This window comes from Labeo rohita, chromosome 13 (assembly GCF_022985175.1).
Source record: "Labeo rohita strain BAU-BD-2019 chromosome 13, IGBB_LRoh.1.0, whole genome shotgun sequence".
NCBI classification, from domain to species: Eukaryota; Metazoa; Chordata; class Actinopteri; order Cypriniformes; family Cyprinidae; genus Labeo; species Labeo rohita.
In genome coordinates this window covers 3,050,417-3,173,761 of record NC_066881.1, presented here as the reverse complement: position 1 = coordinate 3,173,761, position 123,345 = coordinate 3,050,417, and the positions used below count along the sequence as shown (strand labels likewise).

Genomic DNA, 123,345 nt, shown 5'->3' with positions numbered 1-123,345 from the left:
CTGAGAAATAAATGCTTAGTTCCATCGATATAAAATAATCAACAAAAAATAGAAAATTAAAAAAACTATTAAACATCTGATCTCACTCTAACTCTGTGTAGGGGGGAAGGGATTAAGTGTGTCTGTGTGTGTGTGTAAGTGTGACTGGGGGTAGTTGAGTGGCTGTGTGTGTGTGTGAGAAAGAGAGAGACAGAGAGAGACAGAGTGCATTTAAAGTGCATTATCCTAACTCTTCACAACTTTTTACATATGAAAAAAGTCATTCTTAGGAAATATGTTTATCATGTTTCAGAGACCGCAAAAACATTTGAAATATCACACTTATAAACTGGCAGATGAAGACTGTAATACCAAGGATGAACACAAGATGACCTCATAGGATAAGGAATCTTTTTAACTCTAATCCCATCTCAGTCTCATTGTTTCAGAATGACTTAAAAGCATTTTGATTTTAACCCTTTTATTGCTGTAACCCTTCAATCCAAACTGGTACAGGCATACTGTTAATGCATGTGCCCGCTGGGCACCGTTCTTCTGATGGCACCAGGGTAGAGTTTAGATTCTCTGCCCGAGACCGAGCCCAGACTTGACCCGACCCGACCCGTGGGCCGGGTCGGGCCGATATTTCCTGCCACTATCTTCGGGCCGGGCCGGGCCGGGCTGGGCGGGGCCATGATCAAGCATTTGTGTGTGTGTTTTTTTTTTAATCATTACTTAATTAGCCTAATTGGGTGGAGAGCTATGCCATAATTATAAATATTATACGAATATTTTAGCAAAGTCGGCCTGAGCAACACGTGTAGGTCTACAAAGTTGCGCAATTTGCAACGCGTGTCATGCGCAGCAACGCTCTAGCTCCCGCGACAGCGTCTCCTCCACTTGCACACATAACCCCGGGCCAGCTGTGCTGTATTGTGTATGTGTATAGCCTAAGTGCAACATGGAGCTTGAAGACGTACAGAAAAAAAAAATTAAAACGGGGGAATTAACTTTGAGCAAGTTTGGAGGAAAGTCGGAGGTACGGAAACATTTTCATTTTCTGTGTTTATCATTGTTCACGTTTTTTTAGGCTTTTTTTTTTTTTCATTCAGATCTATTTGCGATCCATTCTGAATAAACAAACAATGCAGTTTACATGCTTCGTCCTTGTTGCATTTTTTCATTAAGATAAATCTAAACTAATTTCTGTAGTTCAAACAACTTAGAATTGTAGTTGAGAACGTCTGTTATAACGGCTCACCTATTAAAAAATAGTCGGGTTTAAAATGGGCTCGGGCTCATAATTACAGTTAATGTGTCGGACCGGGTCGGGCTCGGACACAAGGTGCACGGGCTCGGGTAGGATCGGGTTTAATTTTTTGGGCCCGATCTAAGCTCTACACCAGGGTTGCGAATGCGCTGGCGGCGAGGGCCCGTCCTCGCTGCTTGCAGCTATATTTATTCTTCCGCTTCTTCTTCTTCTCCAAAGTGAAAAATATTTTTGAGGGCCTAAACATGCTCGAAAACTCACAAAACTCTGCACACACGTCAGACCTGGCGAAAGTTTACATCTGATATGGTTTTCAGAAGTGAGTGTGGCAAAATGGCTCGATAGCACCACCTATAAAATTTCAACGGAGTGCGCCTCGAGCTACGTTTCACGTACATGTACGAAACTCGGTACACACATGTAACACACCAATACCTACAAAAAAGTCTCCTGGCACAACATCCAAAACCAAACAGGAAGTCTGTTATATTGAATTTCCTGTATGATTTTTGTGCAGTTTTTGCCATTTTCAGGCCTCGTACTTTAACGAACTCCTCCTACAGTTTTAATCCGATCATCTTCAAATTTGCTGAGTGTTATCATGAGGCCTTTGCAATGCTAAATTGCGAAGATCTAGAGTTTTCATTGAGGGGCGTGTCCCTGGCGGCCTGACAAATTTCAATGTTTCTCCATGAAAAAGGAAGTTGCTGTAACTCAGGCAAACAATGTCCGATCTGCCTCAAACTTCACACGTTTGATAACAGTCCGGTCCTGAACACGTCAGTGCCCATGTTCAGTTATAGTCATAGCGCCACCTGCTGACAACAGGAAGTGACATGTTTAACACTGTTACGGACTCCTAGCAACATATTAAAAAGCGTTAGCAAGTTTTAAATAGGCTAGCAACATGCTAGAATCATGCTAAAACATGCTAGCAACACTTAGCTAAGAGCTAAAGCATGATATTAATACAAAGAAAAAGGAAATTGCTGTAACTCATGCATACAATGTCCAATCTGCCCCAAACTTAATATTCAACATGCTACAAACATAGCAAAGCATGCTAGCAACACTTAGCTAATATGCTAAAGCATGCTAATAATACAATGAAACAGGAAGTTACTGTAACTCAGGCATACAATGTCCAATCTGCCCCAAACTAAAATGTTTGATAAAAGCCCTGGTCTGAACACATGCCCATGCCCATATTCAGTTACAGTCATAGCGCCACCTGCTGGCAACAGGAAGTGACATGTTTAATACTGTTATGGATGCCTAACAACATTTTAAAAAGCATCAACACCTGTTAAATAGGGTAACAACATGTTAGAAATATGCTAAAACATGTTATTAATGCAATGAAACAGGAAGTTACTGTAACTCAGGCATGCAATGTCCAATCAGCCCCAAACTTAACATGTTTGATAAGAGTCCTGGCCTGAACACATTTACGTGTTAATATTCAGTTATAGTCATAGCGCCACCTACTGTCAACAGAAAGTGACGTTTAACACTGTGATACACTATTAGCAACACACTAAAATAAGCCATCGAGTGCTAAACTTGCTAAAAACACACTCAAACATGCTAGCAACACTTACTAAGTGCTAAAGCATGTTGTTAAAGCCATGAAACAGGAAGTTGTTGTAATGCATGCAAACAATGTCCAATCTGCCCCAAACTTCACATGTTTGATAAGAGTCCTAGCATGAAGATATCTACATGCCCATATTCAGTTATAGTCATAGCGCCACCTGCTGGCAACCGGAAGCGACATGTTTAACACTGTGATGGACTATTAAAAGCACAGCAAAATATGCCATATTGTGCTAAACATGCTAGAAACACTTACTAAGTGCTAATGCATGCTATTAATGCTATGAAAGAGGAAGTTGTTGTAACTCAGCCATACAATGTCCGACCTGCCCCAAACTTCACGTTTGATAAGAGTCCTGGCCTGAACACATCTAAAGGCCAATATTCCATTTCAATCATAGCGCCACCTGCTGGCAACTGCAAATTACTTGTTTTACACTAACTTAAACATGCAATGTCCAATTTGCACCAAACTTGACATGTTTGGCAAGAGTCCTGGCCTGAAGACATCTAAAGGCCAATATTCCATAATAGCACCACCTGGATATGTCATGGCAGCAGGATATGCCATGTCTTACACTCAAGCATGCCATGTTCAATCTGCACCAAACTTCATATGTTTGATAAAAATGCTGACCTGAAGACTGCATGACTGCATGCCAATATTCAGTTATAGGCATAGCGCCACCAGCTGGCAGCAGGAAGATTGGCACATATAAATGACTTTGACATATTCCTCCTAAATTTACTTTGTTAAAAGCATAGTGCCCACCATTCGCCACCGATCGGCGGTGAGCCCGGGTGCGAGGGCCCTTTCATCGCTGCTTGCAGCTTTAATTTCATTTGTATCTTTGTTTTAACGTATTTGTCAGTTTGTTTTACTTTGTTTCTTTGTTCATGTTCTTACTGCATCTTATCTTATGTATATAAAATAGGGCTGTCAGTTTAACACGCTAGCTTAATTAATTAGAGCCCAAGCACTGCAGTGCGAGGACCCTATTGGAATTGCTCCGTTTCTCCTTCATCTTCACCTAAGTGAAAAATATTTTTGAGGGCCTAAACATGCTCGAAAACTCAGGAAACTTTGCACAGGCGTCTGACCAGGAAGACTGTTATACTGAATTTCCTGTACGATATTTGTGCAGATTTTCGTACTTTAACGAACACCTCCTACAGTTTTAATCTGATCATCTTCAAATTTGCTGAGTGTTATCATAAGGCCTTTGAGATGCTAAATTCGAGGGGCGTGTCCCTTCAACATGCTACAAACATAGTAAAGCATGCTAGCAAAACTTAGCTAATTAGCTAAAGCATGCTAATAATACAATGAAAAAGAAAATTACTGTAACTCAGGCATGCAATGTCCGATCTGCCCCAAACTTAACATGTTTAATAAGAGTCCTGGCCTGAACACATTTACATGCCCTTATTCAGTTATAGTCATAGCGCTACCTGCTGACAACAGGAAGTGACATATTTAATACTGTTATGGATGAAACATATTAAAAGTATCAACAAGTGTTAAATAGGGCAGCAACATGCTAGAAACATGCTAAAATATGTTGATAAGAGTCCTGGCCTGAACACATTTACATACCCATATTCAGTTATAGTCAGTGATGATAGGAAGTGATGTTTAACACTGTGATACACTATTAGCAACAAGCTAAAATAATCCACTGAGTGCTAAACTTGCTAAAAACATGCTCAGACATGCTAGCAACACTTACTAAGTGCTAAAGCATGTTGTTAAAGCCATAAAACAGGAAGTTGTTGTAATTCATGCAAACAATGTTCAATCTGCCCCAAACTTCACATGTTTGATAAGAGTCCTGGCCTGAAGATTTCTACATGCCCATATTCAGTTATAGTCACCTGCTGGCAACCAGAAGTGACATGTTTAACACTGTGATGGACTATTAAAAGCACAGCAAAATATGCCATTTTGTGCTAAACATACTAGAAATATGCTAGCAGCACTTACTAAGTGCTAATGTATGCTATTAATGCCATGGAAGAGGAATTTGTTGTAACTCATGCATGCCGTGTCCAATCTGCCCCAAACTTCACTTGTTCGATAAGAGTCCTGACCTGAATGCATGTAACAGCCAATATTCCGTTATGATGATAGCACCACCTGCTGGCAACAGGAAATTACTTGTTTTACACTAACTTAAACATGCAATGTCCGATCCGCCGCAAACTTCACGTATCTTAAGGCTAAAAGTATGTAACTTGTTCTACATTTAACATGTTTACATGTTTTACATTTACATTAATGACTGACACATTCTTCCTATATTTACTATAGTAAAAGCATACTGCCCACCGCTCTCTGTTTTCCTAAAGTCACCGGTCAGCGGTGAGCCCGGGAGCGAGGGCCCTTTCATTGCTGCTTGCAGCTTTAATTAGTTATGTAATTCTGTCATCATTTACTCAGACTGTTGGTAACATGCTGTTTTGGTTACCATTTCATTATATGAACAAAATATATGAAAAAAACAACAACAAAAAAAAACAAAAAAAAAAAACAGATGTTTCTCAAATGATCTTCTTTTGTGTTCCATAGTTCACATTAGGCCATTGCAGCCTAAATGTTTGTGTAATAAATGTTATGCTGAATCAAATAAAATATTTCTTTCTTAAGCTACAATTTGTAATGTCTACTTGCTACTTTGCGATTAATTAGATGAAAAATTTTAGTTGACTGACAACCCTAATTTTATTATATATATATATATATATATATATATATATATATATATATATATATATATATATATATATATATATATATATATATATATATATATATAAGGGATGCAACAATACAGTCAGTCCACGGTTCAATACGTACCTCGGTTTTTAACCACAGTTTTCGGTTCGGTTCAGTTTGGTTCTGATAGCTTGCCACATCAAAGTGGTTTTTTGCATCTAATTAACAACAAAATACTTCTGTAAACCTCTGTACACTGGAAAAAGCGTGGATTACTACATGTCTGCTTAATATTCTTTTCAGAGAGGTATTATTTTTCTGATTTTTACGCAAAATAGGATGGGTTTCATTCATACTGGACGCCAGAGGGCGCCCTCAAGCAGAAAATAGACATATGCGTCAAAGAAGTAGCACTGATTACATTCCGTTCCAGCTTCTCTAATATGGAGAAAGGTATGGCTACTGCTGTAACTGAATAAAAACAATATATAATGTTAAACGTTTTAAATGATTTAATGTAAGGCCAATAAACACGTCTGCAGTAATATATGGTTTATCTGTGTTCTTCAAGCCATCTCGGGTATTTGAAAGTTCTTCTATTTTGTAAGCCATAATCGACATACAGTGTAGAATATATTGTCTGCCTCATTCTATGGTAAGAAGCCACATCAGATCACAAAAGGAAGTTATTTCAAATACTCGAATGCTGTGAAGTAAAAATAAGTTATAATGTTCTCTTTTGTAGGACAACAGGTATAGAAAGGCTTGTCATTGCATTTCATTAGAATGGAAGATGCTCTGCGTGTGTTGCTTTTTCAAATATAAACGGGGAGGCGCTTCCTCATTTCAGCACGTGAAATCACAGGCACACACACAGCAAATTTCGAGAGAAATAAAACAACCAGGAGAGGCAGGGCAACCTTCATAGAAGGGAAGCCGTGAGCGAAGTAGGGACAGACTCTTTCGGTGAAGCTGTGAGCGAGCTGCAGACTGAGAAATGGGAAGATCCTACCGCGTTATGCCTACTTATATAGCCAGATGGCCCCGCCCATTCTGCCGAGTTTTGTCACCAAAGGCTCATTTGCCATTTGTTTGTTTTTAACTCACTGCACGAACTAATGGCCATGCAGTTACACTGCGTTATTGAAAAGGCTTCAGTCATCGGTGAAAAAGGAGTTTTCCCCATAGCGTCTTAGCAGACGCAGTACGAGTAAAGTACTTATAGGGACATCAACATCTTTGTACTTTACTAACCTCTTACTCTGGTTATAGAAGAATTTAAGGCAAACAAGTTTTATAAAGGGAAATTAAATCAGACATTTTCTCTTTTTCTCTTCTAATCATACGATCCCAGAGTTATGAACAAAAATTTAAATTTGCTTATTTTAGCACCTCATAGCATCTCATAACACCAGTACTTAACTTGACCTTACAGGACTAAGATAAAAGTGCCTCTTTCATGATTCATTGATTTGACAGACAGACAGACAATAACAATATTAAACAACATTATCAAAAATGAAAAATAACTAGATCACATGCAATATGATGTGCACAGGTGACAATGTAAATAAAGTAAAGAAAAGTAGCCATACCCCAACAGTGCCTGCAATGAGCCTTTTAAACTGCTCCTTCTTTTTCTTCTCTCCTGCCTTTGATACAGTGGATTGTATGGTCTTCTGATCAAACTGCTCCAAGGCCTCAACATGGATATCAGGAATTTGATTCATGATGAAACGCAGCTCAGCGTATCGAGGCCTCTGTACAGAAACATCAAAATGAAAAACTCTTAAATCATCATTGATTACATTTTCTCACCAATGCGTTGAGTCACTGCCATAATCGTTTAAAGGTGCATTCAAGGTGTCAGATGCCTCACTGCCATTTATGTGGATCAGCATGATCATACCTCTGACTTAAATTTCACAGACACTAGTGATTTTTATAAAGACCATTTCGAGTATTGAAACATCATTTCAGCATGACAAAACACATTAAAGCAGGGGTGCTCAACCCTGGTCCTGGAGATTGACTTTCCTGCAGAGTTCAGCTCCAACCCTGACCAAACACACCTGAACCAGCTAATTAGAATGTCAAGGAGCACTTGATAATTACAGACAGGTGTGTTTGATTAGGGTTGGAACTAAACTCTGCAGGAAAGTCGATCTCCAGGAACAGGGTTGGGCACCCCTGCATTAAAGGGTGTGACCCGCACCACATTAAATTAATACACTTTTTATGAAAAACATAATAAATACAGTTTTTAGATTATGTGTGGATATACACCGTTAAGATGACTCAACAAAAACAATTTATATATTAAGGTGAAATAAAATTTTACATTTACACCAAACTGCTGAATGCACCTTTGCTGATGAAGTAGGGAATCATGGGAGGCCAATGATGGTAAACTATAATTAAAGACGTGATTAAATCACTCGTGTTGACTTAAAAATTCTTTAAGATATTTAAATTTCACGGGTTAAATTCAACACTCGGGTTTAATTTTATAACACTATGTATGCTGTGTGAAAATTCAGTTCAATTTTCATGTTGGTCTGAAGCAGGGGTGTCCACCCCTTAATAAACAGCGCTGGAAAAAATACGTTTCTCTGGTTTTACTAATTATAGGTATGACTTCATGCAACTCCTGACACAAACATTCAAGTAGCTTGGCTTTGTTTGATGGCTTGTGACTGTCCATTACAGGGTCTTGACCTGGTGATTCTCCATCCACACCTTGATTGAACTGGCCATTTAAGGTTTGACTCATTGTGGCCTCTCAAGGTATCCATCAGACGACCAGGTTAAAACTAAAACTTTTCTTTGCTTCTCACTGATAGAGAGCTGTTTTCTAGTTTTGCACAACTTCAGCCCTGCCCCTAGGATTCTGTTTTCGAACTGTTTTCATTGAGCACTTCACCCCAGCTGCTGTTTGGCATTCTTTTTGTAGGTTAAGATGTCATCTTATGATTGTTGAGTGACATTCGAATGAGTTGGCGGTCATCCCAGTGAAGAGTCTGCCATTTTGTTGTTCCCAATATCTGCAGCTTAACCTTGTTTTTATGAAACCCCATCTTTGAAATTTTAAGGATGGAGGCAACCTGACGTTCACTGTATCCTTTTGCCAGTAAAGCTAGAACTGTTCAACTCGTTTGGCACGGTCAGTAGTTACTGAATGCAATTACTTTTAAGGTACTACCACTATCCAGCTGGTCCTATTGCATAAGGATAGTGATGACCATAGCTGAGATTTTTATACCTTTCCTTGTTAAATAAGATTTGGTTAAGGTGATCACCTAATCAGTACATCATTAAGCAGAATGAGGTGTGCCTGTGTTGAAATTCAACAGACACTGGAATGGAATGGCTGCCATACATGTAGATTTACACGATTTAAGAAAAATTTGAAGTTGTCTCAATTTTTTCCAAGCTGTATATTTTAAGTTTATCATAGTTAATAAGAGGACAACAATGAAGTTTGTCTTTTTGTTATTGACAAACGACATGTGCTTCCCATATACCATTGAGACACATTCAAGATATCACAGCTGAGCCGGCATGACGCACTAGAGACTCATAGATGAGCAAGGCCAGCTGAGTTAGCGCAGCATTGCAGCCTTCGTGTTGCCCATGCATCTGCAGACCCTTCAGTACACTGGAGTACAGCCATGTCACAGCCTCCGGGAGCAGGTTACAGCCAAGCACCTGCAAAAGTATTCACACACACACGGTATTTTCATGAGTCAAAAGGTTCAAAAGTAAATGAGATGTGATTTTTAGAATGCAATTCTAATAATAACTGCAAACTGACAGAAATATTGTGGTGAATTGTCTATGTTAGATTAAACTTTTTACTAAGAGGGAGAGATCAGTACCTGTTTTAGCAAAGTCCAGCAAAGCACACTAGCACTCCGTTGACAGTTTATAGTGTCCTTCCAGGAAAGGGAGTTAAAACATATAGTCAGGAGAGTCATATACATATCCTAAAAAAAAGGAGGGGGGGGGGGATATTTTACTCTTCACAGAGACCTTCACCCAGACAAGTGACTGACAGCACAAAGAAATGTTTAGTGTAAAAGTTACCTCACTCTGGAGAAGGCACTTGCCCAATTCTGAGAGCTCATCAGAGGATGCATTTATTTGAATTCCCTGTGAGGAGTCCATCGACACCATCTCTTCGTCACCTAAACAGCAGATGATTTAAACAAACAAACAAACAAACAAACAAAAAAAAAAAACAGTACCAGTATGAAACAAAGCATGGTGTGTATGAAACACTACAATACAGGCTTTCTCACTTGAGGAACCTTTGCATAGCTCCCAAAACTACTGGCAGAAGTTCACGCTTTTTGGCGTGTTTGCACCGCCGGAACTAGGAAAGTATTAAGGAATTAGATTATTAGATTTAGTTTGGGGGAACTAAATTTGCTCCTACTTCAGAGTACGGTCTAAAACATGTATTTTATAAAACGGAGAGTTCCAGTCCTTGATTCCTGATTGGTTGAGCCACATTCATTGTAGGTGGGGGGGAGTGAATAACCAGTACTCTCTCCACCCTCAATATCATGAGACCCTTGAGCAAGGCACCAATGGGTTAGATGCAGAGTATAAATTCCAAATATGGGACACCATACTTGGCCACACATCATGTCCATTCCTTATATGCGGTTTTATTTTGTGAAACCTTACTACGTATATGGAATAACCGTTTTATAAAAGCAATAAGCCCCTGAAGCTGTGGTTTACAGTGAAATTATAACAGCTTTACTTTGCATCATGCCTAACAATGCCCTTTAGCTGTTATAAATTCATTGCAAACCACTGCTTCTTGGGGCCTATTGCTTTAATAGGAACTACCAGTGACATACGTGACTGGCCAAACGTATACGAAAAACCGGCTACATGTCATCATCCCAATTGGGGCAATAAACATTCATTAGCAAGACCTGGGTACAAATTTTTTTTTCAGAAACCTAAAACACTCTTGAGCAGACCTGGACAAACTCGGTCCTTGAGGGCCGAGGTCCCTGCAGAGTTTAGCTCCAACCCTGATAAAACTCACCTGTTTGTAGCTTTCTAGTAAACCTGAAGACACTGTTTAGCAAGTTCAGGTGAGTTTAATCAGGGTTGGAGCTAAACTCTGCAGGGACACCGGCCCTCCAGGACCGAGTTTGCCCAGGTCTGCTCTTGAGGGTCAGCAATAATGTTGGAAAGTGAAAACTAAATTCTTTTCTGTCATTATAGCTGTTCCTCTTGCCTTGACATTAAATCTGGAATGAAATCCATGATGTCTCTGATGTAAAGTGATCCAATTTGAATAAATGTGTCTCTTGAAGGAAGGCTATATCAGTTTTAATATTCTTAAAATGACAGAAAATCTTAGAACTCTTCATTAAGGTGGCGGGCAGTTGCATGTTATTAATATTTTTAAGGTACAGTGTATTAGGGTAATCGTGATTGTAGGAGCATGGTAGGGTGTATTGTTGCAGTGATATGTTACTATGGTTAAATGTCATGCATTTTTTAGGTGGCGCTTTACAACACACTTTATACACCCATGAATTGTCGATGAGTGTGATGTGAGTAAAAATCATCATGAACATGCCAAGCACCAAGCAAAAAAAAAAAAAAAAAATCTCACAATACTATATCATCATGATATGAAGTCCACGATACAGTATTATTGCAATATATATATATATTTTTAAAAAAGTCAAATAAAGATTTGGGGGAAAATATAAAAATTTTGTAAATTTTAAATTATTCTATCTAATGCACTTTGAGAATTCAAAATTAAGAGCTCCAACCCAGGTTCTTAACTGTTCTAAACTTCGGACAGAAAAAGACAGTGAACTGACTTGTACCTGACCTTTAAAGGAGACTCAACCCTTTTTTTATTTGTGGTATACTGTCTCAGTCTAAAGTATATTCACACTGGTGTTTTAGGAAGCCAAACAAATTAGAGTATAATAATAATAATAATAATAATCATAAGCATAACAATTTTATATTACTTTTGTTCCTATGAGAGTAATAGCCATATATTGTAAAACAAATAATTGTAAAATAAATGTTTCATAGATATATTATTTTTGCTTTACACTACAGTAGGGAAATTACAGTACTTCTTTCCTAATTGTACACTTGAAAGAGATATTTTGAATTTAGACGGCAGTAACATTACCCATTTAAACCGCTAGTTGTCAGCAATTCATCCTGCACATTTAAGCTTTTATTTTGATGGAAACAGCAGTAGAGCTTTTTTTTTTTGATGGAAAACTCCAGCTTCAGTAAAAACAGGCTTACAAAAACGCGTCTCACTACATATCTAGTGAAATGCTGTAATCATCAGCATGTGCGCCACATGCCTCAGCCCTTGTGAATTGTGTACAAGCTGTAACAATAAGTGGAGGCTTGTTCGTATGTTCATTCAATGTTTTTGAGCTTGTAAAAGGAATTTGGCGCTCATGCATCCTTTGTTAATTGAAGTGTGTCTACTTCATTGTCTGACAACTGTTTGAGGTAAGTGCTTTCATTTCTTTTGCATTTCACATTTATTGTTTGCCTGGCTGTTTCACTTTTTGATGAGGAAGGAATAGTATGTGTAGTGCAATATGGCTTTTGATCTAACTTCATTCACATTATGTCCTTTACTGGAAGCGTTTAATCGTTGCAGAAAAAAAGATTTAATAGAGATCGCAGATTTCTTTCACACTGATATTTCGAGAGATGCAAGTACACAGGTAATCAAGGAGGAGCTGTTTAGGGAGTTAGTTAAAACTGGCGTGCTGCTGTCTGACAAGGAGGCTGTTGTTGGAACGAAGTTGGAGGCTGTGGCAAAGGCTGCAGTTTTGGACTTTGATCTTAACACATAGGCCACAAATCCTTGATCCAAGCCCATGATAGCTCTTAAGGTAAAAAAAACTAGAACTGCAACTAAAGCGGGAAGAATGTGAGGCTTAGCGAATTAAGCTGTATATGGTAGAGGCAGAGAAAGCACAAGATACTTAGGTGTGCAAGCTTGAGCTGGAAGCGTTAAAGCTATGCGGATCCGCTCCATTGCTTCGCTTCAGCCCAATTTCTTCTTCACCTGTGAAAATGCCAGATGCTGTTTCTGCTCCCAACCCGAAAGGTAACTTCTCTGATTCCTCATTTGACTTAAAATGGCTCAAAGATATGTGAGCACTTCTCTTGCAAAGTAATTCTGTAGAGAAGGCGCAAGAGCTCTCTGCTGCATTACCAATCGAGCAAGCTCTAGATTACTATGCTGCAGTTTTACAAGCATACGAATCAGTGCCCGAGGCATATCGCCAGAAATTTTGTTCTGACCGGATGCCCTTGATGCAGTTACCGAAGCCGACAAAGAGCTGTTCCAACTGCCTTAACAGGGTGGAACACTCAATGTAAACCCTTAGGGCTCTGACAAAGCAGAGCAAGGGCAACTCCCGGTCCTCCTCTGAGGGAGGGAACAGAAAGTGCAATCAGCTGTGCTCTGAATGGAGAGGAGAGCACCTTGAGCATATAACCAAGCCTTGGCTTCAGGATGACCTTAGAGCCGTCGGGCCCAAATTCCAGGCAGGCAGGGCTCACAGAGAACACCTGCAGATATCCTATTTGCTTGACCGACGCTAATGCTAGAAGCAAAATAGTCTTTAGCGACAGAGCCCGATGGCTAGCAGTCGTAATGGCCCTTAGCCATGTAGGAAGTGTGGGGGAGCGAGGCGGATTCAGCCTCCTGGCCCCCCTCAAAAAAACAAACAAAAAAAAACTAACAACCAAGTTGTTCCTGCCCACCAATTGATGAGAGTTGTCTTCTGAGGCAAAGAGGTCCACCTCTGCCTTGCCAAAGATCTCCCAAATTGTCTGAACCATCTGAGGGGTGGAGCATCCACTTTTCCGAGGGAGCTTTGCTCCAAGATAGCATATCTGCTCCTTTGTTCAACCTTTCCGGCACATCCGTTGCTCTCAGTGAATGCAAGTCGTGCTGAGCCCATTCCAAGATGCGCTCTACCAGAATGAAGAAGCGCTTAGAGGAAAGACCACCCTGGTGATTTATATAAGACACCACCGCCAAGCTGTCCAAGTGGACTAAGACGTGGTGTCCCCTTAGGTCTGGCAGAAGGGTGTGAACATACTGCCAGCATCTCCAGGCAGTTGATGTGGAGGTAAACTTCCTCTTTCAACCAGTGGCAGAAAGCAGGTTTGCCATCGAACAGTGCTCCCCAACCTAAGTTGGAGGCATCTGCAAGACCATCTTCCTTCTGCAAACCATTTCCAGGAACATACCCTGTTCCATCCACTGACGGTCTTCCCAAGGTGCTAGAGCTGCTATGCAGCCCTGGTCCCCCTTGACCTGAAGGCGTCCAGGATGCCAGGCATGGGACAGAACTTGTGGTTTTAGCCAGTACTGAAGGAGCCGCATGCAAAGCAGGCCCAACCAAAAGCATTTTCTGAAACACCTTGAGAAGGCAAGAGGCTCCAACTTTGAATGAGGCCGCGAACTACTGAATGGCCAGTCATGTTCTGGCATGACTATCACTCTCATTTAGGTTGAGTCAAGAACTGTTCCCAGGAATGATATCCGTTAGCTGGGAGACAGCGTGCTCTTGGCAAAATTGACCCTGAGTGGCTAAGAAAGAAGGATCTGTAGGATAGTTACTCATCCTCCGACTGGGCCAGAATGAGCCACTCATCGAGGGAATTCAGAATGCGGATTTCCATCTGTCTCTGCGGGGAAAGAGCCTTATCCATGAACTTCATAAAAGTGTGAGGAGCTAGGGACAGTCCAAAGGGAAGGACTGTGTGGTGATAAGTCACTCCCTCGAAGATGAATTCTCAAGAATCACTGGATGTGACAGTAAGCTTCTTTCAAGTCCAGCAAACAGAACCAGTCCCCTGGGCTCACTTGCGAGAGGATATTTTTCAATGTAATAATCCTGAACAGCCATCTCATGAGGGCATGATTCAGGTGTCTGAGATCGAGGATGGCCCGTAGGCTAGAGGTCTGCGCGGGACTGTTTTTTTAGTCCCGCCCGCTCCCGCAAGGTTTTATTCCGCACCCACCCGCTCCCGCTATATATTCACTCTTTGTTCACCCGCTGCCCGCTTAGAATAATTTTCTTCCCGACCCGACCGTTCCAGCTAAATTTTTATCTGTTTCCAGAATCTCACATTCAAACCGAAAGAGAGAGATAACAAAAAAATTGTAGGTTGTACAACAATTTATTTAATTTTTATTCTTCTTGTCGAGATGCTGTTAATACGGAAAATGTGTTGCAGAAAAAAAAAAATGTAGAAAAAAAAATGTACAAATTGTAGCATATTTATTATTTTTATTCAAAATACAAATATGACATTTTTTGTCAACACAATAGCTTAGGAAAAGTGTAGCTGAAAACAAAAATTACATCTGCCATTAAATTTAAAGCAAAAGAACAAATTCGTTGGCTTGTAGCCATTACAAGTTTTAAACTAGATAAAAAAGTTTGTCAAGACAAACTTTAAGTTGGCTTGAGAAAGCCGGACCAGAAAGTTTGAAAAGTTTAAAAAGTCTGAAAAGTTTGAAAAGTTTAAAAAGTTTGAAAAGTTTGAAAAGTTAAGAAGTTTGAAAAGTTTAAATAGTTTAAGAAGTTTTAAGTTTGGATGGTTTTCAGTCTGATATATTTAGAAGTTTTAAAGTTTGAATGTAGTCTGTCAGATAAATAGATAGATAGTATTGGTCAGATTGTCAATCGACGGAAAGATAGAGGATTCTAACATTATTACCAAGTTACTAGCATGTTGCTAGCATGTTTCTAGCATGACTAGCATTTCACTAGCATGTTTCTAACATGATTAGCATGTCGTTAGCATGTTCCTAGCATGATTAGCAAAGTTGCTAGCATGTTTCTAACATGATTAGCAAAGTTGCTAGCATGTTTCTAGCATGACTAGCATGTCACTAGCATGTTTCTAACATGATTAGCATGTCGCTAGCATGTTTCTAGCATGATTAGCAAAGTTGCTAGCATGTTTCTAACATGATTAGCATGTCGCTAGCATGTCTCTAGCATGACTAGCATGTCGATAGCATGTTTCGATCATGATTAGCATGTCACTAGCATGGTGCTATCATGATTAGCAAAGTTGCTAGCATGTTTCTAACATGATTAGCAAAGTTGCTAGCATGTTTCTAACATGATTAGCAAAGTTGCTGGCATGTTTCTAGCATGACTAGCATGTCACTAGCATGTTTCTAACGTGATTAGCATGTCGCTAGCATGTTTCTAACATGACTAGCATGTCGCTAGCATGTTTCTAGCATGATTAGCATGTCGCTAACATGTTTTTTAGCATTACTAGCATACTAGCATGCTAACAAAGCATGTTTCTAACATGATTAGCATGTCGCTAGCATGTTTTTTAGCATTACTAGCATGTCGCTAGCATGTTTTTTAGCATTACTAGCATGTCGCTAGCATGTTTCTAACATGATTAGCATGTCGCTAGCATGTTTCTAGATAGATAGATAGATAGATAGATAGATAAGGTTAGATGATAGATAGATAGATAAGTTTAGATGATAGATAGATAGATAGATAGATAGATAGATAGATAAGGTTAGATGATAGATAGATAGATAAGTTTAGATAGATAGATAGATAGATAGATAGATAGATAGATAAGGTTAGATGATAGATAGATAGATAGATAGATAGATAGATAAGGTTAGATGATAGATAGATAGATAGATAGATAGAATGATAGATAGATAAGGTTAGATGATAGATAGATAGATAGATAGATAGATAGATAGATAGATAGATAGATAGATAGGTTAGATGATAGATAGATAGATAGATAGAAGTTTAGATGATAGATAGATAGATAGATAGATAGATAGATAGATAGAATGATAGATAGATAGATAAGGTTAGATGATAGATAGATAGATAGATAGATAGATAGATAGATAGATAGATAGATAAATAGATAGATAGATAGATAGATAGGTTGATAGATAGACAGATAAGTTTAGATGATAGATAGATAGATAGATAGATAGATAAGGTTTGAAGATAGATAGATAGATAGATAGATAGATAGATAAGGTTTGAAGATAGATAGATAGATAGATAGATTAGTTATTAGTTAGAAAGAACATAGATATCTTAAAGCTTAATTGAGTATCTATGGCTTCTAGCAGTTTACATTAAACATAGTTCAAACAGACATGGACTTTTGGTCAATGAAAGTCTATGGGACTTTTTATGATTTTTAATATTAATTTTTAAGAAAACCGTAACTCAAACCAGTCTGAAAAGATATAGCACACTAAGTCAGAACAGTATGAAGATCTGACCCGAGTTTGGAGTATGTAGCTTGAACGGTCTAGGAGGAGTAGGTGTCCAAAAAATTTGCGGCCAGAAAAATAAGAAGAAGAATAATAATAAGTTTAAATAGGATTTCAGTAAGTTGGCTTTCCCAAGCCAACTTAATTAAATCACTTTTAACCTAACAATTTAACGAAAAAATGTTCCGACGTCGATTTCAACGTCTCTCCTACAAAAGAAAATATATAAATACAGCAATAATAACTAGTAATAAATTAAATTATATTTCAAAATTGTAAGCCATTAATGAAATTAATGAAAACCTTTACTTACTTGCAAAATCACCTTTTCCAAATTATTTTAAATTCATTTAAATTTAAATTAATTATTTTATTTATTTGCATGCAGCGCGTGCATAACAGTCATGAGCGCAAGCCGTACAGGTGCTCGATAAGAATGAGTAAAGCGCAGATATGCTGTTCAGAAAGGAAGTCGGGAATGGTATATTATTAGACCGCCCGCTCCCGTCCAAATTACACCAGAGTTACCGACTGCTACCGCGTTTTGTTTGTAAATTTATTCCCGCGTAGCAAAAAATCTGGTCGGGTCCCGCGGGAGAGCCGCGGGAATGCAGATCTCTACCGTAGGCCACCATCCCTCATGGGGACTTCAAGCAAATTGAAGTGTATAGCCTCGTTTTATTATCCCCAAAACTTAGTCTGACACTCCGGGGATGGCCTGCCAGGCCTAGGCACACGTGACAAGGGGTTGGATTAATTCGAGTGGGTGGTCGCCGTACTGAGACCCCACACTGGTGATAAACAGAAGAGGAAAATTGCTCTCCTTTGAAAACACTAAGTTTTATTTGCTTACTATCACAGCGGATAGTTGTGTGATTGCATGAATGGGCCCAGTATTCACAACATACAGGGTGCTCTCAAAAATTGCTTCGCTAGACTTAATGTTCTCGTAGCGAGAGCAGTCATCCCTGTGCGTGCTGCCTCAGCGTGGGCATGGCCCAGATGCGTCCAATCTGAAGCTGTCAGTGGAAATAATCATTAGTGGCAGCAATCAAACCGCTCATTATAAGAGGGGTATAAATACACTGGAAGATCAAAAAGTGCTGCGTGCATTCTCTCAGATCTGCTCATAGTGGACAAGGGGAGGGGCAGGGCTGACTTCATTGAGAAGACGAGCCGCGAGCAAAGCCCACACTACAGGAGCATTCAAATATGAAGGTGTCAGCGATACAGAACCATAGGTGACAGCGTTCTGCTCTGATCCACTGAGAAGGATTGAGCCGCTCGGGCCGCCTCTCATGAGCGAAACAGGGATAGACCGCTCTAGTAACAAAAGCAGCTTGCCTCTGTGAGCGCAACTTCAGCGACACACACACTGCTCCAATCTGCCTAGGAGGATTAAACCGCTTGGTGTAACGAGGGGTGCTGATCCTCGCGTGTAACGCACCGTGGTAGATCAAGTGAAGCACGCAGGATGTGTGTTGGCATGAAAATGCTCAAGTCTGATTGCTCAACTCACAAGCTCGCCGTTGCTTCCTCCGAGTTAACTGAAAGGAGAGAAATATGAGAGTGGTGGAGGCGGGGCCGCCTTCTACGAGCAAACAGGGGCAAACTGCTTTCGTAGTCCCACATCCCGTCTCCCTTGGTGACACACACACACACACAAATGAGAAGCTGTCAGTGGCAGTGTTCTGCTCTGATCTCCCTGACTGAGAGGAGAAATGGAAGAGCGACGATGCGTTATTGAAGATGGTCCATGAGCAGAGAAGAGCGAGACTCATACTCTCAGTGAAAGCATTCAGTCTCAGTGAGTGTGCACTCACTGCCCTTCTGCATCGGGCAGGGTCCTGCACAAGCCACACTCGCCGCGTGACATTTGCAACAACACACATGGGTTTCACTTCATAGAGATCAATAAAAATGATTCAGTGCACTGAACAGTGCTGACGCCAGTCATGGGAAATCCCTTTAAGCACTGAAAAGATAATACAACAAAGATTTCATCTTCTGACAACTGATTTGTTTCATGATTACATGACCTGTAGAACGACAGGTAATCATACACCCACAGCTCCTCTGTCACTGTCAGCTGTCTCTCTGTGTGTGCCTGTGTGTGTAACTGCATGAGCCACAACTAAAATATCTGTGAAATTAATTTTTACGTAAACCAACACCCATATATACACAATGGACAATATACAAAAACTTATCACATGATATACGGACATGACTGTGATTAGTCAATTTAGTAATTATCAGGGCAGGCCTACCTTTCCATATTGTTGAAACTTGCAATTGCAGTTATTTGCGTAATTATCTTCTTTGCATGAATTGTGCACTGTTTTGAGGTGTATGTGTGGCAGTCAGTCACCGCACCGGCGTGGATACTGTACTGAAGAATCACAGATTCTAAGTCTTGGAAATATGACCTAAATAAGAATTTTCACTTGTGCCACAACCATTTATCTTTCCTCAGAAATGAACTTTCTCAATGATACATTTAAAATAATAGTAGTTTAAATATCACATTTTGAATATAGATACACTATATTGCCAAAAGTATTCGTTCACCCATCCAAATAATCAGAATCAGGTGTTCCAATCACTTCCATGGCCACAGGTGTATAAAATCAAGCACCTAGGCATGCAGACTGTTTTTACAAACACTTGTGAAAGAATGGGTCACTCTCAGGAGCTCAGTGAATTCCAGCGTGGAACTGTGATAGGATGCCACCTGTGCAACAAGTCCAGTCGTGAAATTTCCTCGCTTCTAAATATTCCACAGTCAACTGTCAGCTGTATTATAAGAACGTGGAAGCATTTGGGAACGACAGCAACTCAGCCACAAAGTGGTAGGCCAAGTAAACTGACGGAGCGGGGTCAGCGGATGCTGAGGCGCATAGTGCGAAGAGGTCGCCAACTTTCTGCAGTGTCAATCGCTACAAACCTCCAAACTTCATGTGGCCTTCAGATTAGCTCAAGAACAGTGTGCAGAGAGCTTCATGGAATGGGTTTCCATGGCCAAGCAGCTGCATCCAAGCCTTACATCACCAAGTGCAATGCAAAGCGTCGGATGCAGTGGTGTAAAGCACGCCGCCACTGGACTCTAGAGCAGTAGAGACGTGTTCTCTGGAGTGATGAATCGCGCTTCTCTATCTGGCAATCTGATGGACGTGTCTGGGTTTGGCGGTTGCCAGGAGAACGGTACTTGTCTGACTGCATTGTGCCAAGTTTGGTGGAGGGGGGATTATGGTGTGAGGTTGTTTTTCAGGAGCTGGGCTTGGCCCCTTAGTTCCAGTGAATAGAACTCTGAATGCTTCAGCATACCAAGACATTTTGGACAATTCCATGCCCCCAACTTTGTGGGAACAGTTTGGAGCTGGCCCCTTCCTCTTCCAACATGAGTCCTGACAGAACACTTTTGAGATGAATTAGAGCGGAGACTGCGAGTCAAGGCAGGTGAGCGAATACTTTTGGCAATATAGTGTATATGAAATGAAGATGCTACTTTTAATTATGAAATCAAAAACGCCAGCAGGTGGTGGCAAATCACTGTTTTAATGAGAGACTAAATGCATTCATTTAAATGGATCATTCAAATCAGTTGATTCATTCATGAACAAGCAAGAATGCATCACTGAATCACTCAACTGATTCGTTCATTCAGCTGCTGATTGTTCAAAGTTAGCCGATGAACAGGGCCGATAGTATGCTGTCAATCAAAAGGTGGCAGAAAAACGTCTCAGACTGCAACTCATACTGTGAGTGAAGAAAATCTTTGCTGAATAAGGCATTAACAGTTAAAAATAATGACATTAAAGCATTAAAGCTAACTTAGAAAAACGCCTGAACCATTTTTTTTTGTTCGTTAAATATGTTTTTTTTGTTTTTGTTTGTTTGTTTTAAGTAACGACCAAATGGCCAATCGGAAGAGTGATCAGTCCTGACTTGCCTAAAATAAAATCTATAGATATAAAACAGTTCAAGTATAAAACAATGTTAGTTTAAACGTTAAACCTAGATAAATTTGTGCTATTAGGCATATATCCAATCATTTGTGCAGAGAGTGGAAGCTAAAGCCGCTTTGCAGGACATGGAGGTGCCAGCACGATCACTTGCATTTTTCAGTGGAAACTATTTAAAATATTCTGTCATTTTTGCTCATAAAGGTAAGAGTAATACATCACTCAGAACTGTAAAGGGTCTACTTTTATTTGTGTGCTCTCACAATAACCAACAAAATGTCGCAAATGGTGATTTTATAAAGAATACATGATGCGCTTTCTGTCGACTCAACAGGAGCGCTTCACAAAAATGAACTGTAACTCAGTGAATACATACCTCACAGACATGGTACATATATCAATAGAAAGCTTTAAATCAGTACTTAACGAAATATAATATAATATAAATATATATATAAAATATAATAATAATAATAATAATAATAATAATAATAATAATAATAAAAAAAAAAAAATCGAAAACAAGATGCATTTCTCTCTAAAGGCGTGTCCAAAGAGGAGATGGTGAGTCAGAACCGGCAACCTCATCCTTGCTACACTGACTCAGAAAACACTAGTTTATTAATAAATAATTAAAAAAATCTCCATATTATTTCTCCCTGACACATTCTTGGCAATAACTTTTGCTAGTGCTTTGCAATAGGCTAAAGCTTGCCGCTTGAATGTGCGTTTGAGCTGCTGCTGACAGAGACACTAAACACCTTCCGAGCCGGTTTTGAAAGTGAAAGCGAAAATGAAGTCTCATGTTGTTTCCACCAGTGTGGATTCGATGTTAATTGAAAAGTACAAGAACAATAAAACAGTATACAAAATACCTTGTATAATGTTAATTAACATAAAGGAATAAGGCATGGCATATAGGCTACACCATAATGAGAGATAAACAGCAAGGACAAAACCAACATTTTCACCTTCTCTGGTTCTTTTAATTTACTTTGCTTGAAAACCAAATCCTCTGTGCCGTCCGCCATTGTTTCCTCAGTATTCGCCTCATTTTGCTGCTGCTGCTGACGCAGCGAGTATAAACCAGGCTCCGCTCCCAAAGAGCTGGCACTGAAAGCTCACTGTCTTCACATGATCAGAGAAATCTGACTTGGCTGCACTGAGCCTGGGCTCTGCACAAATGCAACCACGTAAAATTTTAACTTGCACATTCTCAAAAATTGTTTCCTTAAGAAAATCAAACTATCGGTATCAGTATTGGCCAATATCATTCAAAATAATCGGCTGTCGTATCGGCAGCGAATATCAGTATCGGTGCATCTCTAGTAAAGATGCATTTCTCTCTAAAGGCGAGTCAGGATCGACAACTCATCCTTGCGACACTGACTCAGAAAACACTAGTTTATTAATAACTAATTCATAAATCTCCTTACTATTTCCCCCCGACACATTCATGGTAATAACTTTTGCCGGTGCTTTGCGGCAAGCTTTAGCCTACTGCATGCGCTTGAACGCGGAACTGTTTCAGCTGCGCTAAAGGCGTGCTCGCTGCTGCTGACTGAGACACTAAAAGCCTTCAGAGTCGGTCTGTAAGGTGAAAGCAAAAGTGAAGTCTCGTGTTGTTTCCCCAGTGCGGATTTTTTTTTTTTTTCATCACCATATTTGGTGGATGTCTAAAATATAAACGGATATATTTCAAGTGACAAGGCAAAAAGACACGGGAAATCTGGAAGGCAGCATGCACATTTATGGTTAAAAATGAAAGACCATCAACTGACACTTAAAACAGGAAGCATCGCCAGATTCGTCCACAGTTTAGTAAACGTTGGCAACCTATGTAAGTTATTCTTGACTGCACTGTATTGACTGTCTTGGTGCGTGACAATAAGGCAAGGCATTGATTCCATGCTTATCCGAAAAAGATTTTTTTCTTTTGCTTTTTTTCCCCCTTTTTTTTTTTTCTTGCCCCCCTGACTCAAGAGTCAAATGTTGCCCATGCGTACGGGTATAAGGTTTTTTTTATTTATTTTTTTTTTTTATTACATTATATAAGTTCATGATTTAGAGCCAAAAATCTGAACTTTGTGAAATTATTCTATGACACATGCATGACATTCTCTTTCATTAGGTGGCCTTTAGGTTTCATTGGCTACTGCTGTAAACAAAACAGCGCTGCACTTAATTTATAAGCTACCATTCTTCTCTTTGCATCAGTGCTAATTTTTTCACTCATACTAGGGCCATTTTGCTATATATATTGGATTTTGGGTGCATTAGGTGCAAGAGAATCATCACTAATCAATAAAAAAACTGTGATTTTCGTGGCACAATTCCATATTGTTTTCAGTCATTAGGGACGTACTTGACTATGTTTTGAGAAGCAAACGCCAGTGAATTTAAACGTTTGAAACTGTTAGTTATAAACATGAGATTTTATAACCACTTTAATTTTGTAGCATTTGGGCCAATCAGACTCACACTTGTTAATTAGATTTACCAAATCAATTACTCCTTAGATTAACAAACAATCACAGTCCCCCTCACCCAGTCCACCACACTGGGCGCTGGGATGTCTCCAATGGCCCACCAGGCCTCTGGTTACTATGGCAACCAGGACACCTCTGCCTGACTTTACGACCTAAAGTATAAAAGTATAAAGTATCTCTCTATAAGTAAAGAGAATCTCCCCCTACTTAATTCTCTCTAAAACAGACACATACTGCTATAGTAAATTACTTCTTTCATTAATTCTTAGACAAACCTTTCTGTGAACGAACACACACATATCCTCAGGTCATTATGTATATTATTACTGTTCTTGTATATTGTCTTTTGTATTGTATACTGTTTTATGCATGTGTTATGATAGATCACTAGTTAGTATAATCCCACATACACCTTGTTTGGTCTCTTTGAATTCATATTTAGATGATCTAAAATATGCAACATATTAGTGTTGAACATCCAATCGAATTACATATGCAAAATACCATGCTCTAAGACAAAGAATCAAACTTTCCCTTTAAAAGTGAAATTCACCAATGGCTCTCTGACTCCCCGGAGGTGTGATGTCCACAGAACTTAAAGGGCTTCAGTGACCTGGCCTCTAGGCTAGTCCCTTTTTGGTCTCTTCTCTCATCACCTTCCCATCTTCTGCTACATCTGCTGGTGGCTGAGTCCCAGGGCTGGCAAATTACATGAGTTTTTATTCTGTCACTGCTTAAAATTAAAATTAATGTCCCTTTACGATTCCGTTTCAAGCTATATGCACCAATGTTTTGGTACTGCAGGAAAGATATTTTATGTGGCCAAGAAAATGTCATTTCTTAGAGCTGATATGAAATTATACTCAACGTTCGCTGGACGAACAGATTAGTTGATGAAAATTTAATTCTGCTACAGTTACTACTGGCAGCTGATATAAATGATTGCAATTAATCATAATGAATTTTAATTATTTATATACATTTCCCTTTTGAGCTAATTTGCAATAATTTAATGATGGATTTTAAGACAAATAATTAACAGCACAGCTTACATACCTTTCTTTTTAAAATGGTGACATCATGGCTTCGTAAATGCATACAACAAATCTCCTTTTATGAATATGGACCGTTTCGAACTGTTTACAGTAGGTAGTTAACAGAATGCCTACCTGGCAAAGACTACCTGGAATGCTCAACCTGGCAAAGACTGAGCTCCTTGTCTTCCCTGCCACGCCGACTCTACAGCATGACTTCACCATCCAGTTAGGTTCATCTACAATTACCCCATCAAGTTCAGCCAGAAATCTTGGTGTAATCTTTGATGACCAGCTGACTTTCAAAGACCATATAGCTAAAACTGCTCGATCTTGCAGGTTTGCATTACAAAACATCAGAAAGATCAGGCCCTTTCTAACAGAGCAGGCCACACAACTTCTTGTCCAGGCCCTGGTCATTTCTAGGCTGGACTACTGCAATGCTCTTCTAGCCGGTCTTCCTTCATGCACAATCAAACCTCTACAAATGATTCAGAATGCAGCAACACGACTGGTCTTCAACGAGCCCAAAAGGGCCCATGTCACACCTCTCTTTATCACCCTGCACTGGCTCCCGGTTGCGGCTCGCATCAAATTCAAAACACTGATGCTTGCATATAGAACAGCCACAGGCTCAGCGCCCGCCTACCTCCACTCACTGTTACCAATCTACACTCCCTCCAGAAGTCTGAGATCCACCAGTGAGCGACGCCTTGTTGTACAGTCACAAAGAGGCACAAAATCACTTTCCAGAACATTCTCTTGCACCGTCCCTGGCTGGTGGAATGATCTTCCCACTGCTATCCGGAATGCCAACTCCCTAACAACTTTCAAATGACTGCTGAAAACTCATCTCTTTTGAAACTATTTGGGAAAAAAAAAAAAAAAATTCTACTCTTTTCCCTTTCAAGCTTGTACTTATCTGAACAATGCCTGCTATATGGTATTATGAGCACTTCCTAAGTCGTTTTGCCTCTTTAGGACAAATCACTTGATGTATTCCCCACTTGTAAGTCGCTTTGGATAAAAGCATCTGCTAAATGAATAAATGTAAATGTAAATGCCTATTACCGCCGGTCTTACCATCACAGTAATGGCGCAGCGGCAAATATAAATTAGTCAAATGTGAAACTCCTTTGTGAAATCACCACCAGGCAGCGCAAAGGGACACCTGACACCGTGTCAGCATGCGGCATTTTTACTTGTGAAAGAAGATAAAAAAAATAAAGAAATAAATTACTAGTTTAATAACAATAATAATATACCATTATAAAATTACATCTAAACTAATTATTCTACATGCTTAAAGTTTCAGCTGTTTGACAGAATGAAATATAGGCTACAGTGACGGCAGCGCTAAGAGTGCTAATTTGTCTTGTACAGTATTAAAGGAGAAGTCCACTTCCAGAACAACAATTTACAGATAATGTACTCACCCCCTTGTCATCCAAGATGTTCATGTCTTTTTTTCTTCAGATGTAAAGAAATTATGTTTTTTGAGGAAAACATTTCAGAATTTTTCTCCATATAATGGACTGATATGGTGCCCCGAGTTTGAACTTCCAAAATGCAGTTTAAATGCGGCTTCAAACAATCTCAAATGTGGTTGTAAACAATCCCAGCCAAGGAAGAAGGGTCTTATCTAGCGAAAAGATTGGTTATTTTCTTAAAAATAATACAATTTTTATACTTTTTAATGTCAAATGCTCATCTTGTCTTACTCTCCCTGAACTCTTGAGCTAGAATACACAAGTTCAGGGAGAGTAAGACAAGATAAGCGTTTGAGATTAAAAAGTAAATTGAACTTTTTTTAATGAAAATAACGATAGTTTCTCTCGAAAAATTACTCCAACTATTTCTGACTTCTCTACTTTGTACATGACTGTTATGAATCTATCTTATCTGAAAAATCTCTGATGAATTTAAGTGTTGATGAGTTGTTGAAAAGGTTTAATCCTGTCTGTGCTGACATTTTAGACAATGTTGCTCCTCTTAAAGTTAAAAGGGGTAAAACTAAACATTTGTCACGGGTTAATGATTCCCTACGGGCACTCAGACAACATGCTCGACAAGCTGAGAGGAGGTGGAAAAAACAAATTGCAGGTCTATCATTTTATTGATTATCATGATTTTTTTTTATAGAATCCTTACTCACATTTCAGAAGGCCTCTAGAGATGCTAAACATAAGTATTTTTCGGATGTTATTACTCAATATGTGAATGAGCCTAAAATTTTATCCAGACTCTTCTTTCCTGAACTGTGAAGATTTTTTGAAAATGTTTAATGCTAAAATTGTGGGTTTGCACTCTACAATACTAAATCTGCAGGTGGTTCCCTCTTCTGATCTGGCCATGCCTTGTAGCACAGAATGGAGAGAATTCCATCAGATTACCCTTCCAGCCTTGGTGGATATTATTGTACATCTTAAGCCTTCTTCATCTAAAGGTGATGGTATGTCACCTCCTTTCTTTAAGCAGATTTTTGCTAGTGTAGGGTCCATCTGCAAATTGGGGTGATCACAGCTATGATTACGTCAGTACTTTCACAACAGCCAATGTGCGATCGCAAAACAGCTGCTGTATGGTCCATTGGATAGTGGAGATGGAGGAAACTGCTTCTTAAGTTTCTGTAGTAACACTGTCTGTATAATATGTTGAAAACATACCACAATCGCATAGAGCAAAGGAAAGCTCTGGAGTGAAATAGTCTGTTTTCAACATACCAGGTGAGTGCATAAAGCTGCTAGCACGCTAACTAACATTTGTAAACATTAGTTGTTGAAATGACGATCTGTTGCGTAAGATCATGTGAGGCGCTCCCTCTGTCATGTTTATCTTAATAATATCTTGTAGTGTGTGATGCGCCACAATTTTCAAATCTTGTAGTGCAGGGGTGCTCAACCCTGGTCCTGGAGATCGACTTTCCTGCAAAGTTCAGCTCCAACCCTGAACACCTGAATCACACCTGAACCAGCTAATTAGGATCTGAAGGAGCACTTGATAATTACAGACTGTTAGGACTTTAAAAATCCTGTAGTGTGAGCCAGGCTTAAGGTCTTAGAAAAAGTGTTTTTTTTAAGCAACTACAAGCACATATTACCGTGAATTCAATTAGTGAGCCCTTCTAGTCTGGCTTTAAGCCTTGCCATAGCACCGACTGTGTTGGTCAAGGTGTCAAATGACATCTTTGTCTCACTGGACAATGGCGAAAATGCTATTTTAATTTTGCTTGACCTTAGCGCAGATTTTAATAAACCGCTTGGAACATTGGGTTGGTCAAAAAAGGCAATGTGCTTAAATGGTTTAAATGTTATCTCAAGGACAGATCTTTTTTCTTTAAATTGAACTTCTTTGACTGGATTTGTTAAATCTAGTGTAAAAAATCTGGGATTCAGATTTTGAGAAAGCTATTACAGCCATTGTCTTTTTGCAAATGGATTACTGTAATATTATGGAGTTGATGTTCGAGTACTTATACTTCTACACAAAATTCAAAATGCAGGAGCAAAAATGATAAAGTCGGCAAAGAAATACAAATCTGTGACTCTGTTATGAATTTCATTAAAGTGGTTTCCAGTACGACTTAGAATAATTTATAAGATCCTGACACTTGTTTTTAAGGCCCTGCACAATTTACCTCTCATGTATTTTTCCAGTATGGTGGCATTCTACACCCCCTCTAGATCCTTGAGATCAGAAAGACAGCATCTGCTTTGCGCTATTAGGACAAAATATAAACATAGAGGTGACAGAGCTTTTTTCTCGAGCAGATCCCTTGTGCTATATAAATAAACTAAACTAAACTAAACTAATGATATTCTGGTGTACTACACTAAACAACCCTGCTCATGACACAGCCAAAAATATGTCTGTAGATGACTATAAAAAAAAAAAAAAAAAAAAAAAAGAAAAAACTTCCTTCATTAAAAGGTTGCACAGTATTTACACACACACACACACACACTTTATGTTTTCCACTCAGTTATGTCGCAACAACAATGTTATGTCGTTTTAAGGATATCTTTTCTCATTAAAACAACATATTTTCTTGTAATAACATCGTCATAAAAAGGATATGTTTTTTTTCCCATTATAGAAGATAGCCTATATAAGCGATTGTTCACACTGCTGTCGCCACAGTCCTGACATAAACCAGGATCTGCTGCTGCTGCTGAAGTTATAGAAAAACACTGTTTTAAATGTATTTTAATGTTATGATTTGTAGCGGAATGTTTATTGGGATTAATCTCCAATCTGTCTATACAATGTTATCCAATAACTACAAGCAGACCCAGAGGATTTCAATTTGATTTAACAGAACAGCATATCGAAATACCTGATACTTTAGCCTGATTACATATTAATTATATTTTATTGATTATTTATTACTAAATGATAGCTTCAGCTAAATCAAGCCGCTCATCGCATCGCGTTGTACTTATGGGTAAAATTCCAGACTTTAAATTGTAGGAATAGGCTGCGCTGCCTGCACCTGTGAGTCAGCACAATAATACAGATAATAAGCTCAGACGGGAAAGACTGTACACTACCTCTTGTTGTATTTATACAAATTAACAGTAGTTATTTTACAAAAGCAATTTGTAACATTTCGTTGTTATTGTGGAAGTACATATAATAATGTAGACATTTATATTTTAGCTCTGGTTTAACAAATCTTCCTTTTCTTAGTTTGAACAGCAGCTACACTAATTATGTTCCTATTTGTTCTCTGTTTTTGCCATGGGATTGACATCCCGTGGTACCTAGGAATTCACAAGCTCCAGTGTGGATCCAGAACACTTAAGAAGAGAAGATGCCAACCCCACAGAGGACTTCAGATGATGCCAACCCTGAAAACATACAGCACTACCGAATTCTGCTACTAATTTATAGTGTTCTTTGTCTGTTTGATTACGTCATTAATTGATCTTTACCACACATCTCTGCCATATGTACATCAAGCTACTACTACATATATTGTAAAAATGTCAATTTGGTGTAAAGCTGCTTTGCAACGATATGTATTGTGAAAAGCGCTATACAAATAAATTTGAATTGAATTGAACTGAATATTTCTTTCCTTTGTCATCACAATGTAAGGGACTACGATCGTGCTGGGGCTGCCGACCCAAGAAGTGCCTTTATTATTATGAAGTGAAAGGAATGACTAGCCATTCTCTTGCTTTGCGGACACAAAGACTAGCAAGGTTAATTCGGAGTTGAGTTCGTGGTCAGCATATGGCACGGATAAACTTGAATTATTATTAGAACTTTATTTTTTTTTATTTATTAATGCAGAAATGTGTGCGTATTCTGCAGTTGAAAACACTGCTTAATGTTACACCATAATTATTTTTGTTTTATATAGAACATATCTATTTTACATAGCCAAGCAGTGTGACTAAATTTTCATTTGCGTAATTTCAGTTGGAGGGAGTTCAGGTTGTGCGGGCTGCAAAGGTGTGAATCACTGTCTTTCATATGGAGAGTGTCTGATGGCTCCTGAGTGTTTCAAACCGAGAGCAGGTTTAGGCAGAGTGTAACGCAGCAATGCAGCTACTTTGGCAATACAACTATAAAAATATCGCAATAATAAATTGCATTGTTAATTTTACCTCAAATTGCACAGGGGAATACACTCCAAACACAAGGGGTTTAAAAAATTTTAACCCAAGGGTTTGGTAAATATAGGACAGAACACATTATTTCGGCATCCGATTAGTCTTGATCAACAACAACGTTTCACTTATTGATGAAATATGTTGTGATAAATTATTATTATTATTATTTTTTTATTTAATCTTGATCAACAACAACTAATGATCATGCAGTGAATTGGAACCAGAGTATGTGAGCGGAGCGGAGTGGGAGCGGAGCGCGTAGTGGAGCGGTATAATTTTGAACAAAGCGAGGAGCGGATTTTTTGAAAGCCGGAGCGTTGTGGTTTTCACTCGCTCCAAGAGCGCTCCACTACCGCTCCATCATGAGTACAATTCATGCCAACGTAATATAACTGCATATTTAGCAAGAATTCACATGTTAAACATAGTCAGCTAGCTTGATATAGATGGATCACTGAGATCAGAAAGAATGGGAAGATTATAATGACAGCAATATACATGAGCGGGAGGTTTAGGAGGATGTTTGAGGAATTTGCTCATTCTAGATACTGAATATTTTCGGATGAAAGCATGATTTAAATAGGTACAACACTTATCTACACATGCAGTTGCTACCTTAATAATAGATTTAATCAAATGCAATCTTACAGCGCTGCTTCTGTATCCGATTTCGAATGAGCAGAAATCTGTAGGAAATGCAGCGATCCGTAGATAAAACAACTGACAAAAACTATAATTTTCATCATTTTCATTGAAAAAAAAGCAGATGATACTTTTTAATGCTGACAACCATGTAATAAGCTGGATAGGAATGTGGTAGGATAATAATTTGCACACTAGTGGTCCAATAAGCCACAAAACTTCTCTCTTTATTTATTTGTCCCTTGTTTAATGATGGGAACAAAACAATACAATGTGTTCATGTTTTCACTAAAATTAAGGAAGGAATTAAAAAATGTTCAACAGTTTCTTAATTTCAGGCATGTCATGCAGGAGTAGCCTAGTTCTCTTAGGACAGATAAAGTACGCCCGCAACATGTAGAAATTGTAATGTTTATTGTAGGAATTAATAAATTTAAATTTCAAACGTTTGTGACAAATATTAAGTAATGTGACACTGACATTAGCATATCCGCAGATTCTGCACTGTATATGCTTTCCCTTTTAATGCTCCAATACAAAGTAAAACCACCTTTATAATATATTATTCAATAAAAATGATACTGCACACCTGTTAAATTTGTAAATTTACAATACAGTGTATTGTGTAACAGCGTAAAAAGTAAACCACAGGCTCAGTCATTTACTATATATGAGAAAAAAAACACTGTAAGGCCTCAGAGAAGAGAACAACTCAGAGTCTTCTGTGAGCCATTTGGGACGACCATAAAAACAGATTGGGAGTTTACATGACGCCAGCGCGTCTTGACCAGTTCCTGTCCTATGCTGACTTCTCACCGCAGGGGTGAACCAGTGATAGATCAATATCAATTCAGGAGGACAGAGAACTCTTGTTCTCTGCTGGGACCACTTGAAGCCACAAGTGCTTTATCATCACCTTTTGACCAGCCGCAGTCAAACCCATGCAAGAAACACAGTAAAAGACTAATTTATAATGCTCCCCTATTTCTGAGACTAGCCACGGAACAGATGGTCAGTGTAACTGGTGACCAGCTATACATAAATTGGTAATCAAGTAAACACGAAAAGACAGATTTACACTGACACGTCCAGCCTGCAGGGCTCACAGGATCCATCCCACGTGACTCTCATGACCCTTTAGACCTCCAGTGTCCCCCTCCTCTCACATTCCTCACGCACATTCTCCTTCTGCCCCGTTGAAGAATGCATACGATTGCGCATCACGAATTACATTTACACTACGAGTTTGGAAGGACAATTATTTGAGTATTGCTGTTAGAGCAACAATATGCATTAGTAGTATGTTTTTATACCTCCTATAGGCTTGGTGTGTTTATTGTAACCTACAAAGCCAACAATGTGTGTATAACCCGTTAGGTAGACAAAATTGTTAATATGGTATGAAAGATACCTGATGTTTAGTGTTAAATGAGAGCTCATTTTATTTCCAAGATGTTGACATGAATGAAAAGTTGATATTATGTATGATGCTTGCATTACAACATTTACTGAAGAGATTAACAAACTCTGGCAGAAAGTTGCCTCCACGTGACAGAAAGACATTATGCTAAGGTATGCACAAATGGGCAACCGTATAGGGCGGAGCCCCGCCTTGCAACCCAAATGATTGGACAACTTTATGGGACGGACTTCATCGGCCCGGTTAAAATCAAAATGTTCCTAACAAACTTCGCCTTTCGCCTTCTCACCGGCACTCTCGGCTTGACCAACTACACGGTTGTGCCATCCAGAACTCTACAGAACCAGCTAAAGCTTTGTGAAACTTTCAAAGTCTTTGTGCCCCACAACTCCGACGTTCAAAGAACTTCCAGCTTGGTAACCAAGCCACCAACCGAAGCTTGAACTGACCGAACTGTGTGAAACACCGAACAGCGGAAGCAGCTTGAAACACCCTGACAGCGTGAGATGCTCGCAACGAGAGAAACACTTCGCCAGCGCTCACCTGAGCTCCGAGGGCATCATCCGTGTAACCAAGCAACCAACTGAAGCTTCATCCAGCCTCGCCAACTGTCCAATCACCACCGAAGGCTTCTCAAAGACGTCATCCAAAGAACCAGGCAACCAATCAGAAATGGCGTGATTCCCTCTGCTAAGACGAGCCCACAGAGGAAAACTCGGCCAGAACGCAAGTAAAACAAGGTCTCCTTAATCTCTTGCTGAACTGGTGCTAAATCTCCTTGAGCAGCTAAAAGTCAAATCTCTGCTTTTGTGGTTTTCTCAGGTTGCAATTTAAGAACTAGTAGCAGATACTAGAAAATTTGGGATTCCCTTCAAACTCCATAAATTCTCATTCCTTGAACCGTATGCACCTGTGTGTGTGTGTGTGTGTGTGTGTGTGTGTGTGTATGTGTGTGTAATTGTTAGTAGTTTAGTTCATGTGTCTAAGAGTAGCTCAATAAATTCTTGTTTCATTGGAAAGAACACTGTCTTGTTTCTTGTGTTCACAAAGCTACTGCCTGTGCTTAAGATTTTTTCTACCTAGCTCATAACAACCTAATACTGTGTTTATATTATAATCCGGTGGCCACGGAAATAATATAAACATCCAGAATTGGTAAGATATACTAAGTTAAACTTTTCGCTGGACGAACAGTTAATAAAGTGTAACCTATTAATTCTGAATCAATTAATCAAGTCGATTCCGAATCATTTGGATTCGATTCCCCATTGAATCAATTAAATTTGATCTAATTACCCTGAAAACCCTACAGTGCACTAAAGTACTAAATTTGCTTCTGTGAATATTAATTATTTTAACTAGTTTATTTTAGATTACAGACCAACTGCAATCAATTTATCCACTACCGCAGCCATCAACGAGGGAATGAGTTCCAACGGGTTCACATTCGAACTTTTCAAAGTCTGTAGTACTTAAACGGCAGCAAATACACATTTCTAATCATGCCGCTGCAGGAACGGCAGTGGTAGAAGTATTATTCTGGATGAGTAACATCTGTATATCCAAAAGAAATCATCTTGGAGATTCTTGTACTTTCTGTATTTGGTGCACTGTAACTCTGTGCTTGTGCAGTTTCATGAACTGCGCAGAGTCAAATCAGTGGTTCCGCTGATTCTAGGTCTTGCGTTTTGTTTACCAATATAAGTCATAACTGTAATTAAATACTTTTTTATTAATAAATTATTGTTATAAATTCAAGTCCTGCCAAGTCATTAGGTTCAAGTCAAGTCAAATCATTTTCTTTATTTAGTCAAGCAAGTCACAAGTCCTTAAATTTGCGACTCAAGTAAGTAAGGACAAGTAACAGGTCTGACACTTTTGTTCTGACCAACTGAGGAAATAAAAGCATTACAATAAAGCACGCCACCAATGGTAATTATTTAACGATCGGTTAGCTCATATCGCATCAAACCATGCAAATTATTCTTCCTTAGATCTGGTTCTCTTTAAAATACAAATCTTGTGTAATCCCATGTAGGTTATCTGTAATCAGATGCACATTTAAAACTGGAATATCTAATTTTAGTCATGCGTTTCATTAACACATAATCCTTTCTAGATTACAATCTGCCATCAAAATGATAAATTTAATTATTCCAGCTGCAGTGAAAAAAAGGCTATAAACGATCCCCAACCTGCAGCATTATCATATGCGATATGGTCTACTAGCTGGGACACCTTCTTTATGTTTACAGACGTGACATGATGACACAGCGGCATGCTCGAATTTCCCGCGAATTCCTACCAGTACCACTCACATTAGAAGACATTATTATAAGCTTACTGTTATAATCGGGCTAAAGTAAGGAGATAGTTTTTAACACTGGCGGATTATTTACTTGCTCAAAAATTGATTTTGGATCATTTTTAACCAAAAAAAAGTTACGTACTGCAGCTTTAAAAAGTCTGCAAATATACCTACAGTAACTAGAACTTTAACCTAAAATTGACTGGTTTTGATAATTATTTTAGTGTCAGTATACAATAAAATAATGTATCAGTTTATGATTATAAAAACAAATGATTTAAACATTTTTGTAAGGATTCTACAGACCCCCTGCAATTACGTGTACCCCGGTTGAGAAACACTGGTCTAATAAAGATCTTCAGCAAAAAGAACAAGGAGAACTGGGAGAGATGTTACAGCCCCTACAGAGACTTGATCATAACATCGAGTCAGTGTGCGATTACATGAAGAGACAGAAATAACAAACACAGGAACTGTAGTTAGGTCTTGAAGATTTTCGGACAAACATGCCTGTTAAGTTCCTTAAAAAAAAAATGTAAGTGCACCAAAGAGAACTGATGCTGTATTAAAAACAAAGGGTGGTCACACCAACTGTTGATTAGATTAAGTTTTTGTCTTCTTTTGATACAATTTGTATGTAAAAGAACAATATACAAACTATTACAATTATTAATTTTCAAAAGAATTTGCACTTCACAACGTATTTTTAAATAATAAATGCCAAAAATGTTTAAGGCTGTTAGATACAATTTTGTAACCATGTCCTCAAAGTAAATATTTAAAACTTTTTCCTTTCTATTCTCATAACTGATAAGAGCTTAAACTAAAATCTCTACAGACTGATCCAACAAAGTAATTTAATAACAAAAGGTAATGAATTGATACACAGGGAGAATCATTACTAACTCACCATCTACTTCCTCTTTGTTTGCAGATACCTCTGGATTTTTTCTTGTAATGCAAGTCACACCTGGAAACATGTTTACAAAGCTTTTTTTCTTTTGAATGAAAAAATTGAATCAAACTTGAAAGGCTTCACATGCATAAGGGAAACTTACTTAGAAGGTCCATAACTTCACGTGTGACCAAACGCAACAGCTGCTCCTCCACCACTTCCTGAGTCACATGGTTCTCTTCATAGGCCTCGTCCTCTTCCTGAGCACTAAAATATGAGTAACAACAATAAATAAAGTCAAATATACCTGCAAGTCATATCACATTAGAAATGCATTTATTTTAAATAAAAATTAAGGAAATATTCAAAAAGTTGAAAAAGTATCAGGTAGGGTTAGGGTAGGTGTAGGGGGGGCTTTATTGTCCCAATAAGGCAGCATCCATTTAATAATGAATTAAAATCATAATTTACACTCAATATGTTACTATTGCATACTGTTTTATAATGTACTACAATACTGAGGTGCGGATAATTGCCACTATTTGCAATAAGTAGTATACATCAACTTTTCAGCAAGCAGTTCTATGGGCTGCCACAGACTTCCATGGTAGAAAAAGAAACTAATGAATGCATCCATAATAATAATAATAATAATATAGACCTGACAATACTATTCTAAGATTTAGAGTAGGGTTGCCCCTAATCATCAATGAGAAGAGGCTTTGTTGACTAAATTTTCATTAGATTAACCACTTTTTATGGCTGCACACTCTAATATCAATATTAACGTAGATAAATGTGTGCTATTATCAGGCACATATCCAAGTGATAGTGCGGAAGCTAAATTAGTACTGCGCTTATGGCATGCCGTTTAACTTAACATGCATTTTTCTCTATAGGCACATCCACTATACTGGAGAAATGACGAGCACTTGATATGAGACCAAACAAAATTGTATTCAGTTGTGTTGCAGGCATTAAAACAGTCCAGTACTTTATAGTCAAACTCATTTTTATGTTAAAAAAATGATTTCTGTGCTACCCCAGATTGGTTGCTGGCCCCTGCCTGGTCACCCCTATGAAAATATCTTGGCTCCGCCTGTCAGGACTCGGGTATGATCTGTCCGTTTTGCTGGGGGGTTTTTCTATTTTTATTGTGTTTTCTCATTTTATTCGTTATGTCTCATTTTTATCCTCTTTTATTCATTTGGGTTTCTCTCTCTCTCTCCCCCTCTGTTATCTTTTGGAAGAATCGTCCCTGCAGTCTGCATTGGAACTTCAGGGAGCCATGTTGGGCCGTCACGAACAGGAACTGTCATCCACCCACCACTCAGTGGACAACTTGTCGGCTCAGTTCGCGGGTTTGGTGGAGCGCCTCGATCGCCTCACTCTTAGTGGTTTTGCCTTAGCACCCTCGATGGTCTGCCCGTCCCCGCTGTCATCTGAACCTCGAGTGAATAATCCTCCCATGTATGCCGGCGAGCCTAAAAGCTGTAAATCATTCCTCATTCAGTGCGAGGTTGTTTTTTCTCTTCAGTCTAGAACCTACGCATCGGAAACTTCAAGAGTGGTGTACGTCATTTCTTTGCTTACCGGCAGAGCGCACAAATGGGGTACCGCTGTATGGGAGTCACAGGCCAGGTGCTGTTTTGATTTTGAAAGCTTCTAAGGAGAGATGATTAAAACTTTTGATCAATCTGTTTTTGGTAAGGAGGCGTCTAGGCTGTTGGCGTCCATTCAACAAGGCAGACAATCTGTGGCAGATTATTCAGTTGAGTTCCGCACTCTGGCCGCTACTTCTAGGTGGAATGCTGAGGCACTGGTTGCACGTTTTTTAGAAGGACTTAACGACGCCTTCAAAGATGAACTGTACGCTCGCGAGGTTCCGGATTGTCTAGACGATTTAATCAGCCTTGCCCTCCGATTGGACGCCAGGAGAGAGCTGCGCCGTCGTGCTCGGATGCGCACAGAGCCTGTCGCGTCTACTCCTCTTGCCCCGAGTTCAGACGAATGTGAACCTATGCAGGTTGACTGCTTGCGCCTAACTGCCAAGGAGAAACAGCGCCGCCTGCTGGAAGGTCTTTGCTTGTACTGCGCAGCTCAAGGTCATCACGCTCAGTCCTGCCCAGTTAAACAGTCCCGTCCACCACAAAGGGTTAATATGAGTGGTACGCCCATTTCCTCCACTCATGGGTCACATACTACGCTGTCTGTGTCCATAATCACTAAACATGCTTCTTTTAAGGGTTCAGCTGTCATTGACTCGGGAGCAGAGGGTAACTTCATTGATGAGGAGTGGGCGCGTGCCTGGGGAATTCTCTTCCAACCCCTCCCATCGCCTCTTATCGCTCATGGGTTCGACGGCCAACCTCTGATGAGGCTCTCGCAGATCACGGACTCGGTGAGTCTCCTTACTTCGGGGAATCATCGGGAGGAGCTCAGGTTTTTAGTGTGCAAGTCCGCGTCTGCCCCTATGGTTTTGGGTCACCCCTGGCTCACTCGTCATGGGCCGTTCATCACTGGGCAGATAATTCAATTAATTCTTGGAGTTTATATTGTCATACACACTGTCTTGTGGCTGCTCCTTCTCCAGTGTCTGTTTCTATGTCCCTACAGGAAGAGGAGATAGATCTCTCCCGGGTACCCTCCTGCTACCATGATTTGTGGGCGGTGTTCAGCAGGTCCTGAGTTGTCTCTCGCCCACCCCATCGATCGTATGACTGTGCCATTGACCTCCTCCCTGGTACTTCTCCGCCTCGCGGTCGGCTTTACTCCCTCTCCGCGCCTGAGCGGGAGGCTATGGAGAAGTATTTAAATGATTCTCTGGTCGCCGGTATTATTCGTCCTTTCTCTTCTCCGGCTGGAGCGGGGTTCTTCTTTGTGAAAAAAAAGGATGGCTCTCTGCATCCCTGCATAGACTATCGAGGGTTGAATGACATCACTGTTAAGAACCGGTACCCCCTGCCGTTGATGTCTTCGATCTCTTGCAGGGAGCTGAGTTTTTCACAAAGTTGGACCTTCGCAACGCTTACCATCTAGTTCGGATAAGGGAAGGGGACGAATGGAAGACCGCCTTTAACACCCCCCGGGGGCACTTTGAATATCGTGTTCTTCCCTTTGGCCTCTCCAACGCCCCAGCGGTCTTCCAAGCACTTGTCAATGACGTGCTTAAGGACATGATTGTGTTTTCGTCTACTTAGACGACATCTTAATTTTTTCTCCCTCTTATCAGGATCATGTCCAGCATGTCCGGCAGGTGCTTCAACGGCTGCTAGAGAATCAGCTGTTTGTCAAGGCGGAGAAGTGCGAGTTCCATGTTAAGTCCGTTTCGTTCTTGGGACACATCATCTCGGTGGAGGGGATTCGCATGGACCCTGCTAAGGTAAGAGCCGTCTCCGACTGGCCGACACCCGACTCCCGAAAAGCCTTACAGCGGTTCCTGGGTTTCGCCAACTTTTATCAGCGGTTCATCAGGAACTTCGGACAGGTGTCGGCCCCTCTGACGGCGTTGACCTCCACCAAGATCAAATTCAGTTGGTCAGCGGCCGCCCAAGCGGCGTTTGAGGAGCTTAAATACAGATTCACTTCAGCTTCCATTTTGGTAACCCCTGACCCCTCCCATCAATTTGTGGTGGAGGTCGACGCGTCAGAGGTGGGCGTCGGGGCCGTGCTCTCCTAGGTATCCCCTCTAGATAACAAGTTGCACCCTTGTGCTTTCTTTTCACAGTTTGTCTCCCGCAGAACGAAACTACGACATCGGTGACCGTGAGTTGTTGGCTGTACGACTGGCTTTGGGGGTGTGGCGTCACTGGCTGGAGGGAGCGGCCCTTCCTTTCCAGGTGTGGACTGACCATAAGAATCTCGAATACATCCAGTCCGCCTGCCGGCTGAACGCCAGGCAGGCTCGCTGGGCTTTGTTCTTTGGGCGCTTTGACTTCACCCTGTCTTACCTGTCTTTCCTGTCCCTTCCCGTCCCTGGTCCCATATTGCCCAGGATTTCGTTGTCGGACTCCCTCCATCCAGTGGTAATACGGTGGTCCTCACCGTGGTGGATCGCTTTTCCAAAGCGGTTCACTTCATTCTCCTCACCAAACTTCCCTCGGCTAAAGAAACGGCCCGGGTGGTCACTGACGATGTCTTCTGGATCCACGGGCTTCCGGAGGATGTGGTCTCTGACAGGGGGCCCCAGTTCGTTTCCCACTTCTGGAGAGAATTCTGTCGGCAGATTGGTGCCTCCGCTAGTCTGTCGTCAGGTTTTCACCCTCAGACCAACGGCAAGACTGAGCGCCAACCAGGATCGCGGACGGATGCTTCGCTGCCTGACGTCCCAAACCCCTCATCCTGGAGTCAGCAACTGACTTGGGCAGAATATGCCCAAAACTCATTACCGGTGTCGTCGACAGGTATGTCCCCGTTCATGTGCTGTCTGGGTTATCAACCTCCTTTGTTTCCTTCCCAGGGCGCTGAGGCAGCTGTCCCCTAAGACTGCCGCGGACCGTCGCCGCAGGTTGACTCCCCATTATGTCTGTGGTCAGCGGGTTTGGATCTCCAATAAAGATTTACCACTCCGGGTCCCGTCTCGGAAGTTGGCTCCCAAATTTGTCGGGCCATATCAAATTACTAAGGTTGTCAACCCGGTGACGGTCCGTCTTCGGTTGCCCAATTCCCTTCGTCGTGTGCACCCTGTCTTTCATGTGTCTAAAATTAAGCCTGTCTTGTGTTCTCCCCATTCCCCTACTGTGTCTGCCCCTGTTGTTCCCTCCCCTCCTATTATGGTTGACGGTTCTCCTGCCTACAAGGTCAGGAGAATCTTAGACTCTAGACGTCGTGGCCGGGGACATCAGTACCTGGTGGACTGGGAGGGGTATGGTCCGGAGGAGAGATGCTGGGTTCCGGCTCGGGACGTCCTGGACCGCTCGCTCATCAATGAGTACCTCCAACGCGACCCTTCTTCCTCTGGCGCGCCAGGGGGCGCTCCTGGGGGAGGGGGTACTGTCAGGACTGGGGTATGATCTGTCCGTTTTGCTGTTTTTTTTTTCTATTTTTATTGTGTTTTCTTGTTTTATTCGTTATGTCTCATTTTTATCCTCTTTTATTCGTTTGGGTCTCTCTCTCTCTCTCTCTCCCCCTCTGTTATCTTTTGGGGCTTCCCCGTTTGTTCTGGCGCCAGCTGATTGTCACCTGCAATCAGTGCGCTGCTTGTTTGGCGCACCTGCTTCGCCTTACCTTTTAATTAGTCTGTCTATTTCTCCTGGCTGTTCTCTTTGTACTGTGTCAGTGTGTTCTGAGAGTTTGCGAGTTCAACTTTCGTTTGTCTCCAGTCTAGTCAAGTGAACCTAGATTCTTCTCTGCCCAGTTGGTGTAACGTGTGCTCTGCCCTTAGTGCTCGCTCTTCTCGGATTGTCTCTGTGGATCTGACCCATGCTCTGGATTTCGACGCTGTTACTGGCTACCGTCCACATCTCTGTCTGCACCTCTCTCGATCCTTCTCCGCTCAACTATTCTCCTGCCTGCAGATTCGGATTCGTTGCCCTTCTTCTCTCCTGGCGCTTACGGAGGCTCAGCACTCTGCCCGGACGGGGTTTTCGGAACTGTGCCTTTTTTCTGTCTACGGACTATTTATTTTGCTTTTGCCATTTTTGCCAGTGTTACTGGTTAATAAAATTATTCTCTGCCTCATCCGCTCTTGGGTCCTTTCTGTCCTGACACCGCCACTACACAAAAAGTTCAACAGGACTAAATAATTTGTTATTGACTATATTAAGGCTTTTTTTTAGGAACTAATGCACTAATATATCTGTGTTTCAGTCTGCTGTATACTTGTCTTTTTGTTTATCATTTCTATTTCTTACACTTTGAAATGAAATATTTTTCAAAAGTTGAACATTTAATTAACATAAAATTCTTTTTCAGGACTTAACTCATATTACGTTTTTAAATGTACTATTTTTAGTAATATCATAAATGTGTGACTAGTCGACTAATGCCTTAAATTAGTGACTACCAGTGGACAAGGAAAATCTTTGGATAGAGACATAAATTACAGTCACAATATAATGAAGGTAGCAAGGTAACTTCTATTCTGTACTTGGGTTCGTTTGATGTCAGAGTTTGGTACGTTTGGGTAGTATGAAAGCTGTCATGGGAATGCAAGTGCGCAGTGGGGTACCGAACCCGAGACTACCTGAAGGAGGTGGTCTAAATTCGGTTGCACTTGAACTATGGAGTGGTTCGCATGAATATGAATGCAACACAGACTCCAGTGCGCACTTGATCAGGAAGTAAAGTAACCTGCGCATGCGTTTTAGATGATTACAATGTATTTACTTAAATAAAATATGTAAGAGATAATAGTGTTGATGATTTTCCTTAGAATTCGAGCACGAGTGAGCCTGCAGTGTAATCAGAGTGGCAAATGAATGGCAATCAGCAAAACAGTCTGTTTGCAGGCGGCAGAAAGCAGTCTAAATGTGACACATGCGTTCTGTTTTCTATCATGTGCTGTGTGCGCTTGTGATGACATGATTTAAACGCAAACACACCAGGGTTTGAAAGAATCAAGTTGAAACTACGCCAACGCTGCAGGGGGCACCAGGAAGAAGCACGCCCGGATTCAGACCGCAGCAAATGAGCCCAGTGTGAACCTGCACCACCTACATCACTTCCGGTTTTCTAAACATTGACTCGCTGGATCTCTAACCTGCAATATGCTCTTTATGTCAGGGAACTCCCCTGACAGTCTTGTCTGTTCTGTCATTGTTCAGTGTTTTCCTGTTTGTGTTGAGTTTGAGCATATGGCTCTCTCTTTTTTGTTGTCTGCCATGTGCTCCTCTTGTCCTGCCCCCTTGTTACAAATTACCATGTCCTCTTGTTTAGCCCTTATTGAGTCCTCATTTGTCTGAGTGTTGTCACCTGTTCCTCATGTCTCGCATCCCTATTTATTGTACTACACTGTGTGCAGAATTATTAGGCATGTTGATATTCTGGTCATATTTTTTTTCCAAACACATTTTACCAATTCCAAACCACATCAGTCTTAATAACTACTGTTAATTTTGTGTTTAATCATTTATATGTGATATATAATTGTCCGTGAAGGCTGGAAGTGAAAAACTCCTTATATTCAGGTGTGCAGAATTATTAGGCATGTTTTCGTTTACAGCTAAAATGAGCCAAAAAAGAGATTTAACCCAGACTGAAAAGTCCAAATTATTAAATGCCCATGAGAAGAATGCAATACTAATGCATTACAAGAATTTGCAAAGTTAAGGCTTGACCAGGCTTGACCTTGACCAGTTTTGGGAGTTCATTTTAGTCCATCTCTGCAAGTCAGACTTTTCAGGATAAGAGACTAAACATGAACTCCCAAAACTTACTGCCAGATTTTGGAAGATAAATTCTTGAATCAGAGGCACAAGAGGATGTGATGCTTGTCCTTCAAGAGTCACTCTCAACTTATCTGTCTCTAAAGCATATAAAAAAACTGTCTTCATGTATTTCACAACACGTCAGCTTGTTATTCTTATTAAGTAAGGGGCATTTTTTAGGATTTTTTACCAAGCAAAGTCTCTGAGAACCTGACACATTGCACTTCTGAAGACTCCAGGTAGGTTGCAGTTCTGGAAAATGGTGGCGCTGGAGACTAAACGGTTCCTGATGGTGTCACACCTAATTCTTCACCTTAATTCCTAATTCTTTTGCAGTTAACATGCATCTTTTCTTCTCCACCTGTTTTTTCTGACCATGCAGACTCAACAAGCATTTCTCTGTCCAATGGTCAAGCCTTAACTTTGCAAATTCTTGTAATGCATTAGTATTGCATTCTTCTCATGGGCATTTAATAATTTGGACTTTTCAGTCTGGGTTAAATATCTTTTTTGGCTCATTTTAGCTGTAAACGAAAACATGCCTAATAATCCTGCACACCTGAATATAAGGAGTTTTTCACTTCCAGCCTTCACGGACAATTATACATCACATATAAATGATTAAATACAAAATTAACAGTAGTTACTAAGACTGATGTGGTTTGGAATTGGTAAAATGTGTTTGGAAAAAAAATATGACCAGAATATCAACATGCCTAATAATTCTGCACACAGTGTAAAGAAGAACAGGATCATCCAGACTGTTACCAGCAACAAGTCCAAAAGCCAGGGTCTGTCAGGGTATGGGGTTGTGTCAGTGCCCTTGGCAAAGGTAACTTGCACTTCTGTGATGGCACCATTAATGCTGAAAAGTACATAGAGATCTTGGAGCACAATATGCTGCCCTCAAGAAGACATCTTTTCCAGGGACGCCCATGCATATTTCAACAAGACAATGCAAAACCACATTCTGCACACATTATAAAGTCCTGGCTGCAGAGGAAGAGGATACAGGTACTTGACTGGCCTGCCTGCAGCCCCGACCTGTCTCCAATAGAGAATGTGTGGCGCATTTTGAAGTGCAAAATGTGACAACGAAGGCCCTGTACTGTTGCCCACCTTAAGACTTGTTTGCAGGAAGAATGGGACAAAATTACACCTGAAACACTTCATCACTTGGTGTCTTTAGTCCCTAAACGTCTTTTAAGTGTTGTGAAAAGGAATGGCAAAATTACAAAGTGGTAAATGCTTTACTGTTCCAACTTTTTTTGAAATGTGTTGCAAGAACCAAAATTGGCATATGTGTTTATTTTGAGAAAAAAAATAAAAAAATCATGAGGAACACATTAAATAATGTGCTGTTGTATTGTCTGCAATGAAATACAAGTCAAAGTAAATTTAGAAATCACTACTTTCTTTTTTTATTTGCGTTTTTCATACTGTCCCAACTTTTTCTGATTTCAATTATTAGAATTAGAATAAAGAGTGCTAGAGTTAGATGATCAAATACAAATGGAAGAGATGTGTTTTTAGCCGATTCTTGAAGATGGCTAAGGACTCCTTGTAGCTTCCTTTTTCTGTTGGAATCTCTATCTTACTATCACTCTCTGTTGTTTAAAGTGATAAAATATAGCTTAATTCCCACCAAATTTCTGATATTATCCATCAAACTAATTTGACTAATTTGACTGTTCGCTTTTAATCTAAAACCTTGAGTGCAGTGCGCGTGCAGTATGTTGGCATTCCGTTAGCTGGTTAGCTTGCCATTCGCATTTCTACTCTATTCTATGGCACATAGTCTTAGAGTTTGCACTTGACTAACTGGGGTCCAGGTCAGGAAGCAGACAGACTGGCTTAACCGACCGTCTGCTAGCCACCTCATGTCACAGAAATCAGTTCATTCTCAGCACATAGAGACTGTGTCTGTTCCCTGAGCTAGAAAATACAAAAAAACTTCCAAACCAATTTAAGACTAACAATTTAACTGATGTTCAACAAATAAAAATGTATATAATATAGAGAAACAAATGATAAAGTTTGACTTATTGAATATCAGGTCCCTTTCTACAAAAGCACTTTTTGTAAATGATATGATCACTGATCATAACCTAGATGTGCTAGATGTGATAATGAAAAAGATGCACTGGGATCAGCATTTATAGACATTCTGAACTCTATTGGGGTTAGACAACATGTGTCAGGACCTACTCATTGTCGAAATCATACTCTAGATTTAATACTGTCACATGCAATTGATGTTAATGGCGTTAAAATTCTGCAGCAAAGCGATGACATCTCGGATCATTATCTAGTCATGTATACTCCATATAGCTAAAACTGTAAATTCAACTCCTTGTTACAAGTATGGTAGAAACATCACTTCTACCATAAAAGACTGCTTTGAAAGTTATCTTAGCAGTAAGATTTGTCTTAGCAGTAATTACCTGAATTCCTCAGCATATCCAATAGCCCAGAAAAACTTGATGATGTAACAGAAACCATGGACTCTCTCTTTTCTAGCTCTTTAACATAATGTTTAGGAGATTTAATCTTTTAGACATTTAAAATGCACATAATCGCTATAAACCACTAATAATAAGAAGATGAAGAATAAACACTGATGTATATTGAAACAGCAGTAGCCTAATAATAGGCTAAACCTTTCAAGTGTAATTAGATTTTATTTCCCTGTGAAAGCTTGTATGTAGCCTACATATAAAGTTCACTCTATTCTTCCTGTTGACCAGCCACTCACTTTTATGTCTTGAAGAAATGGATGAATTCACTTGTTGTATATTCGACAGGTTGCTACATGGTAGCGCACATATAGCTCCTAAACCAAGCCATCAACTGTGATCATTATGAACGCAATCATCAAACATATTTCAAAGCAAGCCAGTGCCACGGTCCTGGCCGCATCATCGTCTTTACTGGATGTTTTTAGTGAATATTTGCATTTATTCACACATGACTGGATGTGGTGGACTGTCATGGTTTTGGCTAATGCAGGACACTACTGAATGATGCACATAAGAGGGGTTTTAAGTGGGTATAGGCATATGCAAAACCGACTGATAAAGAAGTGTATACGCTGTATATACCTCCACTACACCACTGATTATAACTATTCTTACATATTTACTTATCCGCTTCATGTATCTCTTTGCTCAATAATTAACTTTCTGTATCAATGTATCAGTTTAGGACTTAAAGAACCATAAATATTTTACAAATGATACCCATCAATCATGTCAATAAAGCTATGTCTTTTTCTGTAGACTTAATGTTATGTCAGTAGGTGGCGATAAAAGAGCGTCTGTACTACGTATTAGCAAGTTATTAAATAACTGAATCAGTGGATTCATTAAAATCACTGAATCATTAACAAATGAAACAGGGGACTTAAAATACATTATTCATTCACTTAGGCATATATTTCTTCACAAACAAAGATTAATCCGTCAATGAAACACCACTAATTATTATATCTTTATAATTATACTTACTATAGACTATTATTGATTTTAAATTATTGTAGTAATTAATACAGAGACAAACAGCACTAATGACTTGTTTACGACTTGACGCTTAAAGCAGAGGACTTGCAACTCGACTTGGACTTGCCCGTCTTGACTTTGGCTTTGAATGCAAAGACTCAAGACTTACTTGTGACTTGCAAAACAATGACTTGGTCGTACCTCTGCCCTATCCTATAGAAAAGCATTACAAACTGCTAGATGTGATTACTTTTCGTCTCTCTTAGAAGAAATCAAACTTAACCCTAGATATTGATTCAACACAGTGGCTAAATTAACGAAAAATAAAGCACCAACAGGCGTTGACTTCTCCCAACAGCACAGCAATAATGACTTCATGAACTACTTTACTTTCAAGATCCATACTTTTAGAGCTAAAATTGTAACCATGCAGCCGTCAGCTACAGTACTACATCAGATAGTGTGCTATAGATTCTTCTCTACTATAGGAAGAATTATATAAACTTGTTAAATCATCTAAACCAACAACATGTATTTCATACTATTCCATCTAAAAGAGCAGCTTTAAATGGAACTACTAAATGGAGCTACTAAAAGATGGAGCTACTAAAAGAGGTGCTTTCAGAAATCATAGATCCTCGTCTGAATATTATTAATTCGTCATTGTCATTAGGATGTGTCTCCAAAACCTTCAAACTAGCTGTTAATTAAGCCTCTCATTTAAAAAAACACAACTTGACCCCAACTAATTAATTAATTACAGATCAATCTCGAACCTCTTATTTCTGTCAAAGATACTAGAAAAGGTAGCATCCTCACAATTATGTTCTTTCTTATAGAAATATGGTATCTGTGAGGATTTCCAGTCAGGATTTAGACCGTATCATAGTACTAAGACTGCTATCATTAGAGTTACAAATGACCTGCTCTTATCATCTGATTGTGGTTGTATCTCTCTATTAATGTCACTGGATCTTAGTGCTGCGTTTGACACTACTGACCACGACATTCTTTTCAATGGACTCGAAAATTATGTTGGCATTAATGGTAGTGCATTGGCATGGTTCAAATCGTACTTATCTGACCTTGGTCCTAAAACCTCTGCATGTAATAACCTAAAACACTGTCTAATACTTAATGGTTGCTCTGTTAATTCTTAGTCGTCAGTTAGGAATTTAGGTGTGCTATCTGATAGCCGTGGGTGACATTGGGGGGGGTTGGCATCCCCATTGGTAGTCATCCCCGTTGTTAGCCACGCTGCAATTGGAGCGGTTAGCCATGCCCAGGCCCGGTTGTACGGAGGAACTAGACGGTGCTAAATACCCTCATATGAAAGCAAAAGCAATTGAAGATCTAGCAAACTATTCTCGGCCCGAATCCGACCTGAGCCCGTCTTTTATCCCCCTTCTCCCAAAACAGCTTATACTACTGTTTCAGCTATTAAAATAGTTTATTTTTGTATGCAATGGCAAAGTGATTATATTTCGTTTTTATCAAGTTAATTGAAGCATTTTTTTGTTTTGTACGTTACATATAAGTTTTTGTTTTTAAAGGTACGACAAAGCGGCCAGCGGAAGACTGATCATAGTCTGATAAATTCTGCATTCTCAAATCAACACGTCTTGACTAAAATAAATAGATATAAAACAGTTCAAGTATAAAACAATGTTAGTTTAAACGTTAAACCTAGATAAATGTGTGCTATTAGTGTGCATATCCAGTCATTTGTGTGGAGAGTGGAAGCTAAAGCCACTTTGCAGGACATGGAGGTGCCAGCGCAATCACTTACATTTTTTTTTTCAGTGGAAACAATTTAAAATATCTTTTTTTGCTGATAAAATTAATACATCATTCGGAACTGTAAAGGGTCTACTTTTATTTTACTTTTTAAAAGAAAAAAAACAAACATGCGCTTTCTGTCGTCTCAACATGAGCGCTTCACAAAAATGAACCGAAACTCAGCGAATACATACCTCACAGACATAATACATATATCTATGGAAAGTTTTAAACTGTAACTTAATGAAATAAAGCAAATTGAAAACAAAAACTTTTTCATTATGTAATGTGTAAAGATGCATTTCTCTGTAAAGGCGCATCCAAAGAGGAGATGGCGAGTCAGGATCAGGATCTTTTTTGGCAAACTTTAGCCTACTGCGTGCGCTTGAACGTGGAACTGTTCCAGCTGTGCTGAAGGTGCGCTCGCTGCTGCTGCTGCTGACAGAGACAAAGCGCCTTCCGACTGAAAGCAAAAGTGAAGTCTGGCGTTGTGTCCACCAACGTGGGATTTTTTTCATCACCATAATTGGTAGATGTCTAAAATATAGGCTAAAAATAAAGAGAAGCTTAAAACAGGCCCGAAGCCCAGCGCGCTTCTGAACTATGATGTGAAAATAGGTCCGAAGCCTGGCCCTATACGGGCATAAAAAAGTTGAGGCCTGTCGGGCTCAGGCTGAAATGCAGGGCTCTACCGGGACATATCAACCAGTAGCCTAATTTCATTGCCAGTAACAGACAGTAAAATTCAAAAGTTATTCTTGACTGCACTGTATTGGTTTGGTGCATGGCAATACGATAGGGCATTTTTTTGATGCTTATCCAAAAAATATTTTTTCTTTCGCTTTCTTTTTAACCCTTTTTTTTTTCTTGCCCTCCCTGACTCAAGGGTCAAATGTCGCCCATGCTGATAGCAATATTTTTGCTATCAAATTCTGAATAAACAGAGGTGCTAATCATCAGACCTAAATCCTCTGCATGCAATAAATTAAAACACTGTCTAATACTTAATGACTGTTCTGTCAATTTTTCGTCATCATTTAGGAACCTAGGTGTGCTATTTGATAGCAATCTTTCCTTCGAAAGCCATATTTCTAGCATTTGCAAAACAGCATTTTTCCATCTCAAAAATATATCGAAATCACGACCTATGCTCTCAATGTCAAATGCAGAAACATTAATTCATGCGTTCATGACCTCAAGGTTAGATTACTGCAGATGCTTTTTTGGTTGTTCAGCACACTTAATAAACTCCAGCTGGTCCAAAATGCAGCAGCTAGAGTTCTTACTGGAACCAGAAAGTATGACCATATTAGCCCAGTTCTGTCAACACTGCACTGGCTCCCCTTTAAATGTCATATAGATTTTAGAATCTTGCTAATTACTTATAAAGCCCTGAATGGTTTAGCTCCTCAGTACTTGAGCAAGCTCTTATCACATTATAGTCCCTCACGCCTGCTGCGTTCTCAAAACTCTGGCAATTTGATAATACCTTGAATATCAAAATCAACTGCGGGTGGCAGATCATTTTCTTATTTAGCGCCCAAACTCTGGAACAATCTACCTGTTCAGGATGCAGACACGCTCTGTCAGTTTAAATCTAGATTAAAGACCCATCTTTTTAACCTGGCTTACACATAATACATTAACACATTTCTATAATTCAAATTTGTTAAAGGATTCTTAGGCTGCATTAATTAAGTCAACCGGAACCGGGAACACTTTCCATAACACCCAATGTACTCCTTGCATCGCAAGAAGAATGGCATCTACGCTAATATTAGTCTGTTTCTTTCTTATTTCGAGGTCACCGTAGCCACCAGATCCAGTCTGTATCCAGATCAGATGGTCCCTGCAGTCCCCCGGATCCAGTCCGTACCCAGCCCAGATAGTGGATCGGCACCTAGAGATGACCTCTACAGCCCTGAATGTCAGCGGAGACCACGTCAACTAGATAAGCCCCAGAGACGGATCCCCAGTGAGGACCTCGTCACCTAGACGGCTATCGGCACAAGACCACAGGAACCAGATGAGTCCTCCGCACATTCTAACTTTTCTGCAACATGGAACAAACTGCTAGTTCGTCTGGCCAGAGAACAAATGGCCCCCTGACTGAGCCTGGTTTCTCCCAAGGTTTTTTTTCTCCACTTCTGTCACCGATGGAGTTTTGGTTCCTTGCCGGTGTTACCTCTGGCTTGCTTAGTTGGGACACTTAATTTCCAGCGATATCATATACCATTTAAACTGAAATGAGCTGGATGATGACATCACTGAATTCAATGATGAACTGCCTTTAACTGAAAATCGAGTGTTTACTGTTGTCCTTTTGCATTATTGATGCACTATATCCTATTTAATACTGTAAAGCTGCTTTGTCACAATCTGTATTGTTAAAAGCGCTATATAAATAAAGGTGACAAGGTGACTTAACTCAGCTGTTCGGATTGAGTTTGTGCCTCTTTGAGACTGCACAATAATGTGCTGTTCACTTGCAGAACGCAAGTTTCTAGAGGGCACATAAGTCTGAAGTAATGAATTTAGGTAAAGGGGTGCAGAGCCAGTGGTGGTTTTGTAGGCAAACATTAATGCCTTACATTTTATGCGAGCAGCTATTGGTAGCCAGTGCAAGTTGATAAAGAGTGGCAAGATGTGTGTTCTTTTTGGCTCATTAAAAATTTATCTTGCAGCCACATTCTGGATTAATTGTAAAGGTTTGATTGATTTTGAAGACCTGCCAAAAGAGCAGTGCAATAGCCCAGTCTGGACAGAACAAAAGCTTGAACAACTGTGAAGCATGTTCCGAAAGAAAGCCTGATCTTCCTAATGTTGTGTAAAGCTAATCTGCTGAACATCAAGTCACAACTCCAAGGTTTCTGGCTGATTTTGAAGGAGCTATGGTTGATGTGCCTAACTGGATGGTGAAATTGTGATGAAACAATGGGTTTGATGGAACCACAAGCAGTTCTGTCCTGGTTGAAGATGATGGTCTTTCATCCAGCAAGAAATGTCTGTTAGACGATCTGAGATCCGAGCAGCTATCGTTGGATCATCAGGATGGAATGAGAGGTAGAGTTGAGTGTCATCAGCATAGCAGTGATACGAAAATCCATGTTTCTGAATGACAGAACTTAGTGATGCCATGTAGACAGAGAAGAGAAGAGAAGTGGTCCAAGAACTGAGCCCTAAGGTATCACAGTAGCTAGATGTTGAGACTTGGATACCTCACCTCTCCAAGCTACCTTGAAGGACCTGTCTGAGAGGTAGACTCAAAGCACTAGAGTGTGGTTCCTGAGATGCCCTTTGCCAATAGGGTTGGTGGTTAACTGTGTCAAAATCAGTGGACAGATCCAGCAAGATAAGTATTGAAAATTTGGAATCTGCTCTTGCCAGTCTTAGAGCTTCAACAACTGAGAGCAAGGCAGTCTTAGTTGAATGTCCACTTCTGAAACCAGACTGGTTGCTATCCAGAAGGTTGTTCTGTGTGAAGGGATGTGTTAATGATGTGAGTGAGTGCAGGTACAACTGCAGGTTCAATAGCTTGAAGGAGATGAGATGGAATAGGATCAAGCGGACAAGTAGTAGGATAATTAGAAAGCATAAGTGATCCGAGGTGTGCAGTGGAGTAACCAGCATATGATCAGTGGAGCAGTGCTGTGTGTAAATAAGGTCCAATTGGTTGCCTGATTTGTGAGTGTACAAATCTAGCTGTAGTTAACACTCTCTTGAGATCAAAGGAAGCAAGCAGAGTGTGGAAGTCTGCGGCCTGAAGTTTATCTAGGTGATTGTTGAAGTCTCCAAGCAAAACTAGAGAAGTGCCATCTTCACTAAAGGTTGAGAGTAGCATATCTAATTCACCCAAGAAGTTACCTTGTGGTCCTGGGGGAGATAAACAACTACAAGAAGTCTTTTAAAAGGGTGGGTAATAGTGGCAGAATGTGATTCCCAGAGAAGGTAAAGGAATACATTTCTAATCATTAGAGATAAGTAGACCAGTACCTCCAACTCTTCCAGTCAGACAAAGTGTGTGGGAAAATGAGATATTATTGGAAAGTACTGCAGGTGTAGCAGTGTCCTCTGGTTTGATCCAGGTCTCTGTCAGGGCCATGATATTTAGTTTTGAATGACTAGTAATAGATGTAATGAAATCTGCTTTGTTTACTGCAGACTGGCAATTGCTCTTTTGGTGTGGTGATGCACGGTTTGTAAATGTGGTAATGATAGTAGGGATATGAAGAAACATAGTAAGAGTTGGTCATACAAACTGAAACAGAAGTAAAGCAAGGGGCAGGAAAGAGGACGAATCAAAAGTGATACTTAAGTCCCTGCCCGGTGGACTCGCATGGTAGAGTTGATGGTCTTTGCAGTCGTTGGTCTTCACACAAGGGCTGCCACAGTATAATAATATTTTCTATATCGGTCTGACAAAAACTGCAATTGAATTCAGCTGAATACACCTAACTGTTTAGCACAACAAAGGGCCAAGCAAACGCACAACACTGACAAGGTATATGATCTAGTATGAGACCAAACTCGACTTCAACATGTCTCAACACAGTAAACAAACAAGAGTTTCCTAGCAATGGAAACTGTGCTAAACACTAATGAGACAAGAATAAATACACATAGGAGCTGCTTTTAATTCCTGCTGATTGACTGCTTCTCTCAAAGAGTAGTTTTTTACACTGCCTTTTGCTAACGGTTGAACACACTTAACGGTTTAGCACAACAAAGGGCCAAGCAAGCGCACAACACTGACAAGGTATGCAATCTAGTACAAGACCAAACACGACTTCAGCACGTCTCAACACAGTAAACAAACAAGCGTTTCCTAGCAACGACAACTACACTAAACACTAATAAGACAAAAAATAAATACATTTACAAGCTGCTTTTAACTCATGCTGATTGACTGCTTCTTTTAAAGAGTATTTATTTACACTTTGTAGCATCTGGACCAATCAGACATACAGTTATTTGTTACCTTTAACAAATAATCTTTAAAACAAACAAGCCAGCTATATGCTGGAGTTCTGGAGACAACCCCCCAAAGAAACTAACACCCCAAAAGGGCTCAGTTGCCAGGGCGACCATCTGATAACATGGGTTTTATTGGCCCGAAGAAATGCAAGCAGAACACACTACATTTGTCCATAGGAAAGACACAATGCCTATAGAAATTGACTCTTTCCTGTTCATTCACAGACATATCTATCCTTGACCTTCCTATCACACATAGCCCCAGGTCATTGTGTATAGTTTTACTATTATTGCCTTGTAGTTTTTTGTTTTTATTGTATACTGTTATATGCATTTGTTATGAAAGATAACTAATAGTATAACTCACCTATGCCATGTTTCGTGTCTTTGAATTCGTGATGATCTAAAAGATGGTGTATATTATCTGTTGATACCTATACAACATATTAGTGTTTTAAGAAACATTAGTAGTTTTTGCATCAACACCCAATCGAATTACATATGCAAAATACCATGCTCACAGACAAAGAGTCGTAAACTTTCCCTCCAAAAATGAAAGTCACTATTGGCTCTTGGACCTCCTGGAGCTTCTTCTCTTCTCTTCTTTCCCCACTCTCTTCTGCAAAATCTTTCGATCGCTGCCTGTGTGGAAGGACTCATGGGGAGCCTGAGCCAGCACAGGGTGAGCCCAGCAGGCCCCAACATATAGAGCTGTGACTGTGACCACAAAGTTTTGTGCGTTTTCTATTTAGTTTCTTCACTCGTCTCATGAGTGACTCGCCTCAGTCAGTTAGTGGTTCTTCTAAAACCTAAGAAGACCACAGGACTCATTTCCCTTTTGAGCTAAATCACTACAACTGACTTTTGCTAACGCTTGAACACACTTAACTGTTTAGCACAACAAAGGGCCAAGCAAGCGCACAACACTGACAAGGTATGCAATCATACCTTGATCATAGATTTACCATTTGTTATAATTTCTATTTTGTGCTGGTCAATTATGAACAATAGATAAGGGGTTCTGTCAGAGATTTATTCATAGAAATATTGTAGAGCATGCTATTATGTTGCCATATTCAAATAAGTTTAAAAATAAAAATGTTGCCACAAATAAAGATTTTAAATTGCAGGCCAAGTGTCACTACTTAAGTATATGTTCAGCTAATTGTCAGCCTCTTACTATGTGTGCGCTTCTCATAAACTAATAGCAGATCATTCTAATGTTAATTAACAGTAGAATAATCATGGCTGATAGTAAGACATGCAAACGTAAAGGAAAACCAATCTGGAAGAAAGAACAGCCTCTTACCCAACTTGTTAATGAAAACAAGGATATAATCAAAGGATAATTTTGAGTTGAGACAACCTCCAGAATCAGGATGCCTCCAGAGTTCCTGCTATATATCACAATCTGAGCGTGGTCTTCATTTGGTCCCGAGCTGCCTCTCTTCCTCCCCATTGACCGTATCATTGCGCTATTGATCTCCTTCCCAGCACTTCTCTCTCCTTCTTGTTCTGCCTGAACATGGTTATTATTGACCCTCGCCTGTCCCTGACAATGATGCACTACTCATAGTCACATAAATCTGCAGCCGCTCGCCTGGTGTTTGATCCCCACCTAACGGATTAAGTGTTTTGGTTTTCCTGGACATCGTTTGCTGGTCGGACTGCTCTCTCGTTTAATAATAAAGCATCAACAGGTGTTGACATTTCCCAACAGCACAGGAGTAATGATTTCATGAACTACTTTACTTCCAAGATCGATACTATTAGAGATAAAATTATAACCATGTAGCCATCAGATAGTGTGCTATAAATCCCCTGAAGAACAATTTCACTCATTCTCTGCAATGGGAGATTAAGAATTGTATAAACTTGTTAAATAAACTTGTATGTTAGACCCTATACCATCTACTAAGCTACTAAAGGGTTGCTTCCAGAAGTTATAGATCCTCTTCTGAATATTATTAATTTGTCATTGTCATTAGGATATGTCCCAAAACCCCTCAAACTGGCTGTTATTAAGCCTCTTATTAAAAGACCTCAACTTGACCCTAAAGAATTAATCACAGACTGATCTCGAATCTCCCATTTTGGTCAAAGATACTAGAAAAGGTAGTATCCTCACAACTATGTTCCTTGTTAGAGAAAAATCAGGATCAGTCAGGATTTTGACCACATTATAGTACTGAGACTGCTCTCATCAGAGTTACAAAAGGCCTGCTCTTATCACCCGATCGTTGTTGTACCTATCTTTTAGTACTACTGCATATTTGATATATATATATATATATATATATATATATATATATATATATATATATATATATATATATACACACACACATACATATATACATATATACATACATACATATACATATATACATATATATATATATATATATATATATATATATATATATATATATATATATATATATATATATATATATATATATATATATATACACACATACATACATACATATGTATATATATAAAATATATATAAAATCTAGATTAAAGACCCATCTCTTTAACCTGTCTTACACATAACACACTAACAAATTTCTACTATTCAAATCCATTAAAGTCAACTGGAAAGGATTAATTACGTCAACTGGAACCAGGAACACTTCCCATAACAACCAGATGAGTCCTCTGCAGCCTGGAATTAAACTGCTGGCTTTGTCTGGCCAGGGGAAAACTGGCCCCCCAACTGAGCCTGGTTTCTCCCAAGGTTTTGTTTTCTATTTCTGTCACTGATGGAGTTTTGGTTTCTTTTCATTGTCACCTCTGGCTTGCTTAATTGGGGCACTTAATTTACGGCAATATCGTCAACTACAACAACCATTACCAACTTTTAAACTAAATGTCATATGTGTAGTCTTGCATTCATATGCAGGAGTGAACATCTTGGTTTAATCATCAATATACAGTCATGTGAAAAAGTTAGGACACCTTATTGAATTTCATGGTTTTCTGTATCAGGACATAATAAACAATTGTCTGGTCCTTGGCAGGTCTTAAAATTTGGAAGATAAATCCTCAGATAAACGTCATCACATGACATTTCACACAGTGTCATTATTTATTTAAGAAAAATACAGCCACGACGGAAAGGCCATGTGTGACAACGTTAGGACACCCTATGAGTCACTTGCCTGTAGATCCACTTTTAGCAGCAATAACTTGAAGCATTCATTTTCTGTGTGACTTTATCAGCCTCTCACATCGTTCTGGAGGAATTTGGACCACTCTTCTTTTCAACGTTGCTCCAGTTTATTGAGGTTTGTGGGCATTTGTTTATGCACAGCTCTCACCACAGCATTTGAGTCAGGATGAGCTCTGGACTTTGACTGGGCTGTTGCAACACCTTGATTCTTTGCTTTTCAGCCATTCTGTTGTAGATTTGCTGGTGCGCTTGGGATCATTGTCCTGTTGCATGACCCAATTTTGGCCAAACTTTAGATGTGAGACAGATGCCCTCGCATTTGACTCTACAATACTTTGATATACAGAGGAGTTGATGGCCAACTCATTGACTGTGAGGTGCCCAGGACTTGTGGCTACAAATCAAGCCCAAAATGATCAGCCCTCCTCCAGCATGCTTGTCTTTTGGTATGAGGTGTTTGTGCTGATATGCTCTTTAGGTTTACACCAAACTTGGCGCTGTGCATTATGGCCAAACATCTCCACTTCGCTCTCGTCTGTTCAAAGGACATTATTCTAGAAGACTTTTGTTTTGTTCACATGCAACTTTGAAGACCTAAACTGTGCTGCAATGTTTTTTTTTTTTAGATAGAAGAGGCTTTCTTCTGCCAAGCCTTCCAAACATGCCATTTTTGTCCCATATTTTTCTAATGGTACTGTCATGAACTTTATCATTTAAGATGTTAACTGAGGCCTGTAGAGTCTGAGATGTAGTTCTTGGGTTGTCTGCTGTTTCTCTGAGCTTTACACAGTCTGATCTTGGGGTGAATTTTCTGGGACTTCCACTCCTGGAAGGAGAGGTGTCTGTTTTAAATGTCTCCCACTTGTGAATAAAGGTTCGGAAATGGCCGTATTACTCTTTTCAGATTGATGGCAGCAACAATTGCTTCTCTAAGATGATTGCTGATGTCTTACCTCCTTGGCTTTTATAGAGCCGCTCAGACTTGCTGATGATCAGTTAATCAAAGGTATTTGATTATCAGTGCTTGACTGTTATTCACCCTCTTAATTCCAGTGTCAACAGTAAGGGTGTCCTAACTTTGTCACACATTGCTTTTCCATTTTGGCTTTATTTTTGTTCAGTAAATAATGACATGTTCATCTGGGGTTTTATTTTCAAAATTTTAAGACCAGCCAAGGACCAGTTTTTTTTAATGATGTCCTGATACGGAAAACCATGGAATTCAATAGGGTGTCCAAACTTTTTCACATGACTGTATAGAACATTTTTCAAAGATATGTCCAAATTTGCAGTCCACCAGTAACATTAGTTGCAGCGAGCCAGGGTGTCCACAATAAACATGAAAAAAAAGTCTGTCAAAATCTGTCAACTTGTTAGTAGTGTCTGAATTTTCAGAACTGTACACAATATAATATGCACAAAAATATTTTAATAGTATAACACAACACTAAAATGTCTTACCACAGGCTGGTCCGTTGGTTAATGATCTGCCACCGAAAGTTCAGTCTCTGTTTTCAATAAATTAAAAAAGAAGTTAACATTAGACAAATTCTGTACTGCAGGCAACAGTGGTTTTTGAACTGAACTGAACAACTAGTTGTTAATGACATATCAGGGTTGTGTCTCTCTTTTGTATGTGTTGTGCAAGAAATCACAAGGAACAAGGTATATCTTGACTCATTAGTGTTGTCAGATCTTGCTAGAAAAAAAGAACAAAAATAAGCTTAAATCCAAATGCTTTATCTTGAAAATAAGCCACATAATATATGGTGACCTGCACCTGCCTACTTTTTTTTAACTCCATCAACTAGATCACTTTTTAAGCCAAGTAATATTATGTAATAATGTAATATTATTATGTCATTCATCTGATCTGACATCTGATATCATGGCTGTTTGAGAAAACAACATATTATTACTATAAACATACTTATAAGTGGTCATTGATTGCTTTATTTTAGTAGCATACGAAAGATGGCAGGATATGAGATTTATAATACATTATAACAATGAGAAATATAATCCATTGTAACTTAAGTAGATGCAACACGTTCATTGTGCGTTATAAATCATCATACTCTTAAGCTATAACCACAAATAAGTAAATATTATAATACATTAAAACTGTTCTTATGAATATTCATAAGTTGATATAACATATTATAAGGTTTTTATAATGCATTATGCATTCATTATAATGCCTTAAGAATACCCTTATAATGTATTATAAATATGGGCTTCATAGAAAGTGTTACCCAATGAGTTGTGCAAGTGTTCTCAGCATTTCGGTGACAAATGTTTTATAAATACATTAAATTAAAGTCAATAAAGTTTTTGATCTTGCTTTATGTCGACGCCACAGTTTTGCTACGCAAAAGCAGCACCCACGGCACGTGTAAGCATAAAGCTGTATCTGTCTTTCACAAATCTGATCAAACTAAAGACTCTTTGGAGATATGAAGGATGCAATACTACTCCATAGGTACTCAAGATTAACATGATTGGCAGAAACTGTGTGTTATGTCCCCTTTAAAGGATGTTCCCCATAAAATAATTTCCATGAGCAATTTAACCTTTTTAAAGGCTATAGTTTCTATCCTTATTTATATGTATGCATTTTTATGTGACATTCTTTTATTTAAAGTCCCCCTGTAGTAAAAAAATTGTATCCCTTAAAACTCATCTTTGATCATCAAAATGACATATTTTAATGTTTTTTTCTTGTGAAAATAATTTGCTCATGCCTTAAAACAGCTTGAATGTAACTTACCCCCCCTTTGCCTCATTTACTATACGTGGATATATGAATACGCAAATTAGCCCTGCCTCCAATCCACTCCACCAGCCAGAGCCTCCTGATCCATTAACTGAACTGTACTAAACGCGATATAATGGCGATATATGGATAATGACTGATAAAACTATGTTTTTACTAGCGGACAACTACAGTGGATACTGTAACATTCATAAATTTACTTACTTGACAATGTTGTGTTCTCAAAATGCCTTGAAGGCTCAAATGCAGCCTAACGTTAGTTTGTGATTCCAATTTGCGCCAGCAAACTTATGTATGTGAATTGTGGTCATCAGTGCGAGAGAGGTGGGTCTAACTCCGGGCTACTTTTACACTGTTGCCAGATTATTATTCAAGTTAGCGGTTTTGCTCTATTAAATTTTTGGTTTTGTGCTGGTAATCCTATTGGTATTTTCTGCATGCTAATGATAGGAATCTATGACGTAATTGTGTTGAAGTTTGTGACGTAGCAAAAAAAGGGCTGTTTTAAACCACATTTCTGGGACAGCCTGTAGGAAACTACAGTTTTAAGGAGAAAATACTCAGCAATACTAAGATTGTACAGTATATGGCTGTTAATCATCTGCACTGCAGAGGTGGCACAGAAAGTGGTGGTATAAAAACATTTACGTTTTAATGTCAACCGCTTGTCTCACTGTCTTGTCTTACTGCCCTTGCATGCCCTGAAATATGACGTCATTTTGCGGACAGGCTCCAAAGTGCTTTTGTTTTTGAGCCCGGTTTGATTTTATGAAAAAAAAAAAAAAAAAAAAAAAAAAAAAAAAAAAAAAAAAAAACCTGGATGTATTTTTATCATTATAGGATGATCACTGATTGCTGATTTCTTACATGTACTAAGCTACTGAGCTGTGCTTTGATTCAACCTCCAAAATCCAAATGTGCTCTTTACCTTGGACATTTTTATCAAAATGTGCTTTTTACCTTGGACTGTGCGGCACCCACTGATATTGGCACCTTGTTAAATATGAGCAAACGTGGTTGTGAAAATAAATCTGCAATCTCATTTATCTTTTTGATCTGTCATTAAAAAAAAAATTCACAAAATTCTAAACTTTCATTGAATAAAACAAGTGAAAGTGGGGGGAAACTCAAATTATGAAATTAAAGTTTTTCTCCAATGCATGTTGGCTACCATTATTGACACTTCTAAAAATTCTTATGAGTAAAATATTTCTAAGGTATATTCTGATTCATATTACCATTTTTAGCACACCAGGGTGACTAGGAGCATGAAGTTGTCCAGCCATGACTTCCTGTTCCACAGGATTATAAATATGAGGAACAAAAAGGGCAATAATTAAGAAAGTCCAATCAGCAGAAGATGTTAGAAATCTGCCTGGAAGAAGATATGTGTCTATATCCTCCTAATGCATGCTGAGGAGGAGAGTTTGAGGGCCAAAGCCTCTCTAAAAATCACAGCTGGAGAATTGCAGAGATTACTTGAATCTTGGGGTCAGAAAGCTTAAAAAAAAAAAAAAAAACAGCCCCTACATCACCACATTATGTTCAAATGGGTTTCCAGAAAAAAAAACTCCTGGCTCATCCAAAACAAACTCCAGCATATTCAGATGAAACATAAAAAAAAGAGCTTTCAGGCATCAAACCCACCCGATGGGTTTTGTGCAAACAGGGATAAAAAGTACCCCATTCCCACGGTTAAATATACTGCTGGATCTTCAATGTTGTGGGCCCATTTCTCTGCCAGAGGTCCTGGACGTCTTGTTCAGATACATGGCATCATGGACTCAAATACCAGCAGATAAAAAAATATAAACCTGACTGCCTCCATAAGAGATTCTGGATGAAGGAATGGTCTCTGATCTCGTCAGGTGTTCTCCAAACTTATCAGGCATTATAGGAGAAAACTCAGAATTGTTATCTTGGGAAAAGGACGTTGCAATAATTGGGTGCCAATAATAGTGGCTACGTGAACTACAGAAAAACATTTATTGCATAATGATATTTCGCCCCCCACTTTCCATTGTTTTATGTCAGTGAAAGAATAGAATTTTGTACATTTTTTGAATAAATGATCAAAAGGATAAACAATGCAGATTTATTTTCACAGCCACCTTTGCTCATATGTACGAATATTTATGAATAAGACAATTAATGTAAATTAATGACATTACAACTTTACTAAAAAATATAGGCTGATATATTTGTGGTTGTGTAGCCGAAATATTTCAAAGCAATCAACATCAAATCAAAAGGCTGTGAATCAAATAGGAAAATATGTATCAGAACACACACAGATAAGTATTTGCACTACAACCACTACAATTTAAAACACTAATTACATAGTGTAGTAAATGTATGACTATGAGTATTTATGGGAGGCATTTAAAAAAAAAAAAAAAAGGAAAAAAAAGGGGGAGCCATTTAAAAAAAAAAAAAAAAAAAAGGGTTTTTTTCTTTCTTTCTTTCTTTTTTTTTTAAAGACCAATATGCTCTGGTTTGTTGACCACATTCTTTTAGATATTGGATATAAAATGATGTTTACCTGCAGCAGATAGGCAAACAGTGGGCCCAGCAAAGGACAGAGGAGGCTGTCATAATAATTTTGAGGACAGGACATGACCAGCTGCTTTATGAACAGACGTAAAAGACATTAAGGAAAACAACAAAAACTGTACCTTACAGCACATTTATGAGTCAGAGTCATCGACCATAAAAATCCAAATCTAATGACAGTGATGTCACTTACATAATCTAAGATGAATATAAGCTTTTTAATAAGGGTACCAAAATAATTATGTAATAATTACCCAAATTAAAACTTGCTTCATCATAAAATAATTAGTGAGCTAACCATAAATGAATAAAGACTGATTCATGCCTTAATAACAATAATTTTAACTACATGTGAGTACACGTTTGACAGTTTCTTTTAGAAAACTAAACCAATAATTACTATCCAATAATTTGATCTCAATAATTTGATAATTTAAAACTAGAATGTAGCTTAATTTAAATAAAGAAACTGTTTTGTAAATTATTGGAACCAGGGAATATCAGTTATGACATCAAAGTACCGCAAGAACAATTAGAAAGCGTAAGTAGCCATCTGCTCTCTATAGCTCTCACTGTACTTGGATGTCACACCCGATCGGTCTGCACAGCACTTCTTCAAGTCGAACACACCTTACAGTGTTAGGGGAGAGTCTACTCTGTGGCTCCATTGCAAAATAAAGTCACGATTTTAGCCTTGGCCCAAAAAATCCAAGACGGCAGCGTGGTCAGACGCAGCGGCTACTCCGGGTCCCAACGACGGTGCTTTTATGTCTTTTAATATCGTCCGTTCATCTCCAAACTGTGTAAATTTACCGCTAATTCATAGGGATAGCACTCCAAAACACATTTATGATCGCCAAAGCCTTTTGGAAATCGGCAACGTACACAAACACCAACTCTCGCCAGCGGCCATTGAGAAGGCCTTTGTATACTGCTGAAGCTGGACCTCGAGACTGCGGCCTCGCCTTCTGACGCTACCCGCACAAAGCGGCGGCGCCAGCGGTGCGAGAGAGGACGGAAGCGCAGTAAGCGCGGAGGCATATGAGCTAGGCTAAGGGCAAACCCCAAAAGACTGGCTCTTCCAACACTCATGCTCTCAAATGTTCGCTCGCTGGAAAATAAACTGGACGAAATTCAACTCAGTCGGTCCACAGACCACGAGGCAAGGGATTATTGTGTGTTTGTTTTCACTGAAACACGGCTAAACGACAAAATCCCGGACTCCGCCATTCAGCTGCACGGGCTAACCTGCTGCCGAGCGGACAGAGATTCATCACTGTCTGGTAAGACTCGCGGTGGAGGCTTGTGTGTGTATATCAACAAGGAATGGTGTAACAATGCTGCAGTAGTGACAAAACACTGTTCATCGCTCGTGGAGTTTATGTTTGTGAAGTGTCGACCGTTCTATCTACCGCGGGAGTTCATGGCCATTGTTACTGTCGCTGTTTACATTCTGCCGTGTGCAAACAGTAAGGACGCGCTTCGCGAGCTGTACAGCGCCATCACCGAACACCAAACAAATAACCCTGACGGCTTTTTTAATCACTGCTGGTGACTTTAATTACGCAAACTTAAAGTCTGTTTGCCAAAGTTCTACCAACACGTGAACTTTACAACAAGGGGAAACAGCACACTAGACTTTGTTTATACAACAGAGAAAAACGCTTACAGGGCTAAACCCCGCCCCCACCTGGGATACTCTGACCACATCTCTGTTATGCTAATCCCAGCATACAGACCACTTCTCAAACTTACCAAACCGGTTCAAAAACAGATCATAGTATGGCCAGACAATGCTACCTCTGCACTACACGACTGCTTCCAGGACACAGACTGGAACATGTTTAAAGAGGCAGCCACCTACAATAACCACACAGACCTGCAAGAATACACAGAAACAGTGACTGCTTACATCAAAAAGTGCATAGATGATGTGACAGTCACCAAAACCATCACCACACGTGCCAACCAGAAGCCGTGGATGACAGCTGAGGTTCGTGGGCTGCTAAAAATCCGAGATAAGGCATTCAGATCAGGAGATAAGGCAGCTCTCAAAACAGCAAGAGCCAATCTGTCTCATGGCATCAAGAAGGCACAACATCAATATGCTCAGAAAATCAACAATAACAACAATAGTCTTTCTCCAGCCAACGTAAGGAAGACCCTATCCAGGATAAACTCACGAAAGGCTGCGGGCCCTGACAACATACCTGGCCGTGTACTAAGAGACTGTGCTGCACAGCTGACGGATGTCCTAATAGACATCTTAAACACATCGCTGAGCCAGGCAGTCGTCCCCACTTGTCTCAAATCCACATCCATAATTCCAGTTCCAAAGAAGTCACCTGTGTCCTGTCTGAATGACTATTGTCCCATAGCACTGACCCCAATCATGATGAAGTGCTTTAAGAGGTTAGCCATGCATCACATCAAGTCCAGTCTCCCAAACACGCTGGACCCATTCCAGTTTGCAAAATGTCCAAACCGCTCCACGGACAATGCAATATCCAGCACTCTTCACCTAGCTCTCACTCACCTGGAACAGAAAGACTCTTATGTTAGAATGCTGTTCATTGACTTCAGCTCAGCATTCAACACAATAATCCCTCAGCAGCTCATCCACAATCTAAACCTGCTGGGCCTAAACACCTCCCTCTGTAATTGGATCCTGGACTTCTTAACTGGTAGACCCCAGTCAGTCCGTGTCGGCCGCAACACCTCGAGCACTACCACACTGAGCACAGGTGCCCCACAGGATTGTGTTCTCAGCCCACTGCTCTTTACGCTGCTGACCCACGACTGCACTGCCAAGTTCAGCTCCAACCACATCATCAAGTTCGCTGATGACACGACTGTGGTAGGCCTCATCTGCAACAACGATGAAATACACTACAGAGAGGAAGTGGCACAGCTGGCTAAATGGTGTGGCGCTAACAACCTGTCCCTCAACGTGGGTAAGACAAAAGAGGTTGTGATGGACTTCAGAAGAAACTCTGTTGACCACCCCCCACCTGACCATCAACAGCTCGACTGTGGAGAGAGTCAGCAGCACTAAACTCCTGGGGGTGCACATTACGGAGGATCTCACCTGGACCACCAACGTCATGTCGCTCAACAAGGAGGGCCAACAACGCCTCCACTTTCTCCGCCGGCTGAAAAGGGCAAGTCTCCCTCCACCCATCCTCACCACTTTCTATAGGGGCACCACTGACAGTGTGCTGACCAGCTGCATCACTGTCTGGTACGGCAACTGTAGTGCTGCTGACCGAAAGACCCTACAGCGGACAGTGAACACAGCTGCAAAGATCATCGGTGCCCCTCTCCCCTCCATCCTGGATATTTTCCTTGCACGATGCTCCAGCAAGGCCTCCAGCATCATGAAGGACCCCACCCATCCCTCCCACAATCTCTTCCAGCTCCTGCCATCAGGTAGAAGGTACGGGAGTATCAAAGCTCGCTCTGTCAGATTTCTCAACAGCTTTTTCCCCCAGGCTGTGAGAGTCCTTATCCCCAATTTCCCTGTCCCCCTCTGACACCATGAAAACCTCAGCCTCCTCCCCCCAACTCATTAAAACTGCTGACAATTTTCCTAAGTGCAATTCTGAGAGTGCTACACACAGGTGAGTGGGCTATACAAACCACCTGTAGTAACACACTTATGTACATTAGACACTTTCTATAAACACTCGCTGCTACAAAGACTCAAACTGTCTCTTTTGTAAAATGTCATGTACAGCATTTATGTAAAGTTTTTGTTGTCTCAGTTTTGTATGTGTAGTCAACTATTTATTATAGTTATAGTATGTATAGTACATGTATAGTCAGATGGTTAACCGTTGTATAGATCTATAATTGATTTTCTTATTTGTGTACTGTTGTATGTTTATATTATGCTTAACTAGTATGTAGCACCGTGGTCCTGTGAGACACACGACATCTCGTTCCACTATATGTCCACACATGTAGCAGAATGACAATAAAGCTCGACTTGACTTGAAATAATGAACACAAAAAAGGTGGAAAAACTGTTTAACGGTCTAACTCCACAAGTACTACATATTTTGTAACTTGTTTCAGCAAAGCATTTCTAACATTTATAATGTGCTTAGAAACAATTCTAAGTTTATTAATTCTTGATTAGTTCACCCTCACTAATCATTAGCTCATTTTGAAGTAATAATAAAGGTATTAGGTTCAGGTACCCTTATTATACAGTGCTACCAACAGATGTTATGGACATACAAGTTTAACTAATAGTTAAAAAATCATTATATAAAGGATATGAACAAGGGGGCGGAGCCTGTGGTCTGGAACACTGTCTAGATGGATAAACGCAGAACCAATAATCTGCTCTGCTAAGCCTTCTATTGCATAGAAGTCTTGCTGCATGCAGGGACCTGCATTCCCAAGCACGTGGTAACTTAAAAAAAAGAGAGAGAGAGAGAGAGAGAAAGAGAGAGAGAGAGAAGAGAAAAGGTTAAATAAGACTGAAAAAATTAGTTTTGACCATTGGACAGTTTTTTTTTTAAATTCTATTAAAACAAACAAAAAAGAAAAGAAAAATCAATTATTAAATTTGATTGCTCCAACCAGTTATCATAGAGTGAGGAGAAGAAGCCTTGCATCCGTTCAGCAATGTTTCTGTATGCTGAAGAGTCGTAGCCTTCTAAAACTGGTTGAGGAATTCCTGTAGGAAACACCAGGAGTTATTTCTTTGAGACAACAAGAGGTTGGGGTTTAAAAGACAATGTTGATTTACTTCACTAACACTCAAATGAGAACAAAATCTAAACTGAATTGAGCTAGATAATAACACTTTTGCCTTCTAAAGAAATGCTTAAAGCTGAAATTGAATTTGTTTTAAAATGGATAAAATCTGCAATATCACCTTTATCTTGCTGTTTAATTCTGTGAAGATGCTTTGACAACCTACACTAGGGATTTTCAATTTTTGGGTGAAATTGACAAAAAAAATGTAAAAAGTTCATGCTACAGTGATATATCATGAAAGTAGGGCATTTAAGTAGAAGAATGCAATGGTTATTTCTTCATCTCAAACAATTTACTTTTTTAGGTTTATTTAGGTTTTCTATGGGATGCAGGTCTGGAGAAAGTGCAGGCCACTCGATCTGAGGTACCCAGCCGTTCCCTGATGATGCGACCTTGATGAGCTGGGGCATTGTCGTCCATAAAGATGAAATCAGGCTTGTGTTGCATATGCAAAGGCACAATGACTGGATTAAGGATGTTATTCAGGTAGTATTTCAGGTAAGCTTGTCACAGTACCATTCACAAGGTGTAGGGCAGTTCTGTATGGGACTAGACACACCTACCTAGATTATAACACCACAACCTCCAAAGGCTCATCGGGTGACGACAGTGGCTGATGCAGAGCATTTTTCTTGATGCCTCCAATAGCATTGCCGCCAATCATTTCTGCTCAATGTGAATTGACTTTTATCAGAGAACAGCACTGGTTCCTCATCCAGCGCAAATGCTCCTTGGCCCATGCAAGTCTCCCTGGCCATTACAGTCTGGGCAGGTGTGTGCCCTACACCTTGTGAATAGTACTGTGACAGGCCAATACTAGTCATTGTGCCTCTGCATGAGCAATACAGACCTGATTTCACCTTCACAGACAACAATGCCCCAGCTCATCAAGATCGCATCATCAGGGAACGGCTGCTCGAAATGGAGTGGCCTGCACTTTCTCCAGACCTGAATCCCATAGAACACCTATGGGATCAGCTAAGCCGTCATGTAGAGGGTCGTAACCCTGCACCCCAGAGCCTCAATGACCTGAGGGCAGCCCTTCAGGAAGAATTGAATGCCATGCCTCAGCAGACAATAAGTTAACTTGTGAACAGCATGAGATGTCATTGTCATGCTGTAATTGATGCTTAAGGACATGTTATTAAGTTATTAAGACTGTTGTTAGCTTTTGTTTCAATAAACTGTTTGAAATAAAGATTTACCATTGCATGCTTCTACTTAAATGCAATACTTTAATGATATAATATTACTGTAGCATGGACATTTTACATTTTCCATAAATTTCACCCGAAAGTCGAATACATTGCTAACTTTTTGTAAGTAGTGTGTATTGTTTTAAGCGCTACTTAAATACTTCAGACTCGATTTGACTTCATTAGTTACAGCAAAAACTAAATTATGGTGTTTATTGGGTTAAGGACAGGACAAATGAGAAACCTACCTAGAGCAAAATTCTTCTCCACGTCCGTAATATCATAGACCCCAGTAAAAGTCTTGCTAAGTCGGTTGATGTTCTCTGGCAAGAATAAGCTATTTTGCGTCCTGAAAGCATAAAGAATGCCAAACTATTCCAAACATTCTTAAAATAGTGAAAAAACAGTACATAGCACAGAACAACATATACCTTACACCATCCATGATTTTTTTTCACCATATACTATACCTTATTTAATGCCTGTTTTTCTAGGAAATGAATTTGTAGGAAATTACCAAATTTACCTGATGAGAGCAAAAAGGTTGGGCAGCAAGGCCTGCAGGGGCTCAACACAAGGGCTTCTGTAGATGAGGGCCCCATCAGAAGTTGTGCTGACCACAAAGCCTCCTGCTTTTGCCTCCTCAGAATTAGCAGGCCAACGGGCACGCTTTACAACCCCAAGCATGGTGTTTACACAAAAACTAATCTGCCATTAAAGACAAAAGTCAATCATACACACACCTATTAGGTGCCAAGAAACAGAAGACCCCATCTAAAAAACTGATGAGATTTACAACAAAATCCAACAGCTATGCAAACACGTTAGACTGCATGCATTCATTTGAGAAGTGATCACACCTACCCGTGACCTGTTGATACCCATCTGATCTTCTGTGTCAGGGTCACTGACCACCTGATCAGCACCAACATATGCCAAGAAGGTAGCAGGGTCTAATAACACACTACACAACACAAAATTAAAGGTAGGTCCATACATCAAACAGCTTGATTCATGTACATAGACTAGATACCAATCACTTCATATTATGTTCATGTTAAATATTAACTAATATAAAAAGTAAACACCTGTCTGGACAACAATATCAATTCATACCTGCTCATCTCCTCTGACAGCCACTGTGCAGTAACAGGAGCCATGAGTTCCTTCAGGAAAGCTTTCTGCTTGTTATAATCTTTAAACTGATTGCTGATTAGTATCAGGGCTTCCATAAGAGCACACTTTTCCATTTGTGTCAGCAGCAGCTCATTAGAGAACAACCTCTTCACATGCTCATACATCATGTCAAAGCACGGCTATAATGCAAGAAAAACAATCTATTATCATTAGCATCTCAGAATGGAATGCTAATATAACCCATTTCTTAATGATCATAACTAAAATTAAATATTTTGTTTTGCATTGCAAAGAACTATATTGTAGCTACATGCTTCAACATACCAGCATAAAATCGGAATAATCTCGACATATCCTTATGATGGAAGAACAGGCATGTCTTCTGACATTCTTAACAGCTCGAGTTCGAGGTGCCTGAACACATGCACTGAACATCAACAAGACTGTTTGATTAGACAGTGATATGCAACTAAAAGTATGGGCACCTTACCTTGCACTCTTCAACCAATTCAAATGTGATGGAAGGAAATATCTAAATATAAGGGGAAAAATTTTAATGATGAAACATTTTAATGATGGTAGTTTTTTAGCACATCTATAATGCACTAAATAAGGACATACAGGTTACTAATAAATAATAAATACTACTAAAAAAACAACAAAACATACATACATACATACATACATGAGACAAGCTTGAGGGTCCTTTTTACAAATATAATAGCAGAGAGAGAACAGAAAATGATGGCGAGAAGGGGAGAGAATCCAGATTTAAACTCACATCATACTGATAGACCGATACAAGAAGATCTATAAGATTGTAGAAGCCATGTACAGCTGCACCACATTAAAAAAATAAAAATAAAAATAAAGAAAAAAATACTCAACTAGGGCTGCATGATTAATCAAAATTAAATCGCAATTAAATCGCAATTAGGTAAAAGCTGAAAAGATTTTCATGCACAGCTTGCCAGTGAAGCACGGTTCTGTGACGAGCAGTAAATCTCCACCTGAAGGCCAAAAGGCGCTCTCACTCTGAAACTCCCAATATGCCCCGCAGAAAAAAGGTAATGCACGTCATTCCCATAGGGTTGTTTGACCCCAAAATTTTTGGATTCCGACCCCTTGTTCTGGAATTGATGGTATTCGATTCCAAGAACTCATTCATCAGGCCCTGTTTACACTAGTGCATTTTTGTTTAAAAATGGATTTTAAAATGAAAATGATCCTTGTCCACAGTGGTGTTTTCACTGCATTTCAGAAACGACACTACACAACCGAAAACATGTCACATGACCATTCATGCAGGTACAACCATAGATATGTATAGGTAGATGCCCTATTATTTAGATGGCGGATGCATCGACGTACTTGGAGCAGTCGAATGGGGAATCTAACTATACAGTGCTGCTTGAAAGTTTGTGAACCCTTTCGAATTTTCTATATTTATGCATAAATGTAACGCAAAACATCATCAGATTTTTACACAAGTCCTTAAAGTTGACAAAGAGAATCCAATCAAACAAACAAGACAAAAATATATGCTTTTAGTATCTGTTGTGACCCCTTTTTATAGCAATAATTGCAGTTTTTCGTATCTACTGATCAGTCCTGCACAATGAATTTTAGCCCATTCTTTCGTACAGAAACACTTGAACCCTGTGATGTTGGTGGGTTTCCTCCTAAGAACTGCTTGCTTCAGGTCTTTCCACAACATTTTAATTGGATTAAGGTCCAGACTTTGACTTGGACGTTCCCAAACATTACCTTTATTCTTGTTTAACCATTTTTTGGTAGAATGACTTGTGCGCTTGGGGTCGTTGCCTTGCTGCATGACCCACTTTCTCTTTAGATTTTAGTTCATGGACAGATGTCCTGACATTTTCCTTTAGAATTTGCTGGTATAATTCAGAATTTATTGTTATTAAGTCATCCTGGCCCAGATGCAGCAAAACAGGCCCAAACCATGATACTACCACCACTATGTTTAACAGACAGCAATGGCAGCAATGCCATTTTTTCCACACCTTTTTCCAAAAGTCTCAATTTTTGTCTGTTTACACTAAAATGCAACCCCAGAGTTTTCAAACTAAAACAGGGTCTGCAGCATTTTCAAACATGTTATTAAATGTGGTATTTTGTTGGCCAAGAGGTTCACAAATGCTTCACGTTTGGAAAGATGTTTGACGCATTTGCTTTTTTAAATGCACGCTATGAGCGACTCAAAGTCCCCTGCATTCAGAAGCTATACAGCAGCATTTACTATACAGCCATACTTCACTGACAAGCTGTGCATAACAGTTTTCAAAATCACAGAATGATTTAATTGATTTCATATAATCGTGCAGCCCCATCACCTCAACCTGAAATTTATTTGACACTCCTAAATGAGCGGTTAGACAGCGTTTCAGTTGCACTTTGCTGTCAGCTTTAGCACCAAAAAATTTTTGCCTATAGGTAGATGTGAACTGCTAATCACAGTGTTAGCTTTTTCTATAGAGGGTATGCATGTGACATCATCGTCAGCTGAAGTGTGGCACTACGCACTGAGTGGCAAAAAGCCTGACTGGCAGCATTGGTTTTCAGTGTGAATGCTTCGACAGAATGCACAAAATGTATCTAAAACGAGAAAGAGCTTTGCGATTGTAAGGTTTACAGAACCTCAGACATTTTGATGTTCTGAAACGGACAGTACACACAGTGCATTAACATACAGACATCTGTCTCCACATCTTACTGAGAGAAGATGTGAGAAAAGTCCCTTCTTACCTATCCTTTTTATCCACTTCCTCCCACCCATCTCCATTCACTCAGCTCACTCAGAATGGACAATAGCATAATATAATGTTCTACCTTAATGCAAGTGTTATATATATATATATACATGTTTGGTATCATTTGAATTGTCTCTGTGTGTCTGGAACAATGGTCTCAGTATTACAAGAAGTAGACTAAAAGGTAATACATATCCTAAGAGTACAGAGATATTTTGCTCACTGTAGAAGGTGTGCCAATCAGTGTCTTTCATGCAAATTACCATCTGTCCCCAAATGGTGCAAAAGATCATATCTAAGACTTGATCAGTGCAAATTCCAATTGTTAGTTCCTGTCTCCATTTGGAAGATGTTTGTCTTGGTCTGAGGTACTTAAGGAAATGAAGCCCGTATTTTTCTAAAGCCAGGTATGCATCTTTTACTCTTAGATTTATCTTAGAGAATTTGATGTCTTGTATTGATTTGATATCTTTGAATTGGCTATGTAATTGGCATAATACATATTTACCTGACTGATAATAAATTGTTACATTTTATTCTGTACTGATTTACACTGAAATTATTTTCTCAAGTAGATTAAGTGAAGGCGTATGTTGCTGCAAATCTGCATCCAGGGTTAAGTACATACCAGATGGGTTAGATGGAGGTTAGATGGAGGTTAGATGGAGCATGGGGCACATCAGGTGAGATTCTAGATTTCTGACTAACTGCGTGACTTTAAGTTGTTATGCATTGGACTAGACAAAATTAAATACTATTGGAGTACGAGCATGATTCGGGCATATTTCCTAGTTCTAGCCATAACCTCTGGTTATTGTCTCAGCTTTATTCAAGTTGTTATGTAGTTGGATTAACTATAAGGGGCTAGATAAAAACACTATTGAAGTGTTTGCATATTTCAAAGTGCTAGCCATAACCTCTGTTCAAGCTATAACTAAGTTACATATGTGACTGTAGGGTGATAAACAGAACCACTATTTAAAGAATGACAAGCATGAAGTGGTCTATTAAATGGTTAGCCATAACCTGTGAAATTCAAGGACGTATATGGGGACACGTTTCAAGTGAGAGCAAGGTTACATCGTGTTACCTTGTAACATTGTTACGGTTTTCCAACACAACTATGCAATTTTGCATTTATTTTTGCATTTATATTCTATTTGCCGTATTTCTGTTTTGCATAAAACTGAAGAATATTCCGCTGTGCACCAGGCCAAGTGATGGTCCTTTGGATCTCTGGCAAGCCATTCTATGTAATCTTGAAACTTGCATTTTCCAGGCATCATGTTTTAGCGGATTCAGCCTATTTTTGCAATGTTTTAAGGTGTTTCCATAAAACGTTGAGGTGCCATCGTAGTAGTTTTGTGCACACGTGAATGTCATGGCAACGTACAGCACAAAGTACTTCACCTCAAGTGGGAAACACTTAACGTACCACGCAAATGCACGTAACTAATGTAGGGTCACCATATTTTAGCTTGCAAAAAAGAGGACAGTTGGGGCCGGATGCGTGTAGGGGGTATGTTTTGGGTAATTTGTGGTGGGTTAAAAAGCCCCCGAAGTAGTGCAATGACCATATCTCATATCAAAACTCAAAATATTTCATTTCCATACCTAAAATGCATATTTTACAGTCAGCCTTGTGCAGATTGATCATAAACACAGTGGCCAGCACAAAACTTAACATCTTGCACAGTTTTATTACAGGTAGAATGCAAAATGTTTCAATACAAGCATTTTAGTCAAATGAAATTTATGCAATATTTCAAACATTTAAACCTCAAGAAAAAATCAACCCTTTGCAAGAATTTAAAATCAGCCCAATTCCGTGGAAAAATGCTGATTTGGCAACTAACACAAGCTGCAGGAATCAGATTTAACGGATCATGCGTCAAGACAAGAGTAATGAAAGATGACTGACAAATTATGCTGTGCTGAAGGATTTGCTGCTCAACAGACAACGTGCTCACATCTGATGTGTTCCCTTTATACTGAGTGTGTGTGATCGCAAAATTGAAAGTAAAAGTGAGTAGCCACTCATTCAAAGTAGATTTAAATATTTTGCATACGAAAGCGGCTCCCTGATGCATGAAAATTATATTCAATATTAGAATGATTGCGTGAGCAGGTGGTAATGGGCCGAAATTCAGCGGGAGAGGGATCAAGAAAACAGTCCCGCGTAGGGCTTTAATACAGAAACGCACACAATAAATGGCGACTGTGGAAAGCAAAAGCCGAATCCCATTACGGGCGATTTAGAAATCCCACCAGGATGCAGTTTTTAGGTCCAAAAAGAGGACATGTCCGGGAAAAAGAGGACTTATGGTCACCCTAATTAACGTAAATGAAGCAAGCTAGTATGCATAGGGCAAGAAGTGATGGCGAAATAACACATTAGCGGACCAGAGGAGATATCAGGGAATTTTTTCCAGAAAACTTCTTGCACAAAATAAATATATATTAAATATACACTGTTAAAAATAAATGTAATTTAACACGTAAATGTCTGTATTTTTTTTTTTACAGTATTTTACCTTTTTTCATTACATGATGAAATACCAGTTGTTTTACAGATATTTTCTGTATTTTAAAGTTCCACCATTAAATTTACAGATAATTGCTTGTATTTTGATATTACATACATTTTCTGTTTTTTAAAAGGAATTTTTCTGTATTTTCACAGAGTAATGTGTAATTTAACATAAAATGTCATGGAATTACAGATTATTCCTGTAAAAATAAAAAAATAATTGAACCACATATCATTTAGTCAAAGTGTTTTTATTTCCATTGAAGGTCGTTAATTATGTGAAGCTTAATGTGAGGTTTTAAGGTCAAATAATAGTATTTGTACATACAGTAGGCTACACGCACTGTTAATTATTTTAAAATACTTTCACTACTCTTTTAACCTTGTCGTGCAAATATATGCTCATTTTAATCAAATTTGGTGTTGTTTTCTGTCACGGTAGGTTTAAAGGGTGTGTGTACGCACAATCCGCTCATGAACGCAGATTCAAATTTGCCGCTAGTTTAGCTCTGCCCACATCGGTTGGCTCAGTTGTTTCTGTATTGGACAACAAGGATGGAACAGCACGGGGGGGAAATTATTTGAATTTATTTCAGGCCATCCATTTGGAAATGTGTGAGAAAATAACGCGCTCTTTCTTCAGTGAGCCTGTTTCGCCAACTACAACAAATTCGGACAATACTACAGCAGACATTATGCCAACCACTGAGGTAAGTCTTTCATACAACATGTAAACGATATTTTTATAGTGTAGCTGCGGATTTGTGTTATTTAGTTTTGAAGCTAAAATCAGCACTTCTAAACAAGCTTTAGTAAACTTGTTATTCGTATCAAAATCCGTTCGAGTGTATATAACGTTTAAGGTCTTTGCTTATCCGGAAGTACCCGGCAGTTTTTCAAACTCTTAAAATGCGGGACATTTTGAAACGCTGAACGTGGCTAACGTTACCTAAGTTATATCAAAAACGTTTTTAGAGTGAATTTAGTAGGCTGTACACTGTATTGATTATGAATATGAACGCAGCAAGATAACGTTAAATAACAAGGTAGGCGCTTTCCCCCTTTCATATTCTCCTGTACATATGTTTTTTTACTCAGAATTTGGTCCTCCATGTCACTAACGTGTTAAGCGTTTTGTAATGGTCTTCTATGGGAAAACGCTCAATCTAACTTGGAATTAAAAAGCGTTGCATTCACATTCTGGGCACATTTACTCGCCTACATCTATCCACAAGTTTCCTGGGAGCGCTACTGTAAAAAAGAGCGTGGATACAACATCCGGTGAGGCGGCGGATGTAGTATACCATTGGTATTTTGTGTGGTAATTAGCAAATATGCTAAGTGTTTTTTTAGACCATTGTTTACTTTGTAAACATGCACACCTTTATGAGAGATGTCATTACGGTTCTTAGAGTCAGCATATGCTGTTCGAATTTGTGTTCCTACATTGTTAGCAAGTTTGGATCACAAAATCTTGAATGACTGTTAACTAGTGAAATGACATTTCATCCGAGACATCAGAGCTTGTGTTAAAGCGCATGCCAGATGAAGCCCCGATTCGAGGCTTGTTAACGTAGAAATCCCTTTCATAGAAGCCTCGGTTTCTGTCCAGTCATGTGCGCGATTCACTTTGTGTGTCCTAATGTTCAACCCCCAGATCTTACTTTGCGAGTACATTTTCATTGGGACTTATTTAATAATTACATTTTAAAATACCCAGTTATACAAGTGATATGAAGAATACAAATGTTTAATGGGTAAATTAATTTATCAGTGTCACAAATTCAACAAACACACACACACACACACACGGTTAGGCTTTTATTTGTGCATATAAATTGTGGTGAATGCTTCTTCCGACGTATGGCGCTTCACATGCTTTTGGCTGCTTTATTTTTTACTAACCACCAGATCGCGCTGTTTCCGACACTCTGTAAGCTTTGAATCTTTTCCCGAAACAGTCAGAGGAATGTCTCGGCATTTCACGAGGCTTCATTTGCCCATCACTCCTGTCAACTGTTGAATAAAAAAAGTGTCACGTCGTGCTTGTTTACTTTGAACCGGAAGACGCTCCCACTTTTGACGCAAGGCCTCATGGGGCGTAGGAAACTTGTGGATATGCACGTCATTACATATGGGATCGTTGATTATAAAAACTGCATCCATCCTGGACAGTTACACTGCTACTGTAGGTAGTATGATGCAGCTAAGTCAAAGTAAGTAATATAAATTTGCTTTCTATAAATTGAGCTAAAGTCACATGGTGGACCAAAACATCACTGTTAACCTTTCCTGCTCAGGTTCCAGCTCATTGTCTCAGTGAAGTATAGGCTGTAATGTCTGAATGAAATACAAAGTATTAAACTATTATTATTATTATTATTTATTTATTTATTTATTTTTATTTTTTTGGTTTCAGGTCGTGTGGAAAGACTGTGGAGATCTACAGCAGATAAGTATGGCAATTCAGGTGTGGAACTTTGGTTATTATTGATATTATTATTATTATTATTATTTTGTTTCATTATCTGGATCCGTATGGGTTACCTTTATGCTTTCTACATTACATTTTTAATAATCAGAATGTTGGTATACCCACTTAGATGCATTTTATGCCTCAACAGATCTTGGACTCCAAAAGTGATTTGCAGAAGACATCTTGGAATGCATGGGGGTGAGTAAAACAAGATCATTTTCAATTTTCAACTTTGGGCACTTATTTTTATATTTTTTAAATATTTTAAAATATTTTTAGGCACTCACCAAATTGCATCAAAACTATTGAGTATCAAAAAATGTCTTGTTGTTTAAAGTATTAAATGTCTTGAATTTAATACTTCAACGTCAATGAAACAGTAAGCATGCAGAATGCTTTATGTGCCCAAATCAAGTGCTGGTCATTGGCTGTGGCGAGGCATCAAGGGCTTTAAAATTCAGAAACCAGTATCGAAATCAAGGTATCGTTACTGATATTAAACATTTTTGAATGTTGACATTAATTTTTGGGTTAACTGGGACCATGAAAACATGTCATTTGGGTCTAGAGTTAAAAATAATTGGGTCTATCATACAGAAACATGGCTTTTCATATTACTGCTATTGTAGTGACACACATCTCTTCCTTTCATTCCAGCTGGATTTTCTAATGGTTGCTGCTCGCATCTCTGCCTCCTGAACAGAAATGCCTTGTTTAATGTTGAATGACCATCAACTCAACCTTGCCAAGACAGAACTGCTCATGTTTTCAGCCAGCCCAACCTTGGTGTTACAGTGGACACATATGAACTTCACTGACCACATCGCAGTGGCCCGATCCTGCAGATCTGCCCTTATGGGGCATGCAACAGAACTCCTTGTCCAAGCTCTTATTATCTCTAGACGGGACTACGGTACTGCTCTCTTAGCAGACCTTCCAGGATGTACTACCAAACCTCTGCAACTAAACCAGCATATGGCACTAAGTGCAGTCTTTAATGAGTTAAAGAGTCACACAAATCATCACTTTGCACTGGTTGCCAGTAGCCATTCATGTCAAATCCAAAAAGAGGTACAAATTCACTTTTACAGACTTTTACTTTGACTGTCTGTTGCTTTTGTAATAAACTGCCTAACTCTGCCCATTTTTAAGAAATGGCTAAAAAATTCATTTTTTTGTTTTTAATGAACGCTTGACCAATTAAAGGGATAGTCCACCTAAAAATCTAAACGAGCCTATGATTTACTCACCCTCAATCCACTGTATGTGTACAAGTTTCTGTTAAACACTTTCTGTTTATTAAAAAACTGCTATGTCTACTGTGTTAGACTAACTGGGACTTTGTATGTTGCTTTGGATAAAATGTCATTTTAAAGGTATACAGGTATACAGCAGTTGCCTCTTGTATGTAGGTATTTTTGCATGTTCTAAATTATGTACTAAACGTGTTTCACATAATTTTATTCATTTAACTTGACATACAATGCTTCTGTACAGTGACTAATACTGTGACTGTAGAATATGTTGTTAATTTTACAGAAATTGGCTGAAAACGTTGCTGTTGTTTTTATGTATTTCTAAGTACTGTGCTGTTTTCTCTACTGTCCAAACATTTTAAACTGTAATATTTCTGGAAAATGAATGATTAAAATGTATATCTACAGACATTGTCTTTGTATTACGAATTTACAACATTTTTATGCAACATTTCTTGATTATTGTAGTTAATAATATCTGTATTTTAACAAAATGATTCCAGGTAGACAGAAAATGACTTCTAAATACCTTTTAATTTTTCTGTAAAAAGAAGGATTAATCCTTTAAAAAATATGTGCTTACTGCATTTTTATAAATTACTTCTTAGTTATTGTACATGGAAAAGCAGTAGTTTAAAAGTAAATTACTGTAGATGGACAGATCAGTTCTATAAAATAACTAATTAAAACCTTAAATTAATGGCAATTAACCTGAAAGTTGGTTGTTTTTCCTATGTAATCTGACATAATTTATCAGTTTTTGTATATTATCAATGATAATATACTGTCATTTAATGAGTTTTGACCATAAAGTCTATTCTGTATTTTTACAGTTTTTGCTTTTAATTTTGTGTTTTTTTGTAATTTAACGGAAATATTTCTGGAATCCCTGCTGCCAGTCTTTTTACCATTTTTTTTACAGTGTATATACCCACCGCATGGCGGCTCAGTGGGTAGCACTGTTGCCTCACTACAAGAAGGTACAAGGTCCCTGGTTTGAGTCTTGGCTGAGCCAGGATGCCTTTCTGTGTGGCGTGTTCCCCCCCTGTCTGTGTGGGTTTCCTCTGGGTGCTTCGGTTTCCCCCACAATCCAAAGACATGCAGTATAGGTGAATTGGACAATCTAAATTGACCGTAGTGTGTGAATGAGTGAGTGAGTGTGTCCCAGCACTGGGGATGCACAAGTTCACTCAGGGCTGGATTGCAGCAGGAAGTAAAACGTGCCAAATCGGCTGTGCAGGAAGTAAAACATGCCAAATCGGCTGTGCAGATCACTCCACTGTGATAAAAAAGGGAGCAAGCCGAAGGGGAGAGTTTTCATAGTTATAAATGTATGCAATTTCATACCTCCATTGGGCCAATCGCATGGACCTTACACGATTGAATATACAAATAGATTTGACAAGAAATCTGAGGTCCTGTATATTTTTACAGTCTGCCGAAGCTAAAGAAAACAGAAGCAAATGCATACAATTCAAAGAAACAAATGGACTCCAGGCAGCGAAGCACAGAACTGCAGTTGTTTCATGTTAATATGCTGAATTTTGAGGTAAAATCATGCCCTATATTTTGTATTATAATATATGGCATTGACAACTAGTCAATTAAATATTTACCATCTTAAATTCTGCATAACTGGATGTTTTTAAATAAACATTGACAAAAATGCATGTACATTTCTGGGCTGGACAATATGACACTATATATATAATAACATTGATATTCGTGATCACCCGGATTTAGACCAACCTATTTTGTATTTTCAAAATGCGCTCGCAGGCAAATTTGCTTTATTTACTTCCCCGGCATCAAAATCAGGCACATATAAATGTCAGGAAACACAACTCCTGGTTGCATATCAATATCCATGGACCACTGGATATTTGGTAAGTTGTAAGGAACATTATATCTAGTCCAGCAACCTTTAGCCTATTAAATCCATTCACGCAGCAGCTCTTTTGCTACTCAGTCTGGCTGAGGGGGCATGTTCCGGCAGGAAATTGACATCAATGCATACCCTCTATTTGCCATTAATTGAGAAAAAAAAAAAATCATTTATAAAGGTGTATGCACATTAGGGAAACTGGGCAAATAAAAAGCCCTCGTAAATAGTATAGTGATGTGTGAATAGGGTGACCACCCGTCCCGCTTTGCATTGTGCAGCATTTTCACCCCATTGTCACGCATGTTGCATATTGAGAAAATGTCCCGCATTTTCATCAGTCTGTTGGTTTTTAATTGTCATACTGAAAACATGCATGCATTCTTTTGCCGTTTTAAGAACGCTATTTATTTATTTGTATGTTTCACCTATTTTTAACAGTGCCTTGTCAGAAGTAGCAAGCCACCTCACACAAATACAACAGCTGTTTATTTAAATTCTATCTAATGGTTGAAAAGAAATGAGTAAACACTGTCACTAAGAAGCTGTGACAGCTGTCAATCAAAATGTGGAGCAGGTGAGTCCTTGTATTCCCTGTCAGAAAACAAACCTGTTCGTGTTCCGGATAATTTGGTAAAGTAAAAGCTATTTTACAAGATGTCACAATGGCAATAAAATGGAGGAAATGTTCTTATAGGAAAAACTGAGCTAGGACATACACCTGGGTGAATGTACGTAGTTGGCTACATTGCTCAGCACTACGAAAACACATTGTAAATATAATCTTTTGACGCTTTCCAGAGCGCAAACACAAATGCGCAGTGGAGCGTTTGCCAAATCTATTTTCCCAATATCCTATTATTACAGTTCTAACAGAGAGAGCTTTTCACTGCGTGAGAAAATGGACAAGTGGCATGAGAGTGTGAGAAATACGTCATGCTGAATTTGTTAGATTTGGCAGCCCTGTGTAAATCAGTAAATGTATCCGTCTTACACGTGCCCCACATTGTCCCGCAAAATCACATCTACTGTCCCGCAACAGATCTATTGCCGGGTGATCACCTTATTTATAAAGGGCTTCTCACAAAGAAGTCACTTTCTAATCAAGCCGCTTTCGGTTGGTCAGCAGGTCAAATAAAAAATAAAAATAAATAAATAAATAAATATAAAATATATATACAGGGACCTTTTTTGACCTCACATGCGAAGCTCCTAAATGAGTGGATTCCTACTGGATAGGGCTGGGCGATATGGGCAAAAAAAAATTTTTCATATCAGTCGATATCGATAATTATCACTATAAATTTCAAATCTTTATTTCTTTCAAGTTTAAAGTCAAATTTTTGCTCCAAAGTGAAAGTTGTAGAAACCAGACCTTAAAAAAATCACATCTAAACATCTAAATAGAAAAAATAATTTCTGCATGTTCTAATGAGTTATATTGTTTCAAATCAAGAAACAGGTTTGGTTTGTCTGATAATGATAATGATAATGATAATGATAATAATGATAATAACAATAATAATAATATCACTTTTTTGTCTCTTGATAGTAGCTTGAGGATGCAGAGGTAATTTTTTGTTCATTATCAATCAGTAACATCTGTAAAAATTGTAGCAACCTCAGTTTTATATGGTTAAATTTATTCTGACCCATTTGTTTTTTTGTTTTTTTTTAATTAAGCGTTGGTCTCCCATAGTAGCAAGCATACATTTTAAATCATGATAAACACAATTAAAACCACACATAATGGTACCTGAATACCATGGAAAAAATATAACTACATGGTTTTATAGGTAGCCTATTTGTATGAAAAACGGCAGTCTAAAAATATTCAGTATAAATGCACATATGCTATAGCTTAATCACAAATACATACATACTATAATTATATACCACGTACCACGTGTTCTGCGCGCTCAAGTTTGTTATTTCAAATGTAGATGCGTGCGGCAGCTGCGCTCAAAATGGAAGCGACACGCATGCGGTGCGACGCGCTCGGTTTTTCCAGGGGCGTTTGCGCCGAATCGAGATAATAAATGCAACTTCTCCAGTGAGCTTGCGCAGCACGGCTGTTTGAACTGTGGTCCGAGCTGATAAACGGTCCGTGTGGCGCGATTCAAATGAGTAGCGCTGTTTCGTTCCACTTTTGGCATAAAAATAATAAATCAAACATTTATCGAACTCCTCATATCGTTTTATCGAGGAAAATTATATTGTGATAATTATCGTTATCGAATTATCGCCCAGCCCTACTACTGGAATGACAAAATTTTGCCTGCGAAAGTCCACTGTAACATTTATTTGTCACATTTCGATACGGCAGATTATATACTTATATACCTACTCACCTTAAAGAGAACTTGAGGTAGGAAGTGAGGTTGGTGTGTGACAAAGGGAAAGAGAGTGGATATGATGGTAAGAACACAGGACTGAATGAGAGGATCTCTTGTCTCATAGTTTACAACCATATGCAGCAGCTCCATGCCCTCATCTATGGGAATTTTCTACAGCAATTGGAGAGCGAGAAAAATAAAACATGTTTTAATGACAAGAGACCTATTTAAATCCCACACCACAGTACCATGAAAGAAACTAGTTGGTCTTACCTCCTTTTCAAGGATTTTGAAGAGCTGTCCGAACACACTTTCAGTGAAGAAAGTCATGGCATCCCACTGAACCACCGACGGAGACCGGCAGAGACCCTTCTCTGTTTTAGCTTCAACAGATAACAATAAAACAATAAAAGGAATGTTTCAGGATTAAACAAGTACCAGCGACACAATTTACAGCATTGTGTTTATTACTATCTGTCCATTATTGTCTGTTGTAACCAGCATTGTTGAAGCTTAGTTTGTATTGCAACAGTGTTTCAGTTGTGAACATATCAATTTTTTAGGTCAGTGAATAAAATGAATGAATACAGACATGTCATTTACAAACAAAAAATTTTGCTTATCTTTTAAATGAAAATCCATTCTGTTTAGCAATTAAATGTTACAATTAAATGTTGTTCTACATGCAGACAAAGCATAACTGGCAATAAATGCAACTACACAGTGAAATTATGTAGGACAAGGCATGGGGGATGGGCAACATTCTGCAATATAATGGTAAATTGGCAGTCTCTTTAAAGAGGTAAAATCCACATAATTTACTGGTGCAAGGATCCTAAATTATACAATATAACTTACATTTTAACTATTTGTCATGTTTGGTCTCTTTTTACCGCTTACAAATCAAAAATAAATGTGATGAACTGTTATCTATATAATGTTTGTCTTGCTTTCACGTGATCCTTTGTAGAGATCGACAGATATATCAATTTACTGATATTTTTCCCGATATTTAAGCATTTTACCATAATCGGTTACCGGTTTTGTAATATCAGATTCACAGATAAATGCCACCATCTTGTGGGTGTTTTGAGAATTACCGGCAAGATCGCTATTTCAGCGCATCTGAAGGTGCGTTCACACCAGACGCGAAAGAAGCGTTAAGCGCAAATGATTTACATGTTAAGTCAATATATATATTGTGAACGCACCACGAGGGGAGACGAGATCAAAACAACGGCATGCACAGATAAAGCACATGCTTAGCTGTAATTAGTAAACTTTATTTAACATAACAGTAATTAATGTACATATTAGATGTGTTACATAAATGCCTGATATGTAGCTAGTTTATGCAGCTTTGGATCTATGAAATAGACAAACTCACAGAGGCACGTAAGATTATCCGTCCTAATAAAGACGTAAATTTGTCTGAATTAAATAATATACAGCCATGAATGAGCACATGTTGGAAATGAAAGCACTGAATTTAATTCTCTCTGTGTTGTCTATATGCTCATAATCTCGTGAAGTCGGAGTCGGCTAAAATAATCCGTTGAGGCCTGTCCCAATAAAGACTTAACATTGCCTGAATTAAATAATACATAATGCGCCGTAATCATCTAGTTGACTTAAACGCCTATTAAAATGAGATTTCGCGGGATGATTTCAAATTCTGAAATTTTCAGAGACAGGAGAAGACAATAGTCGCACTGTCAGCGTGTTACTGTTAAAAATTTAAATGTTCAACGTCCTTAAATATGGCAGTTATCGCACATTCATTCAGCCATTTTAAGAATATTAAGCTAATGGAATAAGCAGGGGCTCAGAATAAGAGCACCAACGCACACAAATAAATGGTTTTACTACAAATAAAGCCAAAAATTCCAATTAAAGTTAAACCATATAACCACAAATTAACTCGGGTTTTACTACACTGTCCATAATTTAACGATGGTAGGCTATTTGTAGTAAAAGTGTTGTTATACAAATGGGAAAAATGGGAAAAACATGGTTAATTTTCGTAAGGGTGTTTATCAGTCAAACTCATTTAAAACTCTACATTCATCAGGTATGAAATATGATCAGTAAAAGAAAAATCTGCGTTCTCATGAGAAACTGCGCTGGACGCTAACCGGAAGTAGAACGCGGAAGTAGTTGTGCAAGTAGACCAGCCCAAACTCGAACTCAGGACACCCATAATGCAAGGCCGTTATATATCAATGGACTGCCCAGGAGCCTATCAGGACAGGCATTCACCCATGTCATGAATATGCATGAGGCGCAATTATCATAATGAGGTCGTGTTGAATAGAAAGCTCTACAATGCAATTCTTACTAGTAAGAATCGCTATTGTAGAGCTCTACAATTACATTTTTAGTAGTAAGAATGCAATTACACAGCTCTTACTAGTAAGAAATACAGTTAGACAGCTCTCTAATACAATTCTTACTAGTAACAACTGAATTAGAGAGCTCTGTAATTGAATTAGAGAGCTCTGCAATTGCATTCTTACTAGTAAAAATTTGGTTAGAGAGCTCTACAATTCAAATTTTACTAGTAAGAATTACAGTTAGAGACCTCTTTAACGCAATTTGTACTAGTAACAAATTAGAGAGCTCTCTAATTGAATTAGAGAGCTTTGCAATCGCATTCGTACTAGTGACAATTGAGATAGAGAGCTCTACAATTGAATTCTTACTAGTAAGAATTACAATTAGAGAGCTCTTTAATGCAATTATTACTAGTAACAACTGAATTAGAGAGCTCTTTAATTTAGTTACAGAGCTCTCTAATTCAGTTTTTACTAGTAAGAATTCTAATTAGAGAGCTCTCTAATTCAATTTTTACTAGTAAGAATTCCATTTAGAGAGCTCTCTAATTCAATTGTTACTAGTAAGAACTGATTTAGAGAGCTCTTTAATTTAATTACAGAGCTCTGAAATTAAACATATCTTTAATGTGTTTTTTTACTAGTAAAAATTGAATTATAGATCTCTGTAATTGCATTTTTACTAGTAAAAATTAAATTAGAGAGCTCTCTATTCGGAATTGTTACTAGTTAAAATGTAATTGAAGAGCTCTCTAATTGAAATTCTTACTAGTAAAATTTGATTTTAAGAGCTCTCTAATTGGAATTGTTACTAGTAAAAAATGATTTAGAGAGCTCTCTAATTGTAATTCTTACTAGTAAAAATTCAGTTGTAGAGCTCTGTAATTAAAAATGAATGGAAGTCAGTGGAGACATATGACTAGTAAAAATTGATTTGTAGAGCTCTCTAATTGGAATTGTTACTAGTAATAATTGAATTAGAGAGCTCTCTAATTATAATTGTTCCTACTAAGAATTGAATTAGAGAGCTCTCTAATTGGCATTGTTACTAGTAAAAATGTAATTATAAAGCTCTCTAATTCAATTATTACTATTGAATGCAATTACGACGAGTAACACTTAGAATATTTTAAGCTAAAACGGCTTGCCATACAATCCTCCACCCCAGATGCTGCCTGTTCATACGTGTGAGCATAGAGCTTAATCTATTAGCGCATTCGTCATGTCATGTGGAATGGATTTGACTGATGGCGCTCTAAAAGTGTGCAGACATATTCGCCAAATTAGAGACGGTAAAAGTGGGTGGGTCTGATATCAATGGTCTTCAAAAGTGGGTGGGTCCTGTCCCACCCGCATTCAATGGTTCCAACGCCCATGTATATATATATATAAAAAGTTTTTATTGTTGTAATATGAAGATTAATGAGGAAAAATGGAACCGAGCGTTTTGATTGGACAAACATTTCTTGTTCCTATGCCTTCCACAGAATATAAACAGAGAAATACAATAAGACAACTTAACTTAATGATCTCTATCGGGATGTGAAGAGACTTTCAACCAGCATAACAAAAAATGTTTCTAAAGACAATCACCTTTAAGAAAACACATGCAAATATAAAAAGCACCAGCATACTAAGAAAACATCTTCATCAGTTTGACAGCACAAGTGCTGCAAATATTCGCAACACAACCAAATACAGAAACAGGCTGTAAATACTCACAACACAACCAAATACTGAAACACGCTGCAGATACTCATAAGACAAAGAAACACGCTGCAAATAGTCACAACACAACCAAACACAAAAACAAGCTGCAAGCACAGACCACTATGGTGGAAAACCCAGAAACGCTTATAAAAATTAACCATGGTTTTATTATAGTAAAATTGTAGTAACCATGTTGTTTTTTTTCTGTGTATTGATTACCATTTGTGTACATACCATGGTTATCTATATCTATCTATCTATCTGTCTATCTATCTATCTATCTATCTATCTATCTATCTTTGTCTCTATCTATATCTATCTATCTATATTGGTTCCAAAACGCGATAAACAAAATTGAGTTCCTGCCAAAATCAGTATTATCTGGTCGGTATTGAAAAGGCAGTTTTTAATTTTACGCAAAATGCGATATCCGCCATGTTATTCTGTCATGTTTTCTCCCTTTTTTTCCAAACCGCGACAAACGCGTCTCCCTTCTCTCAGAGAGTTTTGTTGATTATTATGGAACTTTTTGAGATCGCGATGAACTAAGATAAGTGACAGCTTTTAATTATTTTTAAGGGAGTTTGTAAATGGGATTTTGATTTAACAGTTAAATAAACAGTTAAATAAACAAGAAGTTAATATTAAGTGACTTGCATTGTCTGACTATAACACTATTGGTTGATTTTGCTCTACTTCATCATCAAAAATAGTTTGAATTGAAGTCATAACTGAGCCGCTGCGCATCTCCATTCAAACACAGCAGTGTTTTGTTTACGAATGAACTTGCGTTTTCTAGTGAGTCAATAAATCAATTACCCATTCATAAAAAGAGTCACTTTCTTTATTCCTGAATTAATCAGCTGTTCGAAAGAATCAAGTGAATTATATGATTAAGAAATTAAATCAGTGACTTGCCACCTCCTACTGGCAGTATTAGTTTCATTTTTATCTTCTTTTTAGTTATTAAAATCATTTAATATTTATATGTTCAAAATTGTATATTTAACACATTAATCTCAACAAGAGTTTATGAATTTGATTGCACTTATACCATCTCTGAGCCTTATTAAACAAATGAAAATATACCTAAAAGCCACTTCTGTGTTCTTTTGTGCCACCTCTTTACAAATTAATTTTATTAATACTGATTTTATATGATTGGTAACGTATTCTTATTCTGTTGTTTTAATTAGAAATTTTAGAAATATAAGCTTATAAAATTATTTTTTTTTAAATTTGACAAAGGGAAATTTTGTTACCTTTGTAATGGCTTTTTTTTTTTTACTTTAGTAAAAGTATGTCATCTTTTATAATTCACTTTAAGGAGTCAAATATCACTTCATAATGGGAAGGCTAATTTTTGATCAGATTTTTTGATTATTGATTAGAAGGTGCTCCTAAAAAGAAAAGTAAGCGTAGAGCCCTAATGGATTTATTGCATTTTGGGAAAAAATAATTAGTTTTTATAATAAATCTTTGAAAATCAAAATCTGGATTTGTATGGATTTTATATATATACACATACATATATATATATATATATATATATATATATATATATATATATATATATATATATATATATATATATATATATATATATATATATATATATATATATATATATATATATATATATATATATATATATATATATATATATATATATATATATATATATATACACACACATACATATATATATATATATATATATATATATATATATAAATGTCCAGTACATATATACATACAAGGGATAAATACTTTAAGTTTGAAATATATTTGATTTAGTTAACAGATAAACAAGGGAAAAACCAGTGCGACATGTAACGTAGCCTATATATGCTGAGTTTCAGTTTCATTTTTGTGACGGATTGTGTTTTGTGATGCATTATTAAAAAGACAATAAATTACAGTGTTTTAAGTTAATTTTGCTGGTATAAGTAAACAGTTGAAGTAATCGCGCCAGTGCACACACACACAAAACATAAGTTCCAGGCTTACAGCATTGCTAACTTGACAGCGCAGTTGGTAACGTTACTTTATCAAAATAAAATACAGTGAACCAAACATCAGCGCGCCCGCCTCACTCTGTCACTTTTGGAACGCGACTGAAGTACAAAGCCTATAATTTACATAATAATAGTTTAACATCGCAAATATGGAAATATTATGGAATATTTGGATTTGTGTCGAATGAGAGAGGTAGGATACAAGAGCTTAAAACTCCATTTCACAAACAGTTGAATGCGAAAGCCTTTAAAGTAACGTTATACTCCTTTGTCAGTGAGAGACTCGTTTAGAATCAGCACATAATCACTGTCTAGTGGGCTTTGTTTTCAAGTGCGCAACTCCTGGCATTCGCTGTCCTTTTGCTGGCGGTTATCAAACAGCGCTGCATTACTGCGGCGCCCCCTTCTGGATTGAGGGTGAATTGCCTGTATTCGTTGTAAGGCCTCATGCACCGAACAGAGATGTCTGTACTGTGACGGTTCAGTACGAATGAATGTATTTGCAGTGTGTTTGAATTTAGTTGTGTTGTGAGTTTTTGCAGCACGTTTCTGTTTTTGCAGTGCGTTTTAGTTTTTGGTTGTGTTGTGACTATTTGCAGCCCGTTTCTGTTTTGGCAGCGCATTTCTTAATTTGTTTGTGTTGTATTTGCAACATGTTTCCGTATTTGGTTGTGTTGTGAGTAATTGCAGCACATGTGCTGTCAAACTGATGATGTTTTCTTAAATTGCAGGCGTTTTTTTTTGTTTTTTGTTTTTTTGCAGTGTGTTGAGCTCTCTTGGCCATTGTAGAAAACAGCAGCACAATTCCAAAAACTGCACAAACTTATGGCAGATAAAAGAGTGCCTACCATAGAAAAGTCTACTAATAGTACTCACATGTTGTATTTCCAGTATCTATAGGTGTGCAGATCTGATACTGCATCCATTCCCTTGCAATTTGGAAGGCCTCAAATGGGACGATTTTACAAGCCAGACGAACTGCTTCCCCCTGCTGAGCCCTAAAACCTGTTTATGAAAAAAACAAACAAACTAAAAACTGTTAACGGGTTAACCAAACCTACAGTGACCTGGAGGTGACATGTTTGGTTCACTTAAGTCGTGGCCATGATATATTAACTCGTGAGAACGTGATATGTCGTGGCCGCAAGATATGTGTAGGGAACGACATCCTTATGCCATGGCCACGCGATGTGACGTCGTGGCCTCGAGATGCTATATTGAGGGAACAACATCCACTTCTTCTTATGGTGAAGGAACAACATATTTTTCTTGTGGCCACGAGTTGAATGCGTAAATAAACCTGCGTGACCATAGTAACCAAGATTATCAGAGATAGATTTATTAATATTTTATTTGGAATTAAGAAATTATTATATTAATTATTATTGAAATCAATACATTATTAAATGATTATATTCACCACAGGCGATACGGTCTATGCACAATGTAGACAGCATTCGAAAGAAGTTTATCATGAATAAATATTACATCAAAAAGCACATAAAATAAAATAGGCCTACAATAAAACATTTTTATCCATCCCACAGTCTTGTAAGTCCATTAACTGATTGTCCTTTTATCGTATTATTATTATCATTATTATTATTATTATTATTATTACTACTACTATTACTATTATTGTTATCCTAGTATTATTGTTTATATTTTTATATTCATTTTTTCCCTTCATTTTGATCTCTTTACTTAACTTTCTAAAATGTAAATTATAGCCCATTGTAAATGCTCGACATGACAATAATGCTTTGATTATATGGCATTTTTACTGGAATTCAGTTTAAAGGTTAAATTTAACAAATATTTTATTTTATTTCATTTAATTAATAGACTAGCCTATATAAATACTACAGTGTTTCATTGAGGAATGAATCATTCACGTAGTTTCATTTGTAAATGAAAACACGCTCATTTATCATCACACATAGGCATAAATACAATCATAAAATCAAAACTTTATTGGCATAATTATCAGGCGTTGACATTTATTTGCAAAACATGGTAGCACATACTTGCATATACAAAATGTTAATTAGGTAAAGCAATACACAATAAATATAAAAATATAGCCCTAACTATTTATTACATAATTTATTATTAGGCTATTATTATTAATATTATTTTAATAAATAATGCCTGACAATTATGCCAATAAAATTTTGATTTTATGATTGTATTGATGCCCGTGTGTGATGATAAAATGAGCGTTTTCATTTATAAATAAAACTACGTGAATGATCCTCAGTTAAACACTATAGTATTTATATAGGCTAGTCGAATAATTAGACAAAATATAATAAAATATATGTTAAATTCAACCTTTAAACAGCATCCCAGTAAAATTCCCAGTCATATAGCATAATCAAAGCATTATTGTCATGTCAAGCATTTACAATAGGCTCATTTACATTTACATTACGTTATTAACTGTTTTTTAATAAAATAATAAATGACAATAATAAAAATAAATTATGGCATTAAGCTTTACAAATATTTACAGGACAGGGCTTGGCATTCCAACCTGACAAATGTGGGTAGATTTCAGTAGTTTAACAACACTTTACAGCTTTGCACATTATAACCAATCACAAACGATTCTCTTGATCTTACGAATGCCAATGGCCATTCAGATTAGAAATGTCAGTTTTGTTCAGTGTGCACACTCGCTGACTGAATTCTACATTTTTGCAAAATCTGTCAGCATAAACAACAAAATGCAGAAGTATGTATAACGTAGGTAAAGGATTTATCACAGTGTAGACATCTGCGATTAATATAACAGTTTTTTTTGGAGAGAGTTTTTTGTTTAAACTTGTTACAGATTGAAGTCAGAGATAATGCCTTTTAATAATGTAAATGTTCTTTGATATAATTTGTTCACTGTTTGAATAATCATTGAAATTAAAGAATTATAATTAGTAACTTCACGTTTTTATTAAATTGTAATCACGTTAAATGCAAATTCAAACAGACAGGTTTATGTGTGCAGTTAACAGATTACACTAAGATTAGATTTTTTAAAATCTTTTAAGTTACTCTTATACAACCCTGCACCACATTTATTATATTCAATAAGAAGCTATTCTTTTCATGTCTTAATAGACTGCATGATTTTATAAAAAAAAAAAAAGGAGCTTTACACACAACTTTATCAGAGCTAAATAGCTAGATATTTCATAACGACCTGTAGTGTTTATGTCACAATTTCATTTGGTCTTGATTAGGGTGTGCACATTTACATTTAAAAGAGTTGTAAATCTAGCTCAAGTAAATTTTAGCACGCCATAGTAAACTTTAATCATATAAAATGTACTTTCCCAAAAACAAAATTGTGGCCAGTGAAAAACACTAGCCAAGTGTTAAATTAGATTTAGAGTGGTATATATGATTGCACATTTATCTTTGTGTCATTACACTCAAATTAGTTCTGAAATTTTGTTAAAAAAAAAGCCTTTAGACAAAAGATAATTGTCAGATTTTCATGAACTTAAAAAAGTGTACATTTTTTATAAGCACAGATGTAATAACACCAAATTTAGCTAATTAGTTGCTAACGAATAACTCACAATTAAAGGAGCAGTTGAAATCTTCATCACTATCAAAGTCCACCCTGGAGAATTCACAACCAGGACAATCATTCTTGGAAGGAAATCCAGTCTGTAAATGGCAAACAGAGCAATTAAGTATGATATGAATTATTATTTAAGGCTGCTCTGTGTCTGATATACACAACACTTACTTTAACGAGATTGATCCTTGCTGCTCTTAAATATTTTATCGCAATCTGGCCAACTACAGGATCCTTTGATAAAATTTCATGTCGGAATAGGTTTCCCCAGGTCATTTGTGTGGACGACCTAAGAAACTGTTTTAAATAATATATAAATAATGAATAAATATGGAATGCATAGTAATCATAGTAGTCAAAATTTAGCAAAAAAGGTCGACCAGTGAGTTTCACTTGGTAGCTATAATGTCACTCAACCTGGCTAGGATGAGTAGTGAAGGCAAAAAGTGCTTCCATGAATTTATCCAGGTTCACAGGAACTTGTACATCAATATCTGAACCCTACAGAGAAATAAAATATTTAGGAAATTTTTTAAAAATATTTAGGAGGAAAAAAAAGGATTAAAGATGATAACAGTGATGCTTATGCTTTAACCTCACCACTAGAGAACAGATTTGGCTACCCAGGGCACAGAGAACCTGACACAGCCTCTTCAAAAAAGTGTATCTTCTTTCCACAATGCCACCTGATGATCTGAATTGTAAGATGGACAATTTTAGTTATAACCAGCAGAAATAAATTAAGTTATTATAAACTAAGCTTGAGAGTTAAGAGAAAATGTAAACTCACTGGTTACACAGAGCTGCACCACCTGCTGACCTATATTAAAATAAAATTCAAAGAGCAGTTTGCAGTCATCCAAACAGTATCCAGTCATTTAGTTCTGGATGGCCACAGAGTTTAGTTTCAACCCTACTCATACACACCTGAAAAAAATCTAATCAAGGCTGTGCCTGAAATCTTAGGCAGCTAACTTGTTTCCTTGCTGCCCTATCAGACAATGACTTTTCAGGCAGCACAGGCTTCCAAAACTGATTCAGGACAGGCTTCTAATAGTTTAATGGTCCACAACAAAATAGAGTGTGTGTTTTGGTTATAACTAAATTCATATTTAATTACAACACTAATTTCTTGCTATAAAAAAAAAAAAAAAAAAAAAAACACAACTGGAAAAAAAAAGTTGATCTAAAACATGTATTTACACACAAACGTAACACCAATCACAATGTCACCTTTATGTATGTATGTACATATTTATTTTTGCTCAACTTTTTCCAATTTTTGCACAACATAAAAAAAAAATTCAAGGTAGGAGGAAAAAAAACATATACAGTCATGTGAAACAGTTAGGACACCTTATTGAATTCCATGGTTTTCCTTATTAGGACATCATTAAAAAAATGGTCCTTGGCTGGTCTTAAAATTTCAAAAATAAAACTTCAGATAAACTACAACACATGACAAATTGCACCGTGTCATTAAAAATAAAGCCAAAATGGAAAAGCCATGTGTGACAAAGTTAGGACACCCTTACTGTTAACATTGGAATTAAGAGGGTAAATAACAGCCAAGCACTGCTAATCAAATACCTTTGATTAACTGATCATCAGCAAGTCTGAGCACCTCTATAAAAGTATAAGCTTTGGCAGTTTGCTGGTCTGGAGCCTTCAGGTGTGTGTTATCACAATTCCAAGGAGGTAAGACATCAATCTGAGAAGAGTAATACAGCCATTTCCAAACAATCTGAAGTTTATTCACACGTAGAGGACATTTAAAACAGACACCTCTCCAGAAAATGAATGCTTCAAGTTATTGCTGCTAAAAGTGGATCTACAGGCAGTTGAATTATAGGGTGTCCTAACTTTGTCACACATGGCTTTTCCATCTTGGCTTTATTTTTGTTAAATAAATAGTGGCACTGTGTCATGGGATGATGTTTATCTGAGGATTTATTTTCCAAGTTTTAAGACCTGCCAAGGACCAGATAATTTTTTATGTCCTGATACAGAAAACCATGGAATTTAATAGGGTGTCCTAACTTTTTCACATGACTGTATATTGTCTTTGATCTTTCCTGAGAATTTTTTTTCTTACCAAAAATGTTTTTTTTTTCCTTTAAAAACTTTTTTTTTCTTAAACTTTTTTTCACTCTTTTTCGCTCTTCTAAAATGTTCCCCCTCTCACTTTTTTTTTTCTCTCTCTCTGATTTAACACTAGTCAAAAAAAAAAAAAAAAAAAACATGTCCCTTCCAGGTCACCATACATGCTAACGTTAACTAGCCAGGTTTCCCCTGAGTACACCCCCTCTGAATAAATATAAAAGATGTATTTTCTTAATGATCACTAATATAATTCACGGAAAGATAGCAGAATTGAAATGTATTAAACATATACTTAATAAAAACAAAACAAAAATGTATGCCAATATTTTCTGTAAAATAAGTAAATTAGCCAATTTTGTTTAAAGGATTGTAGAAATGAGTACACCCTAGATTAAATTCAGCAAATGTATAATATTCTAGTATACTGCTCTGACCCTTCTTGGCACTGCGAGTACAAGTTCATGACAAAATGTCACATCTGTCCTGTTTAACTCCTGGAGGACAACCTCCTTAAATGCCCTGGTCCTTAATGGGGAGTGTTGCTCAGCTCATCTCTACAGAATCTCCCACAGCTGCTCGAGAGTGTTAAGATTGGGTGAAATACATGCCCACTGAAGGATTTTCACCTTGGGAGAATGAATATCTTCATTGACGTGTTGAAAAAAATGTCCAACAATGCAAAGGAGAGGGTAGCATCTTCTGTTTAAAGTTTTTGTATTACATCACAAAGTGGTGTGTGAATTGATGACAGCATTGATAAAGCACAACTCCCTCACAGCTTCAGCACTCATACATCCCAAGAGCTTTACCATCACTGAACGTCACTATGGGAACCAGGCACTTCTCACTGTACTCCTCCTCTAGCAACACTAGAATATTTTGGATGCTTTTGGATCCGAAATGATTGACTTGGTCTCTTGAGACAAGAGTATGGATTCCCAGAAGTCTATATTTTGTAAATATGGGCTTTGGAAGAGGTTAAATGAGTTTATTGTGCTTTGGATACAGTAGGTAATTCTAGCGATGACAACAACCATCCATGTCACTTCTGCAAGCTATGTCATACTCTGTGAGATAAAGCATCACTCTTTTCATAGCTTTTGCCAGGTCTAAAACATTTGCATGGTATTTTTCCTGCTCTTTTTCTAGCAAAAACTCACTCATCACTAAATTAAAACTTAAAGTGAAGACCTGATTATTTCAGGAGGCAGTAACACTTTGCTTGAAGGGGTGGGCATAAGACTGACATAACACCTTCATAATCGTGACATGACGCATGTCATGAATATGAAGGAGGTTTTATGCATGTTTATTACTACTGTCATTAAGTGTCATTTGCTCAGTTATGTCATTTTTAATGCAAAGGTGACATTGTTTGTGATAAAATTAAAACAGTACAATGGTGGGTTAAGTCATGCAGAGTTTGGTCCATATCACTGCAAAAACAGTTAATTACAGCATCCCACACATTTATATTTTCTTGACATGCTTTTTTACATCATGGAAAAGTCATCATGATGACATCATCAAACCCAAGACAGTGGACAGTGGATAGTGGTGCCAGTCTATCATTGTGAGGAGTGCGATTTCCTCTATGACGCCATATGTGACCTTGGACCACAAAACCAATCATAAGGGTTATTTTTTTTAAATTGAGACTTATATATCATCTGAAAGCTGAATAAATAAGCTTTCCATTGATATATGGTTTGTTAGATACAACTATTTGAAAATCTGGAATCTGAGTGTGCAAAAAAAAAAATATATATATTGATTTTATCAATTTTATCAAATATCGCCTTTAAATTTGTCCAAATAAAGTTCTTAGCAATGCATATCACTAATCAAAAATAAGTTTTTGATATATTTATGGTAGGAAATTTACAAAATATCTTCATGGAACATGATCTTTACTTAATATCCTACTGATTTTTGGCATAAAAGAAAAATCAATAATTTTGACCCAAACAATGTATGGTTGGCTATTGTTAAAAATATACCCATGCCACTTAAGACTGGTTTTGTGGTCCAGGGTCACATATTTCCAACTTTTAATTCTGCCATGCACACTCAATATGCTGAGTATGAGCGCCAGTCCCTGGATCAACAAAGTGTCTTTTATGGCAGACAGAATACTGACGATATCCGTACTGGGTAAGCTGTCTCTTGTAGGCGTGCCATTCATCCGTAAGGATTGATGTTCTGGGTCTGATGTGTCATTGAATTTGGCCTTCAAGTATTTGCCTTCAGCGGTGCTTGAAGGGTCTCAGAAAGGGGCTTCTGGAAATACCATCAACCTCTACAATACAGAAGACCCACTGGCATTCAAGATGCCAAGTGTTGCCACATCGGCCACGATGGTATTAAAAAAATAAGTAAAACAAGATCAGTTCTTTAATAAGGGTTGTGCTGTATTTTATTTTATTTTTTTCTCAATCACTGGAATCAAGTTCTCTTGGACAGTTAATAGACTGATCCTTCTTATCTGGTTTGATAAATAACTGCACAACAGGTGCACATGCATTTTTATTTCTTACATTTTTTCCCATTTTTTAATTCATTTCCTTACAACAACATATTAGTTCACTTTCATATCTTTCTGTACAAATGTTGTCATATAGTACAACATATTTAGTATATAACATATATAGCTGTCATATAGTACAACATTGTCTTGGCATTGTCAAGTTTTCATAACAAAGGCATCTCGAACAATGTCATCTTTGCATTAAAAATGACATAAATGAGCAAAAGACACTTAATGACAGTTGTCACAATCATGCATAAAACATGTCATGTGTCATGTCACTATTATGAAGGGGTTATGTCAGTCTTATGCACACCCCTTCAAGTAAAGTGTTACCCAGGAGCCTTTTCACAAGCCCATTGTTTTTGAATGTCAGTGCTATATTCTGCTATATTTCCACACTTATAACAATAATTTGGTATTCCTTTTGTACCACTGTCCTCTTTTATGCTAAGAAATACATCTCCTGGAAGTTTCAGTAGGCTATTTGTCAGGAAATTACTTGTCTTTAAAAGTTTTGGTTCAATAAACATATATGTTGATCATAAACTGCCTAAAACCTACACTTTTTTTTATCTTTTTTTTTTTTTTTTTAAACTTTCAGGAGGGTGTACTCATTTTTGCAACAAAAAATTATCACTTCGATAAGAAAATTATGTTTTCCTAAATAATTTTGACATTCTTCTTTGGTAATTTGGTAATTTAAGATGGCTTGTTAACACTGTATCTCCAAAGAACTTTAATATGTCTTCTAAGTAAGAAGTAATTGGTGAATTTGTTAAGTTTTAGAGGGGGTGTACTCAATTACGGTGTGCACTGTATACACACATACATATATACATACATAGGTCGCGTTAACTGAAAATTGTTGTTTTTTTGTTTTTTTGTTTTTTTTTTAAATCAGTGACGGAAAAATCTGAAAGCCATCCATCATGTTGACAGATTCCACTGAGGCTGATCTATTGTAACTTGTAACTGTACTTCCCACCCCTGTCCAGTTGGTGGCCAGTGCACTCCAGTGTGGCAGCAGAGCACTGGATCCAGAACAAAAATTAAACCGTTGCATATCTTTTGCTTCAGAAGCTACAACGATCTATCACGCCACACTAAAGAGCCCCAAAATGGTATTTATTGCTTGAATTTCCTAATGAAATGGACAGAATCTGAGACTTTGTTTCATATCAAAAGTAACACAAAGCTTAGCCTATTGCGATTTATTGGATGTGAGGCGCACTATGTACTGTTCACTCATAAACCGAAAACAAACAGCATAGACCAAAAGATCGATTGGGATTTACGAATCAATATTGGTTCATAAAAATTAGAATATATTAAAATCGCTATCAGTGTTGAACATGAAACGTTACACAGTCTCATCTGTTCATCTGTTCTCTTCAAAATAAATGCATAAGCCTATATCGTCCTGTATGTTCATAATTAAAAATGAAAATGTGAACAAATTAATTTAATGTGAGCAATTAAAAGTTATTATAATTAAAATATGAAAATTAAAATGATGGGTAATAATGGATTATAACAGAATTTTTAGGACTCTGTTAAAGTCTAACGCAACCTCTGATATATATCAGCTCTCCAGTCTGGCAGCAGAGCAGGGATACATTACGCACAGGCGAGTACACAGAAGCCACAACGATCGATCATGCCACATTAAAGAGCGTCAAAACGGTATTTATTGCTTGAATTTCCTAATGAAATGGACAGAATTTGAAATCTGAGACTTCATATCAAATGTAACACAAAGCCTAGCCTATTGCTATTTATTGGAAGGAAGACGCACTATGTACTGTTCATTCATCAACTGAAAACAGCATAGACCAAAAGATTGATTGTGATTTAAGAATTGACATTGGTTCATTAAAATGAGAATCTATTAAAATCGAGAAATAATTTTTTTTTTTGTTTACCCAGCCCTAGCATATTTTGTTGTTTTTAAACACTGTGAACAAAAATAAAAGCAATTAAATATGTTATTATAATTAAAATATGAAAATTAAAATGACAGGTAATAATAGATCATGACAGAATTTTTACGACCGTGTCCGTCAAAATGACGGACAGTGTTAAAGTCTAGTGCAACCTCTGATCTCATCTGAAAGCTGAATAAATAGGCTTTCCATTGACGCATGGTTGGTTAGGATAGGACAATATTTGGTCGAGATACAACTATTTGAAAATCTGAAATCTGAGGGTGCAAAAAAAAAAAAAAAAGGAAAAAAAAATTAATAAATCAAAATATTGAGAAAATTGCCTTTAAAGTTGTCCAAATAAAGTTCTTAATGTCTATTACTAATGAAAAATTAAGTTCATATATTTACAGTAGGAATTTTACAAAATATCTTCATGGAGCATGATCTTTACTTAATTAAGACTGGTTTTGTGGTCCAGGGTCACATATATAAAATGCACAAGATAACGGGACATTACAGGCAAAGGAGTACACACCTATGATGTCTTTAAAAATTGTTCAGATTTAGGTACATCACAGGATGTGAAACGATCATTGGATTCGGACATGCCTTGTTAACATCATATGTGGAGTTAGCATTTTTCAGCTTTTGGATGCAGCCAAGGTCTTCAGAGACTAATAGAAAATGTCAAGAGAGTTTGATCTGGGCTTGAGCTACAGTCAATACAATACAATACAATGGCCCTCCTGATTTACAGTAAGACGTTTACTCACTGTGCAGCAGACAGGATGTAGTTCATGGCAACTTCATCAAAGAGTACCATGAATGGCTTCCTCTCCTCTAACTTTCCCTGTGGAAGTACAGAACATGCTCAGTCAAAACAGTGTTGCGCCCTATTGGTTTCCCATGTTACGCCATTGGTAATTTCTTTCAAAAGCGTCAGTCAAGCATTATATGCTTTTTACAGCCAACTGAAATCAGCCTTCAAAAATGTGAACAAGTCGATACTGTCACGTTTTACTACAAGAACAAATACAAAGATGGAATGATACTTTTTATTTACCGATTAGCTAAACAGATCTCTCATCTGCAAGCCCCAAAATTGCCAGGCAATTTTTTGTTTGTTTGTTTTCCCTTTTTCCCCTTTTCTTATACATGGCAAACTAAGAGGTTGACACAACAGGCACAATAAAATGAGTAATAATTTTAGAGAGAGATATAACACGTAACAGGATTAATAAATTGAAGGGAAAAAAAACTGTTTCCCTTTAGAAAACACTGATTTATCCACTGGGATTATACAGGTTACTGCCATGATCACTCTGAATGGTGTTTTTTGGTGTTAAGCTTCAATTTGCATTATATGATCTCACAGAGATGGATTATAGCATTAGTAACTGATGAGAGAATTTTCAGTTTTGGGTGAAGTATCTATTATATTTGCCTGTCCAGTTAATAATGTTAAGATTGTACTCATGAACATTTATTCTTAAAACTTACTATTGCTGAAAGGAATACATGTTACTGATACTACTATTATAAGAGCATGATTTGAGAACATGGTTAATGAACATTACAATACTTGACTTTTCGTTCGAGAAGATAATCAGCTACAGTGCCTACATGACTATAAATTAAAACTGATGCATGATATATGCAGTTTTTCAGGTGAGACAATTACACATCCAGGGAAATCTTTCAGTGGGATATATAAAGAATAAGGTTTAAGTACATATCAATCAATTTTGATACTGCTGCATGATTAAAGAGTATACACCGAGAGTTCATGGCCACCTGGCTCTTAATATGATATGGTATTATGATTTAAAGGTTCACACCAAAGGTTTCAAACTCTTGGAGGGGTCTTGGAGGGTCACTGTCCTTAAGTTTCGTTCTAACCAGCTCTAAAACACCTACCTAGAGGTTTCTAGAGCTGTGTCTGAAACTATTTTGAAGTCCCCTATTCCCTATATAGTGCACTATATCGAATGTCAGCGATTTTGTAGTGCTCTCGGACGTTACACGTGCTGTCCATGCTTAAACGTTCATTTAATGCATTATTAATATTAAAATACATTATGTAGCCATTAACTCAGTTTAATGTATTACTAAATTACAGAGGTGACATTGTTATCAACTTACAAAAGATGCTAGAGATGTGATTACAATTAGGCAGATGATTTAAAAATATTTATTAACCACCTGTAGGTAGCTCATTCTAATGTAAACCTAACGGTCGCCTGATGGTGCACTAAGACCATTATCATCATCTGCTCGCAAAACACTGCTCAGCCGAGTTTCAAGATACTAAAAATAATAAATACATTAAAAACGTTAATGTGAGTTTATTTTTGTTGCCAGCATTTTATTAGTATTTAAAGATTATGAATGTTACTATCACCCGCTGGAGTGCCCTGGACATCCACCAGAGGGCACTCCTTCCATTCCACTGCCACTTCTGGAATCATTTTCCACTATTCCTGGTCTGGTCTTGTCTGCTGTTTGCCCCTCTGCCTTGTTTGTTGTCATGGTTCCCCTTAGTTCCCATGGTGCTTAATTATCTCCTCCCCCTTGTTACCTTGTTATCCTGTTTATCTCTCCCAATTTATACCCTGTGTTTCCGCAAAGTCTTGTTAAGTGTTGAACTGCATCTCTGAGCATTCGTCCTGATTCTGTGTACCTTGGTTTTTGGACTGTTTGTTGGATTTATCCTGTTGTCTGTCTAGATGAACTGATCCCTCGCTCCAGTCCTTGAATCCAATGAATTCAATGAACATACTAAAAATTATGAAAGTAAATAATTTACCATTGATAAAACTACAAAGTTGGTGCTGAGGTATGTGTAATTACAATATTAAGTCATTTTGAGTGTTACTGTTATTATTATTTTCTAAATAAGGTACATGTATGATAAAAGAACATGACAAAGATGTTTCTGTGACATCTGCAGCTCTTAGATGCACAGTGTATACGCCAGCGTTTGAATTCATTTACTTCATTTCGTTCATTTGTTTGCTCCTACTTGTACCATGTGACAGTTGACAGTAGTGCTATAGAAATTCCCAGTCTGAGGACGTGAACAGCTCCAAATAGAAAATCTAGTCTTGTCATCTCAAGTCTGCGGTAATTATGACATGGTTTGAATGCAGCATAAATTCTGCGGGACAGCAGCCCTCCACAAACTGAATTTGACACCCCTGGTGTGCACAGTGAGTTTTTAAGTTTAACTGGCTCTTAATCTAACAAAATGACCCAAGTATATGTGAATTAGACTCCACTGACAGCAATGACTTGCAGAATAAACAAACAAACAAATTAATAAAATATAAGGAATATTATTTGAGAAAAGCAGCTGAAAAGAGTGTGTTTTATGATGTAAATATAGCAGTCACTCAGCACTCACTTTCCTACTAATGGCAATTAGTAGACACTCTGCAGCCTCCAACTGAAGCTCAGGTTCGCTCAGCAACAGGCAGAAGATTTCCAAAAGGCGGCAGTTATCACTGGTGATGTGGACCAGAGCAACCCAATCAATGTAGCCAGCCAGAGTATTGAGAGTGGCCACACCAACTCGCCAGTGAGCTTTTGCCTGGAGAAAAAAAAAGATCATTTAATCTCGCAAATAAGATTAAGCAGAGCAGAGTAAGAAAATGTACCAAGAAGCAATTAGCACCGTATTCTTAAATACAGTGAAAATATTTTAATAACTCTCAGCTATTACAGTCTAAATCAGACTAAATCATGTCCACACTAATACGTTTTTTGTTTAAAAATGAATATTCTTCTCTCCGTTTTGGCCTTCGGTCTACACTAAGATGGCGTTTTTGTCAAGGAAAACAGATTTTGAAAATGCTCTCCAGAGTGGATACATTTGAAAATACTGTTTTCACGTTGTAGTGTGGACTGTAAAAACGGAAGGCTTTTTGAATACGCTTACACGTTTAGTAATTTGACGCATATTGTACCAACAGACATCTTATGTTTATACCGGGAATTGTGCCCGATACGTGCTATCCACTTTGCCACTGTTGCTAAAGATATTTACTTTGTACACTCTTCATATCACAGTCCTAAAAAGATGACAGAAAATTTACTCACAATTGCTGTCCTTCAGCAAAACATGAGAGAATCTTGTCAATGGACTGTTCAGTGTTTTGTTTTACTCCCCAAGTGTTTTATGTCCTAGTTTTTCCCTTGTGTGTTTCATGCCCATATTTGGTCTATCCTATTCCTGTTCCTATTGTGTTTAATTGTTTCCAAGGGGACTGTTTCATAAAAGAAGCTAAGAAAAGCAGGAATTAAAGTCCAAAACCTGACCTGACTTGAAATAACCTAACAATTGGGACTAAAGCGGTTCCATAAGCGGCAACTGAAGTTCACATAATCTCACTAATTTGATCCAGGTTCAGTGAGTCAAGATAATGTCAACCCCGATTATGGATGAAACTGATCCACCATGGCAAACAGCGAATATATTTGTGTTTTCCCCAGTGCATAACGTACAGTTATATTCTTCATCTGTAAATGTTAGAAAGTCCTGCAAATAAATGCATTTTGCTGTCCGGAGTAGGCAAGTGAACGAGCGCTGTTGTATTTTTATGATAGCAGTAACTGTAAATAAAATGTAAGCTGGCTAACACAGCCCTAATTAGTCTACTAGCTCAAATGAGTTCATGTGTATTCCTTTTACCAGTTAAAATGTAGTCTGTTACTATTATTTATTGTCATTTTTAATTCAAGTGATTTTAACTTTTAATTTAGTGTTTTCAGTGCTTTAATGCTTTAAAGAGCAATTTTAGATTGTAATGTTTTAATAGCCTACTAATAACCATAAAGGTACAGCTGTCATAAAACCCGAGAGAAAGGCTGCATTGCTAGAAACTGCTGATCAACTGAATGCGCAAGTAGCAACTAGGTTAAAAAAAAATTTCATACATCGTAAAATAAGAAAAAAAAAAAAAAAATGTAAAAAAAAAAAATGTATATATATATATATATATATATATATATATATATATATATATATATATATATATATATATATATATATATATATATATATATATATATAGTACATTAAATACAATCGGTTGTAGCCTATATTATTATGTATTTGATAGCATTTTCTGTATACTTTTATTTTTGGACTGATAATAAAGTAATTGTATTATATAAATAATTGTATGTGAGAGAGTCAATGGCAATATCAGTGCGTTCCTATCGGTCAGTGTTATAAGAACTTAGCTTAGCCTGACAGTTAGCCTGCTCCGGAGCAGGTTAGTTTCCCAGCATTAGTTGCCAGAGTGACTGAGCTTGAGCTATGGTAAATTTGCTTTCTGAAACCAAATCAAGTGACAATAAGTCAGACTAACTGAAATGAGCCTAGTTTACTTGGTAATGAAACAGCCCCCCATGTGTGTCTTGTGATCCCCTGGTTTAGTTGGTTATTTAAAAGAGTGTTCAGTTCAGTTTCTAGTCGTCCGGTGTCTATTGTCATTCCCCACGTCTGTGTGTATCTCCTTTGGTTTTTGGTTAAAGTCTATTTCAGTTCCCAAGTCCAGCCCAGAGAGGGCTCCAGGTCCATGTCCAGCCCAGAAAGGCTTCCAGTTCCCAAGTCCAGCCCAGAGAAGGCTCCAGTTCCATGTCCAGCCCAGAAAGGGCTCCAGTTTCCAAGTCCAGCCCAAAGAGGGCTTCTGTTCCAACATCCAGTCCAGAGAGAGACTCTGTTCCTGTGTCCGGCCTAGAGAGGGCTTCTGATCCCAAATCCAGCTCAGAGAGGACTCCTGTTCCCATGTGCAGTCCAGAGAGGGCTCCAGTTCCCAAGTCCAGCCCAGATAGGGCTCCAGTTCCATGTCCAGCCCAGAAAGGGCTCCAGTTCCCAAGTCCAGCCCAGAGAGGGCTCCAGTTCCCTAATCCATCCCAGAGAAGGCTCCAGTTCCATGCTCAGCCCAGAAAGGGCTCCAGTGTCCAAGTCCAGCCTAAAGAGGGCTTCTGTTCCAACATTTAGTCCAGAGAGAGACTCTGTTCCCCTGTCCGGCCTAGAGAGGGCCGCTGTTCTGGCCCAGGGACCTCAGATCTCAAGTCAAGCCCAGGGGAGGCCATTGTTCCTATGTCTGGCCCACAGAGGGCCTCAGAACCCGAAATTTCCCCCAAGGTATTTTTTTGGGGGGCCTATAGGGCTCCGGCCATTGTGGCCAAGCAGAGAGAGTCGAGGCCAAGGCCATGGAGGCTGCTCTGTCATGGCTCTCTGGACTCCCTGTTCAGCCATAGCTCTATTTTGTTTAAAAATTACCCCAACATCTCCTCACTCCACATCACCTCTTAACAGAGGGCAGCTGCTTTTTAGATCAAACATAAGTGAGCGCAATACGGATGAGTCAGTGAATATTTCCGTAAATAAAAGATCCTGTTAGAAGAAATGCGTGAAAACTTATGTCTGTTCTGTCTGTATCATCTAAGTGAGCTTTTATAAGGTTTTACACATGTCCAGTAAGGCGAATTTAACATTCTTACGTTTCAGTGTGGATAAGAAACTTTTGGAAAACGCTTGACAACAATAAAGTGGACGGAGAGCGTTTTAAAATGAATTAATCCAAATGTTTTTAAAATAATGTAGACGTAGCCTCTTTGTTTCTCACCCCTGATCCTGGGTGTTCCCCAACACTGTACATTTTGTGTCTCTCCCTAATCAAACACACCTGATTCAACTCATCAGCTCATTAAAAGAAACTCCAAGGCCTGAAATGGGTGTCAGTTTAGAGACACAAACAAACTATGCAGTGTTTGAGAAACACTGGTCTAAGTGATGATGTAAGAGCCTTATTTGGTATATTTATCTGACGAACAATTCAAAATGTCTGACATGTAATATAGCAAAATTGTTAGTGGGAAACCGTCAGGGCCACCTAGGTAAGCCCTCTAGAGCCTAACTTACTGTAAAAACAATATTTAAAATTTTTAAATGTTTTAAAAATTTTTTTTTATAAAAAAAAATCGTTACTATATTTAATTAAGCAATTCTTAATTTGAGAAGTATCATCTATATAAAATAAACAATTTCTGTGGAAAAAAAACAAAAAAAAAAACAAAAAAAAATCTGCCTATTCACTGAATGGCTTAAAGGAACGCAGGTGGGATCCGCAGACAGTCGCCGGTGGTGCTGCCGGTGTGCATATAGTCACAGAAAACAATGTACATGGACTGTAAAGATGTGGTGCGGCAAGGTGCAGGGCTGCATGTCAACCAGTGTGTGACTGGATTAGCAACTTCTTCAGCGGTGGAATTGTCAAAGATTACTTTTAGAAGAGGACACAGTAAGCTAGGCTGGTAGTTTGTTTTTCCCCCAATGAGGGTAGAGAAGAGGGCCTAGGCTCAAGAGTCACAGTTCGCTACTTAAAATTGGTACGGTTGTATGGTGTTGTATAGACACCAAAAGCCAACTACTGCATTTGCAACAAATGAACTGGCAAATTCATTATATCTGTAACCCAAGAATTTTAAAACGGTCTCATTTAATTGTAACTTCAGAATATACAAGCAGAAAAAGACCACTCTTACCAATGCTTTGTGCAAGTATTTGAACTGTATGAATTGTTTCACATTGTTTTATGATAAAATGCTTTTCCTTTTTTCACCAATCTAGAGCAGGAAGGCATAAGACTAGCTGAAAAAAATATTCTGCTTTTAGTAGACAGCTAGTCAAACACCTAGTCAAATTGTCAATTTATATAATATTGTTTAACTAAGTTCAACTGCCTTCCATCCCTTCTCTTGTAGACACGGGTGCTACATATTTAATGATCAGTACAAAGACCAATGCTTCTTTTAATAGGCACTAGACCAGCCCTATGTCTTAATACGGAAAAATAAACAATGTTCTATACCATTTCATTCAGGTTTATGGCTAGATTGAATAAAATGAAGACGTAGAAGAACTTGCTTTATGATGAATGAATTTAAATGTTTATTAAAATGAATTGAATCCAACAACAGGTTGACATGCATGCGAGGTCAAAAAAAACATTTTCATTGTCTTAAAATATGCATTTATTTTTACCTTATTTGCTCATCAATTCCCAAACGATTCGCTCAACAATGTATTTTTCCAAACCCCTCCTTTGCGTGACACTAATCTGCGGTGATTGGTCTGATGACCTAGTCTGTTGTGATTGGTCTACTGCGTGCAGTGCATTTTGGAAATGGAGCGTCCATCACCATTACATTAAACACCCAAACAGCCATGGTATATGCGTTTATATGCGTTGGTATATGCACCAACATATTGCTCTATTCTTCATCATAACTCCAAGTAATAACGACAAGCATTCACTATTTGTCAACACAGCCAGTTAGCCAGAGTCCTACATGCTGTGAGGAGCGACCACAACACACACAACTAAATACGTATTTTGCATGCTAAAGAGCACATCAGAGCAACATTTTTAAAGGATTTGTCTTTTTTCTTCAGTCGCAAAGAAATTACGTTTTTTGAAGAAAACATTCCAGGATTTTTCTAAATATAGTGGACTTCAATGGTGCTCAACAGATTTAAGGTTAAAGAGATGCAAAACTCACTTTTACTTCTTGTTTGAACATAAATGTGTTGGCAGTGTGTGTACACAACGCCCTATAATGATAAAAATCCACCCAGTGGTATTTTTGTAATCTTTATAAGAAATATCCTTTTTCAAATCAAGCCATTCTCAGCTTCTTGTCTGTGTGACATCACACCGACAACGGCCGCTCCCACGATAGTTGATTGACAAGCCCGTCTTACCTTAGACCCGCCCTGGCTGAGCTATAACTGTCAAACTCTGGCCGCCATTGTGTCTACTACGCAAGGGAACAGGGCTGATTTTGACAAGGTAAAAAGGGTGCTTTTTTACACTACCACTCAGAAATTTTAACTAAATTATGTTATAGACTTTTTATTAAGATCCTAAAGAATCATATCAGCTTGTGGAAAATGGGCATTTGATAACCCCTTTAAGAATGCAGTTTCAATGCAGCTGCATATGGCTCTAAATGATCCCAGCCAAGGAATAAGGGTCTTATCTAGCAAAACGATCGGCCACTTTCTTAAAAAATAAATAAATAAATAAATAAATAAATAAATAAATAAAAAAAAATAATAATAATAATTATACATGTTTTAACCACAAATGCTCATCTTGTCTAGCTCTGTGATGTGCATGCCTACTCTGTGCACTCCGGTTCAAGACAGTTAGGGTATGTCAAAAAACACCCACTTTTTCCTCCAACTTCAAAATCATCCTACATCGCTTTACCTTTTTTTTTTTTTTTTTTCTGTAAAGTGTGTTTGACCCTCCTTGCATGTTCACTTCATAAACATTCGGTTGGTACTTTCGCATCGATGTAGGACGATTTTGAAGTTGGAGGAAAAATTGAGATGGGAGTTTTTCAAATTACCCTATCTGTACCCTGACAGATTTACCTCCACTGTCCTATCAAACAAAAAAAAAGACTCATTTAAATGACTCAGAGTCGACTCTTTCTTTTGAGAGACAATAACTTTATGCATGGTGTACTTTCAGATTTTCAAACTTTGCAGGATGTTTTCATTCACTTTCATTCACTTACACATTGCATAAAACATCATTTTCAAAAGTCCATAATCTCATCTAGCACAAAATGTATTCCTTAAGGCATCTAGAGACAATACTGAAGAACACCATATATACCAGGGGTGCTCAACCCTGGTCCTGGAGATCGACCATCCTGCAGAGTTCAGCTCCAACCCTGACCAAACACACCTGAACCAGCTAATTAGGATCTGAAGGAGCACTTGATAATTACAGACAGGTGTGTTTGATTGGGGCTGGAACTAAACTCTGCAGGAAGGTCAATCTCCAGGAACAGGGTTGGGCACCCCTGATATATACCATACCATGTATAAGGGTAGAAATGGCCTTTCATTGCTACATATTTGATGTGAAAATACTATTAATATTACAACTGCACCTCAGGAAACGTTATAACATTTGAAAAAAAATGATTAATTACACTTCTAATTTTTTATAAGTGAGGTTTTAAAAATATCCTAAAATAAATAAATATATAATACAAAATAATGATATGGCGATATATCGTCGTCCTTCACCATGCGATATGAGAATCAATATCTGGCATCAAATATCAATATTTTAATTAATACAAAGCACTCTAAATAGAATTCACTGCTCCCAGTGTCTAAAAATGCAAGGAAATCATGGCTGTGCCATTTTCACTTTCATTTTCAAAGCACTCAAACCATGAACTGCGTTCTCTATGAAGTTGCTAAATCAAAAAATATTATATATGGTGTCGATCGATTAAATAAAACTTAAATAAGCACACATTTTTTCTGAAATTAATCACGATTAATCTTACCTGACATTAAAGTTTTTAATTTTAGATTTTTTTATATTGCAATAATTTTACATTAAAGCTTCAAATTAAAGTATATTTTAAATACCTGTTTAATGCCATCTTTTTTATGACTGAATGCAAGTATCACTGATTCCAGCTGATGCCTCTATGAATTTATTTTAGTTACAGACAAGTTAAAACGGCACAATATTTGACCAAATGTGTAAAAATTGATATTATTGACATTAATTATTTTCGTCAGTTACAGCTCGTTAACTCTTGCATTCTGACCACTTCAAATCAGACACGGAGATGAAATAGTGCGGTAAGATCACATTTATTTGAATAAATTATAGCATTTCTTTCAAATAATTATCAACAGAGAGAGAGAGAGAGATGACAGTTGTGTGTGCATACCTGCAAGCTGCGTCTCCTCTCTGCCGAGGTATATAATGTAGCGATCTAGTATCTAGGCTATTTTATTAATAAAAGTCACTGGGAAGCGTTTACAAGAAGTTTATATATGTAAGCAGTGCAGTGCGATCTCTGACCTCTCTACGCTCCTGAAAGTTACTAAATAAAACAAACAAAAAAAAAAAGCAGGTTTAAGGCTATTTTTTGATCATCAGGTAAGTATATTGAACCAAAACTTTTAAAGATGAGTTAATTTCGTGACAGTTAAAAGTGTTTTTATAGCCTACCGAGTCATACTCAGGCTTAATGCTGACAACAATGAAACCACTTGGGAGAGTACTTCCAGGTGACTTATTTCTTAGCATAAAATAGGACAATAGTACAACAGGAAAACCAAATTATAGTTTTAAGTGTGAAAATATAACAGAAGTAGCAACGACATTCAAAAAGGTTTTCATTTAGTAATGAGTAAATTTCTGCTAGAAAAAGAGCATGAGAAATACCATGCAAGTAGTCTCAGAGCCGGCAAAATCTATGAAAAGATCTCACAGAGTATGACGCAGCCTGAAGAGGTGACATGCATGGTTGTTGTCACCACTAGAATTACCTACTGTAACCAAAGCACAATAAACTCATTTAACCTCTTCCAAGGCCCATATGTAGCCTTCCAAAGTCAAAATACAGCCTTCTAGGAATCCATACTCTGGTCTCATGAGACCAAGCCAATCATTTCGGACCCCGAAGCATCACACCACTGAATTTATGACAGCATTGAAACTGAAAATGCTACTCTCCCATCATTCCCTGCATTATTGGGCATTTTTTCAGCATGACAATGATAAGCGGGTGTGGGGTACTCTGTAGAGACGAGTTGAGCAAAACTCTCCATTAAAGACCAGGGCATTTAAGGAAGGTCGTCCTCCAGGGGTTAAACAGGACCGATGTGAAAATTTGTCATGAACTTGTACACTCAGTGCCAAGAAGGGTCAGAGCACATGGAGAGCTCTGGAGAACATACTAAGAACTAGAATATTATACATTTGCTGAATTTAATCTAGGGTGTACTCATTTCTGAAATTGTTAATTTAAACAAAATTGGCCAATTTACTTATTTAACAGAAAATATTGGCATATATTTTGTTGTTTTTATGAAGTATATGTTAAATACATTTTAATTTTGCCATCTTTCCATGAATTATAGTAGTGACCATTAAACAAACAAAAAAAAACAAAAAAAAAAAAAACATCTTTTATATTTATTCAGAGGGGGTGTACTCATTTATGCTGTGCACTGTGTGTGTATATATATATATATATATATATATATATATATATATATATATGTATATATGTATATACATATATACACACTACCGTTCAAAAGTTTGGGGTCAGTACATTTTTATTGTTTTTTTAAGAAATTAATACTTTTATTCACCAAGGATGTATTAAGTTAATAATTAAAAGTTTATTAAAAGTTAATAATAAATAATTTACATTGTTATAAAATATGTATATTTTGAATAAACACTGTACTTTTTAAACTTGTTATTCATGAAAGAATCACAGAATCACAGAAAAAAAAAAAAAAAAAAAAAAAAAAAAAATTCACAGGTTCCAAAAAATATTTGGCAGCACAACTGTTGATATTATCCAACACTGATCATTCTAATAATAAATCCGCAAATTAGAATGATTTCTGAAGGATCATGTGACACTTAAGACTGGAGTAACAGCTGATAAAAATTCAGCTTTTCATCACAGGAATAAATTCTATTTTAAAGTATGTTAAAATAAAAAACATTATTTTATATTGTAAAAGCATTTTGCAATATTACTGTTTTTTTCTGTATTTTTAATCAAATAAATGCAGCCTTGATGAGCATAAGAGACTTCTTTAAAGACTCTTACAAGTCTTACTGACCCCAAACTTTTGAACGGTAGTGTATAAATATATACATATATGTTTATGGCAAGGAGAACTGCCCCGGAACAGCTATCACCATGGACCGCACTGATCAAGTTATTATTGTAGAGCGCATATTCAGTAGCCTAACCTGTCAGCTTGGATCGCAGGTGGATTTCCCTCACTATGAGTGAGAGAGAGAGCGGTGCAGTTGCGTTCAGTTTTATATGAACAAAACTGGATGCTCTCCCTCTCTCTCAGGTATTACAAGTGCGCGTTATACAGTGTGTGAGCAGTAGGAGTACTGACCAGCAGAAACATAAATCTGCACCTGTGGCATAGACGGAGAAACAACACGGCGCAGAAGTGTGCAGTGTGTGTGCTTGCCACGCATTTACATTTGATATATATATATATATCAAATGTAAATGCGTGGCAAGCATTTACATTTATATATATATATATATATATATTGTAAATGCGTGGCAAGCATTTTATATATATATATATATATATATATATATATATATATATATATATATATATATATATATATATATATATATATATATATATATATATATATGTAAGCTTTTAATAAGTCCAAAAATAAAGTGATTAATTTACATTACATTTTATTTACAGGATTTTTTTTCTGTTTTCTAACAGCAATAATTAAACGAACACAGCATCTGACGTGTTTACATAATGGCACTACACATTCACGTATTATACATCAAGTTCTCTAGAATGGATGTTTCCGAATATAAAGGTAAAACTGAAATGGTCTCTTCTTCACTTTGGTTCACAGGTTTTCGATCACCATTTGACATTTTTCCCTCGAACACTCAAAAGACTGTTTATACAGCATGCAGTGTTTTAGTAACTGTCCAAAACACATTAATATAAGGCACCCGATTGGATGTCTGTTGCGATTGGACTCTTGCCGTAACATTCTAACAGTACTCTGTTTCACACTGTACGAGGTTGGCACCATAATGCAGAGGTAACGCCGCAAAAGCTGTGCTAACCCTGCCCCAGAGCAGGGCTTCATAACCCCAGGTAAAATGCGGTGCTAAGCCCGCTTATAAATTACATGTGTGAAACGATCCTTTACACAGGGTTGAAAGCGGTGTTTAGAACAACGATAAACCTGGGTTATAAGCAGTGTGAAGAGCCCTACTATATCTATTTGGCACTAGCATGAGATTAAAAAAAAAAAAAAAAAAAAAAGAGATAATTGCAATTGCAACTGCATTTTGAAATATAAACACAATTACAGTAAGTCAGAATTGCAAGGTAACTCACAATTACGTTTTGTTTTTTTGTTTTTTTTCAGTGGTCGAATAAAACTTAGAGATGTAAACTCAGATTACAGATGAACAAGTCAGAAGTGCAAGACAAACATAGAACTCATTGCTCAAAATTGTGAGATAGCTCAAGATTCTGAAAAGCCTAAATAGGTGTCCATGAACTCCACTCACCTTCAATTCCTGACCAGCAATGCAGTTCTAGAAAACAACACAGCACAAAAATTCAGTCAACTGATATGAATATGATAGTATTCTAGTGCATGCACCAAACAGTAATAGATAGATAGACAGATAAATAGATAGACAGATTTCAGAAATATGTTGTCATTTATTCATGAATGTCTCAAGAACTAACCAACTTCTTGTACTCATTCACATGAAGCTGCAGTATGCCAACCAGGAAGGTGAAGATGCTGTCCATATTCTGTGTAAGGGTGTGCTGGATATCTCGTCGTCTTTGAGTGGGTAATGTCTGAAATGTGATCACGTCCTCAGCTAACCGAAGTAGCACAAGCATTACAAGTTCCGTCTGAGTGTCCTGAAAAAAATTAGAATGTGATTGTTTACATTCTATTAGACAATACATTATGAATAATTAAACAATTATAATAGACAATTATAATTTACTATAACTGCATAAAAAATCGTCATTAAGCAGCAGATCAACAAAATGTTCACTTTCCGACTCCAAAAGATGCCTGCAGAGCTTAGCTGTGTACAAAATTGTCCTATACATACATACATACACACACACACATATTAGTCTGTTAGTCTGTTTGTGTAATGATGCAGTATAGCGCTCCTAAGTTGACAACAGCTTTCGTTAAACCCGTAAAGTGAAAGCCGCCTCATGTGTATATGTGTATATGTGTGTGTATATGTGCGTATGTGTATGTGTATTTATGTGTATATATATAAAGAGTTTGGTTCCAAAACGCTATAAATCCATTTTGCTTAATTTTGAGTAAAAATGTGTTTTCTTTACCAAGAAAGAGGCTAGATAAAAAACACAATTTTCTGTTTAAAACTTTCACATAGCACTTTTAGGTTATAATAACATTAAAAAATCAAATCCAGATTTAGATTTTCAGAGACGTATTATAAAAATGGATTACTTTTTTCCTGCCAAAATGCAATAAATCCATCAGGGCTCTACGCTTACTTTTCTTTTTAGGAGCACTTGTGCTTCTAACTTAAATTTTAGAAGCACAGTCAAAATTTTAGAAGCACCTTCTAATTAATAATAAAAAAAAATCTGATCCAAAATTAGCCTTCTCTATTACGAGGTGATATTTGACTCTTAGATATTAGATATTTGATTTAGAGGGGAATTTTGTTTTTACCTTTGTAATAGCATTTTTTAACTTTATTGAAAGTATGTCATCTTTTCTGTCAAATTTTTTTTAAATATATTTCATAAGCTTTTTTACATTTCTAATTAAAACAACAGAATAAGAATAAGTTACCAATCAAATGAAACCAGTATTAACCAAATTAATTTGTACTACAGAAGTGGCACAGAAGAACACAAAAGTGGCTTGTAGGTGTATTTGCATATGTTTAATGAGGCTCAGAGGTGGCGTGCGTCCAATTAGATTCACAAATTCATGTTGAGATTAATGTTTTAAGTATACAATTTTGAATATAGAAATATTAAATGATTTAAGTAACTGAAAAGAAGATACTTTAAAAATTAAACTAAAACTGCCAGTAGGTTAATTACTGAATCACATCATTCATTTGATTCCTTCGAATGGCTGATTCATTCAGGAATAAAGCAAGTGACTGTCTTTATGAATGGGTAATTGATTTCTTGACTCACTAGATCCATTTAAAAATCCACATTCATTCATAAAGGAAACAGCTGTGTTTGAATAGAGATGCGCAGTAGCTCAGTTGTGACTTTGTTTCGACGAAATTATAGTCAGACAATGTTAGTCACTTAATATTAAAAAGCATAGAAGTCGATTCATTAAATAATAAGCCTTTTCCTCTAAAAAGCTGTTTATTCACCGTAGTAAAGACCCTCCTCCATTGACATCCATTCAAAAAAACATACGTACTGCCAGACCGGAAGCGTTAGCTTTGGCCGGTACACTTTTTCTGCTAATGGTTGCAGGCTTGCCATCTAGTGGCTTTGGAATTACTACAATACATTGTAACACAGAGTTGAAATGTTAAATAGCCCGGACAGGGAAACTGTGTGGTGCTAATAATGCACGAAGATGAGAGGATTGTGTATTTTCCCCGGGTTTAATAAAACGCCTCCACGTCGACACACTTGTCCACATACACGGGGATAGAGCGAGGAAAATGTACACAAGCATGCATCCAACTCAGGCCACAAACAGAAAGGAAATAAATAAAATAAAGAGAGACAGATGTCGGTAGAGCGAGTCATCTCTTCACCTTTCCATAATGTACAGACACATGTTATGCACATGCACAGTTGTCCATCTGCCATAAAACTACCGTAAATGCTCTAGTGGCCGTACATACACAATACATTTAGACCACTTAACTTAATGATTGCTATCAGGATATGAAGAGACTTTTAACCAGCATAATAACAAATGTTACAAATGTTTCTAAAGACAATCACCTATTGCACCTTTAACTGTCCTGCAGATGGCACCGTGAGTTTGTACAGTGCTCTCAGGACCATTCTGCCCATCTGTGTTTCTCTCATCTATGAACAATCTTTTCGCAGTTTATTTAGTTAATTGCTTAAGGCCATAATTGTTTAAAAACCCTCAGACCTACGCAAATCACATAGGTCCTACCCCAGAGATCTGAAAATATGGAAATCCCTATTTATACCTTTAATAAAAGGTTTTGATTTACTTCAAATGTTGACTACTGTATAAAGTCGTGATGATATGAAGTATTTCAAGACATCACCTATGTGAAACATATCCATATGGCGCAGTACTAAAGAAACAAAAAAATGTGTTAATAACAAAAAGAGTGGGATGTTCTTGATGTTAAAAAGAGTTAAGCGCAATTAGCTTTGGCAAAAAAAACAAAAAAAAAAAAACATACAGTTTGGTACACATTCAAAGTGCTAACACGTCAGTCAGAGTTAAAAATTAGGGAAAATAAACTGAAAGCATGTCAATATATGTCTTATAGTGACAGCAGCCTATTATTCTTTCTTTTGTCGATGTCCTTAATGTTAAACAAAGAAGTGAAAAAGTGAGAATCAACCACTGCTCTTGATGGAATAACCTTAGTGGCTATAACAAGTATCAGTGAATAATTTAATTCATACAGCGAAAACTAAACTATGTTTTATTTTAAAATTTAATTATTTAACTTATGTAGAACTTCTTACTTGAATGTTACTGTTACTGTACCTGTAAAAAAAATTATTTAGTAACCAAACACATAAACTACATTGTGATATATATCGTTAAGGTAAAATAAAGATTTTGGTAATTTCGGCCCACCCTTAAGAGAAGGGTTGTAACTAAACACTGACATGAAGACATACCTTCAGGAGCAGAATCTAGCACCCCTGTCCTACAATGTGTAAGCCAAAAATCTTAATACCCCCATAGCAGTCAGGGCCTCCATCTCCTTCAGCATGTCAGGCCAATGCTGCGGCCACTCTCTCTTGATCATCTCAACTGCTATGCGTGACAGGGCATCCTTAACATGACATTCCTCTTGCAGAATTGGATGTGTACCCTAAAACAGGACATTATGCCATAATACAAATAAGCAATTTTCATGAACCATGCATTAATATGATGCCATAGAGATACACTTTCGAAATGCTCACATCTGATAACAGGCCCATAGTGCAGTTTTTCAGCTGGAGCTTTTCTTGTGGTGCCATGTCATTCCACTTAAACCTGTTGTTTAAAAAAAAAGCGCTTATCTTAATGCTCAGTGTTTACACACACTTAAGGGTTTGAAACACTTACTTGACTACATGCTCCAGGATCTGCAGCCCAAAGTGTCTGACCACTGCAGTCTGTGATTTTTCTGCTAACTGAAGACCACATTCAACACAGAAGGGACTTTTCTCTTTGAAATCTTCAATAAACTACAACAACAACAACAACAAGGAAACATATTAAAAAAACTTAACAGCATGTAGTAAGAAAGCATCACTACATAAAATCCATTGTTTAGTATGTGCCTCAGTTCAGGTGACTGATCAGAACAACAGAACAAAAATCTGTCTTAAAATTGTGTTTATATTATAAACAATAGTAATAACAGTGGAGTAACATGCAATTGAGTTTACATCATGGAAAAAAATAATTCTAGGATCTAAGGACAATAAATAAATAAAAAACATAATTTTATATGCACATTGTTCAAAAAAAATACAATAAGTCAGCAACATATCAGTTGAAATAAATCTGAGACATCAGAGCATATTTTATTTACAGATCACAAAATCATGTGTTTTTTTTGGTCCCATTTTTTTCTCCAGGTGAGGGGGATCCATGCTTCTAATATGAGCAACTAGAAATAGTCTCGTCTACCATGAGCTTCACGCGAGGAGGTCTATTTGTGTGGCACACCTCACCTCAGTGTCTGTTAACAGGCACTGTCTGTGTAATTATGCATAACGTTACTGTATCAAATACTCTGCGTCTGTATAAGGCGATGAGGTAAATATCCATACAAAATGTTATGTATACGAGACAGAAGTAATGTAGCATATTCCTATCTTCTTTTTGCTTCTTAAAAGATATTGATATAAGGTTGGGCAGCAAAAAAGAACATCGGAACTTAGTAAAATCACGATTTGCGAGTATGAATTATTGAATAAAAACGGACGATGCAGGATTAACAGTTAGAGTTGCCAAAACAACGTTCTTCCTAACTGACCTTAATAACATGGAGTTATGAATCAATGCATTCATAATAGCCTTTTAATCGTATCTGAAATTGAACGATAATTCACCTTAAGGGCCTCCAGGCGGTATGTTTGGCTTGATTCTGCCTCCATCATCACATTCACAGCCTTTATAAGCTCATCGCATAACGCACGAATCGGTTCGGCCATGGCTTTTATACGCGTCCCGCAGATGGAATGTAAAACACCAGTAAATCCGTAAAACGTGCTGCACACTTCACTACTCTGTGTATATGGGCGAGCATTACACAAAACGTGGTAGGTCTCTGTCTGTGGACCGCCTTAATCAAGATGGCGGAACATATGTGACGTCTGGGGATTGTAGTTTTTTTTAAGTGTCGTTAGCATAGCCGATTCTCAATAGAAGGTTTGCATGTGACGTTACCGTCAGCTGGAGTGGCAGCACTGGTTTCAACCCAAGCGGCAACCTCCCGGTCTCCCTCTTGAAGCCAACACAGAAGTGACTAAAACTGCAATTCATCGACTGGCCGCTAGAGACTGGCTGCACAAGGGAGTCAATCCCATAGACTCCCCATGTTAAAATGCCCAACTTTACAGCAGATATATGTTTACAGGCTGGTACAAAAAGTGGTTTTGGTATATATATCTAATTTTGCCCTTTATGTCAACTGTGAGGGGGTGAATTTTTTTTATAACTCATCTGCTTAAATTATATTAAGCTTTAAAGTTCTGCATAATTTAGGGCGTGGCCACTTGAGTGACAGGTGGATTGCCACTGCTGTCAAAACCATCGCACTAGGCGTGCTAAATGTAGGAGTCCTAAATTTAGGACTGACTCGCCTATTATTTTTAAGATTTTCTCCTAAATCAGCGTGTTATGAGCTACTTTTAGCCTTTAGATGTTATGTGAATACAGGCCCAGCTTTGTTAATAGGTTTTTAAAGGAAAACTTTTAGCTAAAAACTTTTACTGATATTTAGGAGAACTCTTAGTGGTCAGATAAAATGTTTTGCGAATATGGACCCTGGAGAGCAGAAGAAGTTTGTCCGTTTTGTTTGGTAGAGAGCAGAGATTCACCAGATGTATGCTAGGTAGCACCGTTCGAAATCAGCGCTGTCTAAGCTTCACGAGCGCGCATCCTGAAGCGTCTGATTAGCGCTGGTAAAACTGATCATGTCTGATAAACAAAAAACAGGAAAAACTAACAAAAACACTAAAACAACTGGAGAACGAAGCACCATGGCTGCCATGTGCAGCGCCATCTTGTTTTTGTTTTTTTTATCCCAAATCAGATTTTTTACCAAGTCAGATTAGTATCTCTGGGGGGTGTTCCAGAAACCAGCTTATGTGACATACCCAGGTATGTTTAAAGCCCTGTTTAGACGGTAGTTGCTTCTCATGTGGATGTCTGTAAAAATACATTTACATGGCACCTTAGTGATAAAACTCATGGATTCGGATTTATTTACAGTGCAGAAGCGAGTTTTGTGATCCTACAAACCTGGGAAAGTGCTGCTCACGTCACATGATTGTCTGCTGTAAATAAAATGAATTTTGTTTAGAAATGTGTTCTTATTATGGTGTAAATTGTATTTAACTGTCACTAGCCCACTTATTATTACATGATTTAAATAGTAATATCTTAGTCTAAACCTAAAGTAATCTTGATGAACTATATATCATTTGCAAGCTTACAGACTCTTATTTTTATATTTGGTGACTGACATTTGAAATAGTTTACAGAGTAACTGTAATTTATTAATTTGGAAGAAGAGTACTAATTAGAGAGCAGTCAGAGAGCAAGTTTTGACCTTTATTTTGAAATAGTGATAACCATATAAAATCATGTCTTTTATGTTTTTAGAGGTTGAATTAAAATCAACTACTGCCATTCTACCTTTAATACTTTTGAATGTGACGTCTACTTCATAAATACTGAGAAAAGTATGGAAAAAACATGTTTCAGATCACTCAAACCATATGTTATAACTTTTTGAAAATAGATATTATATAATACTTGTACCAATGCTTGTGATATAAAGTCAAGTTGCTATGAGAAAAATATTTGGAAGAGTCGACAGTATCTACTGGACTTTATAAGTCATTAGATTTTCTTTTGATTATTTTCATTAGATTAGTTTTTTTTTTTTTTTTAAGATTTGTTTGGGAGAATTTTTTTGTGTACATATTTTTTATATAGACACATCAGACACTGATTTCATATAAAAAAACTTAATAAATGTCTTGTCTTTGTCTTGTATTAGGTTGTTTAGAAAGATGAACAAGCAATTGAAGTGTAGTGTTGTAGTTTTTTTTGTTCTCTTGATTTTGCATTGTGATGGGGTTGATCTACATACATCCAAGGATTGATTTTACATATCTCAAGTCTTAAAGGAAAGTTGTAGAAAAGTTTTGCATACCATAGTAATGTGGTTAAGATTGATTTTGCATTTGTAATGGTTTAAAATTATGTTACATTTATACATTGTTAATTTTGTTAAAGGATGCTTAATGGTTATTACACATCTCCAGTTTCAGAGAAGAGGTGTACAAAACAGTTTTACATTAATGTGGTTAAAGTTACAGAAAGTTTACATGAGGTTTAAAAAAAAATCTTAAAGACCATAAGTTATATATATATATATATATATATATATACAAGTTTTTCCCCCCTTGAGTGTTAATGTGTTGTACTGGCTAACTGGCAGCAAAAGTAATTTGAGGCTTTATTAATTTTTGGTGTTTTTATTTTTTTAATTATTTTATTTTAGTTTATTTATTGCCAACAGAAAAATGTGATGCATATTTTAAAAGACAATGATATCACAATAAACATTAAGGTCTTTTGAAGAGAATATTCGTGTCTTGTTTTTTATAATAGGTCAACTAAATTAAGCATTTACTGACAATGTTTTTGTTTTATACATTTTCTTTTTATTTAAGCAAATTTAGCTTTATGTTCATGGTAAAAGTTGTAACAAAGCAACAAAAATTTATTATATTGACCTACATTACGTAAAGTTTTGTCTTGTGACAAAAGAATAAATTGATTAAGGTATTAAAAATATAGGCATCTCAATCCCTTCCTTAGACTGTCTGTGATTCCCACCTGCTCTAAGAAATCCACCATCATTCTGGTTCCTAAGAAGTCTGTTGACTCTTGTCTGAATGACTACCGTCCTGTGGCATTGACCTCTGTTATCACGAAGTGCTGCGAGCCGTTCATTAAAAACCACATCTGTTCTTTCTTACCAGACACTACTGATCCTCTCCAGTTTGCATATAGGAAAAACGAATCAACTGATGACACCATTATTCTAACCATTCTCAATGCCCTCACACAACCGGATAAGAAATACACTTATTGATTACAGCTCTGTGTTTAACACCATCATTCCATCAAAACTCATCACAAAGCTTAGAGACTTAGGACTAAATTCTCATCTATGCATGCTCCAATCTATAAGTTTGCTGACAATACAACAATCCTGTCTCATCATAAATAGAGATGAGATGGCCTACAGAGCCATCTCATCTCTATTTATGATGAGGTGAGAGAACGATCACAGTGGTGCTAACAACCTCTGCCTCAACATCAGCAAAACCAAAGATGATCGTGACCTAAAGGAGGATACAAGAGGTCAGCCATGGTCCTTTTTACATCAATGGATCTGCAGTAGAAAGAGTCAAGAGCATTAATTTCCTTGGTGTGCACCTTTTCCCATGACCTATCTTGGTCTCTGCACACCACATCAGCAGTTAAATCCACACATCGGAGGCATACTACGGAAACTCAAAAGCCTTGGTCTCCCTCCCAATATCCTCATCAACTTCTACAGATGCACCATTGAAAGCATCCTGATGAGGTGCTTTACTGTATGGTATGGAATCTGCTCACTCCTCGAATGTGAGGCCCTTCAGAGAGTTGTGGCAACAAACTTCCTACCCTACAGGACATCTTTGTGATGTCTGAGGAAGGCTTGCAAAATTACTTCTGACCCCAGCCACCCAGCACACAGTTTGTTTATCAAATTACCAGAGTATCGGAGTATTCAGTCCAGAACCAGCAGGCTGTAGAACAGCCTTTACCTGCAGGTCATTATAGCCCTTTATAAATTGTAATGTAATTTCTTTCTTAAATTGCACTATTATCCCCTTACATATCATATCAAAGACTATACATTATGTCTTGCACAATTTTGCATATTTAATCAATTAAAAGTTCTCACCTCAACCTTGCACTTGAGCACTTTGTATTGTACTGCATTGTATTGTGAAATTGTTTTTATTCTCAAATGTAAATGTTATGAGGGATTAATAATAGAATGTATTTAACACGATTATCCCCTTCAGTTTCATTTTATCATTATATATATTATATAAAATCTATGACACTTATTGTAAAATTATTGACACTTAAGTCAAATCAAGTCACCATTATTTATATAGCACATTTTACAATGCAGATTGTGTCAAAGCAGCTTTATAGGTAAGTAGTGTGTCAAAATATTGTTCCACTCTCCTCTGGCCAGGCGAAACCAGCAGTTTAATTCTAGGCTGCAACTAAGTCAGAATGTGCAGAGGACTCCTCTGGTTCCCGCGGTCTTGTCCCGATGGCCGTCTAAGTGACGAGGTCTTTGGAGGGGATCTGTCTCTGGGGCACATCTAGTTGACATGGCCTCCGCTGACATCATCTTTAGTGCTGCGTTCAAGTCCTCCTGTGATGTTCATACTTACGAGTTGACAAGTTAATGGCAGCAATAGTAATGGTGATGTTTTTTTTTAAACTGTTTTTTTTTTTCAATCAGTCATTTTTTCTGACTTTGTTCATGGATTGCACCCCAAGCAATTGAAGTGTAGTGTTGTAGTTTTTTTGTTCTCTTGATTTTGCATTGTAATGGGGTTGATCTACATACATCCAAGGATAGCCAGTTTCTCTGATTTTACATATCTCAAGTCTTAAAGGAAAGTTGTAGAAAAGTTTTGCATACCATAGTAATGTGGTGAAGATTGATTTTGCATTTGTAATGGTTTAAAATAATTGTTAATTTTGTTAAAGGATGCTTAATGGTTATTACACATCTCCAGTTTCAAAGAAGAGGTGTACAAAACAGTTTTACATTAATGTGGTTAAAGTTACAGAAAGTTTACATGAGGTTTAAAAAAAAGTCTTAAAGACCATAATTTTTATATATATATATATATATATATATATATATATACACACAAGTCACATACAGAACAGGATAAAAAAGTGAACAAATAGCGATGTCATATTTGTAAACACAGCCGTGAATGCGCTATTCCCTACCAAAAGCTACACTCGATGCTGCGTATCAAAACGCTAATGAGAACAATCTTTGTTCGACCGGTTGTGAAGCATGTGTGTCAAACACGCCAAGAATTGGCCTAAATAACCTCGGCAGGTGACGTCAGTTGATTACGTGCACCTGAGGGTTAGAAATAGACATGAGACGTACAAATCGTCAGGTTTCTTCATCTTCAGAGACCGCATTGTGTGTGTGTGTCACATTAAAGCAGTATCAATGAAAGTGAAAGTAAAAGTTAAAGCTTACTCATCATAGCGAGTTAATCCGTGAGAGATGCGTGCCTCCGTGTTATCTCATCTCTGCAGATGACTCGCATGAGTATTTTTTGGAGTGTTAGGGGTAAGAGCATGCAGCTCTTGCGTTCGAGGGCGATTCACGCCCTCGTTAAGAACGCATCTTGATCTGTTCAAGGCTCGAGAGGCGGGTCCTCCCCTTCCTCTCATTCTCTCGCCAGATCGGGAGATTTTTGCGCCCGCTTCCAAAGCATGCCACGGACCCCCAGACTCTCCAAACTAGATGACAGTTTTCTGTCAGGTGGTCAAGGGGAGGGACTTCAGCTATGGTCTCTCCCCTTCTTTGGTTACCTCCATGATGAGAGATCTCATTCATGGAGTAAGCCATATTTGTCCTGTGTTTTTCTGTGTCCTCAATTTTTAATTATTCAGTTATTGTGGATTCAAGGCACAGAGCTATATGATGATAGGTGGAGGAAATGCTAGCGGACTATCTCTCCTCTGGGAGCGTATCATCAGTCGAAAGTAAATGCTCCCTACCAAGCTATGTAGAGCTACATCTACACCAGGGGTGGCGAACTCCGGTCCTGGAGAGCCGCAGCCCTGCAGAGTTCAGCTCCAACCCTAATTAAAACTCACCTACCTGTTGCTTTCTAGTAACCCTTCAGACCTTGATTAGCTTGTTCAGGTGCGTTTGATTAGGGTTGAAGCAAAACTATGCAGGCCTGCAGCTCTCCAGGACCGACGTTCGCCACCCCTGATCTACACTGATAAGAAGAGTGTTTCATGCAACAAATCATGCTGGTGCTGCCTTGCACACCACAGCGGTTTTGCAGGCGTATCAGACTGACATTCATAAAGATCTGAGCGCAGGGAGGAGAGACAGTGTGCGAGTCTTATACTCCCTCGTAAAGACTGGGGAAAAGCTCGTAGCACTCAACAGCCAAAGAGGAAGCCGGACCTAAAAATGGTCTATGACCGAATGGAGGTC

The 123,345-nt window shown here is 37.8% G+C and overlaps 1 protein-coding gene across 1 annotated transcript; it reads right to left on the bottom strand.

Annotated features, from left to right (window-relative positions):
- Positions 1–5,688: 5,688 nt before the first annotated feature.
- Positions 5,689–117,111, bottom strand: LOC127175575 (exportin-5). The gene is made up of 32 exons (XM_051126726.1): positions 116,879–117,111; positions 115,884–116,005; positions 115,739–115,811; positions 115,507–115,644; positions 112,310–112,492; positions 112,126–112,152; positions 101,357–101,542; positions 98,727–98,803; positions 92,186–92,215; positions 91,996–92,089; positions 91,813–91,896; positions 91,567–91,692; positions 91,394–91,484; positions 88,689–88,817; positions 82,025–82,134; positions 81,767–81,922; positions 68,988–69,029; positions 68,822–68,911; positions 68,477–68,676; positions 68,225–68,324; positions 67,887–68,068; positions 67,609–67,709; positions 65,985–66,081; positions 65,679–65,814; positions 61,384–61,482; positions 57,527–57,573; positions 35,434–35,537; positions 35,286–35,345; positions 9,648–9,748; positions 9,440–9,547; positions 9,132–9,269; positions 5,689–7,321 (listed from the first exon to the last, which is right to left on the bottom strand). The coding sequence occupies exons 1-32, from the start codon at positions 116,978–116,980 to the stop codon at positions 7,091–7,093; spliced, it is 3,564 nt and encodes a 1,187-aa protein (XP_050982683.1). The 5' UTR covers positions 116,981–117,111; the 3' UTR covers positions 5,689–7,090.
- Positions 117,112–123,345: the final 6,234 nt, after the last annotated feature.

What these genes read in the sequence shown, in the direction of transcription:
- LOC127175575 (XM_051126726.1), bottom strand. Translation starts at nt 116,980, where the DNA reads ATGGCCGAACCGATTCGTGCGTTATGCGATGAGCTTATAAAGGCTGTG. An exon ending in CAAGGATCAATCTCGTTAAA is followed by an intron (nt 91,485 to 91,566) that starts GTAAGTGTTGTG and finishes TGCCATTTACAG; the next exon opens with ACTGGATTTCCTTCCAAGAA. An exon ending in AACCTTTTTGCTCTCATCAG is followed by an intron (nt 67,710 to 67,886) that starts GTAAATTTGGTA and finishes TTATGCTTTCAG; the next exon opens with GACGCAAAATAGCTTATTCT.